Here is a 144,179-nt window from a genome sequence, read left to right as displayed (position 1 = left end):
CCACTGGACCAAGCAAGAATCCCATGGCAAAAGTTGTGTCCTACTTCAGACAGCACTGCCTCCGGCTTCTCCAAGCTGACAAGGATGGTGGCTTCGTGGTGCTTCCCGAATCAGAGTTCCGAACAAAAGCAGGTGAAGCGATTGCCAAGAACTTTGTTCCTTTGAAAGCTAGCGCAACGAGGGTAAAAGCGAAGGCGATCTTGTTGTGTAAGGACTTAGAATTAGGTAGGCTGGCAAACGACATTAGTCACAGTAAATGCAATGCTCTTTCTGTATTTTTTACAGCAAAAACGCACAAACTATCGATTCCTTTTAGAACTGAGGTCAGTGAGAATGGTACGTGGCAGGTTGTTCTTAGCAAATTCCTACAGAAGCATCTGAGCTCACTTAGTGTTCATGATCATTTTGCTACGAAAAGTTCAAAAGATGTTGTTAGGCTTCTGGAGGGAAATGCATCTATTGGTTATATTTTTTCAGTGGATGTAGAAGACTTGTTTTATTCGGTGCCCCATGATGCCTTGTTCACTTCCGTGAGGGATGCCATAGAAAGTTGCGGTGCTGTTGAATTCCAGAACTCCTCAGGCGTGTCAATTTGTGATTTTATCAAGTTACTTGAATTTTATCTTAGTGCGACGTTTGTCTCATTTACAACAAATTTTACCGCCAAAGACAAGGGATTTGGTTTGGTTTATTAGGGTTTAACGTCCCTAAGCAACTCAGGCTATGAGGGACGCGACAAGGGATTTGCATCGGATCCTGCGTAGCTCCAGTGCTTACTAACATTTTTCTAGCATTTATTGACCGTGCCCTAGAACTAAGTTTAGCAGGGAAGGGAGTACTAAAAGTATTTACGTATGTTGACGATTTTCTAGTGGTTTTTAAAAAACAAAAAGACTTGACCTACACGGATGCTGTATGCACAGTTTTAGCTAACTTCCAAAAAGAGGGGAGGGGGTTGGTGTTCACTCACGAGCTACTTAAAGAGGGGTGCTTACAGTTTTTGGATCTTAATATTATCCTGGGCGAGGGTCATGTTTGTTGGCGTTACTCCCCTCGAGCCCAGAGGGAGCTATTGCCTTACACATCAGCTCATTCAAAAACTGTAAAACGCGCCATTGCTCGCCTCTGCCTTGAGTCGGCTCTCGTGAAGTCGTGCCACCATGCTATGCAGGCCAGTTTTGATAGGCAAGTTGATCGGTTGGTTTCGGCGGGGTTCCCATGCACGGTTATCACAGCAGTTGCTGAAGCCCTCCTAAGAAAAATCAAGTGTGCGATGTGTCAGAAGCCGACTGAGCCGAACAAACAGTCCGTGAGACCTGAAGTGGTGCCTTATGTGCACAGGGTCGCGCACAATGTGAAGAAGGTGGCAAAGCGACATGGCGTGCCGGTCGTGTTTTCTGCCCCACGAAAGCTTGGCCAGCTATGCGCGCGCATTGGGAGCGATAAAAAGAGCTCCTGCATCAAAAACCATGGCAAGCAGTACGTGAAGTGCTGCACAGGTGTGGTGTATGAAATACCACTGACCTGCGGAAAAGCCTATGTGGGCCAAACGGGGCGGTGCGTTAATGACCGCGCGGCTGAGCACGCACGATCGCTAACAAATCTGGGAGGTGCACATCTTTCGCAGCACTGCGCTGAGTGCTTCGTGTGTAAACGTGCGGCAGAACATGGGCCGGGGCAAAAAAGATGCCAGCAATGCAAGAAGTGTGAGCCACGGCTTCGGGAGATAAAGATTCTGGGCAGGAGTGGAGATACGAAGGCGCGGGAGCTTTTGGAAGCATTCCACATTAGGAAGAGGGGATTAGATTGCGTGAGTGATACCTCGGTCCGCCTTTTCAAGACTGAGATAGCATATCTTGAACGGTTTTGTTGATGCCTTTTGTACCGGTGTTTCTATTGCGCATGCCTTGAATTTTGTATATATTTGCTGGGTTTGCAGTAAATAAAATCAGATGAAGTTAGCGCAAGTCCTGTGTCAAGTCTTTCTTGTGCCCGTCTTTTTGCAGCGCTATTTTCCCTTTCTGTCTCAAATAGAATTCATACGACCCCTTTAAAGCGGAAAGCCCTCGGGATGCAGATATAGTTATAAAACACAAAACGGCAAGGTCGTTGGCACCTAGCCGAGCGTGGGAAGAACTTCCATCGACCATTTCCCAGCTGGTCATTCTTTTTGGTGGGGTCATCTTGGGCGTCAAACGACTATATGTGTGTTGACATCCGGGTGAAATGAACTTTCTTTGTGCTTTCACTGCCGAGAAAAACATCCCTGCAGCGTTTGCAGTAAGAATACAACGTTCTGTTATCTTTGTTTGTTTGTTTGTTCTTAGAACACTCTGTTTGGTGAACTTCAACGATTACCGCCGGCCTTCTTGTCGGCTGCATCCAATATACGAAAGCGCAGTTCTGATCAATACACAAAAAAAAATGACTTGTCTAAATGCTGTACATATTCCTGTCTTTTTTTATCATACTAACTTTACGTAATTGCATACTACTGCTAATTACGCTCTCGATTGCCTCTGGACTTCCCCGATTAGTTATTCAGCCAAAGACCCTAAAACACGCATTGCTTGAATGCACAAGCACGTGCGCACACATGCATGCACACACAACCGTGGTTGTTCAGTGGTTATGGCGCTCGGCTGCTGACCCGAAAGACGCAGGTTCGATCACGGCCGCGGCGGTCGAATTTTGATGGAAGTGAAATTCTAAAGGACGATGTCAGTGCACGTTAAAGAGTTTGAGAGTTTGAGTCTGGAGCCCTTTACTACGGCGTCCCTCGTAGCCTGAGTTGCTTTGGGGCGTTAAATCCCATAAAAATAACTAAACACACACACACACGCAACACAAGCAAAGAGGTCCACACATTGTGACCCCTGAAACTGCCGCTAACCGATGCAATTGTCCGTCGCTGCCAGGACCAGGCCGCCGTGACGCCATCATCTCTCGCTGTGACTTCGGCTCAAAAGGACGAGGAGGCGAAGAAACGCGACCCGAACCGGACGCATTGTGGAAGAAGCGTGATCTATGCCGACCCGCTCCGTTCCGCTCAAAGTTCGCTCCTAAAGGCGTCGCTCACGAGTGGCTCGGACAGGCGCACAATAGCGTCTGCAGCACCGTTCCGTTTTCGGCCAGAGTATGTAGTTAAAAAAGAAAAGAAGAGAAGAAACGTCTGCCTTTTTCCTCTCGGCCATCTTAGCGGTTTCCGCGTGTCGTCTGCCACTTATGGAGGGTCGACTCGAACGCCTCTGTCCGTCCTGTTCAGTGCAGGGAACGCGACGGAAGGCGGCGCCAAACTAGGCTTCAGAGAAAGCTCTCCTGCACAGGCTCGCAATCCCGCCGCCCACACTAATCGTTACCTTTGATGCTGAGTGAAATTTGCGTAGCTGTACGAGCCGGAATTCGAAAGTCGGACCTTTCAGTTACGCATACCCTGCGGGCCGAGCGTTGTGCGCGTTTGTTTTTGTTCTTTCCCCATAGCATTTATTACAAGAAAAGCGATGTTGTGCATAAGTAATGAATTGCAAGATAACCCGACACGTGAAGATTAGAGGCGCCTCAATTTCGATGCGAGTGCACTGCTAAAGCATCCGTGTACTGAGACCGTGCCTTTGTATTCCAATTTCGATGCAGCCCATATTCGTCCAAATGTTTTTCGAGAATCAAATGCTTTCTAACTGCGACCCTGTCTCCTCTGCATGACCCAAGGGCATATAACCGGGCTATACAGTTTAGTAAATATGCCATGAAAATCTGCAGTAAAAATATAACAAAAGTTAAAGAAAAAGAAAGTAACACAGCCAAGCAGGACCCTTCGGAGTTCTCCAGAATCTAAAAAGAATTGTTCTGGTCATTCAGAAACAAATATTAGCCAATTATGTGTTCGGCTATGCGCTCGGTCTACCAAAAAATAGTGATTTTACGTTGAAACTACTAGCCACGACGTTAGTATGCGTATATAGAAAAGAAGTAGGGCTGTACGCGCGCATTTGAGCTAGAAATTGTAATTTGAAGTTATCGGTTCTAAGCCCCTCCCCCTGGTACAGTGTCTACCCCTGGTAGCAGCGGCCATTTTGAAGCAGTCTGTGTGGCGTCACTGAGTGGCAGTGTCGTCTGCTAAGTCCGGCCGTGGTACATTATGGTGAAGTCACCGAAGCCGGGCAGAAGCTGCACAGAAAAAGGAAATACACAGATCTTTGTTGCCTTTGTCTCCCTCCAGCTCCGACCCCCCCTCGCCCACCGCACCTCAAGCCTAAACAAAGAAAAACTCACACCCCTACGCTCATTACCCGCTGTTCAGTTGTTCAGTCGTGAGCAATCACATGACTGTCCGTCTACGTCGCCACGAACCGCGAGCGTGCCAAGGTTGCCTGAATTGCACATGGTTCAGGAGAATTAAAAAAAATTAAATTACAAGTTATTCGCTGCCCCAAATGAGCTCATATTTCGTCCAGTTGTTCCGAGATATGTAGCGAACAACATGCAATAAACAGCTTGAGTCTGAAAAATGGTGTCGTGACCCCTTTAGGTCGTCTTTCCTGCATTACGCCGGTCAAACCGAGTGTACAGCAAGCTTCATTGAAAACTGCGAGAACGAATGATCCCAGCGATCTATAGAATATTCAACAACAAGACATCCTCCAGCGCAACGTCTGTCTATAGAAAAAGTAATTGTCATGCGCGTGAACAGGACACTGAGCGCGCTAAGATCTGCCCTCTAGGCCGATGACAAAAGAGAACCAATGACTCAAAAACGAATACAACCATTATTAGAGACAACACCTTATTATCACGCAAGCACCGATTACTACCCTGGCATGGCTGATGACGAAAACTTTCTTTTTTTTTTCAAGCTACTTCTTCAGTATCTATCGAGAAGTAAAATCCAACTGGTCTATTAATGCGAAGCAAGTTTTGCCGTTTATATTGAATGCAGTTGGGCATTATTGAAAATGGTGAGGCAAGGCAGGCGAGTTTCAAAACGACAGAGGACCAGACGGACGCGAAATGGCCGTTTTGAAGTGGACAGCTTATGCAATACGGCCCCAGAAGGCAGCACGCCTCTCAAAGGAGGCCCTCCCGCCTATGGTGTAGACCGATTCTCATGACGTCACGGTTGAACGATCATTTCACGGAGGCACTTGCCAGTCACCTGCAATTTCACGACCGGTTGACACCACTGGCCGGTGGTCCTACTTTGAGAGGGCATTAGCTGCTACCTTCTTAACTTGTATCCGACAATAGTGCTTTGAACCTGTAGTCGGTATAGGCTCTTCAACTTACTTTCACCTATACGCACTATGAGACCGCACAACACTTGCGACCTTCTTCAATGTCACATGACCCACGGTCCAGACTTCGCGCAGACAAAATCTTCATTGATTGGGATGAAATAGTGCGACACATTGAGGACAGGGTTCCTTCTGTTTTACTGCTTTCTTTACCCGCGCCCTTGTAGTCCACGGCTGGCCGACCAGTACCTTCGGCGACACGACCCACGCTTCTGCGAAAGGTCGCCTATACCTCCTCTTTAGACGTATACTCTCAACAGCGGGATTATTTTCCCTTTGTTTTTCTTTTCTTTTTCTCATCGGCTTGCACGCGTATCTCTTCGCAGAGCGAACAATGTTTGATTTACTTTTCGCCGCCACGGCCACATTTTATGTCCCTCTGACACTCGACCTCCCTTCTCTGGGGCCTTATATAGATCCAGCACGTTTCATCGATCTTACAGCTCGCAAGAATGAACGATAAAAAGAAGGTGGAGGAAAAGATGAACCGCTTATAAATTATATTAAGACCCGAGCGGTGTAATGTGTGCACGGAAGGCAATCGCCCTGACGTCTGCGCCTGGTTCGCTATTGCTGGTGCTCTTGGGAAGAAATTCCTCCTTTTCCGGAAACATATCTCGAACCGAAAAGAACAGAGTATAGCGAATGGGAGCACGCTTTTTTTTCCTTCCTTTATTCTTGCTTTTCGACAAGGAACGGCACCGCGGCCCATATAACGGGTCACGTTTCATCTCCGTGGAGAGCAGTTTCTTTATTGATCCTATTTCGGTCTCTCGTATAAATGTAACACATTGCCATGATACATAAATACAGAGAGAGACAAGGTATATGAGGGAACGGCACTATTATACCTAAGGCTGTAACAGCTGTCGCCCTTGAGGCGCGCGATTACAAATTGCTAGAGCCGGGAACTGACAAGAAAGGTTTGCCGGCGTATTTGAGAAACACGGAACGAAAAAAAAAGATATTCTTCGTTAATTAAATGTGACGTTCACACGAGTGTTTGTGACTACTCTTAACTGGGGCAAAAATAAGCCGAAAAAAAAAACTAGTTATAACGATGAAGGAGCAGCTTCTCCAGAAAAAAAAGCCGAAACCAAAATTCTTCTTGGGGTGGAATACACTGCCAAGCGAATTGTTTCGCCTTGAGCACTTGGACAATGGAATTGCTTTGGAGCGACATGGGCCTCTCACTTCACCTATGTACCATCTGTCGCGTTATCTTTTCCAACATAAGCGACTGTCTATGTGGTGATTGCTCCAATTTAAACGACGGGGAGATTGCCATAATTTCCAAGCTATGTGTTTGTGTCTGTGAGAAAGTAAAAATGGAGGGGACGCTTAACCTCTGCCTTAATGGTATATGACACTGTAGCTTTCATGGGTCAGTGCCCATATATGCAGAATTGGTCATTGTGTACTTAGCATTCATAGATCCCTGGGAGTCCTCATACCACTCCTTGCACATTGATGCAGCGGTTAAGGGATGCGCCACTACCGCCACACCACGCCTCCGCAGTAGGTCCGCATTCAGTTCCAGTCCAACGATGATCCTATCCAGGCTGGTTTCGGTCCTGTGGGCTCAGCTGGAAGTGGACGCAGTTGGGAACGTGCCACCCCTAACGGTCACGTGATTTGGTTGGGAGAGTGGGGACGGGTCATCACAGCTCTCGCTTCCTCTTCTCCGTTCCAGTGAACAACGGAGTGCGTCGAAGGTTTTCTCTTTGTATCCGTATTGTTGCGCTGCTTCAAAAACTGTATTCTTCTTCTTAGGGTCCCCGTCACGTTGCTAGTATTCCAAATTTGTTCAACGCTGCATTCTTCTATTTATTATATATAATTTATTTTTTTCACGTACAGCAGGGCCCTTCTGGGGCCCAAGCAAAGCGGGGGGGGGGGGGGGGTTACAGTACTCACACAATGCAAAAAAACAAAGGCAGCAGAGCCTCTTGGAGAATAGTGCAGTGCTTGAATTAGCAGAAGCTGTCCAATACGACTAGATACACAGATTAAGCAAGACAACGATACAAGTCAAGCGCTCGAACTTGTGGTGTACCAAATAAAAGAGAAATACATTTCACAAATGCTTCTGAATTCTAGTTCTCCGTACGCTTGCCAAAACACAATTCATTCCCATGGCATGGAGTATTTGAATAAGTTGTCAATATGAATAGGCGTGCTGAATTTTAAGCACGGTCTGTCTTATTAACTAGATACTTCTGATGGGGGCCCCATATTAAATCAGCATAATGTAATGTTGACCGGACAAGTATACTGTAAGCGTGTATCATTTAATTGGGAGCTTTACGTACACTTCTGCGGCGAAAGCGTAGTTTCCCTTCAGCTTTGCGACAGGCTACCTCAACGTGAGGTTCCCAATTCAGGTTTTTTAGCTCTCACATGCTCAACTTGACCTCATTTTTTTATTCATTGCCGTCTAATGAATATGAAAACTACATTTTTTTTTTTAGTATGATGCTTGCGGTTTCACCAGCATTAAGGTTCATCCCTCTACTTTGTGCACCATGAGTGAATAGTATGGTATGTCGTATGTGGTATATGGTGTCCAACGTCGCAGAGCTGCACATTGGTTATGAGGAATGCTGTAGTGGAGGGCTCCTGATTGATTTAGACCACCTGGGGCTCTTTAACAGGAATTGACATCGCACAGCACATCAGCGTCTTTTGCATTTTCCCTCCATCGAAATGCGGCCGCCGCTGTCGGGATTCGACCCCGCGTCCTTGGACTGAGCAGTGACTCTAGAGCAGCCGAATGCCATAACCGCTAAGTCACCGCGTCGTGTATTATGACTGAATCGGTCTTAGTGATTCATTAAGCATGATTTGATCTCTCCAGTAGTCAAACCTGCAGTCAATTCTTGCGGTGAATTCGAAGGTTCCAGACCCTATCTAAGACCTTGGCCCCGCCGCGGTGGTGCTGCGGTGCTTCGGGGTGCCGACGTCATGAACAAACACCACATGAACGTTCCGACGTAGAGTGGGACCATGCGGTGTGCCAGGGACCCAAGGTGTTTCTAAACACACTTGGCATAATAAAGTTTTTTCTTTCTCTCTCTCAGTGGTTAAGGCGCTTGGCTGCTGACCCGAAAGACGCGGGTTCGATCCCGGCCGTGGTGGCTGAATTTCGATGACGGCGAAATTCTAGAGGCCCGTGTACTGTGCGATGTCAGTGCACGTAAAAGAACCCCAGGTGGTCAAAATTTCCGGAGCCCTTCACTACGGCGTCCCTCATAGCCTGAGTCGCTTTAGGACGTTAAACCCCAATAAACCAAACTATCGAAGACCTTGGAAGAACAGAAGAGAACTGAGCTTGTTGCGTGGTTGTGTGGAAAAGAAGCCAGTGAAAAAAGCACACGGCGGCACACATGGAATGAGTGGGCTGCAGTTAAAAAGGTTGGAGAAGAGGACGCTGGATCCAGCGACCTCTCAACTCTCACTGACGCGCATGCGCACACGCGCTCGTTCCTCTGACCGCGATCGAAAGGCGCGTGCGCCACGGGTCCAGGGGGGGGGGGGGGGGGGGGGGATTCTTGGCCCGGCGGCGTCTCCACTTTCCGACGGCTTCCGGCCGTGGAGAGGACTCCGATGGCCGCCGCGTCATGAATAGTCCTCGCGCAGTCGCGCCGACCGCAACCGGAGAGGACCGTCCTCTCCATTGTTTCCGCCGGGCTGACTCAAGTTCATCCTTCTTTCTCCGGCACGACGTCGATCGGATCTCGGCGAACGCGTCGCCTAAGCTAGTTCTACCCTGCTCTCGAGGAAACGGCGCCGCTGCTATCAGTGGGGCAAAGTCTTGACTCGATGCATGCGAATGAGCGGTGTTCGGAGACGCATTCCTGTTACCGGGAAACGGGAACGAAGAAGCTTTGGCTGAGACTTGACGCCGGCCTTGATTCGGGCGTTGTACGTGCGCGCCTTGCGCCGTTGTGGGCTGCCGCGAAGAGCTTCGGTATCCAGCTTCCAGCAGCCGCTCCGTGCCAAGTTAAACCGCGCGGAGAGGGCTGGCTTGTACAAAGCACACGTGTTGTTGCAGTTATAAAAGTGGCATTCACGTATTTTGGAAGGTGACATATCTATGGAAGCGAAATGCAAAATGCGCCCTTATGTGTAATGTCCGTGCAGAGGAAGTGGTCGAAATTCATCCAGATCCCTCCAATACGCCAACTCTCACTCATTTCAACCCCTTCCTTTCCGCCTCCCTCATCCTTGTGATGAAAAATAAAGGAAATATTATTATTAGTATTATTATTCTTATTATTATTATTACATCTTTTCTTCTCTTATTTCTTTCACTCCCATCTTTCTCATTTCCCTAACGCCGCGGTTGAGGTGTTCACCGAGAAGTGATTTAATTACTGCGCCTTTCCTTCCCTGAAAACCAATTTTTCCTCACTGCAGTGACTCAGTGATTAGGGCGCTCGGCTACCGAGCCGGGGTTCCCGGGTTCGAACCCGGCCGGTGGTGGTGAAAAACATTTATAATGCAATAAATATTTACAGAGAGGTGATTGGGGTGGGCCCTATTGGCCCTTTCCCCTAACAATACTAGGTGGAGCCCCTATTCCGGGGCCCCATTGGCAAGCAACGCCGCCCGCGTCCGGTGAACCAAGGCCTTTTGGGTCTTTAGGTCCTGACAGCCGAGCAGGGCCGCCTCCCAGTCCTCTCTGGTGGGGTTGGGGTTGGGGGGGATAGATGGGTTTGACTGACACGCCCAAACCATGTGGAAGGTGTCAGCCACCTCCCCACAGAACTGGCACGCGCCATCAAAGGATGGATTGAAATGTTTAAGCACCGCCGGGCACAGTACAGTGTTGGTAAGAATTTTGATGAGGAGGCGCTCGTCAGCGCGATCCAGACCCTTACAAGGGGCCGGGTAGCGCCGGTGCTCCTCCTTGTAGTAATCGGTGATTTGTTTGAATGTAATGGCCAGATTGTCTGATTGGGAGTACCCTTCCAAGGACAGGGAGATAGCCCGGGGAGAGAGTGCGCGGGCGGCCTTATCGGCCTGTTCGTTTCCCTGGAGTCCCTGGTGACCGGGGGCCCAAATCAGGTTGCGTGGAGTTGGATCTTCAGATCGACAGCTATATTCCAGTATGCGCCAGGCAAGCGGGGGAGCCCAGCCCAACTCGTAGTTCCGACAGGCCCCTCGCGAGTCGGTGATGATGTGTTTCGACTTGGGAGTAGTGAGAGCAAGAGCAATGGCAATCTCCTCCGCGTGTGTTGCGCTGTAGGCTTTGAAAGTGAGCCCGTTGACTGTGTTTGTGTTGTGTACGACTGCGGCCGTGTACCACACCCCGTGGTGTGGGCCGGCAACGTCCACGTAATACACATGTTGTTGGTTACCATAGTATCGCGCCAACGCTTCCGCGCGCGCCTGGCGACGACCGCTATGGTCTTCTCTGGACATGTTGCGGGGAAGGGGTCGGACCCGGAGGGCGCGTCTCCAGGGTGCTGGCACTCTCTCCCTTTCCTCAATATGGTAGTCACGTTTGATGTGTAGCCGGTCCAAGAGGCGGCGACCGGACGTGGTCTGTGCAAGACGTGTGTATTGGTTGACTAAGTGGGCCTCTCGAAGCTCCCGAAATGTGTTCACCACGCCTAAGGCCAGAAGTCGCTGGTTGGACGTGGTGACCGGGAGGTCGAGAGCCCGCTTGATGACTTTCCGGTGGATGACCTCCAGTTGGTCATCATCATGTTTGCGCAGGTGCAAGTAGGGGGTTGAGTAGAGGATTCTACTCGTTACGAAAGCATGGGCAAGCCGCAGTGCATCCTTGCTTCGTAATCCGCCCCGCTTGTTGGAGACCCGGCGGACCATGCGGCCCACCTGGTCTCCCACCGTGCGAAGTTTGGCTAGGGTGGTGTCGACTCTGCGTTGGTGGTGTATGAAGAGACCAAGGACGCGGATCTCCTTGGACTCCCGGATCGGTCCCGAGGGGAGACTGATGCAAAGCGGAGTTGTGTCCCGAGGGGAGGGACGTATGTGCACAAATTCTGATTTAGACGGGGCGCACTGGAGTCCGCAGTAGGCCGCGTAGTCGTCGACTAGGGTTGCCGCTGCTTGCAGGCAGGATTCCATGTGGCCCAGGCTACCTTGCGTGGCCCAGATTGTAATGTCATCCGCATAAAGAGCGTGATGTATCCCGGGCAAAGAGGACAATTTGGAGGGAAGATGAAGCATTGCCAAATTGAAGAGGAGGGGAGACAGGACCGCGCCTTGAGGTGTTCCCCTCGAGCCGATGGTGTATGGCCCGTGTTCCGCATCTTGTATGCGTATGTAGGCTTGACGGTCTGTAAGAAATTGTTTTATGTAGTTGAATGTTTTGTGGCCACAGTTGGTGTTACTGAGGTGGTCCAGGATTACTTCGTGTTTGACGTTGTCGAATGCGCCTTTAAGATCCAAGGCCAGGACCACCTTGTCGTTGTGGGGACATTCGACAGGATCTAAGATGTCGTGGTGAAGCTGCAGAAGTATATCCTGTGCAGACTTGTGAGGGCGAAAACCGAACATGGTGTCCGCGAAAGTTTGCTGTGTTTCGAGAAAATCGGAGAGTCTGTCGCGCACCATCGTCTCCATCAGCTTGCCGACACAAGACGTGAGGGAGATGGGGCGAAGGTTCTCCACATCAATAGGTTTGCCGGCTTTCGGAATAAAGGTCACGAGAGCCGATTTCCAATCGAGAGGGAGAGGAGTCTCTCCGTCCCAAATGCTATTGATGTATTTGAGGAGCGCGGCGTAGGCTGCGTCGGGAAGGTTGGCCAAGAGCTTGACCGTAACCTTGTCGCGCCCGGGTGCAGTGCCCCGCTTCATTTTGCTCAAGGCCGCCCGGAGGTCGTGGAGCTGGAACGGCTTGTCCAGCTCCGTGTTCTCTTCGCCTGCATACGAGTACGCCGCCTGCCGGGGGTCCTTAGTGGTGCACAGGTAGCGATCCCTGAGCGTGTGCGCTAGTTGTTTTGTCGTTCCTGTAAAGTTGTGCAAGGCTCTATGTAATTGGCGTTGGGTTTCCGTGCGTGTTTGTATTGGATCGATGAGAGCGCGGAACAGGCGCCACGTGTTGCGGCCAGACATCTGGCGAGCAGCCGCGTTGCACCGGTCCACCCAGTTAGTGTCGGCTAGCTGAGTAGCATATTCCGCTGCCTGTTGTGTGAGTTCGAGGATGCGGTTCTTTAGGCGTCTGTTATGTTTCTGTTTCTTCCATCGCTTCGTGAGGCTGCGACGGGCCTCCCAAAGGTGGAGAAGGTGGTTGTCCACGTCTGTTTGTGTTTCTGTAAGCTGTATCTGCTGTTCGTGTTGTGTGAGTGTAGAAGTGAGCGATCTGGACCAGGCGTCGTATCCCGACTGGAGGGGGTCTACAATAGGTAGAGAGGTGCGGAAAGTCGTCCAGTCAGGGATACGAGCTTGCTTTAGTGGGCGTTTCAGGGGACGCATGTAAATGGTTGTGTTGATTATACAGTGATCACTACCTAGAGTGTCCTCTGTATTCAGCCAGTCGGCATGTCGTATGTTGCGTGTAAATGTGAGGTCCGGGCAAGTATCTCGTTGAATGGAATTGCCGACACGTGTTGGGTTGGCGGGGTCAGTGTGCAGGGTGAGTCCAAGTGTGGAAAGAAGTTCCGCAAGCTTCCTCCCACGCCTGTCCTCCCGGGGGTATCCCCATAGCCTGCTCGGGGCGTTGAAATCGCCGACGATTAGGAGGGGATCCCTACCCGCCACCTGCATAGCTTGAGTGAAAATTTCATTGAACGTGACGTTGTTAAGTTTCGGTGGGCAGTAAATATTTAGAATGTGTACAGGTGGGTCAGACCGCTTTAGGGGCAGCACTGAAACCATCGTGTATGGAAAAGACGGTGTTGTGGGAAGTGTGACCTCCTGCGCAGTGTATCGCTTGTGAACAAGTATACATGTCTGCGGGTTGTGTTGAAATGTAGTGTAGTTTGTTAGTTTGGCACCGGCGCCGGGTTCCTGAAGGGCAACCACGGCGACGAGGAACTCAAGGTTCTCAAGATAGAGGCGGAGATGAGTCCGCTTCTTGTGGTCCTTGAGACCTCGGCAGTTCCACTGCGTTAGTGTAAGCGGCTGAGTTGAACCCGGCCGCGGCGGCCGCGTTTCGATGGCGGCGAAACGCAAAAGGCGCCCGTGTGCTGTGTGGTGTCAGCGTACGGTAAGACACCCAAGTGGTCGAAATTATTCCGTACAACTGCACTACGGCACCTCTTCCTTCCTTTCTCCTTTCACTCCCTCCTTTATCCATTTCCTTGCGGCGCGGTTCAGGTGTCCACCGAGCTATGTGAGAAGGATACTGCGCCATTTCCTTTCGTCAAAAACCAGTTTGCACTTTTTGTTTCCTCAGTGCATGGTTCAGGTGCCTTGTGAGGAGGCAGCAGTTATGATGCGCCTTCTATTTCGCAATCATTTTCCATTTCTTGACAGCTCTTGCTGTAAATGCGAAGGTTCCCGCGCAAAGCGCCTGTTTGTTGTCGTCGTCAGAAAGCATCCCTCTTTTGGGCATCCCTCACGGCTACAACTCTCTGTGCGCAGTCATTAGAGACTTATAGAATGGGGTGACCCTATCGGTTAGGAGCATAGGGGTACAGCGGAGCGTCAGTGTACAAGCGCAGGAAAATAACGCCCCTCCGGTTATTGTCCCACGCATGCGCACTTCTAGCACTTCTTTCCCGCATGACCAGTCGTGTAATCGCCGTTCAATTTTTTTTTTCATTACAAGCCTCGTATTGAGTAAGGGGGATTCATTTACTGGGTGTTTTAATAAAGCTATTTACTATCTCTCCACCCCCCCTCCCCCCCCCCCGACCGACCTGCCGCTCTCTCGCTTATGGACGTTGGAAAAGGAAGCTGGTTCATTGTCGAAACACACCGGAGCTGCCAGCGAGGGTTATGACCTTCTCGCGCTGGTCGTAAACGCTCGCGAGGACACCTTGTGGTGTTTTCCCTTAAAGGTAACGCGAGGCACCTTACGTAAGTAACGTAAGGAGGCCGCGGCTGTCGCAGTGACAGGGTTAATGGGAAGTTAATGGCAGAGGACTTTGACCTGCAGTGGGAGTAAGCCAGTGTAGTGATCATGATAACGACGGTGATGACATGTGGCGAACACAGAGCAGTCACGCTTGAAATTAGAACAGGTAAGAGTTGACACTCGTAATCGCAGTTGTCCAGTCCGATGGCAAAAGCGACGCTATTGGCTGCGTTTGCGGCCATAATAGCGTTGGCTGGCGGTAGGCTACTAATGAAGGAAGGATCGTGAGCACCTAAAGTAGCGAGCTCTCAGCGAAAATAGAAAAAAACAAACACCGGGGGGGGGGGGGGGGGGGCGGAAGCTTCGTCTCGTTAACGATGAAGCGACCGTCAGCTCCGCGTATTTGTTTAAGGCCGATTCACACGACGGACCGTTCGCCCGCGGCCCGCGCACTACGTGTGCATACGTCAGCACTTTGAGAGGCGCGCTGGATGCATGGATGGATGGCGGCCGACAGCGCGCCCCTCAAAGTGCTGACGTATGCACACGTAGTGCGCGGGCCGCGGGCGAACGGTCCGTCGTGTGAATCGGCCTTTACGAGCGTCTCCTAAGCGTTCGTGCTTCCTTTTGGAGGATGAGCCTCTACGCCTACTTCGTCATTTTCCCCGCTCACTTTCGTCCCGTTCGCCCGCGCTTTTTCCAACGCGCCCGTTTTGACCGCCGTCCAGCGCACCGTCCAGTCAACGCCTGCCTGCCCACGGCCGAGACAACTTGGCAGCGGTCAGCGTAGAAGGGAGCGGGCGCAGAGGAGGACGGGCGGGTGCTGCGCGAGGGGCTGTGCGTACGGCACGCAACACTCCGGCACCGATGAGCCACGCCGAGTTGCGCTGCTCGTCCGCGGGAGAGAGTGCCTTCCCCGAAGCGCGCGCACCGACGCCGCCAAATTCGCTGCCGCCGATGACTCGCGCGTCCCGTTCGCTGCTTTCTTCGCGGTGCCACGCCCACTTCCTCATTTGAACCGTGCGCGCTCATCGTCCGCTGCGAGGCAGTTTGAAACGATGAACGGGCGCCGCAAGTGGGAGCTTACTGCTGTCCAATGTGTTCATAGGGCATGTTGGTATACGCTGTCTTGAAAGAATGGAACGATTGCATATTTCTATCTATGACCCGTGGGGAGTTCAGAAACATGTTAACGGTTGCTGTGCTGTAGCTGGTTTCAGTTTAGTGCATGGTTTGGTTTGGTTTATGGGGTTTAACGTCCCAAAGCGACTCAGGCTATGAGAGACGCCGTAGTGGAGGGCTCCGGAAATTTCGACCACCTGGGGTTCTTTAACGTGCACTGGCATCGCACAGTACACGGGCCTCTAGGATTTCGCCTCCAAAGAAATTCAACCGCCGCGGCCGGGATCGAAGCCGCGTCTTTCGGGTCAGCAGCCGAGCGCCGTAACCACTGAGCCACCGCGGCGGCTCGTTTAGGGCGTGAAACGACCGTTATACTCGCGTCAACGCTGCAAACAGACGTACGAAGACCTTGTACATGGACTCTCTCGAAACGCCAACTACTATAAAACTTTCTCGTTCTATTAGCGAATGAAGCAATCAAGAGCGAATTGACCTGCCATTAAGCGTTTACAAAGCAGCGAACTGCCATCATCGTCGTCGTAAAAAACTGTGTGCAGACATTCCGCTTTCCAGGCGCGCTCATGATTCTCGCACTACCTTCGTTTGACTGGAAATACGACCTTCCGCCCGTGTACGAGTATTTTTTGCTTCTTTTTTTTTTCTACAAGCTGAAAAAAAAAAGCTAGTCGTCTGACGTGCATGACAAGCAGTCTTACGCACTTATCTACAACATTTTCTTTTTCGTACCGAAATCATGAAACTGCGACGTACGCGTACTCGTAGAGGAATGAGAGTCCCGCCCTTATTCAAGCCAATTTAAGCTCGTTCGAATGCGACTCATCTCGACGCACAAATACGCCTCTTGCTACGTACCTGGTGCTACCGAGATGCCGTCACCCTAAATGTAAGCGCGTACGACCGGAAAAAAAGAGACAAAAACAAGAAAAAAAAATCTTCTGCCGGCTTGTCACTGCATGGTGTCTTCAGGAAGCGCCCATCGTGACGTTCTTTCACGGTGCGCCCGTGTCAGCGCCCATGCAAGCTGTCCAGGACAGCCTTTGTGCCGTGTGGCTCCGGTCGCAGGCCTCATTGTTTTCGAGACTGTTCGTGCCTGGCGCAGGAGCTTCGACAATGCGCTTTGATCGATTACTCGCGTTCTGCTGGATTTCTACCTTGTTTCCGCGCTAAACGAGCTGCGCTCGCTGAAAGCGATGTCTTGAACAATTTTTTTTTAATATCTAAACATTTTACATCAGCGATGAATGTAATCAGGGGGAAACTTACTTAAACTGTGGAATCTTTTTACTTTTGCTGCATCTATTTTCCCGTCTTGCAGTGAAATTCTGATTTATGGCTAAATCAGCGTATCAGTTTTCTTTTTTTTCCAAGAACGATATTGGAATGGAACGGGCTTCCGTGTGACGTGGTCCGTTTGACAGATCAGAAGTCTTTTTTATCTGCTGTCATATCGTCATTTTAAGCGCAGTGTATTCATTCATGCTCTTTTGTTTGCTTTCTTTTGTATTTTTAGGTAACCGAGTGCATTTAATCTTGCTCTTTGTCTTTCTATGAAACCCTGTGTGTTAGCTTTTGCTTCTTTATTCGCATTTTTACTTGCTTTGTTTTGTCGCGATATATCCTTGTACCGCTCCTGCCTTGGCCACCAAATGGAGGCTGGCAGTATTGAATAAATAAAAAAAAAGGCGGACATGCTGCCGCTTGAAGGTATTCTGCTCGCCAGCTTCTCTAATGAGATGTAAGAGCCAGTCTTTACTTAGTTATATTTCTCTCTCTACTCCACGCGTCTCCATAACCGCGCCACTGTACGTCATTGTTGAGCGCATTCACATCCGCAGTTAGCTTTCATACTTGTTTCAATAGGCGTTCTTGACTCCTGAATCATTTGTATCGATATCACAGATATCTAAAATCAGTAATATGTAAGACTAAAGATACTGTCGTGAACAATCGCCACCTAGCTTCTGTTCAGCTCCTTTGAGCTTATATGCTTTTCGTTGACGTAATTCACTGCCATCGTTTGTGCTCTCACCATTTCCTGTTCGCAAGTGCTGAATGTTCCCGGTGGATATATTTTTAAACCGGCGATTAAGAGCGACGACTGGGGTTCGGTCTTGGGGTGCACTAACACATGACAGCTCCTACACATTGTGATGCTGTTAACTGATTATCGTCAATGGAATGGGCTCTCGTTTTGCTTCATAAATAACACTATTGGTCTCAATGCTACTGCTCTAATGGCGCAAGAGCACAAGAGATACGGAGAAGCCAGTCGAAAAAAGCGGCAGAGCCGTGTCAAAAATACGACAAATATTTGTAGTTTTCTCGTAACAAGACATGTTTCTGTTGTTTTGTAGTGCTTCTTCTGCAGTAGTATAGTTTTTTTTCGTATTTTTCTGTTTTTTGTAGTTCCCTATACTTTTTCTAGTAATTGGCCGCCGCGGTGGCGCAGTGGTTATGGTGCTCGGCTGCTGACCCGAAAGACGCGGGTTCGATCCCGGCCACGGTGGCTGAATTTCTTTGGAGGAGAAATTCTAGAGGCCCGTGTACTGTGCGATGTCAGTGCACGTTAAAGAACCCCAGGTGGTCGAAACTTCCGGAGCCCTCCACTACGGCGCCTCTCATAGCCTTAGTCGCTTTGGGACGTTAAACCTCATAAACCAACCAGCCAACCTTTTCTAGTAATTACTACACGAAATGCTATTTTTACTAAAACAATTTCTGTTGTTGCAAGTTCACGGCGAAAACGTTACAGAGAATCTGTTGTGACGACAGAAACTTTTCTGTTGTGTGTTTCGATTGGGGAAAGACTTTGTTCTAGGCCAAACTAAGACCTATTGTTAGTCTTCCGCCAAAAGGACCATGGCATCACGTCTGCAGCACTCTCCAATACCTGTAAGAATCCTCCGCATACACTGTCGCGTCCACAGAGGCCTAAAAAAGGCTTTTCCCTCATATCAACGTTTGCTCACTCATGGGCCGGAGGAAGTTCATTCGCATCGGCGACTCGGTCGGCGTATCTGCCTTGCAGCACTCAGTCTTCAGATATCGCTTCGAATAATAGATTTTCCTTCTTTGCACAAACATATCGGCTGTCTGGGGCCTGACATAAACAGCCTTGGAAGGCGTTGATTCGGTTGTATTTCAAGGAAGTTGCTCTTCCATGTGTTTCGCATTCGCAGCACTAAAGCTCTGATGGAGCGCTTTCCTGCTGTGAAAAGCAATGTTGCCAATTCTCGCTGTTTCTTTGGGGTACTGATGGAAACCTTCACAAACAAAATCGGGCCAAAATAACGTGACACTTTCCGATACAGAAGTCAAATAAAAGCTTTTGGGTACCAGATTTGGGTACTCCAGTGCAACCGCTCCCATGCAACTCCATGTGCCTCTCCATGTATGTGGCCCCCTAGGCGGCACTGCCTTTAGGCAGCATACGTGTGGAATTTTCAGTTACAACGTATTAGAACGCTGACGGGGACGCGGTTAAGAAGTGCCCTCCTATCTTCCGCCGTTGCAAGGGAATCTCGCGCAGCGCATCACTTGCCGGTAGCTCGTGGAAGTCGTGCAACTGTCTCTCCTACCGCGAACAGCTGCGTCGTCTTCACGCCACGCAATCTATCTAAAGCGTTTCTTAACCTTTTGTTGGCCGCGGTGGAAGAAACACTTTCGAGCATTTGCGATTGCGACCACGTTACTCATCACTGACTTACAAGCCATGCTGAAATTCCTTTCGTATTGTCTCAGTCGCTGTTACCATGTCGATGCGGCTGTATCGAAGCAGTAGTGTTTTAGCGCCTGTCACACTCGTTCCGGGTGTGTGAACGGAGGGCTGTACAGAGCGGCGTGGACATTCATATCTGCGGCTGTCGAATGGCTCAACGCAGCTCCTTGGTGTCCGCGCGTGATCCTGTTGCCAGTGGTTCGTTCCTAATGTAGTATGCAGCCCAGAAGGCGAGCCTGGAATCCCACCTGTAGCATGCAACAACTCAACTCAACTCGCGTGGCACTGCTGACTGTCACCGACGCTCGTAAGCAAACGAACACACTGTTCGCGTCCGTTGATGTATTGAGGCGCTGCGCATACCAACACGACCATGTGACCAGCCAAGACACCAAAGAGCGCGGAATGTCAGAGGGTTAAGGGTCTAATGCGTTGAAGCATTCCAGCCTGGCACGTAGCCAGGAATATTTTGAGGGAGGGGCCCAAGGTGACTGGCTGGGGGGGGGATTCTGGCCCTGCCAGAAGAACAGGGGGGGGGGGGGGGGGTGAGGGGTGCTCTCGGGCCCAGCTTTGGATACGTGTCTGATTCAAGCGTTATACCTGTGCTACACGGGCACTTTCGAATGACATCTGAGTCGAATGGCAGTCGAGACTTGGAATGGCATTCGAACTCGACGGACTCCCGCTGTGCTACACGACATTTTCCAAACGCATTCGAAATTCAGCTCGTTTTCAGTGTACAACGACGACGACGACGACGGTCACACTAGTCCGGCGACGGCACTATCACGGTGAACAGCAGCATGTTATTATAGTGAACTATCTAGTTCACTTTAATATATTGCAGTGGGACAAGTTTTTTTGGCCCGGCGACACCGACGAATCCGATCGGCGGACGATCAGCCTTCATGTCCTCGGGAGTTCGGTGGCTGAGCGAAAACACGCTGATGAGGTGACGGTGCGAATACATGCGCGCTTATACATTATCCGTGTTGGAAATAAGCGAAACGGACGGCTATATTTCACATGTGCACACTTCGACACTCACTAGCGATAACCACTTGCCAAATTCATTTCAGTCGACGACGACTCCGTTCCCTTCCGCGACGACTAGGCCTAGCGAGCCCGCAGGGTTGGATCAGTGATTGCGGTGGTTGTGGAGAACGAATTCACAAGTTTTAGCGAATGCAAATGGTCAACGAGTGTAGTTTTGACAACAGTGACATGAAATCAACTATTGCTTACATCGCAGGACGCGCATACGATGAACGGGAAGCGGCGGTTGGATTCGAGCTGCCGAGCAGTGCTTTACGGCCAGCAGCAGTCGTCGCCGTCGATAGCTTGTGGGTAACAAGTTAGGCCGTTTCAGTTAACGCGAATGGTCACCCAACATACTTCTGGATAAAGTAGTTTAAAATAAAGTACTGGTCACGCCGGAGGAAGCCGGGAAAATTAGCGAGAAGCGCCGGTCCTACGCGATGTCAACAACCCAGCTGTCAAGTGTTTCTCAGGCGAGCGATCGCGTCGGCGCTTCTCACAGATTGTCGCACTGCGTAAACAAGCACGGGTACAACCGGTACAGAAGAGAAGGGATTATTTAATAGAACTAAAGCGCATATTTTGTTTTATGTCCTGCAAACGAGCACAGGCTGTTCATACGCAGCGATGTAAACAGCAATATGAGTGCAGTCGTCCTCATCGGCGCACTCATGAGGAAGTTTCATGCACACGCAGTAAATGTTCATTAGTGTACTATTATCTGCAAGCACTCACTAGGACAGAACACGAGCTATTTGCTAAACAAACAGCAGAAAAAAGCGAGCAGCGGGTAGAAATGAACAGCAGAGCCGAAAGCAGTCGCGCGGCTGTTGGGCTGTGGGCGGGGCGAAGCGACGGCGGCGGCGACTGCTATTGGTCGGTTCAGGCTGTGTTCGCGTTTGGAAGGCATTCCAAAATCTGGAATGTCTTCGCCGAGCTCCGTCGACTCGAATGTCATCTGAACCGAATGCCATCGAAAAACTTCGTGTAGCAGCGTAAGTTCGGCAGTCGAGTCGAATTACATTCGGTTGGAAGGCATTCGTGTAGCAGGGGTATTAGGCTGTGCACCCATTTTCAGTGTCATAGTTCTGTTTAGTCGCCAGAACAAGCAGCAGCATCCGAGTATAAGTGACGAGGTTGCGGATGAGATCCCGCGGCGGCACGCGACCTCGTGACCAGATTTTGACGAGATGCAGAAGCGTTAGTGTTATCATATTTCTGTCCACGTCAAATTTATTTATTTATTTATTTATTCAAAATACCCCCAAAGGCCCTCGTTTGAGGGTATTACATGGGGGGGGGGGGGGGGGGGGGGGGAGTAAGTACAAAGCGTTGTTATAAGGTTAAAAATATTGCACTAAAATAAAATAGAAATCACGAAATATTAATCATAAATAGGCATTCACAGAAGGGGTCGCAACAATGCACATAACAGCAAAATTTGAGCATAAACAACAGCACCGCTAGAAAAAGAAAAAGACGACACTGGAAAAGGTGCGCTGAAGTACAAAACAAAAAATATAAAATAAAAAGAAGACAAGGCGGAAGAAAAGAACGCTAAAAAAAAATACCTTTTTAGTTGTTGAAACATGAGTGCATAAGATGTTGGAATTTATTTAGATCAGATTCTGTGGCAATTTCTGATGGCAAAGCGTTCCATTCGGTTATTGTGCGTTTCCATGGAATGTTTCCATGGGATCGCAATTAATTCGAAGCACTTCTTTACGACCTCATTCATGATAAGCTTCGCGTGTAAAAATCGGTTGATACTCTCTTTCTGTGCTCTCCTCCCAGCGGTCTTAAGTTGCCCGTGTTCCGCGCCAGCTGTGAAAGAGAAGAAGATTAAGGTCACGAAGGCGCACTGCACGCAATGAGAGACGCCCGTTTGTGGACTGCACCGGGTTAATTTAGACCGCATTGTCTAAATAATAGAATCGGGAGTAGGAAATGTGGCACAAAATACACTAGCATTTACAACGCCAGTCATGAAGTAGACACATGATGCAGTTAGTATATGGCAATACAAACAGCGTTTTTACATCTATCATTGAGACGAATGCACGTAAGAAAAGAAAAGTAAATGCTGAAACAGCATGGCAAACGGTGTAGCAGGAAAGGGATGGAGGCAGCTGTTTGTTCCCGTCGTGTGGGGAATGGGTTGTTCGTTGTTCAGGCTAGGGATGAGGAAAGGTGAAGGGAGGAAGTTGTAGAGACGGTGCAGGATCGCTTGGCTTAGAAATCCACTTCTCAGGCAACAGGGACAAAAGCCCGTCACCTTCTTTTTTTTTCCAGCCTGACTACGCCCACTGCAGGGCAAAGGCCTCTCCTATGTCTCCCCGATTAACCCTGTCCTGTGCCACCTGCGGCCACCGTATCCCCGCAAACGCCCACCTAACTTTCTGCCGCCCCCTGCTACGCTTCCCTTCTCTTGGAATCCACTCCGTTACCCTTAAGGACCAGCGGTTATCTTGCCTTCGAATTACATGCCCTGTCCAGGCCCACTTATTCCTCTTGAGTGCAAACTGCTGGGCTAGTTGGCTCATATTGCATAGAAAGGGAACCAGCGAAAATAGACGCAAGACAAGAACAAAGAAGGCACACACCACAACGCTGGACTTACAACTGATTTATTGCGATGAAGAATTGCTCATTTTAAAAGAATTTCCTGCCTGCGCACACACCCTACAGACAATACACTTCGCGCACCACATGGTGACATGGCTACTATAAAGATAAAAACTTGCACTCCTTTTCGGTGATAATCACAGACGGCTCACTGACGCATTTCTACTTATTCTTTCTGATCAGGAATGCCTCCAATAGCTCACGCTCACGTTTAGATTTCCCCCGCCCGATAATGCTGGTAGTGAGAAAAATAGAACATTTGCAGTCCTTTACATGCAAGGCTAGATTGCTGCCTGTGCCAGTGCCCAAAGTTGTGCGATGTTGCCTCAGGCAACATTGATTTCGGCTAGGATGGAATTAACCCGTGTTTGATCCCTGACCCACTCTGCCCGCGCTTCCGATCTCTTAACGTTACTCCTATCATTTTTCTTTCCATAGCTCGCTGCGTTGTCCTTAACTTAAGGTGAACCCTTCTCGTTAGCTTCCATGTTTCTGCCCCATAGGTGACTACCGGTAGGAACAACTAGCACTACGTAGGCGCAGATGTGACAGCAGCAATGGCTGTGCCCATCCCCTCCTCTCTCATAAGTGCACTCTCTAAAATGGCACACCAGGTGGAAAATTGTGTAGAACATCCACCTATATTCCACGGCCCATCTGAATACTATTCTCGCGCTTTACTACAAAATGACCTGTAAATTTGTCGTGTGAGCCGAAAAAAAAAATGGTAGCCGATTTAGCATGGTTCGGCCAAAAGCGAATGATGTGCGCTAACACGTTTTAGTCGTTGTTTTACTGGTTATGGTAAGGTTATGACTAGGCGCACTCAGTGTAAGCGCTCACAGAATGATCAGTTAAACGCAACACAAATGTTTTTCCAAAGCCAGCCGTTGTTTCATGGATTGTTTTGCCATAACATATTTCGTATAGTTGGCCGTATAAAGCCTGCTGGCTGGTTACCCACCACCTGATGAGCAGGTTCCCACTTGCCAGAGGCTTCGGTCAAACATCGGGGATATCTGAGATTGGAGGTTTTAGTCCTGGCTGAAAAAGGGCACAACATTAGCTGTCGTGTTGTGATTGGCTCCATAACTTCCGCCTCTGCAGTCTACTTCTAACCATGACTTAACCGCGCAGCAACTCATCCGAAACTGCCAAGGTGACTTTCTATTTCAGTCGGGTGATTCACACTAAATTGAGCACGGAGCGCATCGGGCACCAAATAATCCGAAGCAGCCTGAGCGGTTAGAAGATTGGTGGAGGAAGTCAAGGGAGGGGTGATTTGGTGAAAAAGGGAAAGTCGAAATTGACGAAAAAATAATTCAAGTACAATTTAAGTGGGAGGGAGGGGGTCTTAAGCTAGGTGACGCAAGCTACCGCCGGATACAAAGGGTAAAGCCATCATCATCCATCCATCCATGCGCGCGATGCGGGAGTCATTGGCCTTGGCGGTGCGTGCCCTTCGTACCCCGATGTCGCAGAGGGGAGCGCGAGAAAAACGGAAGCACCTGCTACAGACAGGGCTTCCCTCGCGCGCGCGCTTCCAGCTCGGGATATGACGCGCGCTCGACGATTCGTCATGCATGCCGCTTCCTACCGATTCGCTCGAAACAGACACAGGCATTTATTTATCGCGAGGACGCCGCCCTTTCCCCCGTAACGGAGGGATGGTGCAGCTGCGCTGGTTGTGTTCGCCCACAGCTGCGCAGTCGAGGCAGCTGTGGTACGAATGCATGCAAAGAATGTTGCCCCTGATGGGTAGACTCAGTTTGTTTGGTGGGGTGGGCTTAAAGGGGCCCCGCGGTGATTTCCTCAGTACCAGTTAATATCATTAATTAGATTCGTCATGCTTTCCAGAGACCAGAGCAAAAAGAATTATTGAAATTGAAGCACGCAAACGAAAGTTATTCCACTCTAAAAATTCGAAATGGAAAGCTCAGACTAAAACGCACTTCACTCGCCCATTTCACTCACCCAGTGCCGAGATTGGGCGCTACCAATCAGAACCGCACCTAGCGCACACGCAGCGGAAGCGTGCATGCAGTTGTTGCTTTGTCGGGGCTGTAGACAGCCGCGCATTTTGACGGCGTCTTCCCCCCGTGTACGCGACGCCGTAGTCAGGGCAGAGGTGACTAACAACAAAGGAAGCTCCCCGAAGTTTCTTTTTTAGTCGGACTGAAAGGTTGTGGGCAGTAGCCCCCCTCCCCCCCAAACTCGACTCCCGTCTCCTGTCCGGCCTTTTGGAAGGTGTGTCGACTGGCTTTTTTTTTTTCGCTGCCATCTTGGTATTGTCACGGCCGGTCTCGACGCGCGCGCTTTCTGTTTTGAGCCAACCTTTTTTTGAACAGCGCTGGCCGCCACGAAGGTTTGAAGCGGAATGGAAAGTGTCGCCCCTAGCTGTATTCTTGTTAGTTTTCATTCGCTTTCCCTGCTTCTTTCCAGTTTTTGTGGCATGCGAAAAGCTTTCAGTACTCAGAGACATAATATTTTGGATTCATTTCGCAAGTATAACGGAACAATATGCAAACTGGACGCCCAACCAATGAGAAATGCAGCGCCCTATCTGGATGCCACCTCATTTCCGCTGCCGCAAATGGCCGCCGCGTTGCGACACCATCGGCTCGAAAAGAGCATTTCTAGCGAAGATTAAAATATCAAATATTATGATTTCGGTGATCTCATTGCGCGTTCGGGACTCACAATGTCACTTACACTGCATTCAAAGAATAAAGACCCCATGCTTTATCTACGTCGCAGGGCACCTTTAAGTCTGCAGTGAAGCTCCGCCCACATTCAGCCTCCGCGCACAGAATTCCTCCACGACAAAGAAGAAGTCACGTTGCTTAAATGTTTCTTGTTACGTAAACAAAAAGCTTAGCCCAAGAAAAAAAAATTATGAACTCTAGAATTTTGATACGTCGATTGTTTGATATAGTCAAACATTAAAAAATTGGTTTCGTTTACAGTTACGATTGGCCAGTGAACACAAGACGCCGCGGACCGCTGCCCAGTGTTAGCAACTGCTGTTTTTATGAGTTGTATCCTACTATAAGAACATAAACGAAGCTGGGCATCTCACTATTCGGCGCGCCCCGTGGCCTAATTCCGGAAACTAATGGAGCTCAGGTTAGGGCGCTCGGCTACTGAGCCGGAGTTCCCGCGTTCGAACACGGCCGCGGCGGCCGCGTTTTGATGGGGCCGAAACGTATGTCAGTGCACGTTAAAGTTCCCAGGAGGCCTAAATTATTCCGGAGCCCTCCACTACGGGCCCCTCTTTTTTTCATTCACTCCCTCCTTTATCCCTTCCTTACGGCGCGGTTCGGGCGTCCACCGAGGTAAGACAGTTACTGCGCCATTTCCTTTTGTCAAAAAAAATAATAATAATTTTCTATGGAGCGCAGGTCACAACTACGCGTCGCCATTTGCCCTCAAGAGAGGCGAAGATCTTTATTCAAAAGACAAAAAGAAAAAAAACTGTGGATACGCGAAATACTCGGTGCAACTTCCGCAGGAATTCATTCTCAGTGGTTGCCCTCGAAAACTCGCGTATTCTATCCAGTCCATTTTCGCGACAAACGGCAATGCTGTTATGCGGTGTACCGTCGTCGTTCCCACGCAGACTTCGCGACCGCGGTAATCTAAGCTGGGAAGTGGAGCATTTTCTGCCGCAGTACCGCTTCTGCGTGGTGCACGTGTACAGTTGGTGCAAACAGCAATCCCACTTCCGCCTTCCCCCGCACTTCTACCACCCTTTGTCGAAGATCTTCCGCCGTTCCCAGCACTGGGAAAAGCGGCTCTGGTTCCCAGCACACCCAGCTCGGAAGGACATCGATAGGCGCTCTGTGATAAGCGTCTTCTAGATTCCGCGGTGGTCTGTTTGCGGAGACTTCGCCAGCTGCGGCAAAAGCAGCCTGATTGTCTGAGCAGCATGGAGAATTAGTTAGCCGCAGAAAACTATTACATAATGCTTGAGGTACAGGATGTAGGGGAACGTGCGCGACGATGTGCGAACAACTCTGGTGCAGCCCTCAGGAAAGCCGACCGTAGACAGTGACTCACTGTTCGTAAAAACCACCGACAAATATGCACACGAGTCGAAGCAGCTCTGCGACCTTCGTTCAGGATTGATATTTTCTGGTCGTGCGGGCAATGTGGGGGACGGACGCACTAAAGCGACGACAAGAGAAGCGGCGTAGTAGCAACATATGCGACTGGCTTTATCCTAGGCTGACACTGACCTGTGTTTGCATGATGAGCTCAACTTCGACTGCGGAAAATATAACAAGTTGTTTTTTTGCACTAGCGGTGAACGCCATGCCGCTGTAGCGCCACGAAGTTTTAAACATTTTTCATTTTGGTTGGAACAGCGCAACCGGACTTCCTTCCTTCCTTCCTTCCTTCCTTCCTTCCTTCCTTCCTTCCTTCCTTCCTTCCTTCCTTCCTTCCTTCCTTCCTTCTTGTCTGTCTGTCTATCTGTCTATCTGTTTTCTTTATTTAATTATTTATTTATTTACTCCCGCCTTTGCATGGAGCTCGGCTGCTGACTCGAAAGACGCGGGTTTGACCCCGGCCGCGGCGGTCGAATTTCGGTGGAGGCGAAACTCTAGAGGCCCGTGTACTGTGCGATGTCAGTGTACGTTAAAGAACCCCATGTGGCCGAAATTTCCGGAGACCTCCACTACGGCGTCCCTCACAGCCTCAGTCGCTTTGAGACGTTAAACCATTATAAACCAAACCAAACCATCTTTATAAACGGAAATGGCGCAGTATCTGTCTCACATATATCGGCGGACACCTGAACCACGCCGTAGGGAAGGGAGGAAGGTAGGAGTGAAAGAAGGAAGAGAGGAAGAGGTGCCGTAGTGGAGGGCACCGGAATAATTTCGACCACCTGGGGATCTTTAACGCGCATTGCCATCGCGCAGCACACGGGCGCCTTTTGCGTTTCGTCTCCATCGAAACGCGGCCGTCGCGGTCGGGTTCGAACCCGGGAACTCCGGCTCAGCAGCCGAGTGCCCTAACCACTGATTCTTTCATAATTTGGTAGCTTTTACATGTGGATGCATAAGCAGGCATAATGCGCCAACTGTGACGACTTCTTTGATTCCTTCATTATTTGGTGGGTTTTAACTGCGAATGCATTAGCTCGCGTACTACAGAAACTATTACTTTTTCTGTCATTGCCTCGCAATTTGGTCATTAAAGGGTTAAGAAGCCACAGTAATAGTAAGACTGATCGCGCCACTAAAATTGCCAGCGCAGCGCGGTAAACGGTTGAATGAAAGTTGATAGCAGCTATATAAATACCAAAAAAAAAAAAAAATAGGTGAGAGTGGCTCATGCAAGAAATCTGAATATATACGATATTGACGAAGTCTCCATTTTAGAGTAATCTAATGTATTACCTGTACATTCCATTGTTTGCATGTGGTAACCCGTACTGTCGCGATCAGACGTTTGGGAGACGCGAGTGGGCTAGAAAAACAAATCCATTGCCGCGCATTCAGGCAATCCAGTCTCCTGAAATGTGTCAAGTTGTGAGGGGCCGTGCATGCCCTATCCACTGGTAACAATTACACGCAACTGGGCCGCAGTGAGGAGCTATTGGGAAACTTCTTCCCAAGAACACGCGTTCTGGAAACGTTTGATCAGGGTAACACGAGTAGATTCTACAGCTGAATCTGGTTGATTAGAAGAGGGGTGGGAAGGGGGGGGGGGGGGGGGTGAAAGGTTCTGGTGCCCTAATCTCGACAGCGCGTTGTCTAGATACAGAAGAAGCCCTCTTTCTTTGTCCCCCATCCTTGGACTTCACAACAGCACGACTCGCTCATTGCACTGTCACGACGTCGTGCGCCCGTGCCGACGCCCTTCAAGCTGCGGGCTCTGCGCCGTGAGAATTCACAATTTCGCGCTCCTTTTAAGAAGAATACCGTGCTGCTCGTGACTCGCGCCGATTCGCTGGTCCCGTGCTCTGGGTGCGTGCTTTTCTGGGTGCCTCTTTACGCAGTCTCCTATATGTAACGTTACGCGTAGTTCAGCCATGTGTGTCCCGCCATCTTTTGGGCATGTTTGAGTGATCAACGTCATCATGAGCAGCAGCCTGACTACGCCCAGTGCAGGGCAAAGGTCTCTCCCATGTCTCTCCAATTACCCCTCTCCCTCGCCAGTTGCAGCCACCGTATTCCCGCAGACTTCTTCATCTCATCCACCCACCTAACTTTCTGCCGCCCCCTGCTATACGCTTGCCTTCTCTTGGAATCCACTCTGTTACCCTTAAGGACCAGCGGTTATCTTGCCTTCGCATTACATGCCCTGCCCAAGCCCATTTCTTCCTCTTGATTTCGACTAGGATGTCATTAACCCGCGTTTGTTCCCTCACCCACTCCGCCCACTTCCGATCTCTTAAAGTTACGCCTTGAAGTTTGAAGAAAATTACGAAAGGATTAGTGAGACTTAATTAGACGAAGAAGCGCATATTGTACTGCGGTCATGAGCGTATTGCTGCGCTTTGGGACACCTATAATGGTAAAGGAGCGGCACAAGCACAAAGCCGGTCCTTTAAAGGAGCACTGAGGTCAATAGAAGTCGGCCTGTGTCGGCCTGAAGTCGGCCTCTGTCGGCCTCTGTCGGCCTGTGTCGGCCTGTGTCGGCCTGTGTCGGCCTGTGTCGGCCTGTCGGCCTGTGTCGGCCTGAAATAGAAGTCGGCCTGTGTCTATAGAGCACCGCGTGCTATAAACTAAGAAATCGCTCTCTTAGAAAACGGAGCTTTTATAAGCTACAAAAAAGACCAAAAGTTGAAACACAGGTGTCGTCATCATCGGCCGATTTCGCAAGTACACTGCTTGCATCGACACCAATTTTCGGGAACGGGTCACAGAGGCAACGTTACGTCGCCATTAAGCTACAGAAAGGTGGAAACCCATCGTTTTCGGTAAGGTCGTCACGAGTTTGTATCGACTCTTGGGAAGATTGTTAAATCCAGCTATCTTGGCGATAAAAGCGTCTGTTGCTGCCTGGCAAACTTGATCATAACAAGAAAGAGCCAGAGAATGAATTTCCACACAGAACAATATTTGGATGGAGTTGGCTCTTTTAGTAAGGGAAGAATAACAACCAGTCCGCTCGAATAATATCCGAATTGTCCATACTGCATCATTTTTTTTTAATTTTGCATATATAAAAAAAACTGATGCCAGAAATTTGAATTCTGCTTCTAACAGCCATTGGAGTCTGTCTTTTTTTTTTTAACCCCTGTATACATTATAATCAAAAATGGTGCGGCGGATAACCTAATGAGCTAATTTTCGCGCTCCGCGCGTGTACTTTATTAAAAAAGCAGGAGTTAGACCTGCGGGCTTTGCCATTTCTTCTACGTATGTTTGCGTAAAGGTGACGACCTTTTCCAAAAACATGGCCTCCTTATGTCTGCATATTCACGTATGCCTCAATTATGACGTTCACACGTGCACGGAATATCACTGCATCACTGCCTCTCGCCAAACGCTGCTGTAGAGCCGCCAGCCCGAAGAAAAAAAAAAACAGTTTTTTATCTCTGCTCCGTGAGGAGAGGGACTAAACAACGTGTTCTGAAAATACAGGAGGAGGAGGAATAAGAGGAAAAGCGGGGAGGTTAACCGGAAGAATAATCGGTTTACTACCCTACAAATAAATGCAAATACACGCTCGCATGCAAAGCATGCACCTGTTCTCAACAGGACAACCTCCAAACAGCCTTCTCCAAACACGCGAAGGGCTCTCGACGTATTATCTCTCACCCGCGCATTCATCCGTACGGATCCGAAAAAAACATTCCACAGGAAAGCGGCTGCGCTAAGACCGCTAATGACGACGAGAGCCGTCTCTGGATGGGCCTTTCTTTCCGCTTGCCAAGCTTCGCGTCGGGTCTCTGACTCGGCCGCCATTGCTTCGTTGTGCTCCGACCGATGATGGATCCCTCGTCGCGTCTCCCTAGCTGGACGCCGTCCCAGTTGCGGACGTATCTGTCGTTGGAAGAATGGGGGGGGGCGGGGGGGTTAGGTCGCCCGTGCCGCCCGCAGCACCCACTGTGTGACACAGCCACCATCCTTCATTCTTTGCAGTCAAAGTCCTAATGGGGAAGGCGGCACGCATTCTCCGGTGTCGGCACCCAAAAGGGGCCACTGTTGTTTCCTAAATGGCGCGAAAATATCCGTGCTGCCATTTGCGGCGTCGCTGAGGAATCCAGAATGGCGCTGCCACATTCGCGGTAATGACAGTCTTGACCCACTGAAGCAAAACAAAAAAACAACATCTGCTTTGTTCGGAGAAGCCATAGAACGAAGCCTGTTTTTAGAGTAAAAGGTACTCTACTTTACTTTGTTTTTCTGCACGCAACCGCGCGAATCCTAAAGAAAATTTGAATTGCTTTCAAGAAACGTCACGGTAACGATGGTTCAGGTGCAGACACTATCGTCATGGAGTCATTAGAGGGCACCTAAGTTTGTAATAGCGGAGTGCATTTTTGTACAATTGGTTGTATAACTTCGATTGTAATCATTTTGTATTTTTCTGTGTTTGCTGTGTATTCTGTACACGAGGGGGCTGGGACCTCCGTCAGGCACTCCAATGCCTTTAGTCCCAGCCTCTCCTCGTTCCTCAGTGGTAAAGAAAATAAATCCTGAAATCCTAAAATTACTCCCTTACTACAATTCCACTCTACCTTGGGGGATTCCCCTAAACATCTGTCCGGCACCTAAGTTCCTTTGTGCTTTTGCGTTTTGACCCTTTTGAAGATGTCTACAGGTTGCAGCGCAATTGATGACTGATTTGCCCACTCTTATTTCTGCAACTGTTCACCGATCTTCCTCAAGAATAAAGCATATAACAGCTGTATTTTACCGTTGGTAACTATGGTGGAAAACGCGGAGACTAACGAAAAGAGCTGAATTTAACCTGAGGGCAACGCAGCTAGCTGTGGAAGGAAAAATGATAGGTGTAACGTTAAGAAACAGGAAAAGACCGCATAGCGCCTGTGTTGTTGGTGTGTGTTCTCTCCCCTTTTGTCCGTCGTCCTGGTTTTGCGCTACTCTTATGTTATGGATCAATACTGACTTGCCCAAATTTCCACCCTGGTTGACCGTGGTATCCTAGTGAAAAAAAGAAAAGAAGAAATGTGAATGGGTAGATGAGCGATGGTCGATAAGAGTGACGGAGTAGTTATCAAGAGAGGGCAACGTTAGCAGGAGGCGACAGAGGGGCAGACGGACGGGTGAGATTAGGAAGGTTGTGGGGATAAAGTGACCGCCGCTGGCACAGGAGAGGGTTAAATGGAGAAATATGGGAAAGCCATTAATCCTGCAATGAACGTATTTAGGATGATGATGATGATGATTTCTGCAGGAACTCCTTTCATGAAATGATGTCATCTATTCATCAAAGAAACCCTTCACACGGGCCTTGGCAAGCACAACAGAAAAAGAAAATGGGCTGAGGCACGATTATCAAAAATGTTCTTCCTGAAGGCTTTTGCGTGAGATTGGGCTCAGTGCAAGTTTACTTTCAGTGCTCACTCCAAGTAAACCCAGCGGCACAGTTGCCTAAAGGAGTACCTCAAGTGATTGCGGACACATTCCATCCTTCGCCAGGAAACCTGGCCCTTTGGTTGCTTTCTTACTGTCTACTCCTATTTCCTCTTCTTCCTAACTTTCCTGCTTTATGCTGACTGCTGTTTTCTACCAGCGATGCACGTTCTCATTCGGCTCTCACGGGCCGGTACGAATGGCACTTTCCGCAGTCGTCCATATATGCTGCGCGCAGCAGTATATCGGATGCAGAGGAAACTCAAGGAGCAGGCCACTTTGGGAACTCAGGAAAGGACGCATTGTCTTATCACGAGAGCACAGCAGTCCCTTTTTTTGCTTTGCTGTGAGGCGGCCAGAGCGAGACAACTGCGAACGGATGCCAGAAACGAGAGAGCTCCTCGCTCACCTGTACCGATAACAACGCGGCGCGCGGCGGCTTGGCGCGCCTGCCGAACCGCCGGTGCCACGCCTGCGCCGTTCTCGCTGGTTTCGGAGGGAGGCGTCACGTGACGGTGACGTCACGGCCCTGTTGGGGAGGCGGCGGTGGCGTTCGTCGGAAATCACGTGGTAGGGCTTCGTTCTTGTGACGTCGCGGACGCTGGCATCCTTCCTCCTTTCTTCTCGCTCTTTTCCGCCTCCTCCCCGTCATCCCCGCTGGTGGTGTGCGGCAGTTTGAGGCTGCTCTGGCAGCGCTGTTGGTGGGGCTGCCGAGGTTCTTTTCCTTGCTGCCGTTCCGTGCCTGTCGTTTGTGGCGTCGTTGACGCGGTCGTGACTGATTCGGTGCCCGTCGAGGAACGATCCGACGACGCGCGCAGCCTGCGGACAACCTCAGTGCGGGAAATAAGTTGTTTGCCTTCGCGAAAAACTTGGTGACGGCATAGCTGGGCCGCATCGTGTTGTTACCCCCCTCTCGCTCACGGAGGATTATTTGTGACCAGCGAGCGGCGCCAGCCGCCCAGGGTACGCCGTGAAAAAGTGGACCACGCCAGAAGCAGGATGTCGGGAATCAGCGACTGGCTCGGCCGCCGAATCCGGGTAGGTCGTTTTGTTGTTGCGTCCGCATTGCTGCTACGCTGGGGAACTTCCCAGGAATGGCAAACACCGTCGGCAACGCGCGGGCATGGCCATACGCAGCTGTAGCGCAGCGACGACTATGTTGAATACGGCGTCCACGACCTTCCGTTCCGCGTCACGCTGTTCTGTTGGGGGCCCGCTCCGCGGTCGACGGGGTTGTGTTGTCGCATCCCACCCCGGGCGCTTTGCCCTCTTGTTATGTTTGTTTATCGAGAGGTAGGCGCCGCTCCGTGGAATGTGTGCACGTGCTTTATTTCGGGCTTAACCGGTGACGCAGCTTATTTTACATGTCTAGTTGGGGCTCCAGATTGGAGTAGTTACTTCATGCCTATCAAGCAGTGATTTCGAAATAGTCCTGCGGTTCCATGTTCCAAGTTAACGGGGCGCACGACAAGCAAGTCAAATCCTCCGACGCGAAGCATCCGTACTATCGAAAGTGATGCTGAAAATTCGTATCGATTATTTTTTGTTATTCCTTCGTTGTGGGGGTTCAGTTTCTTATTTCTTGATACCTCGTAATGCAACAGTCCATTGTAATGTGTCGCGATACATTTTTCGGCAAAGTTGACAACTTACCGGAACCTTCGTGATACTGAGAGAACAGCGCGATGATCCGCGCTCGAAATAGGAATGAGCCGCAGCCGCGAATACGTTTTGGCGTGCGTCCGCATCAATTAGTTCGGCACAGTCAGCTCGGAGCTGTCATCGAACGTTCCGGCGGAAAAATAGCAGCACCGATCGTTTACGCTCCCGGCATATCGACGACGCAAGCGGCACCCGCGGGCACATTACGATAGACGCGTGGGAGTGTCGTTTTGATGTTCGACTCAGCACGCAACCTGTGTCAACGCACGCGACGTCGTGTAAGTCTTTCGTCTCTGTATCGCGAACACTTTCACAAACTACCTCCAGTCTCACCCATTGCTTTGCTGGCGTTGCGGACACAGGCGCTGTGAAGATACGGCATCACTGTCGTTGCTTGTCACGAAATGCCTTAATATTGTGTCTGAGTAAAGCCGTTTAGCTCAGAGGCTTCTCAACTTTATCCCTCTTTACAACTTATTGCGAGACTTTGCTTCCATGAAGGCCGACGTGGTTTCCGGTCCCCTGCGGTAGCTTTTTTATGTGACGAGAAGCAATGAGGGAAGTCATTTCTACAAGCCGGTGCCAACTCCGCCATAATAAACACGGCTTTCGTCATCGTACTTGTCGGCTGGTTTCGTGAAGCGGCTTCGGCATCGCCAGCGCCTTGGCCGGATGCGTGTGTAATGAAGTCTTCATTCTGTGTGACGCGTTTTTATTCGGCGCTGCTAAACCGTTTAGTCATTTACACGCATCTAAACGTAAACAAGACTACTGCAATACATGACTGCTCCGTATCCAGCGTGCTAGAGGGACGGCTGTTATATCCTTTATAAGTTTGCGTTGACTGACCTTAAAATCAAGGTCAGATTACAAGAAGGGAGCGCTAGCCTCTAAGCGAACAGCGTATGCAAATCTGTGTAGATTCGTATCTTGTTTTGCCGAAGTAATACTCAGGCCAAAGTTCTATCCTGCCCACATTTCAACCTTGCCCATAAATCCTGCTAGGTTGTCGTGGTATGATCTAGGCGTGCTGTGAGTCGAAACCAACGCCGGTCTCAAGTGCGTGTTTTGATTTGGTCAGAGAAAATTACAATGGGAAACGTAACGGATTAACCGTTGCCGGTTTCTCGATCAGTCGTTGTCTGATGAATGTATAAATCGTGTGTTCTGACAGATCGACGAGGTATGATTTATAGGACTGCGTTTCCAGAGCAGCTGTTTTTATTTTAGTTTCGTGCATCCAGTCTGGTTCACACGTTGCGATGAGGGTAGACTTGTGATTCACAGCTTATCATCCACATTCGACACTTGTCGAACACCTCGCCCGTTCTTGTCGAGAGACGCACGCGACCTGTAGTTTCGGTTTAGGTCTTTCTACCCTTAACGGATGTTTTCCAACCGCTTTGAAAATGCAGTGATTCCGCTTTTTGCCACAGCGGCAGCGGGCCAACAGAAATTCCGTTGTGCAATGAACTATTCATGGGAACATTTAATAACGAAGTTCCCCCCCCCCCCCCCCCCCCCACACACACACACAGGCACACCAGCGCATTTTTTTTTAATAGGAAAAGAGTGGAAAACCCAGTTTCATTTAAAGAAGGTTCAAGAATAAGATCGTTCCTTCGAAGGATCACTCATACATATATTATCTCCTGGAACTACCCGTTCGGTTAAAAAGAACTCTGATGGTTCGTCATGTGAGTACCAAACCCCCCCACCCCCCACTAATGTTGTTCTTGAACGTAAGAAAGCCTATTTTTCTTGGTCTGCTTAACGTGAAATGTACGAACGATTTCTCGACTCGGAAAAACGACGGCGTTACCGCACAGTAATAATCTCCGTTAAGCATCAGTAGCTGGCCCAGTATTAGCCGTTCGGCGTTTCACCGAGATCCCCGCGCGCAAAATTTCCAGGTAATCCCTGACGCCATCCGGCTTATGCCGTAGTTTGGCGGCCACTGCATTCGGTGTTCGTCGAAGCGGCGCAAGGCAGCGAACGCCAGAAGTGAACAGGCAAAAGCGCCGTAGCCGCCGCTCATAACCGCGCCGGCGGAACCGGTTTCCAAGTTCTCTTTTGCCGCTTTGTTTTCCAAGCGCACGCGACGGGGGACGCGACGTCGACCGGCCCCCGTGGCCGGTGCATAGCGCCGCCGCTCCTTTTGGCCAAGCCCAAAAAGAGCAGTCAAGCAAAAGGCGCTGTGTAACTGCGCGAGGCGCCGTAGCGCCGCGTCTGCGCACCGTTATACATTTCTTCGCCGGATTCGAGTTTATAACTGAGTGCTTGCCGTTAGAAAGTGCGAGAGCCTTCTTCTAGGCCTTTTCAGCACACGACAGCATCCATGAAGCATTAAGTGTATGTGGCTGCTCGATTTGCACTATAGTCGGATATTAAGTCTGCAGTGAAGCTCCGCCCACATTCAGCCTCCGCACACAGAATTCCTCTACGAGAAAAAAGTAGTCCGCTACTTAAACGTTTCTTGTTACCTAAACTGGAAGCTTATCACAAGAAAAAAATTATGAGCTCTAGAACTTTGAGACGTGGATTATTTGATACAGTCAAACATTAAAAAGCTGATTTCGTTTGCTGTCGCGATTGGCCAGCGGAGTAATTACAAGACGCCGCGGTCCGCAGCCCAGTGTTAGCAACTGCTGTTTTTTTTTCGTTTGCGCCGTAGCGATCGGAAGGGATAAAAACGGACAAAAATACCGCGAAATACCATCCCCAGCCACGCCCCCTTGTGTCTTTTTTTTTTTTCTCTTTCAAATGAGGACAGTTCACTGCGCGAGACCGCAGTCGTCAGCCAACCATCTCACAGAGAGAGGCTATTGAAGTTACGACGGCGCGAGTGCAGTTGAAGCCCGTCCTCTTCACAGCATAGAGCTTTGGAGCTCGGGGTACCCTTGGAGACTACACCGCTCGACGCCAGCCCTGGCGCCGGCTCTTTTGTAGGGCAGGCTGCTCTTAGCTTATTCCATGCTTACGAACTGCACGGAACGGAGCACTGTGGAATGAGCCGCCGCGTTTGCTCGCTAGCTGTGGCTGCTGTTCCCGAGGTCTCGGGTTTGATCCCGGCGGCTGCATTTCGATGAGGTCGGAGTGCTAAAACCCCAGTGTGAGGAGGCTGTTGCGGCGCTTTCTGAAGAACCTCGGGTTATCGTAATCGATCCGATTCCCTCCGCGGCGGAATTCGCTGAGCGCATAGCGTTGCTTTGGCATGAATTAACGTTGTGGAATGTGCGCAGTGTAGCGGCCGCTTCTACCGCACTCCTCGGTGGTTGGTTCGAAATGAGTATCGAAGAGAAAAGGAAATTTGTAGCTGCAAGTCGCCTCGCTCGCTCGACAGCTTCCGCCCTCTCTCTCTGTTCAGCGAGGCCTTGGATGGCTGGCGCGGCACGACACGGCGGTTAGCGTTTCCGGAGTAGCCGGGCGTTGCGTGCACTTCGCATTGTGTCTGTGGCAGCCGCGACCGTGCCGGTCTGCGAACCTGACAACCGACGGTTGCATAAGGAAAGGAGGGTGCGTGTTTTCGAACCGCTCGAGACGTGGCGGCCACCGCGTGCGCTGGCGTCGCTGCCGTTCGGTCCCGCCGCGCACGAGCTAGAGGCTGAAAAAGAGTCAAAGCGCCCGTGAGCGCCAGACAGTTTGCGTAGAGCGACTCGTAAAGGTGAATGCTTGTCACGTAAATCTTGACTGCGACCTGTCCTGGGAGTTCGAGTTTGTGCGGACCCGTCGTGCCGAAAGTTACCGACGAATTTCAGCATTTCGAAATAGAAGGGGGCTCCCATTATTCGACGTGATGTTCAGAAGACGAAAGCTTCAGTTCGGTTAAACCGGAAGTTCGAATTAACCGGTTTTCGCTGTAGTTATTCAGGGACTGAAGGTGTTCAATGCTCTGGTTCTCCGTTCGTACGTACATGTTGTCACGTAGTGGTGACTGCAGTCCGGCGAACAGGAAAACAGCGAGAATGGCTCCTAAACGAAACTCTTTATTTGGGCTGACTTGCGCCCGCAAAGAACTGAATCACTCGGCGGCGGCGTAGCAACAAGCGCTCTCGGCCATGCTCTTTTTAAAGCTGATAGCGAGCTTTCGAGATAAGGCTTGGAAAGTTACTAGAACACTCTGGAACAGCGTGGAATCGGCTCCGGCTGGATGCGATCAATCGAGATAAATCTAGGCGCGCCTTGCATCTCAAACGAAGCGATAAAGCGCCGTGCCAGCAGCTTTGAAGAATGAACAAACATTCGCGGCAATATTTACTGACCCTCATCGTTGTCCTCCGGAAAAACTTTCCAGCTCGCTCGCTTATATCACCACTTTGATATCGAATTAAGAGCCAAGTACGAAACGGTGATGTTATAATTTGTCACTTTCCTCATTTGAATGATCGTCAAGCCAAAGTACGCAAGTCCGAAGAATAGACATAGCTTGAGCGTTCAAGCACCCGTTAACCACAATGGTTGCTTTAAATTTAGCTTGCCATGCCCCTCAGATACGTACGCAGCACGTGCTGTTCGATGTGCTCTTCGATCGCGGCTCTCGACCAGAAGAAGCAAATATTATTCGGCGGTTGTTGAAAAAAGCACTTCTTTTTGAGGCTGCTCGTTTCCTTTTACTGATGCACGATTCTCCACGTTGATGCTATGTTCGCTGTTCTCACCGCCGTTAACTGCTCTCGGCTGCGCTGCAAACGCATTACTGGTTATCAGTAGGCCTGAGCTGAGCTAGGTGTTATATTACGAAGCTGCTGATTACTTCGCTGTTGCGGTTGCGGTAAACGTACGACTCCACTGACCTTCTGTAATGTGTTTTTGATTCTGGGCTCATAAAGACAGAGGCAGACGATTAGAGAGTCATGACTGCCCGGTGCGCTTACGATGAAGTCAAAGGCCATGTAGCAACGCGCCCATCAGTGCATGTATCCGCTATGCACCCTGGCCAATCCCCCGCCGTGGGTTAAGCCTGAGGGCATCATCATCAGTGCATGCGATTCAAGGCGCAGCAGGGTGGGATCATCGATTTCATTGCACTCAGTTGCGCCTTTTCGAGTGTAGTACGTTCAGCTTTCCTATTTTTCGGCACTCGGTCAATCGGCGTCCCATGGTGGACCGCTGTGGAGGAACTGATGAGAGCCCGCGCATGCGCACAGAGTGTTGGTCTCTCGGCGGTTCTGCCGACGTGACACAACCCCCGCTGTTCCCGTCTGGTCGCGTCGCAAGCGCTCTACGCGCATGCGCGTACTGTCGCCCGTTTCTCCATCGCGGTCGTACATGGGACGCTGAACGACCGCCGTGTGGCCGACGCTCCCGTTATGGTGGCAGATAGTTAAACCATTAACAGTTGCGATTATATAAGTACTTTTGTTTTGGCTAGTTTGTGCATAGCTAATTGACGGAAACCACAGCGCGAAAAGAACGGAAGACTAGAAGGAACATACCAGACAGGGCACTGTCCTGTCTTGTGTGTTCCTTCTTCTCTTCGTTCTTTTCGCGCTGTGGTTTCCGTCAATTAAGTTGTGATCACTTTTCGGGATCACTGCTGCTTGCGATCCGCGCGCTTCTAGAACGTGTCTCAAGCTAGTGCCGTATTGCGAGAATTATCATCGTTTTTCTCGTGACATATCGTCCTTTTCATTTTCCGACGTCGAAAAGCCTTGCGCAATCCGTTAACGCGAAGCGCCTACTGCGCATGCTCAGTTTGGGCCTTGCTTTAGCGCATGGTACTGAGCTGGAACGGCGGCAGCGGGAGCTGACGGGCTTTACTCGAGAGCAGCGTTTGTTTGACGAGCGTGTGGAGGAAGTCGTCAGCTCGAGGGCGGCGCGTCCTGTGGGCGTACGTGGTTCCGTCTTCGACAGTCTTCCACTTGTCGGTATTGCTTGCCGGGCGTACACTGATAGCCTCCGGCCTGCAGATAGGCACGTGCTCTTGCTATCGGGAGACAAGCGCAAAGCACGCGCTTATCTTCACGGACGTAATAGACCAAAAGTCCAATTTCTCACTGTCTCCTGTCGAGGGGTCCGCGCCTATGTGATTTAGCTGTAGCTTTGAAGTGAATAGAGAAGCAAAATCGCGGAACCTTTCCGGTGCCTTCCGAGTGGTGGCTCAGTGGTTGTGGTGCTCGGCTGCTGATCCGAAAGACGTGGGTTCGATCCCGGCCACGGCGGTCGAATTTCGATGGAGGCGAAATTCTAGAGGCCCGTGTACTGTGCGATGTCAGTGCACGTTAAAGAACCCCAAGTGGTAGAAATTATCCGGAGCCCTTCACTACGGCGTCTCTCATAGCCTGCGTCGCTTCGGGACTTAAAGCCCCTATAGACCTTATGCGAAATGCACTGCCATCTAGCGGTCGCCGCGCGTGATGCGCCATGTTGGAGGATAGCCGCCGGATTCACAGCACGTACTGGTACACGCTCGTCGCGCGCGCTCGAGTTTCATCGCCCTCAATATGCTCACATATTGCTCATTGCCTTGCTGTACGCAGAAGGGTCACAAAGAAGCCCAGGGAAAAAAGGCAAGAGCGCTTGATTTGAGCGCATTTCTATTTTTGGACTGCGATCCCGACATCCGCGGCACAAATGTTGCAGAACCGTCCCTACATGTCGAGACATCGCGCAACACATTTCGTTATCGCCATCTAGCAAATGAAATTAGAAATAAGCTTTGTAGGCACGAAGAAAATATCACACAAAAGCTGTTTTTCTGCTGCGATTGCCCGTGAAGTGCTGCTATTATCGGCCTCGCAAGAGAGTAATCGTGATCAGCTGTTCAGTGGTACGGGTCGCGCTTTGCGAGAACCGTCGCTCCTAGCGTTATCCGCTGCAGCGGTTACAAGCGTTAGTTTTTAGTTCGAATATTTGTTTCGACGGAAACACCAGCAAGGGTCAAGTGCCCGTGGCACGGAACGTTTGCGCTCTGCAAGTCAGTCAATCGTTTCTGTTAGACCAGGGAAAGGTGCCTATTTTGTGGAGCGACGGCTTGTATGAATGTAGCGATTTCACTTAACCGGCCGGTTTCCACGAAGCCATGCATTGTGTAAACAAACAAACAAACAAACAAACAAACAAACAAAAAGGACCCTAACAGAAGCCGGTCAAGTGGTACCATATTTCCAACTAGTAGCGGGAATGCATAACGCGTGTAGAATCCTCCAAAAATATCAGTGCACAACTGCTTGCTTGTCGCGGTAAAACCATAGACACTGCTGCATTCACGGGCTACGTATTTTTAACGGCGATAGTCCAAGAATGGTTAGCACTTGTGTAGTGGGGTCGTGCGGCGACCCAGGGGTCTATGTGCCCGGTAATAATAATCAAATGTTTTCTCTCTCGGTCTAGGGCACTAGGGCAAACTAGGGGCTCTAGAGCACTAGGGGAAACAAACAAATGCTGTATGAACTTTTCAAGGAAAATGAAAAGCGTCGCATGTCGAGAGGCCACTTTTTTTGACACTACCAACATGAGCGTGAAGTTTACTATCGTTTGCTTTCGGCGCCGACACAACACACAGAAAACGCAACCACAACAGCAATTCAAGCAGCATGCCCGTCCGCAAAAAGTATCGAACCAAATAAAAACTGACTCAAACTAGACCGAAATGCGCACATTTTTAGCTGTACACGAAAATTACACTTGCTTCGTACATTTCTTGGTGTTCAGCGTCGGCAAACTGACGTAGGACTCCGTGAAAAACTTGTAGCTCCGTACCCGGTGGCGTTCGGAAGGTGGTTTGGACGCGTAGTAAGTGTCTGCGAAGTCACTTAGAAACTTGGGCAGCAGAAACACGTCGACTTACCATTCAGTCATGTTTACAGGCTCAAGTGACAGTAAATAAGATTTTCGAGCCAGCACAGCAGTAAGGAAGCTAACGCAGGGCACGCCTAAATCCAGACAGCAGAGGCGGAACGAGCTTCTGTCATCCTCCAACGTGGCGGATTTCCACTGGTTCTTCTTTTCTCCGATAGATGGCAGCAATTTTGCATAAGGTCTATACACCATAACCGTATTTAGGCAGGCCGGGATAGTGGTAGTGACGTAACACAGATTAGGAGGGTGGAAGTTTATTGTTTGGTGCTCTTATTATTGCGTTTCTTATACAGGGACGTGCTGAGAGCCCTGTGTTAAGCTTATCGGCAGCCAAACAGCGTAAAGCACCGACAGGGCTTTCTTTGCTGTTTTTCTCCCTGAATTTTACGTGTACATCATGCAGGCAACGCAACAGAAGCTTAAGAGTTTCGGCGTACAGCACATGGTCTTCTGCTATAGCATGTCACTTACTGTACAGTACGGTCCATTGTTAAAGGGAACATGCGATCGCGTGGCCTCCGCTCTTCACGAAGCCCTGCTGCCTAGATGCGGCGAGAATATGCGGCAAGAGGAGCATGCGTGGAGAGACCAGCCGCTGTACTCACTGCGCATGCGTCTTGTGCTGACAATTCCCACAAGTTCTCGGCGGCAGTGCGCCGCGAAGCGCGGAGGCCAGGCGATCGCATGTTCCCTTTAACAGTGGACCGTACTGTACATGTCCGTCTTCTTTAACTGCTACATCCTTTACGTAACCTGCAAAAGTTGCAGAAAATGCTGGATGATACTTCTAGACGGTAGCTTGTTTTTCTTTTTTATTTTGGAGTGCACGTGTGAAAAAGCAGCGCGAAAGTGTCAGCCCTCTTAAATTCGCGTGCATGTCTAAGAACGAGCCGCTGTTCTAAATATACCCCCAACCCTCCCTCCTTGACGCCGCCTGTCGCAGCCGTGTGCCTTGGCCCGGGCCTAGTAACCAAGTTATTATTATTAGTACTTCATCTCTTACTTTGCCGCCCCGCCGAGGGTGACGTCTCGACACTTCGGAATAGAAGCAGCTCTCGCGCTGGTGGCCTCGCAAGTGAGACAGGATCGGCATCCGGGCTCTCTTCTCCCGCGGTGAGGCTGAAGTTAGTTCAGAGGCGTCGGTCTGATCGACGAAGTAATTACATGACCAAGCCACGCTGAAACATAGGCGAGCGATGCGGTTTACAAGGAATAAAAGATGCTGGTGGAAAAACGGAGGTATAAAACACGGCGGACCTTACTGACGCGTACTGATATGCGCAGTTACGTTCCAGCGCCTTTCCCTGTCCTCTCGTCACTGTTTGCTCGCCGATGGCCTGTGTGCCACTAAAAAAAACTCAGTGGATCTAAATCAGCTTTTCCGGCAGCATCCAATTTCAATCTATAGTAGTAGAGAATGCGCAAGCAGTAAATTTGAACCGAGCAGGGGAGAAAGGATTTCACGTCGATGAAAAAAGTGCACGGATGTCGGCTGCTTCTCTGAAACAACAACGGACAGTCTGACGAACTTATTTTCGGCCAAAATTCGTCCCAGCGGAGTATACACACCGGTTGCGAACTATCAAGTCAAAACTGATTATTTGAGGTCTAAATTAGCCCATGTGGAGTACACCGGGAGCGGGTTATAGTCCGGAAAATACGGTATACGGTATAAGATGTTCCGGATATCGCGGTTTGTTATTTTGTATGTACACACTCGTGATGCTCGTTTTGCTCTTCAAGTGGCGCGACACGAAATGTACACTGACGAAGCACACACTGACAGTTCCGGGCGGAAATGAGTGGGTCGTTCGTTACAAGAGAAAACCTTAGATTCAGCTTCAATTCAGTAACGCTGTGGACGGAGTTTCGTTTTGCTGCGCTCGTGCTCTCTGAGGGAGGTGAATGCGTACTTACAGGCACCGTTAGTGAATGGAGGGCACCTCGGGGAGCGTTAACTATTGCTTCGGGGCAATAGTTTTATTGGCAATGCTCTGCTTCGTTAAGGCGAAATGACCGCACCCGGATGGCCTGCTTCACTCCAATCAGAAAGGAGTAATAAGGGAACAAGCTCTCCTATACCGCACTCACTTTCACAAAAAGGTGTGTGCTAGAGGCTTACTCCTTATTTTACTCCCATATAGGGCAATTCGTGTTTAGAGTCTGAAATTCTTTTCTTTCTTTTTTTTTTTACGAAACTGACCTGAACCCAAAGATTACTGAAGAGTGAGAGAGAGAGAGAAACAACTTTATTTGCTCGAGCTAAATACGACGTCTGCTTAGACGCCGTCGATGGGAGTGGTTCCCTCTTCACGGGGCCCATATGCATCCCTGGCCGCCTGGCCCCTGGAGATCAGGACGAGCTGGCCTTCCACGGCGGGGCTGGTTAGCAAGGTCTCCCATCGCTCGGTAAGGGAGGATGAGGGATGGGGTGGGGTAGTGGGGCAGGTAAGAGGTGGGGGGATTTCCTTGATGAAGTTGCATACTCCAATGACATGTTGGAGCGTGCCTAACTCAGTCTTGCAGAAATCACATTCCTTCTGGTATACCAGAAGGAATGTGATTTCTGCCAGGGTGCGGGAAGGATCCTGCCTGTATCTGCCTGTAGATCGCTTGCTGTTCTCTGGTAAGCGATTTGTGAGAATCGGGGTAACGTCGCCTCTCCGTCTTGTAATAGTTCGTAATTTCCTTATAACTAATAATGGACTGTGCGGTGACTTTCTGGTCTCATTCAGAGCGCGTTTCGCTGGCAGGATCTTCCAGCTGACACTCTGTGCGCGGTCACGTAAGAAGTGCGACACTGTGCATAACTGGCGCCGCACACCGAACACGGACGTTTCTCCAGGAGGCTTCCGGCGTTGCCTCTGCCTGTTGTTGGCGCTGAACTCGTGTACGCGGATATTAAGGCGAAAGCCTTTAATGCCTCATCATTGTCAACAGAAGGTTGTCAGCAGAGGTGTCACGCTTTTCCTAGTCAGACCAGAAAAAAAATCTTTGTGCACGATGGGATTCGAACCACCATCCTTCCGTTCCGCAGCCGAGCGTGCTAATGGCTACGCTACTTCCTGCCAACGCGTATGTAGTTCTCCTTGTCTGGGACGCTGGAGAGTGTTTGCAGAAAGGCGTCGCATCAGACGGACGCCTACCAAACGCCCTCCAGTGTCTCCCGCATTTAAGATTCACAAAAAATGGTGTACTTAATTAACATATTAACCACACATCAGTGACACAAGCAGCAACACCGCGCTAAAGGCTTTTGCCTCGCCACACTTTAGGTCAACAAAGCGCCCCCCTCAATTTTTTGTGCAGCTTATGTGCGCGTTGTGCAGTTACACCGCCTTGTCGAAGCTGGACGGGATGTATACGATTCGCGAGCGCGTCGTTTTACTGCCCGTTACCCTTATCTGTGGTGCGCGCCACATCCCACAAAAGGTTCCGCCTATTTTTACGGCGTTATCTGCTACTTGGCAGATTTGCGCGGCTCTTACAATGACGCCATTCTTTGCGCGCAATGCTCTCCGATGCGAGCAGACTGCTGGGCGTAATATGGCGACTCGAGTGTTAACGGTAGGACACGCTTTCGCTGCGTTGATATTCTGCCTTATTGTTGTCTCCGCTAGATGCGTGTCAAGTGGTGTGTGTTGAAGTGGGGAATTAGACTGAAAAGAGAGAAGGAACAAAAAAAAGCGCCTTGAATGCGCTACAGTCCATCTACAAGGAAACGGCGTGTAAGTGGCTCTTTGTTCTTCGCTTGAAGGATGGCTACTATGGGTAAACGTAGAGCTTTTGTAAAAATATAAAAAGCCTAAAGGGTTTCCTTCTTCGCGACGCATTGTGGCTCGTTTTTTTCATTGCCGTTGTTCCAAATCGATCGAAGGTGAGAGGATCTGTCGACCAAATCTCTCCGAGAAATTAGTACAGATGCGGCAAGAGCCCCTCTGCACTGCTTGGAAGCCCCCTCCCCCCCCCCCCCCCCCCCCCGTCCTCCTCTTGCTCCCCTGGGCTCTGTATTTTTGACAAAAGTTGCAGGATCAAGGCGGTAATGGAAGAACACCCACTTCGTTTCAGTTTCGTAACGACCATGCCGTCGTTCTTGTATTTGGCAGCTGTCAAAACCATCCACTTTTTCAGAGTCCGAGGTCTCAGTATGCGACCCGCAATGTGGAAGCCCCCCCCCCCCCCCCCCCTCCTCCCGCCCCCCGCTTTTTTTTTTTTGACGGTGCGCGGGGGAGAGCCGGAATGGGAACAAAAATGCCTGTGTGCCTCTGAAAAAAAAAAAAGAAAACCCCTGAAGATTTCTGCAGCCGTCCTCACTACGGCGTCCCTCATGGCCCATGTGGAACCACGGGACCTAAGTCGCACGTACAGTCTTTGTCAAAAGTAACCAGGCTGCGCGTTTTTCTTCTCAGTCATATATTAAAGCCATTATGCCAGCCCTCAAGCTCTAAATCTCTGTATTGTAAGGAGAACTCCTGTTCTCGCCTTCAAAGAACTTTTTGATCATTAGGGAAGAGGTGCGGGCTGTGTTTACGAATGAGAAGCAAACCATGGAGCCTGGTTACTTTTGACAAAGACTGTACTTTTTCGCCCCCCAGTTCACTTTCGACGTGGCAAACTACGCTCCTTGTGCGACTGCGTAGGCTGCCGGTACGTTACGCGATGCCTTGTCGTCAGTAGACGCACTTACGTACAGTTCTCTTTAGAAGTTCCCAGGTCACTTGGCGCGCCTTTGACCGGAACGGGTTACCGGGAAGTGTTGTGATGGCGATCGTGGCTGTGCCATTTTTAATGGATGGGCTGCGGACTGTATCACACGGCCAAGCCAAAAACAAGCAAACAAAAGCGAACAAAAAGTTAACACGACGCTAACATTCGACTATGACTATCTACGGCCAAAACCTCCGCACTGCGCTAACACGCCACCCATGTTCCAGGAGACTCTCTGTCGTAGCGATCGTCTCTCTGGCGCAGTTCTGCTAGATCTAAGCGCATGTACAGCGTCCGGAGCGACGGCAGAAGCGTCAGAAGTCGAAAGAGGGGTCGACGACTCCTTGAGAGAAATGCGAAGTAAGAGGAGGATGGGGCAGTTTTTTTCCTCAAGTATGAACCAACGAGCCCAGCAGCGAGTACCCCTCGACGATACCTGCTATCACAAGTGAGGCACCCGGGGAAGTCTTTTTAAGAGGCGCCGATTGTCGCTGCTTGCTTTGAAAACCCTGCACATTAGCAGTGATCGTCTTCTCGGAAGTCGCCGGTATGTCCGCTCGGACAATTCCGTTTTCTTCGCGAGTTTTTTTTCTCTTTCTTTTTCTTCCAACCGCTGCCGCGCCAGTGCAGTGTGATTATCTCTAACAGAGGACACGTGTCTGCATTCCTTGGACAAGCCGCAGGCTTGGAAGCATGCGCCGTTTGGACGGGAACCAGGGGTCACGGGGTTGTACATTATACTCAGGATCAAAGGCCAGGTGCTCAGGACTGATTGGGCTGTTAAGATTCCTTGACAGAGAGACACGTGTTCGTCACACGAATCAACTCGCTCGGAAAACCTTTTCGACTCCTGGCTTGGGTGAATTTTTCTTCAAGTTCGGAGGTTTTGAAACACGTAGGTTTCTTTCGTAGCCCTATGCTTGCGCTCAGGTCGGTGGGATTGTAGTTTTTTTTTCTTTTTGCTCCATTGTGCTAGTAGCGATCCCCAGTGCCGGCGTGACCGGCCGGGCTTCCAATGAGCACAAGCATTCCCGAACACCTTGTGCTGGGCTTTCTCTGTTCGGGCTCGCAGACCCCCTACTCTTCTTTTTCTTTTCTTCTCTGACAGCCCCGTACGCGAAATTCGGAGATTGCGGGTTCGGATCCCACAGGTTTCGTGTGATTGTTTTTTCTTATAATTTCAAGTGAACTATCTTTCAGCTATGAAATAATTACTGTATTGATTTCGCACTGATGAGCAGCAAAAGAAAACAAAAAAACTGGTCATTACTTGATTTCGATGGCTTGGTTTCCTTCATACGTGAGCCCTGAACAAGAAATGCTCGGGCGAAAATGGCTCTTTGACCTTACCTCTTGCAGACGTATCCGCCATGGTGGTCTTTGGACAAGCTGCCCCTGGCTAATTAAAGTAAAATTATCATCAGTAATTACCCGGGTGATTGAACGCTGTTCGGGGGACAGAAACGCAGCAGTTGCGCTTGACCTTATGCCGACGATATAGCCTACGATAATATTCGGCTTTTCGCAGATACAACCCGCGACCGTGACAATGCGCCGCCCCATTGTCTCTCCCTTGACAGTAGCGTCGATGGTCCCACAGCTAGTGTTAGCAGCGTGCTCTATCTGACTCAAGTGTCCAGGGCCTGCCACTAATCTGTTTGCTGATCCCAGAGGCGTGCTTGCATGGTTCGGCGGCGTTCTGTTGAGTGTGTGTACAATCAACACAAAAAACAAACAACATATCAGCTCCTGGAAAAGAAATACAAGCTAGGTTCATTAACACTTCTGAAGTAGAGTCTTCGGTCCTTCGAATTCACATCAACCTGAGCTGGTATTGAGCTTCTCCTTGCTAAGAGCTTCTTGCTTTGCTGTTCGTTGCTCAACTGTCTTGTTCGCGCTTCATTTCGTGCCGGCAGAACAGCGAGAGCGCTTCGCTTACGTGCCAAGGAAACCCAGCGACGTTTCGATTTCTTTGGACTCTTCCTGCATCTAACGGCGTAGTTGTCGCCTGGAGGTAAATGTCGGCAGACGTTGGAAGGCCGTTCGCTCCTCGTCGATGGACGTGTCGGCTGATTGTTGTTTCTTGCCCCGCCAGCCGTTCTGTGAAGCCCTGGTGTTTCGGTGTCAGAACAGCACCTGGAAATTTTCTGAGCGCGGCATTTCCCCCTCCACCCCTCCTTTTGGCGTTTTTTGGCCCGTGATATTCGCACCGCATCGATACTATAAAATGTAAAATCGGTGATAAGATTGTCGGTTTGTTTACAAAAATAGTTATTGTTCTAATAGGAAGCGAAGGTTATTGTAGAAAATAGTTGCTCTTCTTCGCCATCGCACGACGTATGACACTCCTTTCAATTGTAGGCACAGTTCACCCGATATAACGTACCTTTTCACGTCAGCCTACTTTTTCATCTTTTGCATTTGAAAATATTGTAAATATCCGCGATTTTTCGTGCGAGTGTTTTGTGTGTGTGTGTGTGTGTGTGCGTGAGAAAATGAATGTTCTTTACAAATCAAGTTCTCGAAGTCGTGTGTGCACTCGTATTATGTAGATATTGCAGTGAACGAAAGAACTAACCCTTCCGTCTTATTACAGCAGAAAAATGACTAAGCTATCGTTTGGGCGCAGGCTCTTTCTTTTTATTTTTTTACCGGTGGCGTATAACACCCCCCTCCGAAAAATATTTCTGGCTACGCCACTGCTGCGGATATTAGATAACAGTTGCCGCGGATGACGAAGCAGTTGCGCAAGGCCTGCACCCCCGGCGCTCCGTCAAAGGTTGAGGCCTCACACATACCTCGTGTTTTTCAGCTCTGCTAGTGAAGTAGTGCTTTCGCTCTGAAAAGTGGTTCTGGCGCAGTGGGCAAAGCGCAGGCCGCCACAGCTGCCAAATGCATGGTTCGATTCCTGGTACAGTCTTTGTCAAAACAAACCAGGCTGCATGGTTGCTTCTCAGTCGTATAGTAAAGCTATTATGCCTGCCCTCAAGCTCTAAATCTCTGCATGGTAAGGAGAACCCCTGTTCTCACCTTTGAAGAACTTTTTGATCTTTAGGGAAGCCATGAGGGCTCTACTATACGAATGAGAAGCAAACCATGCAGCCTGGTTACTTTTGACAAAGACTGTACCTGCCAAGCCAAGCGCGCTTTCTTTCCTCTTAGCCGGTGAAGAGCGTTCGTTATGCATTACGTACTTGGGACATATTTTCGTGGTGGTCTTGCATAGCTCACGTTCTTGGCAAATTTCAAAATTTCGAGGAGGGCGCGGCACTGTACTAATAATAAGGTGTAGAAACGGTTGCAGTTACTCAACCTGCTCTACGGCTGTGGTCGCCGTTGCAAAAATGCGGGCCCTTTCGCCATGGGTGGGAGTGAGCCTGGGGGCGGAGCTTCGTGGATTGACGAAGTTGGGGACGCGTAAGACCAATGCCGAGACTCGTCATATCCTGAACAGCTTGTGGCAGCCCCCTGTGGGCCTCCTCTCTCGGAGCACCCGAGCTTTTGTTGCGCCACCACTTGTTTTGGCTGCACCGGTCAGGCGCCTCGCTCGTAGTTTGTGCGTAAGCTTTGCGAAATGGGAGGCGGGAGGAATGCACTCCGGGTTGGAAGCCTTGAAAGTCACGAGGAACTTACCACTACATTGCACGTGTGTGTGTGTGTGGGGGGGGGGGGGGGGGGGTAATGTCACGAGGTACAGGCAAGCGGAAGTGAGCTCAGCTCTTACAGTTTAGCGCAGGGTTAGTGCTAGCAAGTGAATATGGAAAAAAGCTATTGCTCCGTTGTAGAACTTTTCAGAGACATGGCGATAATATCAGTGTCGTTCAATCAATTTCATTTGATTGCCCACGTGGGAATGCATGCTAGTTGCAGAGTGTTCTGTAGTAGAACGAATCACACTGCTTGAATGCGAGAAATTCGTCGGGGCATTGGGACAAGGAACGGCAGAAGCCAAGTGATTGGCATCTGAGATTACCTCGCCCTTCTGTTCCAGGATGCACTTGCAACCAATCAGGTGTTTCAGCGTCCCGTTAGTATACGTGCGGCGCTGAGCCCTTCCTGCGGTAATCCTCACTCTCTGAAAGCGCCGCTGGCAAAGTTAGGTTCCCTTCTGTCCATGATGTAAAAAATAGCGCACAGGGAACACACGGGACGGAAAGTAAACGACGCAGACAAGCGCTAACTCGCAACTGAGGTTTATTGCTGACGCGCGCAATATAAGGTAGTCACTTTAAAAACATAAAACAAAAACAACCACAAACAGTCCCTCCTGGAAAGACCAAGTCAGAGGAAAAAATTGAAATTGAAGCATCAGGCGCCACTCATCGCTGTGGAAGATCAGTTAAAAAACCATTATCAAAAAAGGAATTCAATGCAACGCTGAGGCTAAAAAATCGATTTCACAGTCTGCCAAGTTAACAGAGGGCTCACTGATACACGGATTCCGACATTTCCTAATATGGTATGCCTCCATTATCTCGCGTACACGCTGATCTCGATGTCTGAAAAGTATGACAGTACTAGAAAAAATCGGTTTACAAGTTTTCCCCTTCTGCTCTTCTTTTTTGCTACATTCCCGGCAATGCTCAGGAAGATTGCCATAATGATCTTTTAGGGAGTTACGGTGTTCACCAAGCCTAACGTTGAGGCATCGCCCCGTTTGTCCTACATAGACAGCTCCGCAGGACAACGGTAGTTTGTACACTACACCCAAGCTGCAGGGAACAAACGGGGCGCGGTGCCTGACGGTGCATCCGCGCTTTTTTCGCTTCTGTCCTGGCGTTAATAAACTCCCAATGTGTTTTATTGTCCCCCAGAGAGAAGTAACAGTGACACTCCACACCTCTTCCCCACCCCCTTTCCCTCTTCCCAACTAGTGCCATTCGCATAGTCAGTGAACATTTGGCATTATGTGTTGATGTCTTATGTTATCACTCCTCTGATGGCCGTTGTGAGCTCTGGCAATATAATTAAAATCAGTGACTCAATAAAAAAGCAGTCGCTATAAGTGCAAATCCGGTGGCAAATGTCAGAATCAGAATGACTTAAAATGTCATGGTGAAAGCCGACAGAAATGTGTGTACATTGACTGCGCATTGTCGAAAGTGCCCGCTCTCACAGAGCCCTCTATTTGCCGAGAATGCGAATATCTGTGTCGACGTCCGCGCTGACGTCATTCGCACGAGAGAAAGTGCCACGTAGTTATTTCTGTGAGAAGGTTAAGAACAAGACCGCCGCACCCAAGTAATTAAGGTCAACGTGGTGACGTGCCTCCAGCGTTACTATCCCGTCTGGAAGGGGCGCGCTGTAGGAGCGACGGCTTCGTGTTTTGAATTCTCGCGGCGTCTGCTGGTGCGCTGCAGAATGACGGGAGCGGGCACAGGTCAAGGGCGTATGCTACAGCGCTGGCTGGCTGAACAAGTCGGTGGCCATTCCTCTTTTCGTCTCGCCTTCTCCGAGAATAATCTGACAAAGCTCAGAATTCCAGTTCTCCGTTTCATACATAGCAGGCAACGCTGCGGAGGTTGCTAAAGTAGTGCGTCCGCGAAACCATATTACTCCGCCACGTATCATTCGTTCTTCTCGAAACTCCGGTCATTGTTTGTACAGATACAAAGAGCGGTATAAAACGATGTGGTAGGATTGGAAATGACGGTCGAAGCTGTGAGGCGCTCAGTGTTCGGGCTCTCTGGCCATAATTTTCACGGAGAGTGAACTACTTTTTTGGCACGGATTTAGTAGAAGCGATTCGCCCTACCAACCGCGTATCATACCGCCACGTGTACTTTTTGCTTCTCGAAATCTCGACGAGTCGCAGGACGAAAATGTTGCGTAAGAGGTAGAACGAAGTCCAGGAGGTGCCAGTCACGGCACTTGAGATTTGTCGCAACGAAATATGTTTGTGTTCGCTTTGGTTCTATGGCGAACTATTTTTTGCGCGCGAACAGGCGCTCTAGCTTTGACAGCGTTGCCTGCATGTATGAAACGGAGTGTAGTGTGAACATCGCTCGCACTGTTCAGGAACCGCTGTAGCAGATAGGACTCGCCGGCAGAGCGGCTGAGGACCGTCGCCAGCGTTTCGGCCAACATCCGAGATTTTATTTTCCTTCGACTGGTGGATATGATGTGCGTGTATTTGCAGGTCTCATTTTATGGATACGGTGTAGTGTACTAGACTGCCAATGTAAAATGAGCGGCCCAGTGACAAAAGCAATCACGGTAATGCCTTTTTTTAATGTTGAGCGCCCTCTCGGGGCGCTTCCGATAACAACAGGCAAGGTAAACAAGCGCAAAGTGGCAAGTTGCGATATCATGCTGCCCTACATTTGTTGAACCGCTAAATGTTACGGAACTCCGATTCGTGGTCCGACCAGAACAACCGTGCGGCCCCGTTTCTGGAGGTTAGCAGATTGTGGTTCACGAGCTTAGCAGCCAGTGGTTAGGAGCGTCGTGGAACTTTTCTGTCTCCACTGTGTGTATGTTTTTGATTATCTTTGGGCAGCTTTTCTCAGTACGTGTTGCAGATGGCGCGACAGTCAGCAGACTTCTTAAAGGTGCATTAAAGATGAATCTGAACTCGTCTTTTTTCCGCGGGAACTCCATCTACACTTTCCGGGCGTGCTTAGAAACTTCGAATTATTGACCTGTGCGGTCGATTTTCCTAATTTAAATTGTTTTACACGTCCCGGACCCCGCCTTTTTGTGAACTCACCGCAGACGGTAGGAGGTGTCAACTAACGCGTGGAGTGCCTTTCAGGCAGTCTTTTGGCGGCTTCACTTTCGTTTTTATTTTGTTTTTAGGTTTCCATGACTAAATATATCCAGTCAGAGACGACATAGTTGCAAATTAGGCCCACGGAAATAACAATACACTTGGACTCTGTTTTCGCCGACCGCTACGTATCACTCCGCTGATGGCAGAGCGGCAAGCCGCCACGGGACTGGTTGAAAGGTTGGTGGACTCCTACCGTCTGCGCCGAGTTAAAAAGAAACGCGGGAGCGGGGATGTTTAAACCGATTTAAATAAGGCAAATTGGCCGCGTGTGACAATATTTCGCAGTTTCTAAGAATGCTCGGAACGTGCAGATCGAGTTCCCGCGGTAAAAAGTCGAGTTCAGAGTCTTCTTTAGTGAACCTTTAAATATTCGCCCATCGAGAGAGCCGGATTTTGATCGATAATTTCAACAAGGGAAGTTACGCAAGCCGTATTATGAAACAGAACTCGTGCCGTCAGATGGCGCCACCCGTTTAGAGTCAACCTTACCCCCGGGATCTCCGGTATGCGACGCTCGCCCGCGTAAGTGTTACGGACACAGTTGGACGCTCGCATTGTGTGGATGGCCGGTGGTAAACAACGCACCCCGTTAAACGCCGGGCGGTACGGGGGAGGGGTGTTGTTTCGGCGGCGCGGTCGTGCCGAACAGCGGTGGAACAGGGGCGTCCCATCCGGCCGCCCTTGTTGGCGGCGACCTCGATCGGGTCGTGTGCCGCGGACGTCCCAGTTGGCGGGACTTCCCCGCTCGGCCGTCGGCGGGCTTTTCCTGCCGCCTGCTGTCCGATCGAGCGGAGCCGATGGCGGCCCCGCAAGAAGCAGCCACGTGAGCTGTCTTCGTCGCGTTGTGGCGAGCCCTTGCACAGCCAGCCAGTTACAACGCTGATCCGCTCGAACGGCTCCGGCGGAAGGCAGTCCTTGGGAGGGAAGTACACAACGCGACATGCTCGTCCGTAGAGTTGCGTGTGCGTTACGCTCGGGAACAGGGAAAGCAAAGTCTTGTCAACAGGTGCTAGCTTCGAAGCCGCATGCCACTTGTATCCACTGGAGCTTCCGAGACGGAACGCTTGCGCGCAAACGTAACCATACGCGCGACATCCGTTTCGAAGCGACTAGGGTCACCACATTTTCATGCGCGCCCTCCCTGTATTGTTTAGTCGGTTGCAACTTAAGTCTGCAGTGAAGCTCTACCCACATTCAGCCTTCGCGCACAGAATTTCTCCGCGACAAAAAAGTAGTCCGCTGCTTAAACGCTTCTTGTTACGTAAACAAGATGCTTATGACAAGAAAAAATTGAACTCTAGAATTTTTACACGCGGATTATTTGATATAGTCAAACATTAAAAGCTGATTTCGTTTACAGTTGCGACTGGCCAGCGGAGTGATACAGGACGCCGCGGACTGCGGCCCAGTGTTAGCAGCTGATGTTTTTTAAGTTGTATCCTACTATAGCTTGCATTGCCACTCCGTTGCTCGGAACGTCTGCAAGGGGAAGATTTTCGTCTTCACCCTGTGAGACTTTGTCCGTGGGTTTGGGCTGATGAGCACGAGCTCGCGGGTTCGATCTTTTCAGCGGTGACCTCGATTAGGCGTCGGCGACGCGCAAAAACGCCAACTCCGTGCAATTATTGATCCGGGTACAACTTTATTCTCTGTATTTTTGCCTCTCTCTGGGTACGCTCACGTTTCTCCGGCAGCAGAAGACTCATTTAACGCCGAGAAAACCGGGCATTAAAAAAGCCGCCAGTCGATTCCAACTCATGACGTCCTTGCCGAGAACAACGTGTTGGCTGCGTAGCGTAGCCTTCGAGATCCGTGACAAAAATCAGTGTCGACGCACGCATTGCACTTGCGAAATCGGCCAGTGATGGCGACACCTCCGTTTTCAATGAGGGTGGTCCTTTTGTGATGAGAACGCTGTACCCTGTCGGTACAGGTCAACTGTAACGCTAAAGGTATTGTTGTGAACCGAATGCGCTACTGACACGTGCCGTGCTTATCTTATGAGGCCCACCGACCAAGCCATCTGTTATCGGCAGTGGTCCCGGTGACGTCACTAGCCAAGAGGCTATAAAACTACTAACCGCTAATAAAGCTCGTTCCTTCTTCGCCAACCACTTGTCGATTCACTACAGTGGCGACGAGGATGGGATTTTGACGATTTTGACTTAGACTCCGGTCCGCTGTCGGCAAGCGATCTGGCTGCGATGACTGCGGACGATAGCCAACTCGCACAAGTCCGCGATTACATTCAGAACGGCTGGCCACGATACTTGCAACCTGCTCAGGAGCCTTTACGCGCATACATGCACAGGAAGGACGAACTGACGTCCAGCCATGGAATCGTGTACTGGGGCCATCGAACGGTAATTCCGAGGAGTGCGCGGCTACCAATGCTGCGTATGTTGCATGATGCTCATCAAGGAGTAGCGGCTATGAAGAGATTGGCCCGTTCTGTATTCTGGTACCCAGGACTCGATCAAGACATTGAGAAGCTGGCTAGCGCATGTCCAACGTGCATAGAATGGGGCAGCATGCCCCCTGCACGACAACCCGTGCCTTGGCCAGAAACAGCGGAGCCGTGGTCTAGAATTCATGTTGATTTTGCAGGTCCTGTGGAAGGTCACATGCTGATGGTTGTGGTAGATTCTCATACCAAATGGATCGAGGTCACTCTAATGAAGACAGCCAGCTCGGGAAAAACAATTGAAGCACTGCAGACTATGTTCAGCCGATTCGGCTTGCCGAGGACCCTTGTGACGGACAACGGGCCGCAGTTTACTAGCGAGGAGTTCAGGGCATATATGAAGCGCAATGGCATCAGTCATATGCGGACCGCTCCCTACAAACCCCAGTCTAACGGTCTGGCGGAAAGGGCGGTACGGACTGTGAAGCACGGGTTAAACAAAAACACGCGAGGTAGTTTGCAATCTCGCCTGGACCACATTCTTTCTCATTATCGGCGCACTCCCCTTCCCAACGGGAAGACTCCGGCTTCCATGCTTCTCGGATATCAGCCACGCTGTTTATTACACAATGTGGTATCACGACCCTTTCCTTCTGCAGATGAATACTACACCGGAAAACCGCTGCACAAGGAAATCTGGTTCAAGAACTACGGAGTGGGCGACAAATGGAAACCAGGCGTGGTAGAGTCCACCGAGGGCTCACGCATGACAACCGTAAGGACAGCAGATGGAGAGCAACATCGCCGCCACCTCGACCAACTAAAGACAAGGAGGACCAGTGTGGAAGGGGCTGACGTTAAGCCCCAGGCACCCACGGAAGCATCAATGGCTGAGGACAGCGCAAGAGCATCGGTGGACTCGCAGCCTCAAGGTCACGGCAGTGGGGAGAGTGGGTCCCAACCAGGACCGGACAGTCAAACGACGCCAGACGCGCAAGCCGAAGACTGTACAAACGAAGCACAGGGAACAGACGGCGCTGACGCACCGCGTAGGTCAAAACGGCAGCGTCGGCCCCCAGACCGCTTCGCTCCTTAAGGGGGAAGAATTGTTGTGAACCGAATGCGCTACTGACACGTGCCGTGCTTATCTTATGAGGCCCACCGACCAAGCCATCTGTTATCGGCAGTGGTCCGGTGACGTCACTAGCCAAGAGGCTACAAAACTACTAACCGCTAATAAAGCTCGTTCCTTCTTCTTCGCCAACCACTTGTCGATTCACTACAGGTACAGACCCCCCCCTTTTTTTTTTCCGGTAATCGCTGGTGATCGGGCTTGTTAAAACCAAAGCCACATATGGACAGTTTATAGCTACAGGCCAGGGTCTTTTTTGCTTAGTCTTGATATTAGCGGAGTCGGTGTGCCAAGCGCTCACCCTCCTCTCCACACTGCGTCGGCCTCTTATGGATTAAATGTCGGCTGCCCTCTAGCGCTGATTGCGCAGAGCTCGGTATCTATCTCGGAGCGCGTGGCTAGCTCGATCTTTGAATGTGGCATTTCACCGGGCGCATTTGTTTTTCAGTCCCGGACTGTCCGGGACTACTTGCGGACTCGAGTCCGGTATTTGTTTTTCTCGGACAGCCCGAAAGCTCCGCCCACCTGCTTGCATCGCCATAGCAACGCGTTCGTTTTTAGCCTATGGCAGTCCGCGGGCTGCTTGGGGCTGCTGAGAAGGCAGCAGACGATAGCTGCGCGCCGCGCTGGCAGCCATATTAAGTTAGACTCCGTGTGCATTTTGAGTGCTTTTCGTGTTCCTGGAGGTCGATATCATGCGTTAAACCTTCACATGAGCTCTGTAGCTCCTCTCTGAGCCATCGCAAGACTTTTTGTTCTTGCATCTTCGTTTATTTTCTTGAAATCCACCGCACACGGACGCGCGTTCGGAGCTGCGAGCGCGTATTGTTTGCTCGTGTCGTCAAGAGGTTCTTGTTCGCTTGTTTTGCCCCATGCTGTCTGTACGCTTACCTGAAAGCGTCGCAGGTGAACCACTCGTATACTGGAGCAGCTATAGAGCTTGTTGTCAACATTTTTGCGGAGGCTTTCGTCTATCCGCCTTTCCGCAACGAGTTGGGCTACTTTGTGCGAACTTCGCCGCAAGCAGTAGCGGCGAGCATACCTCCGAAGCTGAGTTCTGTAATGCACCTACGCTAAGCTGACAGTACAGTCTTTAAATCGACTCAGTATCATGATCGAGCGCACGGCGTTGCTTCGGCGTCGTAGTGGCCGTGGCTTGCATCGTCTGCTAGCAGATGACAGCGTCCTTGTACGGTAACCGAGGGGGAGCCCGGCTCTGGCGCCGTGTTCGAAAGCAGCCTATGGCAAGTAGGTCATGTGACCATGACGCTTTTCCTGTCCGAGCGGAAGCCGAGACCTGCCAGCAAGTAGTCCGGGACTGGAAAAACAAATGCGGCCACCGTTGTGATTAGATAAGTGAAAAGCATTAAAGGTGACCCCTCTGCATCTGTACGTTCTAAATGAAGCGGCTCCCCTCGTTCAAAGCGTAATATGCGCGAGGATGCGAAGACAGCGCACGATGGCAGACGTAGCACAGCCTTGTTTCGTTTGAGGCGGCCTCGATTGTCGTGAATCTTCCTTATCGTGTGTCTTTCCGATGACCTCCGCCTCTTTGCTTTTTTTGGTAAAGCTTCAAAGGAAGATTATACACGCGCTCACATCAGCTGTTCTCATGGTCGAGTGTCGCCGCGAGTGCGGTGTCGCCACTGACATCGTGCGCAGAGATAGGCATTACAAGCACCCTTCCCCCATTGCCCTCACAGCAGAGAGAGAGTTTATTTTCTGCGGCGTATTGTCTAAGCCTCGTTGTCTAAGTGGCCACCATCAGTGTTCGCGTGGCGGTAGTATAGTGCGTCCAAGCTAGATGCCTTATTGTCTCTCGTTGTAATAAAGGAGTGATTACTCATTGGCGTCCTCCCAAGCGCAGCCAAGCGGCTTCGCTGCGTATGTGTGTGTGTGTGTGTGTGTGTGTGTGTGTGTGTGTGTGTGTGTGTGTGTGTGTGTGTGTGTGTGTGTGTGTGTGTGTGTGTGTGTGTGTGTGTGTGTGTGTGTGTGTGTGTGTGGGAGTTGGGGGGGGGGGGGGGGGGCTAGGCTGTGAGGGAATTTTCGTTGTTCCTGTCTCATGTACAGTCGCGAGTAAAAAAAATATTAGCACAAATCACAGGCGACCAGAACCAGGCGACCAAAACCAGGCGACCAGACCTGCCTATCGGGCCGTTTCCATATTTACAGCATAGGGAGGTGAAGGTAGGAAGTGAGCTTTATCAAATTTAAGTAAAACAGCGCTATACACGGGACGAAGGAAGAACAACACAGGACAAGACGCTACTAGCAACTAGATTTTTATTCCGCCAGAAGCAACATATATATCCGGAAAGTAAGAACACAGAAACATAAAGATAAACTGTACAGACACTCAGATACATAAAGTGCTTTGTTGTTCTTCCTTCGTCCCGTGTCTAGCGCTGTTTTACTTACATATAATGTACAGTACCAACTTGCCCAAGCCTCCGCCTTAACATAAGCTTTATCAAACGTGCCACCGCCCGAGCGTTGAAGTACCGATCCTACGTGACTGTGCATGCAGCATTTATTTTGGCTTGTTTATCACGAACAAAAATGGCTTCTTTTTTATTACTGTTTTTTCAATGCCCGTGATGGTTTGTCAAAAGGTACTCGCGGGAACAATAGGCTGTATTAAAGAAAGGAAGAGAGGGCGAGAAAGGAAAGTAAATTTTTCTGGGCCCGTGACAGTCCGCTGAACCCCCTAATACTGTAGAATGGGAACGGCCCGGCAGCCTCGTTATCAGCCTCTTCGTCACCCGTAGCGCCACGCGTTGTCATTCCTGCGCTCCGGTGTTTCCTCATGTATGCTAATCTTTTTTACTCGCGACTGTACACACGTAAGGCTTCGCGCTGTGTTCACTGTGCCGGGTCCGGTCTTCGGCCAGTTGATCGGGGTGCACGGCTGTACGCTCGCGGGTACGTTATTATTGGCGCATGGCCTCATCGCATCCGGGCTGCTCGGTCTGATTTATTTCATTCGTTTCTATATGAGTGCACGGACGGTTATGGCTTCGGTTTGTAACGCTGGTGTCCTTTACAAGGCATGATCAGAGCCTTTGAAGTGCACTGTCTGTTTCCTTCTTCTGGCTCTGCGGGGGAGTGCCAGTCTTCGGGGCAGTGCGCATACATACAGTGCTCTTTAAATGAGTATAGGCACCTAACTTTTGTGTGAGTGTTTTCTTCTTTGTAATGCTGCGTAAGGCATTATTATGCGTGGATTTACCATGTAGTATTCTCCTACGTCCGCCAAATAGTTTGTAATCGAATTCCTTTCTCGTGCTGTTTCGATTTCAGTTTCAGCAGCCGAATAACTGTGACGTCAAAGGGGGGTTATAGGTCACATGATCGAGGAAAAAACTGCTTGTGCATTCGTTGTCATTCCGGATTTGGAGGAAGGCTGGCTTCAGCACTGTAGTGAATTAGAGCGATGAAGTAACGATTGTACCGCGGCTTTTCTATGCCTGACGTGACGTGTAACCACACTGACGTCACAGCCATCGTTCGGCTGTTGAAACCGAAACACCGTGAGAGAAAAACTCGATTATGAATTATTTTGCGGTCATAGGCGCATACCACACGGTTTTTCATCCATAGTAGCGTCTCCCGCATCGTTGTAGAAAAGAAAACATGCCACCAAAATACGGTGTCTGTACACATTTAAGAAACTCGCATAGACAATGGCGTCAGCTTTTCCTCTTGTTCCATCAGCATTAGCGGAAATCAGTCGCGAAGGTAGTCAGCGTGTGCCTTCTTTCATGCTCTCTCACTTCATCGGTGAATGCTGTCGCGCTTTCCTGTCCCGGCGACTTGAAATGCGGCGCCAGTATTCTGTTCTCGAAAATCCAAAGCGCAGGAGGAGACAGCAGGACTGGACTGGACGTGGCCAGGATATTCAGTCTTTTTCCTCAGCTGTCTCTTTCTGTAGAAGGACAAAAAGAAAAAAAAAAGAAACGTTTGTCCACCCCAGCCGTGTTATCTCGTCTTCTCCTACTCTTTGAATGTATCAAAGTGCTACCTGACCTGGCAGTCAGCTCTGATACGCTACTTTTCCGTTTCTCTTTTTTCTTGTTGATAACGCTGTTGGTTGCCTCAGGCCAAAAAGGAAGTTGTTCTGAAAAGCAGTTCTAAGGGAGTCGGTCTCTGCGTATTACGAGAACCAAGACCTACTGAACTACAGACCTGAACACATGGCGGGGTACTTCAAAAGGGTGGAAATTTGGGCTGGTTGGTGCATGATCTGAGGCTAAAAAACAGCGCAAACGGGGACGAAGCAGAGAGAGGGACACGACGCTGACTAACAACCAAGTTTTATTGCACGTTCACTGGTTAAATACCTCTCGTTCGTGCAAAAAAGGAAGGAAAAAGAAGAAAAAAAAGAGAAAGAGGGAAGGCGTGATAGACGAAAATCCACGTGGCATGAGATTATGCATTCATACATAGTTAATTTCGCTGTCGCGAAGTGAAATGGAAGGGATGCTGACGCACTCTTCACCATTTTGCCGAATGTTGATGGCTTCTTCAATTTCTCTCGTCCGTTGGTCTGGGTAGGTAGATATGATTGTGGTGTTGCCAAGTTGGGGAGCACATTCATGCTCTCGACAATGTCTTGCCAGTTCACTGCTGATGGCGCCTTTCAAAGATCTTTTATGCTCTTGCAGCCGTTCATTTAAACAGCGCCCTGTTTGGCCGATGTAGGTGGCGGGGTCCTGTGGAGCAGCGTGCGCCAACTTTCGTTAGATTTTTGGCCGTTGAGGGCGCTCGATTGACCTTTTCGTCTGCTGTTCATTCTTTACGTGATAAATATGGAAAGAAGGCTAGAAGAAAGTAATCTGGGTTATAATCTGTCGTACAGATTAGGCGGAAATGTAGTTGAGCAGCGACTCCCGGGTTTAATGTATGCGGACGATATTGTACTGTTAGCAGATAGCCAGGAAGATTTACAAACTTTGGTTAATTGCTGTGGAGACGAAGGAGAGACGCTCTAGGATTCAGTTTTAGCGCAACTAAATCAGGTCTGATGATTTTTAACGATACAACTGACCAGGTGCTTACAATACAAGGCCACGAAATACCCAGAGTGACCGAATACAAATACCTCGAAGGGCAGATATACACGGAAAAGCACGAACAGGCTCTTAGGGCAAAAGGACGAAGAGACGCCGGGATAACGAAACATAGGGCATTATGGGGGTACAACAAATATGAAGTACTAAGAGGTATTCGGAAAGGAATAATGGTGCCGGGACTTACTTTCGGCAATGTGGTTCTGTGCTTAAGGGCAGAAGTTCAGTCGAGATTAGATGTAAATCAGAGAGCTGTTGGAAGATTAGCACTAGGTGCCCACGGCAAAACCACAAACGAGGCAGTACAAGGGGATATGGGCTGGGCATCGTTCGAAGCACGGGAAGCTAAGAGTAAAATACTATATGAAGAACGCCTGAGGAAATGGACGATAACAGGTGGGCAGCTAAGGTATTTAAATATTTATACAGAAAGAGCGTTGACTCACAGTGGCGGAAAAGAACTAGAAAACTAACCAGTAAGTATGCAGGTCATGAGGACGGAGAAAGAAAGAGCACTAAACGACAGGTTAAAAACGCGGAAGTTAAAAATTGGATGAATTCAATGGAAAAGAAACATAATGTAGAACTATATCGATACTGGAAAAGGCAGATCAGGAAAGAATTTTTCTATGATAACTCAAGAGGCAGTGCCCTACTTTTTGAAGCTAGGTCAGGCTGTCTTAGAACGCGCAGCTACAAAAAGAAATTTAACGAAGAAGATGACACATGTGCCGTGTGTGGTAGATCTGTGGATACAGTTGAACACCTCATAATAAAATGTGATGGTATCCATCCGGATGTCGATGCAGGCGCAGTCACTCTTCCTGAGGCCCTAGGGTTTAAAGATAACAATGGTCATGTAAATAAATCTGCAGTGGAAGTTAGCAAAAAGCGATTGGAGGATTGGTGGCTGAAAAGCAGAGATGTGGCATAAGGTTAGAATTATAGGAAACTGTAGTTAAAGATGATGGCGATTCTTAATGAGAATTGCCAACACAGTAAACAAAAAAAGTAACAAAGAAAGAAAAGCTGAGCATGGTGGCAATTGCCTCCACCCCGTTTCAAAGGGGGCGCTCCTATCCATCCATCCATCCATCCATCGTCTGCTATGGTCATCATCATCGTTTGCCATTTTGTGCATGCTATATAATATATTTGTTTTGTCTTTTTCTGCTGTCTTAACATCAGCAATGAAAATAGCCGTAATAACGACTTTTCTCGCTCTGGAAAAGTGTAAAAAAACGTCTTCCTTTTTGTCCGCTTTCTTTTCGTCGGCACCACCGTGCCTAGCATAGATGAATAGATGAATATGATTACGTGGACAAACGACAAAACTGCCCTGTCTGAAATAAAATGATGGAGGAGGCCATTTTCTCAGCAGGTGTATATTAGCGCCACGCCGCCCGTAATGTTTCTATCCTAGCGGCAAAAGGCATGAACTAGAACATGCGCGCTGGAGCAGGGCCATTTGTGCGGTTCTGCAGTTCAGTAGGTCTTCGGAGACACACGTGCACATTAATGTGTCGTAAACACATCCCGCCCCGCAATTAAAGGTTTCTTCTGGCGTACAGGCTGCTCTGCCATATTAGCGCATTCAGCCGCGAACATGCGGGATTGACTCATCACGAGGGCGCGGACTCAAGCGCGGGGAGAGAGGCTGGCATTAAGCGCGGCGTCCTCAATGTTCCCACCCAGCGCGAGAGACGACAGCCTTGGCTTTCGCACCGGAGGACGAAGATGAGAAGGCAACGTCGTTTTGTGAACGTGCACGCCAAACGTGGCGCTGACGCCGAATGTGGCGGCGGTGGCGACTCGCTCGAGAAAGCGTTATTCGAGGTCCGAGCGACGCTGTTATTTACTTCCGACGGGGCCCGGATCGCAAATGAATCCGGCGACCCGTCGTCTGGGCCCGGGATTACGCTGTCACCTTTGAGAACGGCGAGGCTCCTCTGATCTGCGGCCGGCTGTCCCTTTGCCGAGTTTTTATAACTCGCACAGCCGGCGCGCGCGGATCGTTTACAGGATATTCTCGGACGGCCTTATACACGACGGCCCTGCCGGCAGAAACTTTCATTAGTGTAGATACTCCGTTCGCAGTTTTGGTTCTCTTTGCGTTGTTATGTACTTTTGTTTTTGTCTCTTCAAAGCTAAGCGATTACTCGCCTTGCAGGCGTTTCTTCGCAGAGAGTCTTCGTTTTTTTTTTTTTTGCTTCGTTGTTCTGTATTGGTCACGACGCTGCTTCTTATACGGGTGCTTACGGTAACTTCGCAGTATCTAGACATGTGCAGGTGCGGAAACTGGAGCACGCTGTTGCCTTATAACGTTCATCACTCGTTGCCTAATTGAAACCGGCAGCCGTGACATAAGCAGGATAATAGTGGACAGTGTTTCTTTTATCGCAATTATAGAACGGAATAGCGTGCTCAGTTTACTTGCGTCTGCACATGTTCTTGGTGAGACAGAACGGTCGTCGTGTTTCTTTCAGATGTAATGAATATATGAAGCGCTAAGCGACAGGGCGAATGACTTCGGGGAGTGGGCTAATATTATGTGCTAGCTGCAGCATGCAAAGCATGCGAAATACAATGTATATTGAGAGTTATAACATTGCGCGGTAAGGCTGAATCCTTCAAATCGAGTGGTGGGTTACGCCACCTATAGCCATGGCTCGTGAAATTTCACTCCTCTTGATTTTAGCCACCAATCGGATAACCTTCGCTTGGTTACTTCTACCCGCTTAAATTCTATTTTTCCTTCACCGTACTTTAACCCCAATGCTTTGAATAAATCTGCCCCACTGCTTTCAACTGTAGGGCGAAACCCTTTGCTGAAGAGTATCAAGTTTTCAGCCGTTTCCTCCTCCTCTCCACACGCACAGCACAACATGTCTGTCTCGTGGTACCCGACTCGATATGTCTTTTTCCGCGTACTGCCGGCCTGGCCTCGAACAGCAAGAGCTTCCCCTAGAATTATCGTAGATATTTTCTTGGCCAATTTCCTGCTTAAACATTCTGCATGTTCCTAGTGGCGATTTCGTCAGCATCCCTGTTTTCCACAGAGCCCTATCTGTTTCTTTAAACTTTTTCTTAACCGATGATTCCTGATTTGATTTGCCCCCCCCCCCCCCCCCCTTTAAGAAAAAATATAATGACTTTCTTTAGAAAGTCTAGTGACTTTTGACATTAGGATCTTATGCCTTTCTCATGACTTTCTTGTGATTTTCCTAATGAATTCCTAATGGCTTTCAAAAACGAATTGGCCACCGTGGTTCTAGTGTGTTCTTAATGTATGCTCTTCTGATGATTTCTTCTTGACTATCTCATGTATTACCTGCCGTTTCAAAACCCGATCCAATTATGGGGATCAGTAATGCAAAATAACAGGCAAAACAAAAAAGAGCAAAAACAAAAAAAGAAAAAAAAAGAAGAAACTGCACGCGGATTCGAACCGCCAACCTTAGACACCCTGTTTTACCACGCTAACCACTACACCACACCACTTTTTTTTCATTTATTGCATCTTCACAACGGGTACAAAAGAAGTAAAACATGTCAGTGTGTACCCTGTTCCTCTTCTCCAAGATACGGCATGTCATGAATGTGTTGAGCGCCTCGCGGATCAATATTCAAAGGATCCATCGGGGTTTTTTTTTGTATTTATTTGGGCGTCAACATGGGAAAGAACTAGTCGAACAAACTTATTCTTGCCCGTGTAGAGAGGAGGTCTCGGTCTTGTTCATTTATTTGTGCTACAAATCGTGTCCCGCTTTATGTTTCTTCGCGACCAGAACGATATTTTCCTTCGCACAGTTATGCAAGTTCGTTTATGTCGATTGCTACCAAGAGTTGTAGTATGCTCTGTTGAAAACATGCGTGGTGCCGTGAGAGGTTATCTGCGTGAAGTTGTGCTTGCGTACAGAATGTTACAAGTGCGATTTGCAATGCAGTACCTCTCCAATGTCACTAGAAAAAATCTGTATAAAGATTTAATTGAATCAATGCTAAATGTGTTGGATGATTAAATGTGTTGGATGACTTGGTTGAACTGAAAAAAATTTAACCTTCCGTGTCAGTGCAAGTGTTGCACTACACCACGCGACCAGACGTTAACTAGTCAGCTTATGTGGCGTGATATGTGTAGCCACAGTTGTTTCCTGTTGTAGCAGCAGCATCTTACATGCACGCACGGGAAAACAACGTTGTTCAGAAGGTCCTTTCAGGCCTCTTGGGGGTACCAACGTATTCCGAGCCTTGACATACAGCGCATTGGCCGTATCAAACCGCTTGGGAAACTACAAGTCTCAGAACGACAGCTGCCCGTTTTACTGTCTTAGCGCTCCTAATCCTTGGTACAGACCACAGCGTTGTGCAAAACTGCACTCCGGGGCATAAATTACTAGAATAATGCGCTAGGTAGCTTCAAAACCTGCGAGCATGGTAGCGACACACATCTTTCTAATCCATCCAAACGTTTGAATAATATAAACACACATGATGAGGTGACTGAAGATCGAGAGACTGCGCTGTCTTCTTTTTTATCTTTTGCACTGGTACATCGCATGCTTGTCACGGGTTTTTTTTTCTTGTTGCGTTCCTTTCTGCACTGTTCGGAGTTATATTGACAACAGCGCGCGCTTACGCTTGCAACGTGACGCACTATATGGAGCCTGCGACTGAGTGAGCCTTTGATATTACGTTGTTCGTTGCTGTATCAATGTCTTCGAGCTTATATTTTACACTTTGCAGACAAAAAGAAGTTCTTTCTTTCACACTTGCTGGTAGCACGTTTTTTGGTCACTCATATTAACGCCACCGAGCGATACGTTCATCGCATTGAATAACGATCAGAGGTAACGCCACTAGTCTGGACACTAAAGAACAAAAAAAAATCCAATTTTCCGTGTAATGTTTCAATAGCTAGCTGTCGAGAAGCATACTGTTTTTTTTTCAAGAAAATCTTCACTGGCCAGTAAACAACCTCTCTCTTTCTAGACTGCCGACGCTGTCATAAAAGCGCAAATTATAGCCCCCCCCCCCCCCCCCCCCCCCCGCCGCCCTCTTCCAAGTGCCTCCGGCGCTTGTTGCATTTATTTAATGCATGCCTTTGTGCGTACCACAAAGGCAATGGCATGAGAGAAATTCGTGTGAAATAACATCTGAATATGTTGTGCTATATCTCTGCATGGAGGTTAACGACGAGAAAACTCACTTGAGTGGCTGATGGCTAATAACATAAGGAAATCTTCTGTTTTAACGCCAAAGAGTCTCTGCTGAGTTTTAATTGTCGAAATACATGAGTACCTGCCTTCGTGGTGACCTTCTAATGTGTCACAAGGAATACATGAACATGACACCAGAAACTGAACGCTCATTTTTGTAAGGGCCCCTCGCCCTTCACGTCTAACTGCAATCCATATATTTGCTTGTTAGTTTTGTAGTTGCCTTTCTCCATTTTGTGTCGAAATTCCTCATGTACAAGTAACTGAAAACTTTCCTAGCCCACTCTAGCCTTTTCCTAGCCTTTTCTCTCAATCGCTCTCAAATTCTCTATAACTGTTAGCTTCTCTGTTCTCGAATGACGCCCGTCCCATATCACTTTTCACCCGCTGATTTGGTGTATTGTCATGTGCTCCCAAAGCTAGCCTCCCTACCCCGCGTTGTTTGATTTCTAACCTTGCTTGAACCTCCGGACTGCATTGCCGAAAGTCAGACTAGGAACCATGCCCCCTTTCCAGATCCCTCTCACCACTTCGTACCTATTGTAATTCCACAAGGCCCTATTTTTCATGGCAGCTGCGATCCTACTACCTTTAGTCATTACATATTTTTTATGCTCCGTCTGATACTCAGCACCATTATCCATCCACACCCCAAGACACTTCTACTTATCCACTACCTCTAGCGTGATCCCCTGTATCCTATTCTAGCCGCCCTCATCATTAAATGTCATGACTGCAGATTTTTCCTTACTGAACTTGAACCCTAATCTATCTCCCTCTATTCCTCAGATTTCCATCAACCCCTGCAAATCTTTCTTTTTTGTCAGCCATTGGCACTATATCATCCGCATACATTAGTATCGGTAATGTCTGTTGAGTCCATTCTTCTTGCTTGAAAATAGAGAGGTTGAAAAGCCCACAACTCCTTCGGCACCTGGCGCCCTTTGGGCGATTTGCGCATGCGCAGTGGCGACCCGCGGCAGCGGATCACAGTAGCGGATAGCGCTACCGCTATAACTTTCTAATGTATGCAGCGAAGCGCCCTGTGTATATTTTGAGTACGCAGCTGTTCTAAGGGCAGCGCTGCAGCATTTGTTGCCGTAAGCTTCGGCTTTAAATTTCCATTTTCTATCTCGCCCTAATACGAGGCTCGACGCTAGTTCTGTCACAAGCTCGAATGAATGAAATGGGAGGCGTGTACGCGTGCAGCATAGTCCGCTTTGTTACGCGAATGTATCCTGGTAGCAGCCCACAGCGGCGCAGTACTTTCCTTGCTGGGCGTGTGGTGCTCAGCCTTACCGTAGTACAATGATCTTCGGAAAGGAGTAAGTGGGGAAAGACAAAAGAGGAGTAAAGAAATAAACCAGACGCCCTTTTAATGCTTTCCGTCTTCCAGTTTCTCTGCGCCAAAGTTTCACTGAAGCAGTCACGCGCAGCTGAAGCCATCCGTCGCGCAACTTCCTTATGTCTCGCATCTGGCTGAGCCTCTTCCTTCGTCGCGCTGTGCGCCTTCGGTCCCGGATAGCACTGCGGCGTCCGCTTCAGCACCGCTCGACATCGGCGCGCATTCTGGGATTGCGCAACGACCTCGGCGGCCGAAATAACCGGCATGAACGACGACGAGCGAGCTGCGACAACGGAGCGCCACGCTAGTGCGCGCGCGCGCTGTCCCAGCCCTGCAGCTCTTCCAAAGAGCTCCGGGCGTTTCTAATCCCTCCGGGCGCCTCCGGAGTTCGCTGCTGTCGCCCCCTCCCTCCCCGCCTGTTCTCTCAACGAAATGAAATTTGCTGCGCGCCCCCGCCCGCCGCCGCAGACAAAGGAGTCCTCGCTCGCCGGTTTCGCAATGCACCCAGTCGTCGTCTCGTGGAGAGGGGGTGGCGCGCTATCGCGGCGCGCGATCCAGTTTTTACCCCATCTGGGGCGCCTTTTGGCAACGGCGGTGCTTCACCTTCTTCCCTTGTTCGAGCGCAGTTTATAAAGGCACATGCCTCCGGGCGCGGTTATTCTTGCTTTCGAGTCGCAACGCACGGCTCCGACTTCTCTGACTCACTACGAGGGTGGCGCGTTAATTGTTTTCAAAGTTGCGCGAGCTGCTGCCGCATTCCGCCGTATTTCTCCGCGCCGTTCGTTCCTGCTGTTATTCGAGAAGCGAAAACGACTCCAGCCGTTGCCTCCGGGTTCTTCATTTCGTTTTCTATTCCTTCTGAGTTGTCCTCTTTTTCGCGTACCGCTGCGTCACTGCTTTTGATGGAAACCACTGGCAGCCGTATACCTGCGTGAATAAACGGCGAAGTTATTTTGTTCGCGTGCGTGCACTTTCTGTCTTTTTAAATATCTGCGCAGGTGCGTGCACATGAAGGAAAAGAATGGAGTAAAAATGCCAGCAAAAAAACAGTAGCTAAATGACGCGCCTGTGCGAATGTTTTCCGCGGTGAATAGCTCCCTTCGTGTTGGGTGAGCGTCCGTTGTTAGCAGTGGCGTGTGTTTTCGGTCTTCAGTGCGCTTCCGTCCCGGCCGATTCGCGCTCGAGTTGACTGCAGGCCTGTTGTTTGCGTGCCTTGCCGGTTTCGAAAGCTAATTGAATTAGTAGACGCCTCAACTGTGCGGGCCTTTCCCAAATTCGAAGCACGAGTTTCGTATTCACTGGGGTGTTCGTCCTGTTCCGCAGTCTCGTGTGTTTTCGTACGCTTTGTATGTAACCGTTCTTTCCAGACTCCAACGCGGCTGCTGAATTTAAGAACTGTTATCGGTTGTCACCCACCTTTCTTTGCGATGTTCTTTTTTTACCGGCGCATTTCTTTTCGTATCACCGTAATCGTACTACATAGGCGGATCTCGACTATTCGAACGTGGAAAAGTGGCCGGAAATTTGTTCTAATGGTGCAGATATATTAAAGGTAGGCTTCGGTTAGTGCACTGGATGTTGACGGGACCAAATCGCCAGTTCGCGTGAAGCGAGTTTTAATTCACGAGATTTCTCCGGATGAAGTATCAAGTCCCTTAGTTTCCTGTTCTCAGAATTCAGGGAATAAAAATAGCCTGGTTGGCGGTCTCTTTCTCTCTCTCTAGTTGTCATGCGCAGTCATTTCCGCAAGTTGGATCCTGCGTGCGCCTGCCGTGGTTTCGCTCGTTTTCAGCAGGTCTACGACAGTCGCGTTTTGCAATTGTTTCCTGAGGTACGCCGCATTGGGCTGGGTATCATGGGCAACAGGAACCGTTATTAAACCTCGGGAATTGTCAGCATAGCGGAATGTGCGCTTATAACTCTTCGCTAGAATAGTCCTAAGCCACAGTGTCGTATACTGTTCAGGAGACGTATTCCTCGAGGAGCACGTACAGCCGGGCAAATCTTTAGCTGGCGTGCGTGACGGCCGCGTTTTCCGTGCTCCTGCAGCTTATGAAGGAGCAAACTTGCGAAAATATCATATCTAGGCACAGGGCCTTTGCTTAATATTGAGCTTTCTGCAAGTTTGCTTCGTCACAAAGCTCAGGAGCACAGTGAAAAAGCGGCCGTCTCGCTTTTACCGTGTGTTGCTGTGGGCTGCTTTGACCGTTATTCGAAGTGGTCAAGGTAAGGTGCCTAGAAATGGTCAGTACTACTCGGTTAAGGGGCGCTAAACGTAAACAAACGCACGGGATTATCGGCCGATATTTTCAAATCGCGCTGCAAAACAGGCAAACTTGCCGTGGCCCTTCCGGAAGGGGCGGCATCGCACCGTTCGTGTTCCGGCGAATTCAAACTCTTCTTTACGAGTCGAGAGAGTTCGCTGCTCAAAGGTTAGAAAAAATTCAGTCCAAAGCGCTACGGTTTACATATTCGAAGTACTCTCGTCATGAAAGCGTAACAACCATGCGCATCAGTGCTCGAATTCCAACCTTGTCTTGCCGTCGTAAAACGGCTGCAATGAAATTCCTTTTTGAACCTTTATCATTACGAATTAAATATAGTTAAGGAGGATTACTTAAAAAAAACCACACCGGCTCTCCATCCGAGGTAACCATACTAAACGCATTAGTCCATACTGGGCGCATTGTAACACGTTCAAGTTTTCATTTTTTCTGAAGGCAATCGAAACGTGGAATGCCTTAACGAGTGATATTGTTCACACTGATAATGCTGATGTCTTTTGCCAAAAAGTTGAACGTTTTTTATCCCAAGAAATGAGGCTACTTGACGCTGATTACTACCGCCTGTTCCACTGTGTTTCTATGTTCGTTTGTGTTCTCGCTTCTTATTGTGATAATTATATGCACGCGTGACTTGACTCACTCCTGTATATGAGCCTGAAGAAGGCTCAGAGTATTACTTAATAAATAAATAAAATATTGGGGCGCGTGCGCTCCACAGTTACGGGAGAACACAGGACGAAGCGCCTGTTCGGGCCAGTCGCCGTGGGGCGAATTACTCCGGTCAAGACCGAGCTGCGAAGCACGCATTCTCCGCCGTGATACAAGAAGAACTGCTCCTAGTCGACCACCGGAGCATGGGCGTCCGGAGGGGGGGGCAAGGGGGGGCGGCTGCACCCCCCTGGAAAATCACTCACTCGAACCGTGAGTGATGGCCGCACGCCAGGGGCGGTGGTGCGCTCAGCCAAAAGGGTAAAAGCAGCCCCGCTTCGACGCTTGGTCACATCTGCGAAATGCCGCGTCCGGGCGCGCGTCGTTCCGCCGTTTTCAAACCACGCCACCGCCAGCTCTGCTGAAGGACGACCTGTTGCAGACATGCAGCGGCACCGGCGAGCATGTGCTTCGAGCCGTCTTGAGATGGGTGTCTTTCTTTGATCTCTAGAGAGATAGCGACACGGAGGCACAGTGCACAGGGCACAGGTCGCTCGCTATAATCATGATACGTTCGTACGCCGGCCACCGATGAATTCTTGAGGGGGGAAGGACAAATCAGCCGTGTCCACCCCCGCTTTGTCGGGCTGCTCAGGGGCAAGCGGGCGACGAGTTGGCGCCGCCGCCGCGCGCTGTCTCCTCCGATCCACGGGAGAGCTCGGTGCGGTAGAAGCGCCGCTTTCAGAACCTTCGGCAAAGGGGATTAGCTGCTTTTGTTCACGGCGACGCAGTCTCCAGAGGCGCCCCCACACCAGCGTTCCTTGCGTCTTCTCCGAAAACCAGCGCCTTTGGTCAACGCAGCCCGATGGCGCCTGCCTGGCTCGCCTGTCACCTCTGGCTGGGCCTCAAATCACAACAGCGCCCATGTACTGTGCGTGTCAGTGCATTGTAAAGAGACCCAGGTGGTCGACATTATCCGAAACTCTGTACTACTCCGTCCCTCATAGCCTGAGTCGTTTTGGGGCTCTGAACCCCATAAAAGCACAAAAACAAATTTTCCGGCCGAATTAGTTGCGGGTGTCCCTTCCCCTCGGAAGTCGCGCGGCGTTCCTTACACCCCAAAAGTGCGCATTCGTGGATATTGTGGCAAGTAAGCCCTTGCACGTGTGCGCGCCTCTGTGTTTGTGCTTCGGTGTTTTTAGTGGCGGGTTGTCAACGAAGGTGAGAACAACCAAGACAGCGGACGAGAAAACGACGAGCGGCGAGCAGTGTGTGTGCGGTTGCTCGGCTGTGCGGATGCGCGAGCAAGATGGAGCGAGGTGTATGAAGCTGCGAGCGTGCATTTATCTTGTAAATAAGTTTTTGTTGTATATATAGTCATCTTTTGTTTTCAACGTACTCGTTCAACCATTTTTCCAATCAATATATATGATGACTGTGCACTGAGAGCGTGTAATGAAGCACAGAAATGAATTTATCACCCGTGTAACTACGCAATTCGCCCAGAAAAATCCGAGGCGCCTACAGTTGCTGTTCAAGGAAGACTGACTGAGTGACTGTAGTTGCGTGTTTGTGAACATATTGCGCTGTGTGCTGGTCATCAATTCGGGTGAGTCGAGAACCCGTATGCAGTAAGACTGAGCACTTCGAGTATTGATAGTATCTTTTTGCATTTTTATTAATTTTAATTGTTTCTTTGTTGATAAACTCCAATGTATCTCTACAATCCGCGCTTTAAAGGGACTATGAAACAAATTTATTGAGATTACGTAAAGATAGGCAATCCATCACTCGTCACTCCAGCGCAAGAATTTTTGAGCTAGCATCAATAACAACGAAGTTATAGGCGATTAAAAATCACGCTCCTCCTTTCCCCCCTCAACTCGTACGCGCGGGGTACCATAAAAAAATAAAGAAAACAGTTCCGGGACTGGGCTCCGCCCATGAACACGTCATTCGCTGACGTTCGGTTTACGACTTCCGGTTGTCCCACTCCCGAGGAGCAGCGTGCGTCGGCAGCGTCTCCCCGGTCTCTGCGCTTTCTTGGCTCCCGAACTCGCGACAGAAAGAGGTGGCAGAGGTAAATTAAAACCATATGCGCGAAGGCAATGCCCTCGCTCGCGCTTGCCCGAGGGGGTCGCGCGGCCGCTCGAGCAGACGATGTTCACCGCTACCGGAAGTGTGCCCGTGACGTCGAAGCTGCCGCGGCTCTAGCGAATGACAGCGTGTGGTGGCCTGCCGACGTCATGGGACTAGTGACGTCTGTTTTCCCGATTTTGGTTTCAGAATTGCTCCCTACGAAGACACCAAGCGGCCCGCGAATTTTAAAAAACACGATTTTTAAAAATTCATAATAAATTGCCGGCTCAGTTCCGAAGATTCATACTTGGTGTCAATGCTTCTGAGCATCACTTCTAACATTTACAAGCGGCTTTTAATTCTTTTCATGGTCCCTTTAATTTGCTGCTTGTAATTTTCTTTCATGTGTATATTTTACTTATTTTTTATTTATATATAAATAAATAAATTTACTCCGCAAATAGTGCCTTTTCGCTACGAATATACCCCCCCCCCCCCCCCCCCTCCGGCGCCAACAACCAATGGGCCCCCCCCTGCAAAAAATTCTGCGGACGCCCTTGCACCGGAGGTCGCCATCACACATCCCTGAAGTCACCCAGGGGTTTCCCAACGAAAGCCTCCGCTGCAATAACAGCGGGTCATATTGCCTGCAGTTATACTTAATCCGGCAAAGGGCCGGCCTCCCAGCTAGTGGCGTTGAGACGTGAAACCGTTTGATTCACTGTTTGAACTCCTTGCTGCTCGAACAACGAGGCCCCTCGATGAATCCCGACAGCGCCGCTCTTGCCGTCGCGGTGGAGGTAGCGGGGGCGCAGCGCGTCTCGTGACGGGGCTCGCTTGGCAGCAGCCTCTCGGTTGGGGATCACGTGGTGACGTCTCTCTCGTCTTCGTCGTCGGCGGCGGCATCTATCTGGCGCGTGATGCGAGTCCGGAAGTGGTCGGTCGGCACAGCGGTGGTGGGAAACGTCGTGGACGCGTCTGATAATGCTTGTCGCTGTTGCTTCGCTGCACGAACTATAGCGGGGATGTCAATATGGTGGGGAGTTCCTGCTTGCTGCCTTTATGAAAGCAGAATGTGGCCTCTGGGGACGACTAGTGAATGGCTGTTTACCAGTATTCCTCAGGAGAAAAGTATACAACAGCTTTATATTACTGGTACTCACCGATGGGGCAGAAACGTGGAGACTAACGAAAAGGGTTCAGCTTAAGTTAAAGACAACGCAGCGAGCTATGGTAAGAAAAGTGATAGGTGTAACGTTAAGAGATCCGAAGCGGGCAGAATGGGTGGGAGCGAGTTAATGGCATCCTAGTCGAAATCGAGAGGAAGAAATGGGCGTGGGCAGGGCATGTAATTGTGAAGGCAAGATAACCGCTGTTCCTTAGGGGTATGACGGAGTGGATTCGGAGAGAAGGCAAGCATTGCAGGGGGCGGCAGAAAGTTAGGTTGGCGGATGAGATTAAGAAGTTTGCGGGGATACGGTGGCCGCAGCTGGCAAAGAACAGGGTTAATTGGAGAGACATGGGAGAGGCTTTTGACGTGCAGTGGGCGTAGTCAGGCTGATGATGAGGATGATGAATTGTGTAGTAGTAACGTCTTTTCTAAGCGAGCAGTCCAAAACTGAACAAGGGGTCAGGTGGGACGAAAACCTCGCTGCGCTGACCAACGTTTCGACAAGATGACTACATGCCAAGAATTGCATTTTCCATTCTCTATTTACCGTAATCTTTTATGGGTGGATTTTTTCATAACGGTTTAACGCTACCTGGGGGTTCCGTCAGCACTGTGAAGTAGTAAATAGGGAGTTTTAGAGTATAGGGAGCCCCTACCGATTATGGGGATAGGGCAATAGCGGGACACCAGTGCGCATGCGCAGAACAAGAGCGCCTCTCGGGTCGTTCTTCTTCGCCTGGGCACTGGCGTCGCGCTATTCCCCTATCCTCATAATCGATAAGGTGCCCCTGTTCTAAAACTCTCTAACGACGTTTTTCAATTAAATTCCGCTAGCAGCAGTTCCTCTCCACTTTAGTGACGTGTGAACTGCTGTGCTGCCACCATATAACAGAAGCCGGTTTGCGCTCTATTTTTTTAAGTTCGGGGGTGACGCGCCTGCGTAGAAGCGAGTTGTCACAGCCGCAGCAGTAGTTCAAAACGCGGTGTATTCGTCTTCTCGTATATAGGCAGTGAAGTTGCGTACGGATGTCCGCCAGCACCCGAATCGGTGCATGTTTTTAACCGCGGTTCTCGCACTGCTTGGTTCAAGCAACCTTCATGCACGAAGTAGGAAATGGCCTGACGCAGCGTACTCATGGCCGAGCGTTGCAATCAGGCTACTCGCCAGAGTGAACAAAGCAGCGTGCGTAGTTTTCCGGCCCGCGAAATCGGGATTTTGTACTTTTTTTTTCTTTTAATTTGCGGAGTTAGTGAGGGCGGCATCCGCGAGAAAGAGCGCCCTAGAGGGGAGGTACGCGATCTGCTGTCCTCTGGCAATTCTAGAATGGTAGCGAAATGTTCATGTAAGTGACCAGATGATCAGTGACAGTTGCTTGTCCGTTCGTGCGGAGGGGTGCAGGGGGAATTTTTAGAGTGGGTGAAAGGTCAGTCTTTATTTACCTTTCCTGCCTAGCCTCTGCTGCACTGCCATGAAAAGTTGTCCGCGCGTATCGGCTGAGTGGCTCCAGCGTTACCACAACTGTCGGCTGCACGCTGTTTTGTTATAAAATAAACCTCCGGTTTCCTTATTTTCTGCCCCCCCCCCCCCCCACCCCCACCCTCTTTTCTTAAACGTGACCCATGGTTTGTGGAGCGGAAACCGGACCAACTCCGTCCGAGGCTTTAATCCGTCGGGAAGCACGCTCTGTCGAGCAGAAAGAATTTCCGCGCTCAGTTAAGAAAGCATTTTCATACCTTATAATGACTAATCCTTGGCCTAATTCTAGCGACGCCGCCATGCCTCTCGCATTTGCAGACTCTGCTTAATTGCTTCAACGAGCGATTTGTTCTTGTAACGTGCTAAATTATTGGTCCTTTGGTTTGTAGGACCCGAGATGACCTCTAAGGACTTCCCTCTACCACACTTGCACACACACAAATGATTTTCCTTGTATTTTTGGCGCGGCGGAAAGGGTGGCATCCAGTGTGCCTGATCCCGCGATTGGTACCACCCACAATGAACGCTAGCAACGCTGGAAGTGTCTTCATTATTCTTCGGTCGGCGAACGCACTCGTTCTTTTGTATCTCAATGTTTGAAACAGTGGTCGGCGAGCGCGACAGGCCGTACTCCGGGAAAGGTGACAAACCGGAAACAAATGCGGTACCAGCCTAATAGGTTTGGTTTATTGGGGTTTAACGTCCCAAAGCGACTCAGGCCATGAGGGACGCCGTAGTGAAGGGCTCCGGAAATTTCGACCACCTGGGGTTCATAAACGTGCACTGACATCGCACAGTACACGGGCCTCTAAGATTTCGCCTCCATCGAAATTCGGCCACCGTGGCCGGGATCGAACCCGCGTCTTTCGGGCCAGCTGCCGAGCGCCGTAATCACTGAGCCACCGCGGCGGGTACCAGCCTAATAGGCATGACCTTTTGTCGAGGAAGTAATTGTGATCTGCATGGCGATGGATTCTTAACCCTTTCTTTACAGTGGTGGTGCTTATACGTTCCACGATACTTATTTCGCTGCCGTATAGGGTGGAATCTTTAATTCGAACCCCGCTTAAGTGGAGCTTCCGGTTTATTCGAACTTGCGCTTTGGTACGTGCCGTCCACATCGCGCGTAATTAAGGGAAACTGAATCGTACTTCGCATACTTTGGACAAATTTTTTTCCGGTTATATTTAGAAGTTGGACTTTATAAAGGAGAACATATTGTGAATGTCCTCAACCGCGTGATGGTTTCCAAAACCGTTGAAGCTCCCTCTTCGTGTGACGAGGGTGCCGGTCCGGTTGGACACCTTTAGCATACTGTGTACCATGTTACCGTTACCGAAGAATCGAGAGCCCGCCCATCATCAGTGCGCGTACGCGCTGATTGGTTCCGACGCGGCAGGCGTCCGCTCATTACAGCTGCCAAGTATCTGGCGCGCGCCCTCAAGGCGACCTGCGCATGCGCACTCACGGCTGCCTCGATCACGTGCGCGCGGGCGCATTGATGGCACGTGGACTCCCACTACTCCGGTTACGGTACTCAGTGTGCTAAAGGCGTCTGTTATTTCTGGCAATCTTCCTTCTGCGGGCAGCCAGACCGCAAATTCTCTGGGTGCGTCGTGACATATGGAATCATCATGCACGACGACGCTGTCATGTTTGTGACATCTGGACCGCGGCTGCTACGAGGCCGTGTTTCTGTTAAGCGGTTTTGACTTGAGGACGCTTATATTGCGACACACAAGGGCGTCCGCAGAACTTTTTCCAGGGGGGTGCACCCGATGGCCGGTTATGGGGGAGGCGGCAGCTATGTAGTTGTTTTCTACTAGTGCATAAATAATATCCGTAATTCCAAGGGGGGGCAATCGCCCCCCCTTGCCCCCCCTTCCGGACGCCCATGGCGACACACCCTGCTGCGATAACTCTGCAGCTAACACATCCATTCTACAAGTGTCAACTGCCGCATTCAAATTAATGTGATTTTGGGCGCTAATTTTTGCGCATGTTAGTCTGTCTGTCCTGTGATGCTCCATGATGGGGTACTAAGTGCACAAAAAATAAATAATGCATCCTCACTACTGGAACTGGTGTAACTCTGCATGGTGCCTTTATTTACTTCGTGCTTGAGATTGTACACAACATACCGCATTTACCCGTACCAAGAGCCCAATCGTATAAATGCACCTCTTACAGTAATCATTAAAATGAAAATAAAATTTTAATTTCCGGAAATGTTAATTTTAACCTTCGTAATCAACGCTCCTCCCTAGTTAGCTTTTCTTCAAAAAAAGTTTGTTCGTTCTGAGTAAATACGGCAGCTGCCCGGGCGCTCTGTGCGGTCGGATGTGATTCCGGCCAGGAGATACATTCGTCAATAACACGCGAACCTGGTCGCCACCTTCTCCGGCCGTGGCACGCAGTGCAGGCGACACTCACATTCGCGCAATGCCTCAAGTAAGCACCGATGGTGGTCGACTGAGACAGTGAGCTGGCGCTGCATTTTTAAACGAGTAGAAAACGATCGTTCTGCGATAAGAGCACGACTTCGTGCCTGGCTGTTGGCTGGAAAAGCGACGGCGAGCGCCTCGCGAGAAATTCTTTTGGCTGCATTCACCTGCTGTCCTGGTCTGAGCTGCAGTGGTGCAGCTTATTGCTTCACTTATTAATGCGAAATCATATTAATGCGAAAGCATATTACTTGGTTGTGTCGACGATTTCGTGTCCGCAAAACGTGTCGGCGGCGATTTCGCTGGAGTTAAGCGAAAAAGAATGATTGTGTGTGATAGAGGATGATGTGAGGATGATGCACGTCAAAATTTGGTCGATGGAGAGCAATTAGTTAACTAATTAGAGCCAAAATTGTCACTTAGACTTCAAAATAGTATCGGACGTCGATATAGTGCGAGGACGTTAAAACAGTACTAGACGTCAAAATTGCGGGAAAACTCAGCCACGCGACAGAGGAGGCTAAAATGTCGTTGTACACAAAATTTGATTGATCTGGAGTAATTAATTAATTACAGGCACAAAAAGGTCATTTAAACGTCAAAATAGCCCACGGCGTGCATATAGTGCGAGGACGTGAAAATAGCGGTCTGCGTTAAAATTGGATGAAGTAAAAAGAGAGGCAAACAGTCAAGAGAGAGACAGAGAGAGAGGAGAGGCAAACAGTCAGCAAAGAGAGGCGACGAGTGTGAAGGAGGAATCGATGCTTTCGCATTCTCCCACTGCGGGCCGCCGCTGTGGTCCCTAACGTTTTTTTGCCCCAGAGAAGCACAAGTTAGGGAAATAAAATAGCTTCACGTGAGCACACACAAGCCTCTCACACCGGCCGCGCGCCAGCAGGTATCAACGCACACCATGAACGGCTTCGGCTTTCGACGACGCAGGTACCCCGTGCGTGGGACGGAAAAACTTGAAAGCACTCTGCCAACATTCGAACCCGCATGTGGGAGTATACAGCTGGTTTCCGCGGATACTCTTGCGCACTTTTACGCTGCATCTGGAGTTGTGTTGGAAATTGCAATCGCCGTCTGCGTACTTCGCGTATCTGGATCTGATAGGCGGTCGGGTCACATTACGCGGTGATTCGGGCCGACTTTGTATCTCTAACAGTGGAGTCATTACCGTCGTTACACGCCGTATCGTGGTAGCCTTTCAAATTTTTCCTGTGAGGACCAACTCCGAGATACCGACATATATAAATGTGCCTCCAGGGCTGATTTTACGGGCAGATGAGAATGAGGACATTTCTTTAACTTTCTTTTGTTAGTAAAAAAATATATAAAATGGTGGCCAACAGAAAATTTTTTCGCTTGTGGGTCGTTGCTTTCTCCCCATTGTTAAATCCGCTGCCTATGTATCCAGCCATGATCCATGGTGCGGGTTGACGGGGGTAGTGTGTGTAGACACCCTAACGGGGAGTTTTCCCAGTCGGGGTTATTTACTAACGCCGTGTTCTGGGAACCAGCGTGAGGGCTACTAACGAAGACCTTACAGCGAGGCGCAAGAACTTGGCAGGCGAAGTGAAGCGATAGCCGCTGGCCCACTGTAGGCGCAAGGCAGTGATCTTGATCACGTCCACTGCGCAGGCTTTTCGAAAAACAGCAGCACATGCGCAACAGGCATATACATACACACATGCAAAAAAAAAAAAAAACTGTAAACCCTAAACTTGAGGGAGATCTGCTTAATTCTTTCAACGCTTAGGTGAAACGCGGTGTCTGACCTCACATTTTCATCTCGCATCTGGCGAGCTACCTCACCGCATCCCCGAAGTATCGGATTACAAGGCGTTCGTGCGTCAGGAGAGGCCCCTTCCCGACACAGCCGGTTGCTGCCTCCTTCGAACAGGGCGCGCGACCTCTTACGTGAATACGAAGCCTGTTTTCCAGGCCGTGCCAACGGCGTTGCTCACGATCGGGTGCCGAGCATCTGGGCCGGTTTAGTCACACGGCTCGGCGGTCGGCGCCGCGCCGGTCGTATCGGGTTCGCCTTTCCGTCACGCCAAGACAGGAAGCCCAGGCAGCCGCGCAATCTGTCGCGCTCCCTTGAGTCATCGCGCTTTTTATCCCCGAGCCTCTTGTCGACGCAGCCGCAGCAGCAGTTATCGCCGTGTATCTTCGCTGGGGCTGCTGCCTGTTTTGTTGGCTGCGGTCGCGAGCTCGGCGCCCGGCCTCCATATTGCTTCCGAGCCGTTATTATGCAATGGGGAAGACGTGGCGGCTGTTTGCTTCGTTTCCGCCGTAGGATCCCGTGATTCTCTAGACCAGGGGTTCTCAAACTGGGTTCCGCGGAACACAGGGGTTCCGCGGGCTGTCGTCTCGTGTTCCGCGAGAACCCTCACCGGCCCTGACCCGGCAGCTGATATGAGACTGGCTCTGAGTGCTACTGAGCCACGCCTTGACTTGCTCTTAAAAGGAAAGCAGTACCACCCATCACATTAGTATTTGTATTAATCTGTGCAATAAACATTTAACTTTTGCAACTCTCTCTTTGCAAACATGCACTCGACAACATTGCTGGTAAGTGAAAGCAGGGGGGGGGGGGAACTAATTGAAGGCTTTTGGGGTTCCTCCAAGCAAAAAAGTTTGAGAACCCCTGCTCTAGACCAACATCATTTCTCACGTTCGCGAACTGAGAGGGTTCATAACTAAACATGCGATTCATGCGGGAGGACAGTTTCGTGAACGTGGCACCCGCTGATGAAAACATGTTCTTGACAGTTAAAGCTGCCAATGTAATTTACTGTCTGTTTAGTTTTCCATGTGCGTCGATCGTCCAAGGTGCCTGATGGAAGATATGTTAGGATGTGGTCATGCAAAATGCCATTATTAGTGAGAGTCTCAAGGTCGAATGGCCAATTTATAAGGCACTCATTGTACGTACGTGTGATACTTCAAGGAGTGCATGCATATGTATATCGTTGTAAAAAATAACCAAGCAACGAAATTTGCTTCTTAGCCGTATAGTGTAGCTCTTGTAGAACCCCAACAATCAAAAGGTCTTTAATGGTGAGAACAAGGATTTTCCTCACCTTACACTAAATTGGAGCCTCAGTGCCATAATGGCTCTGCTGCGCATCTAAGAAATAAGCCTGTTTGCTTGGTTGTAGTCAAAAAGTTTGTGGAGTCTACATTGTTAGTAAAAAAAAGAAAACTTTGTTTCAATGCCAGGTCTACACGCAGCCTAGATTAAATATGTGCTGCCTAATTATGAGTGCAGATTAGTGCACCATGCTCTGCATGCTCCGGATGCAAATAAATTTTTTCACCGAAGTTCTGTTGTGCAAAGTTATGACGAAGTATGGCGGGTGCTTGTATATGCACCACACCTAGGTAGCACAGACTGAATCATCAGTTAACTTGCAAAGCCCGGCAGTTTGGCCACTACTTCTTTGCAACAAATAACTTTTGCTTACGTGTACATATGTGCATAGAGTGCTTAGCAAGCTGTTTCATTCAGTGAAATCTTGATAGCTGGAATAGTGTGAATATGCATGTATTCATAAGGGGGGCACAAACTTCATGGTACCACCTGTTCAATGTCTTCTGTGTAGCTCAGAAGAATATATAGGATGATATTTGTCTCCCTCTCCTCCCCGTTGATTTATTAGGGGAACCACTGCCTCCGGTGATTTCATTCCTTGTTGGGTTTCTTATAACTGCTTCGTCACTTACTGTTAGTCGTGGAAGTAAGGGGTATTTATGAGTTGAGATATTTGGGATTATCTGAGTTCACAGTAGTGTCTGGTCATTTTGGAATCCTGACCAACAATTGGTTCCCTAGTTTCAAAGCAATAAAGTGGAAAAAAGAAAGCATTCAGCATTTTTCTTCCGTGTGTTGTCCATTTATTGCACATCTACTAGGTTGTAGAATTGTGCCTGCATAATTCTTTGAAGGGCTGCCGTTCACTGTTTTTTCCTTAACACACAAAGTAATTATGTGCAATACCCTTTTTTTGCTTCTGTTGCAGGCAGGAATGTACCTCAGGTGAAATGTTGCTGCAAAAGAGGAACCCTATTGTTCCGGTATCTGCAGCAAGCTAGACGCTGAAGCTAGTCCTATAGGTTTGGTCAGCCACCAAGCCAGGCAGTCATCATGAGTACTCTTTACTCTTCCATGCTTAGGCATGTCCTGTAAGTACCTTCGACTTTCATCACAAGTTGTATGAAGTTGCGTGCAAGTGTCAATATAACACTGTATATTGGGCAACTTGGTAGGTCTGCATGGCGGAAGCCAGCTAAGGATAGTATAACTGAGAGGAGGAGGTAGACAAGACACAGTGGCGCTAACAACTTTTCAACATTTTCGTATTTTTATTTCGTATTTATACTATGTACATTGCATTGTTACAGGGTGTATTTACAGCAAGAGGCCCGATAATCTGAACTGCAAATAGAACCACAGTAAATGAACTGAGAATTATAATAGACCAGTGCATGCACAACAGTCCAAGGTGCAAAGCACAAAAAAAAAAGAAAGCAAGCAATAGTGACCAACAGATGTATAGTTGTAGGCTGTGATAAAGAATGGCTAAAAACAAGAAAATAAACCTGAACCTTAATTTTTGAGTTACTGGAATTTTTGTACATACTTGATAACTGGCTGCGTGAGCAGAACACAGAAACTACAAAAGACAAAAAAGGCGACAGAGAAAAACCATTTATCACTTTATCCGTGTCCACGCGCGAGCAGGCTTTTCATCATGTTCTAGCTAAGAGTATTGTGTCTTCTTACAATTATAATGTCATACGCATACAGCGAGTTATCAAGCATCTATATAAATTCTAGTAACCCACTATGAAGCTTTAGTTGTTGGTGCTGTTGTATCCTGTCTGCCCATTTCCTTTAGTACCATCATTGGCTGGCTATCACGATGTGTGTTGTATCACTTAGCTTTCATATGTTTCCCGTCATTTAATGTGGGTTTTGTTGTGTTAAGGTATTAAGCAAGCATGAAGACAAAAATTAACTGCAGAGCTGTGGAATCTTGTCTTCTTCTTACGATACAGTTTGGTGTCGTCTTGATCGCTATAAACATGCCAAAGTTGCACGAGCTCAGTTTTTGGATTTTTTTTTTTTTTTGCAACAACTACGTTGCCATTTGTACCATGATTGAACTCTAGATCTTATCTGAACTCTCTTACTTAATATCATTTCAGGTGTGCTTCTATTTTGCTCGTTACTGTGTTCCCGACGTCCTTCACATTGGATGATGGACCAAATGTTTGTACAAAGCAAGAAACGTAAGTTCTTGTATGTCTGCTGCGTAAGCTTCTATTGTGAATATTTTAATGCCTAGTGCATTTTAGCTCTATGCAAAATGGGCACGAGAGCACGCAGTAGCTCTTATTTCTCAACGCAGGTACCTTACCACTGTGAGAGTTTCGTACAACAAACCTTATCAAGTCCGTACCTACACGTGGTGTTTGGCATTCCCACCTCGATGCTCCAAGTACAGGTTAGTATTTTTTGCACAGTCTCGCACGCTAGTGTGTCCTTTAGTTCTGGCAGGTGTCTACATTAAAATCATGTTCAGCTACAATTGCTGGTATATAAATATAGTGCCGAGCATTAAGCAGACTGTGCTGGTATTGATTGCAGGATTGCTCACATGGTTGCTTACAAGACGGAAGTTAAAGAGAGCACTCGAACTGTCAAGGTCTGCTGCAAAGGCTTTGTGGAGACAGCCGATGGGTCACGGTGTTTGCGTAAGTTGGCTGGCTGTGCTTTTCTATACAATAGAATATCTTGAACGCGAATATCTTTAACATTTCGAACATAGAGGAGGCTCAGACACTAACCAAAGGTTGAAAACTAGAAATATATCTGTGCACGTCAGATGGAGAGAAAATATTGAATGAACTGATGATCAATAGTTCTATAAATGTTAGGCTTGTACAGTGCATATGTAATGTGTACAAGAAAGTGCCAAAGCTTTCTGAGATATTCATTGCTTATGAGTATAACGTGAGGTAAATTTTGAAGGCTACATACTATGTACACTGCTCTGCTTTTTTTTATGGCAAGTAGTCAAGATTTCCTGCTCCCTTAAAAATTGTTCTACTCTCTGTAAAGGGTTTAGATTGCACCACATTAGAACAAAATGTAAGCGCATATACTGTATTTTCCGGTGTATAAGACGCACCCTTGTATAAGACGCACCCGCCATATATGCAGGCTGTCATTGAAAAAGTTGGTATATAAGACGCACCCGTATATAAGACGCACCCCAATTTACCCAGTTAGGATAGTGAGGGTTAATTAAACTCGCTTGCGCGACCATCGCGAAATTCACCGTACCTCTGAGAAATTCTTAAGGAACGCTAAGTGGTCGAAAAAGGCAACACTCACGCCATACGCCCACATCTTAGAAAAAAAAAGAAAAAACGAAAGAACTGTCCCACATGTCAATAAGAACATATTTCTACCTAAGACGTTCGAAGTCTTCATCTTCGGATGGGCTGTCAAAAAGATCGCCCATTTCTGGAGGCAACACGGCTGAAACATTCTCTTCGCACTACGTACACGGAGCAAAGAAACTTGCAAAGGGTGCCAAAAAAGAACGCCGGCTTGTCTTGGCTTGTCTTGACAATGGCGAGGAGCGCGATTGTCGTAATCTTTTGGCATTTTACATTACTTTTGCTTGGGGCCTTCGAAACGGTCACGTGTTTGTGATCCCAGAAGTCGTCATCCCCGCCGTTTCGTGATAAAGTTCACCTAAAAGAAGTTGCGCATGGCGGTCCCCGTATTGAAGTATTAACCGTGTTACAACCGCGTCATTGGTAGTGATATTTTTTCTGTAAAAAAAAACTTGAGCATGAACCTGAAAAATTTCTGAACTCGGAAAAAAAAAACCGAAAAACTCGCATATAAGACGCACCCTTGTATAGGACGCACCAGCAAGATTTTCGAAAGAAAGCCGCGTCTTATACACCGGAAAATACGGTACATTCAAATTTTGTACACGCTTTTCTGCAGTGGCTGCCTTCATGAAACCCGAACTGGCAAGGAATCTTTTTTTAATTATATCATTCAACTAAGAAAGGTACAGTCCTAAATAAAAGTGAATAAAATTCTGAGACTATTTGCGGTCCTCTGACATAGAAAAGTAACATTAAAGAGGCCCTGAAATGCTTTCGATGAGTGTATTCTAGTGCAACAGATCTGTAGAGGTGGTCTTTGCGGGTATTTGAGTCAAATTTGAATGCTCTGCGTGGGCCGTACAATTTAGAATTAATTTTTAAAAATCTCTGCTTGCAATAGCTCTCAGCCGATTAGGGCGACATCTCACTGCCACGTCCCCCACCCCGATAACGTCAGTGGGCAGTCTGGGCACCTTCTTCAAGCTATTGCGAGCAGCGGCTTTTCAGAATTATTTACAAATTATGGGGTCCACACAGAGCTGTGTTCTTCTCTTCGTTGTCTTCTTCTCTTCATCTTCGTCTTTTTGCACTCGTTGACCATGCATGCATGAGAACTTTCAAATTTGACTCGAGTACTTGCAAAGGCTATCTCAACATATCTATTGCACTAGAATATGCCCATTGACAGCATACAGAGGAGAGGCGTTTGACAGGCTTCTTGCCTTTTGCCTTTGCTTCGGTTTATGAAAACCAGGATAAAACAGATAACGTGAAATGAAATGAAATCATTTCAGGTCCCTTTAACAACTGCACCATGCAATCTGTATAAGTAAATAATTATTCCTTCTTTGCACTAACAGTGATGATTTTCTTTATGTGAAGTTATCAGCATTGTTTTTACAGCATGAAATATAAAAAGTGCCTCCGCCCCCCCGTCCCCCTTGCGTGCTTCAGCGCTTTGCAACAACCCGTGCATTCACGGAACCTGCTCCAGTCCTGAAACCTGCGAGTGCCAGCCCGGCTGGGGTGGCCCCACCTGCAACTTCTGTGAGCGCTTCACTCTTACACGAGTCGCGGCGGCACAGTTTTGAAAGCATATGCACGCTTTTGCATTGCCTCAGCTAAGTTTATTGGTGTTCACCTCAGGCATGCAGCTAAAGCTCCTTCATCATTCTAGTGGGGGTGTGAGAAGCACAGAGCATTTAAGTTGCTGTATTTCCTGTAATACTGGCTACATACATCGGTGGTCGACTGTAAAGTGTTGCACCTGAAGCACTTAATTAGAATGGCTATCAGCTAGTTAACTTTGCATTCTTCTAGTGCCCTTGCAAAGTGATACTTGTGGTGTCTGTCTAATGCACAGTTATCATTTGCTTGTTTGCTTGTTTGCTTGTTTTCTCTTGTACAATGGCTCGATTGGAAAGTGATCTCTGGCATTTCTCCCCTCTCTCTCTCTCTCCCTTCCTCTTTTGCGGCAAACATCAGTGATTTACTGTAAGTTTACCGCTACCTTTGTGTTAACCATAGTACTATCAGCTTTTCTTTGTGTTTTCTCTTTTGTTCGAACAAAGCTACAGTGCTGTGCTTTTAACTTCTTAATTCTGGCTCTAATCTGGCATGGATAAGAGTTTGCATCATGGAATACAGCTTGCCACTGTACAAGTTTCCTCCATTTTCAGACTTAAAGAATCACTCAGTGGGTGAGTGAGTGAGTGGGTGGGTGCCCGAGTGAGTGGGTGGGTGAGTGAGTGGGTGAGTGGGTGGGTGGGTGAGTGAGTGAGTGAGTGAGTGGGTGAGTGAGTGAGTGAGTGAGTGAGTGAGTGAGTGGGTGAGTGAGTGAGTGAGTGAGTGAGTGAGTGGGTGGGTGGGTATGGGTGAGTGGGTGGGTGGGTATGGGTGAGTGGGTGGAGACATACACCTTGCATATCAAGCTATAAATTTTTAATCTCTTTGGGGAAGTTTTAGGTTCTGTAAGTGCAATGTTTCTGACAAATTTCATGCACTGCCCACAGGCAGTTCACAGTTGGAGCACATCAGCATCGGCTAATGGCTTTTTGCGGTGACTTTGGAGGACCGAACTATTTTTCAAAGAACCAAGACATGTTTTTTTTTTAAGCTTTCCTGCATATTTTTGCTCTGCAGCGTGCCCGGATGGCAAGTGGGGCAAGGCTTGTCACAGGGACTGCCCGTGCAAGAATGGTGCCAGATGTGATCCTGTCAGTGGGGCCTGCTCTTGCAAGCCAGGTCAGCTCTCCTCAATTTCTCGGTTACTTCAGCTACATTTCACTGTGACCACCTTCTCCTTATAGAGGATTCAGACTGCTTTCCTATGGGAGAAAAACAAATTAAAAAATAATTATGTACTGTGCGACAAACCTGCTGAAAGCCAGGTTTCTAAAACTGCAGGAGGTAGCCTAACACTTTTAGTTGCTCAGCCAAAAAAGCCAGTGACCCTCCTTGAGGTGCAGCTCGTTACAGTTCGAGATATTTGTTGAGGGTGTCTCGAAAGTGACAGGAATAAGGGCCTTCTATTGCTTTTTAGAAAACTATGTTGAAGCATTGCATGTCTGAGTGAAAGAAGCTTTGTCATTTTTTCATTTGCTGCCAACTACACAAAGGAGAAACAGACTGTTGGAATTTTAATCTGGCATTGTTAGATCCTATTTATTTAGAAGCTCAGCTGCACAAATACAGTAGTGGTGCGTGGAGAAACACATTGACATGGGACTGACATGTCTGCGCATCCACAGTCATGGAAATTCGTTAAGTTCTTGATCATGACTGGAGACAAAGTGAAATTAACTTGGAAAGCATATTTGTTGTAATGATGGCTTATTTTGCACAAATTCTGTCTTGCCGTTGACGAGGGGGTGCAGTTCTGGACATGCAATTGCTGTTTTTTTTTTTTGCACTTGCTGCATATATGTGTATACATATATGTGCAGTCCTTTCAGAGGGTACAGCCTCCTGATAGAACACGAAAGCTTGCTGGTCCTTCAATTAAATTCAAGTGGGATTTCAGTGCTAATGCTGTATCTCTGTTTCTGTGTGTTTCCCCATCCACATTTCTGTTGTGAAGTTAATTTATCATTGAATAATCATAATTTTTAGCATTGCAAAGAATGACATGCATAGGTGAAAACCAGCACTGTTAAATATTCTTACATACCGTATCAACCTCTTGCCTAATGATGGAATTACATGCCTGGAGCTTTTATTTTTACTCCATCTCACAAGTCTTTTGGAGTGCTGTGAAGGCTGCGACGATCTGAACCAATCAGAATGGTGTGCGCTGCAAAACCTGTTCCTCAGAGCCCTTCACCCCCTCACCGTGACTGGTGGCTCCATCCCTGGGAAGGAAAGAGCACTAGTGCCCAGTGCTGTGCGCAGGAGACCTGGCCAGCTCCAGCTCGACGAACACCATGTTTACGAATGGTGACTCAGCATTTTGCAGCAAGCCTCAGTAGCGCTGCGTTTGTGCAAACTTTCGCTGGTAATTTAACCAGTGAATGAAATGCTCACTATACTTTCAAAGCACCATCCTAAACTACCTTTTCAATTACGGTGATTATTGTTTGCAAAATAGTCACAACACTGCTCAAAATATTTGAGGGGCTATTTGGTGTCTTTCTTGGCCTTGATTGGACGGGAGAGCTCTACCTTTCACAGTGTTGCATCCAACTTGTGAGATAAAGTATAATGCCTTATACCTATCTTGATGCAGTTACTTTGTTATTGCCATGGGTGAATGAAACTGTCTACCATGAACTTCTATTTCATGCCAGTTTCCTTGTTTGTGATGTTCTCCTCCTAGGCTGGCAAGGCATTGACTGCAATGAGCCCTGTGACAGTGGAAAATATGGCTATGAGTGTGGACAGTTGTGCCGGTGTGAAAACGGTGCTCTCTGTGACCACGTCTCTGGAGCCTGCACCTGTGCTCCCGGCTACAGGGGTCCACTGTGAGTGGCTGCACACTCCTTTCTCATAATCATAACAGAATGCGTTAAGACCAAATGTGTCCATTCATCAATGTTACAGAGCCAAAAATGTATTAGCAGCATACATTGGAACACGGGCAATTCACGAAAGAGAGCACATGACTTTATACTTTTCTTTGTATGTTATTTCTGGATGTACCACGTGGCAAATGGGTGTATTTCTTATTGAGAGCTTTTTTGTGACAAACTGTATAGAACTATCTGAAGCCAGATGTACAAAACAATTGCTAAAAATTGTTTTTAAGCTGAATGCTCCTGTATTATGTACTAGCTCTAGAACGGGTCTGATGAACATGTTTAAAAGATGCTGGTGAGTGCTTTAAAAGCCTAAAATGTGCATATTTGTTTGCATAACTGTTTGTGACAGGGATGAGTCAAAATAGGTGTAATTGAGACCCTGCAAGCAGTGTGACTACTTTGACATTTGAAGGCCCAACAGAAGCTGGTAATTAACCATCTAAGATGGCGGGACTTCTTTATGTGCAATCTTGGCATGTTCTACAAAAATATCTGAAGGTTTGAAAATTATTACCCCATTGTATAGTTATGACAATCTGGGATTGAAGAGGACAACTATTAATTTTGCCATGTCACAGTTAAATGTTTCAGCTCTAGATAACTGGCTAATGGTAGGATGATGACTGTCTCTAATGGTACATAAGATTTTATTGGTGTGTATTGACCACTGCAGTTTTGGTTATAGTTTTGGGGGTGATGAGTATAGTGCAATCATAAGAGATGATGGACTGTTGTATAAAAAAAAAAGCACAATCCTCTTTGCTGTTTCCATGCATATCAAACAGGCTCTCCAGACATGTAGGCTTAAGAGCGATCATAGCATGTAATTAAAACGGCATAACTGATGACAAAACCTCCTTCTCAGCAGTTGAAAATTGCTACAGCTTTTCGTTACAGCTAATTTTTCTGGCACCCATTGCTCAGTTTGCCAGTTGTGCAACCTTTTAAATTCTGACTTTCTTTAATAATGTGCATGGCTTACAGTGCATTACTTTTGTAAGGTAAAGCGAATGGTCATTGCAGCTTACCAGTACTATTATACAGGGTGTTTCATCTTAAAACTTTACACAAATTTTAAAAATAGGCTTTTTGAGCTTGAAGAGCACTTTCTTCGGCATAGCATTGTCAGCGGCTCAATGGATCAGAGTACAGCTAAGAAGTGCTAAATAGCAGTCTGGTTAACTAATATTGAATAATTAACTCTTTAACTATTACTGTTCAGCTGCTTAATTGTTGAGAAGCGCGTAGCCCACTGTATATCCAAATCGGTTTTTAGAATTTCGAAAACGCGGTTTCCCTTGACTGTGACCCACCAAATTTTGGTTATTTCGACTAGTTACGTGCATTGGAGAGGTTGCTTTGCCGGCAAGTATTTAGAAAGCACTTGTATTTTAGCACGATATAGCCAAATTTGTTGGGCCATGGCACCGAGTTAACCAGCCTGCTCGTTAGCACGTCTTAGCTGTATTCTGATGTACTACACCGCTGACACTGCTATGCCAAAGAAAACGCTCTTCTAACTGAAAAAGTCGATTTCTAAAAATTATGTAAACTCTTAGGTGAAACACTCTGTACATGTATATACAGTGATGCAGGATGAAAGAACAAGCAGCTTTAATACCAATGTTTCAACCAGACCCTGGTCGAAGTGTTCATATTAAAGTTGCTCGGTCTTTCACCGTGAGTCAATCTACCTGCTTTCATGTTTCACTGGATTCATATGACCTTCATTTTCTGTGTATATACATGTGCCTGGTCGAAACGTTGATATCAAAAGTTGCTCGTCCTTTCACCGTAGGCCGATCTACCTACTTTTATGTTTTACCGGATCTATATGACATTAATTTTCTGTATATACTCATGTGCCTGATCGAAACGTTGATATTAAAGTTGCTCGTTCTTTCACCGTGGGCTTAGACCTTCATTTCATATGACCTTCATTTGACCTTCATATGACCTTCATTTTCTGTATATATACATGTGTCTATTTTTTTGACATGCCCTTTTGCAGATGCCATGAACTGTGCCCAGCTGGCACACACGGAGATCAGTGTTCGAGCAAGTGCAACTGCCAGAACGGGGGCACCTGTGACCCTGTCACTGGCCGCTGCTTCTGTCCTAAGGGATGGACGGTGAGTTAGTTCTGCAGTTCTTGCATTGTGCCTGGGTGCAGTTTTATTGTCTGTGTGTTGTCTGCAGAAGACATGCTCAAGACATCAGTTTGTGCATGTGCTGAAACAGCCACAGCAGTTGGGAACTCTTGCTGCAGCAGTAGTTGTGAAAACTCTGCTGTGGCATGTTTGCTTGAATTTGCATGCTTCTGCCAAAAGGGGTTTCTTGAAGATCACATTATGTTTGCAACCAGAAACCTGCACAACTGTCCAGAGAGGAAACTACCCTGCAAAGGACTCCAGGGTTTATCGCTGGTAGCAAATGCACTGTACCAAGATGTTGCTTCTCCTGTGGCATGGACAGTTATGTTTAAAATACCAAAATGTGTGCCTGTTATTCCGAGGCTATGACATGCCACTTTGGAAAAAGAAATTTCACACTGCATTAACGGTGCATTGTGTTATTTGAACTCATAATTAGGCTCCATATATATGTTTCATGTTGTATGTAAAGATGGCATTGAAATTCCTCATTTTGTTCTTTGCTAATATAGTTAAACCTCATTATAACGAAGCTTAAGGGGCATGATGATCACTTTGCTATAGCCATAGCTTTGTTACAGCCCGTGTTGACTGAGCTGCAAAGGAAATCATCAGTCCTTCATTATATCCATTATTTCGTTGTAAATCATTTCGTTATAACGAGGTTTGACTGTATTGCATTCTGAAAAATTTAGAATGGTTTTAATTTGCTTGTGCTTATCAATTTAAACTGGTGCCTCTCTGCCGAGGCAGGTGCTCTACAACGAGGCCAAGCCTCTCTGGCTTTTCTACTCATCCATTTCCCGATTTTATCCCAATCTTTTTGGCTGCTACAAACATTGCAAAGCTGTCCCTTGTTTCTGTTTTGGTTGCTTATTATCCTGACAGAAAAATTGTCTTGGTCTGTGCATTGTATTCCTTGCAGAATCACAATGTAAGGTGTTCCAGTGTAAGTGCTTTTGTGCAGCACGTGATGCAAGCCTTCACATTTCTTCTTCTCAGGGTGCTGTGTGCGCAAATCCGTGCCCGGCTGGTTTCTATGGGACCAACTGCAGCCAGCGCTGCCAATGCTACAACGGTGCCCTGTGTGAACACCTGACCGGCCAGTGCATCTGTGCACCTGGATATGTTGGCGAACGCTGCCAGGACGAGTGCCCTGTCGGAACATATGGCCTCAACTGCAGCAAGGTATGGCCACGAGACGCCCAAGCACATTCCTGGCACATTTCAACTACTAGCTTGGCATAAAGATCAATATGCCAAGCTGTTCTCCAAAGACCTACTGTACTTGCATTGTTTGATAAATGAAGACCAGCAGCTTTTGCTAGTATATTTGCTAGTATAATCCTGTTGTTACGTTAGTGGGTGGTGCATTTTACTGCCTGCTATGTTTTTGTGAGCCAGTCCCGCTCTAACTCCTGTAGAAATCCATGCGATACAAACTCGGCTGTTATGTTGCAGTCGTGGTGGCTCTCTGGCATGGTATGTTGCAAATACTGTCTCTTCACTCTAGTACTTTACCCAATGGTGGCATTTTGACAGCCTACGTTTAGCACCTGAATGGAATAGCAACTACACACCGGCCAAAGAAGGACTCAGCATTGTGTAGCAGCGCTTGACTGGAACAGTGTTCTGCGGCTTTTGTTGGAGTCAGTTTTGTTGCAACTGTTGCTGGTGCAGTTCCGTCGCCACTGTGAAGTGAGCGCGAAGGACCGAAGGCACTAAATGAAGCTGCACCACGGCAGAAAGCGCACAAGCAGTGCCGTACGATTCCGCGAGTTAGCTCCAGGGCTTTTGTTTCTGTCATCCGTTTTTCCCTATCGTCTGCTGCTTAAAAGGCTCTGTTTGTAGATTGCAATAGACAAGGACTGTGTAGGATTAAAGCGCACTGCAACTTCATTGCCTCCTCGCTGTTGCTTCCTTTCCACTGACAGCTGCTTGTGCAGGAGGAGAGCCACCACAGGGCGCTTGCGACATTTGTGCGTTTGCAGACTAGCAAATTTCTGAGAAGCATGTTGTGCTTACAAGAGAAAAAAAAATCGACAGACAGCAATGTAGACTACTTTTTTCCATGCTGCGTTCGCTTACTACATTTCCCGGCTTATGCATTTTTTGCCTGTGGTCCTACAAGAAATGTAGGAGCGGGATTGAACTTTTATACATAGGCATAAATGATTAAAATATCCACATTAATGCTACCCCTTACCTGATTCATTCTGTTTTGCATTTTTGAAGGAACAAAGGCTTGCTGTTACTTGCATAGGCTTTCTAACTTATATTTTAGCCCCCTTTTTATTTGCTTCTTTCTTCTGATGAAAGTACGTATTCGCGCGTTTAGAAAATTTAATTTTGACTTGAAATGAAGTTTGCCACAGTAAAAGTTATTGTGTAAATTGCACATAGCTACAAGTATGAAAATAGCAAGTTGCACATAGTTACAAGTTTGAAAATAACAAGCGGGAACAGCTATGCCCACTGTAGTTGACTATAAATGTTGGAGATTTAAGCTCTTAGCTGGGGAAGAACCTGTAATAATGCCATCATGGCCACCTGTTGTATGGTAGATGATATATATTCTGTATATAACAAAGTGTTGATCATTTTGATTATAGTGAGATATGTATATCTTTAATTGATTAAAAAAGTGCCAAGGCATTTTCTTTGGTGGTATACTAATTTTTACAGCTTTTAATGCTTACAGTATTAAAGCAATTACAACAAGGTTATTGTCAGCTGAACTAAACTACATCCACTTTGTGCACATAGGAGGGAACATGAAACCTTAACAATTTGAGTGAATCTCATTATTTGTAAATGTCAGCCGTCGATTTATTAGTGCTTGTTACATACCCTGGGTTGCCCAATGATTTCACATAAATATTTATCATAACTTACACATGTGTTAGGTTTAATATAACTATAAATTTTCTACCTTTAGGCTATTTCAGGCTAGCAGGTTGGCTCTTGAAAAGGAAAAATGAAAATGAAAATTAGCTTTGAGGAAAAGAAATGCAGCAGTAACTATCTCACTTATCTTGATGGACACCCGAACTGCGCTGTAAGGAAGGGAAAAGAAGGAAGTGAAAGAAAAACGGAAGAAAGAGGTGCCGTAGTGGAGGTCTCCGGAATAATTTCGACATCGCACAGCACACGGGCGCCTCTTGCGTTTCGCCTCCATCGAAACGCGGCCGCCGCGGTCGGGTTCTAACCAGAGCTACTCCGGCTCAGTAGCTGAGCGCCCTAACCACTGAGCCGCCGTGGCGGGTCCCACGTAAGCCAAGTAAGGTTTGTGTTACTTGCACAGAGCGTTGTCTCTAATGTGCTGGGATGTTCTTATGTGAAACATCTGATGTTATTTGTTTTTTATTTTTTGTATGCTTGCAGAAATGTGACTGTGAAAATGGTGCCGGTTGCAATGTTACCAATGGCCACTGCATCTGTCTTCCTGGCTTCACTGGACCACGATGTGAAAGTAGAGGTAAGGCTGATGGCTTAGTAGAGCCAGCAAGCACAGCTTGCTTTATATGTAGCGCATTCAAGGAAGCCTTCCAGAACACTAATGTGAAAGCAGTCTTGGTCACCCGTTATATCTTCTAGTCAGCTGTCAGCCATTTTGGCACTATTGGGACATAGAATTTAATGCTGGCCTCTGGACACGCTTGAATTTTCTCATTTCTTTTCTTTGAAGTATGATCGTAGCAGTGCTAGTCTCTGTAATATAGAATAATATGTGCTGAAGTTATTTTACCTGGTTTAATAGAGCAAGACATGTTGGAAACATTGCACACAGTCAGCTGCAGGGCAGGAATAGAGGCAAATGGGCATGAATGTGCATTCATTTTTGGCCCTTATTATTTAGAATATGCAGACTATTTTTAATGTGCTGTTATTTGCTCTGTTTTCTCCTGCAGCCTGCACTGATGAACTGTATGGACCAGGATGCGAGCATGTGTGTCAGTGTGACAAAGAAAATTCTATCATGTGAGTGCTACTAGCAGTTGATGCTTTCTTTTTTTAGTGTGAATTTAATGCCTTAGAATGTGCTGTTTATATATTTCTTCAAGCTTGAACATTTTCGGAAACTGTATTCAGCATTTTAAAAAAAGCTGACAGATCAAGTAATACGCGGAATCCATTGATTTGAAACTCATTTATTGAAAAAGCAGCAACACCGCGAGGAGACCGAAAGAGTAAAATAGACTGTATAGCAAAAACCAAGAAAAGAATTTTATTTAAGGCTGGGCCATGACGTATACATGTGACGCACTCCACCAGACACCACACCTCCGGCTAGCATCGGAGGAGGAAGGGTGATTTTGCCTTGGGGAGCCTACTCGACAAGGCGCGAGAGAGAAAAATCTCGAGGAGAGAACAGAAGGAGAGGAGCATGGCGAAGTAACTTGATCGCGATGGCTGTAACTACACTATTAATGAGTCTTTTAAAAAAAAAATTTGCGGCCACACCTTCCGGGTACGATGCCTCGCTACCAGAGAGGTAGAAAATATTTTCGACAAGAGGGTAGTCAGTTGCCCTTCAAAAGCATCAGTTGCATAACAACACAATCTCAGTCAAAAGCAGCAGTTGGAGGACCCACATACAGTGTTCGCAGAATTATTTGAAATATTTGCATATAGGTCACACGCCCCGCATATACGTTGTCACCGCATGCGGGTCGGCTCTTCCAATTTCCGATGGCAATTTCTATGGCAATTTTTGAAGGGAAGGACGTCAGTCCAGCTTCAATGAGTGTGATGAAGCTTCAATGCATTCACTCTTTTTTTTATGTAATGGGCTTGTGTGTTCGAAATACCTATATAATTCTGAAAAAGGCTATCGTGCCATTTAAACTTGTGTACCATAAGTATTTGAAATATCTGCTTCAAACCAAAAAACCAATATTTAGCCTATTTAATACCAGTGCGCCCATATCATTTCATGTGGCATGCCGCCGACAATAGGTGCCACCCGTGGACAGGCCACTGCAAGTGCAAGCCGGGCTGGAACGGGGAGACCTGTTCCCGTCCCTGCATGCCGCTTTACTATGGGCCAGAGTGTGCACTCACTTGCAGCTGTGAGAATGACGGCACCTGCGACCCTGTCGACGGCACGTGCATCTGTGAACCGGGCTTCATTGGCTCCAAGTACGTGCGCAAACTAATATAGTTCGAAGCTCAGGCTTCTTTCATTTTAAATTATTGTGGGCATAATTATTGCATGCGTCTGAGCATATTGATTCAGTGATATAGCAAGGTTCTTTAATTTCCATAGAAGTGTCACAATTTGCTGTATAGTTATAATGAGCACATGTGCAGCAGGTAATTGTTAATCAAGTGTCAGTACTGTGGATTCTCAGTTATTCAAATTTGTAGGGGACTAAAAAGGCCTTATTTTCTATTGCAATTCTAGGTTCCCATATTTTTTCCAAGGACCAGTGTCACAGGGGCTCCTCGCTTAACGTGTGCTCAGGTTTTTTGTATGCGGGGCCAAATTTACGATGCCTCTTTGCACATGCTAATCGAGTTGCGCTGCCGCAGTTGGTCGTTGTATCTGAGATACAGTCCCATTGCCTTAATTCATATTTTCACGATAGCATGACCTTCCTTGTTCGTAATAAGCAAGGGGTCATTTTAACTGTGGCCATAATAAGTGGGTTTGACTGTATGGGCTTTAGCCCATTAACACTGTTTTGTCATACCCTTAAAGGTTTCCTGAAAAGGGTGTTTAAGGTTGGCTATGATATTCTTGCATTATGTACAGTACGTGCCACTGAGCGTTCATGTCAAGTACAAGGTCTCAAAAGCGAGACGTTAATTTACAATACAATTTTAAGAACTCCCACTTCTGCGCCTCGCAGTGACCAGTGGTGCCGAGCTTTCGCCCGAATCCACGCACATTGCATCATGTAGCACTCTTCACATCAGCAGCGTAATGCCATCACTGGTTCGACGCGCCAGCGCTGTCGACGCCAAACCAGTTTAGGCGACATTGGCTCCACCCCCTGGGGAATTCCCACGCGCGTCGGCGGAGGCATCGAGTGCCTGGAGCTGGCGGACTGACATTTCAGCGTGCACAAAGTGACGAGAGGAGAGGGAAAGGCGTAAAGACGCTGAAATTCAAATTTTGACTACAAATAACTCAGCTTCCACAAAACACATCAAAAAAATTTTTGCTTGAAGATATTTGTGATGTTGTGTCCTTTAGCATCCTAGGCATATGGCATCTTTGCTGAGACCCCCCTTTCACAGCCCCTTTAAGGTTCAGCTTAAGTCCCCCTCTTGTTTTTTTGAGAGGCTGTGCATCTGTGTGCTTTATTTTTTGCATGCATCTTTGGCTGGAAAGGAGAGAAGCCAAGACATGCACAGGGTTGCCAAGCACCATTTGAATGAAATTGGCGTTAGCATAGGATAGCAGATTTGGGTGGCGTCTGCTATGTAGCTTCAACTGCCAACTTAAAAGCAGTTCATCCAAACTGCGGCATTTGCGTTTGGCAGCTGGCGAAATGCTAACTTTCTTCAAGCTGCTTTTTGCTGCTAAGGTTTAGCTTTGCCATTGACTTCAGTAGGACAGTACTTTGCAGTACTGCCAATACAGCAGTTTCCTTGCAGGCTTTAGTGAACTTTTTACTGTGAAAGTATTGCCCATCATTAGCGACACGAAAACAGTGCAAACTACACAAAGGACGCAGAAAGGGGAGACGAGACAAAGGTGCCTGTGTCTCGTCTCCCCTTTCTGCGTCCTTTGTGTAGTTTGCACTGTTTCCGTGTGATGGAAAACCAACTAGCTCGTGATGTGTTCTTCAACATCATTAGCGAAAAGATTAAATCAAAACAGTTGGCTGTGCTTGAGGAGTCTTCAGTCCTTCAGAGCTCGGTAGAGCCTGGATGCAGGGTAGATGGATGGATATCCCTCATTCATTTCTCATGCTTGTATGAATTTATGCAGGGCAGGGCAAGGAAAGGAAATGTTCACATCTAAGCATACCTGCATAGGAAAAATGTGCTCCTCTCTGGCGTTGTCATGTCGTGTAATGCCGTATTAGTGCAGCAAAAGGAGTGCGTTAAGCTCGAACGGCATCTGTTTTTTATTTCTTGTGTCCTTTTATCGCTGTTTCTTCTGTCCTGGACTATTGTGATGATGCGTCTTCGCCAATATTGCAGCTGCAGTGAGCGTTGTCCTGCCGGCAAGTTTGGCACCAACTGCTCCCAGAACTGCAGCTGCGAGAACAATGGGATCTGTTCACATGTCAACGGCCTTTGCCAGTGTCCTCCAGGTATGTGCTTCCCGCAGGCTGTCTTCTCTACCAATGCAGCATAGCTCTACTTACTCACTGAAGCAAACATTCAGCACCGAAAATTCTGGACAGTGCGAATTCCGTTTCTGCATACATTTGTGCCAGGAGAGTACAGTAGCGCTGACTACTGTTGCCACCAGAGGCCATAACCTGGAAGCTTGCACTAATTAGACATATGTGCTAATGGGCATAGTTTAAATTGGGCATGTTCTGCTTATAGAAACGATCTCACCATCTCACCACCCCACCATCTCAGATCGCGTTGTGTAGACGGTTCCATAACCTTTAAACCTTTTTGGTCATCTGTTGGGCATCCCCCGACAGAAAGAGTTCATCCGGTCAGTTGTCAGGCATGGCCCAACAGAGAGCTTTAAATAAATGTTTATAACCAAATCTTGACAAGGCACTCCTTTTCTCCGCGAGGTTCAACAGTCTAGCAAGGGAACAGCAGTTTGCAATTGGTAGCCAGTTGCTGGAAGTAGTAAGAGAATATGTCTATTTAGGACAGGTAGTGAGAGCTGATCCGGATCATGAGACGGAAATAACTAGAAGAATAAGAATGGGATGGAGCGCATATGGCAGGTTCTCTCAGATCATGAATGGCAGCTTACCAATATCCCTCAAAAGAAAAGTATACAACAGCTGTATCCTACCGGTACTCACCTATGGGGCAGAAACATGGAGGCTAACAAAGAGGGTTCAGCTTAAGTTAAGGACAATGCAGCGAGCTATGGAAAGAAAAATGATAGGTATAACGTTAGGAGATCAGAAGCGGGCGGAGTAGGTGAGAGAACAAATGCGCGTATATGATATCCTAGTTGAAATCAAGAGCAATAAGTGGGCTTGGGCAGGACATGTAATGTGAAGGCAAGATAACCGCTGGTCCTAAAGGGTAATGGAGTGGATTCCAAGAGAAGGCAAGCGTAGCAGGGGCCGGCAGAAAGTTGGTGAGCGGATGAGATTAAGAAGTTTGCAGGGATGCGGTGGCCGGAAGTGGCAAACGATAGGGTTAATTGGAGAGACATGGGAGAGGCCTTTGTCCTGCAGTGGGCGTAGTCAGGCTGATGATGATGATGATGATGATGAAAATTACAGCAGCAACACCGAGTGCCCCTAGTGGCCACGGCAATATAAAAAATGGTAATACACAAAATCTATACCAACATGCTCAACTTTTTGCCCTCCTTCAGTGAAGCACTTGCTCTATGTGGCCTCTCTTATGTGTGCTCGTCTTCTTGCGCTTTAGTATCCATTATGAATCTATACCGACATGCCCAACTTTTTGCCATTCCGTGGTGGCTTAATGTTGTCAGTTTTTAAAATGAAATCTGTTACCTTTCCCCTGATGCCTCTCTGATTGAAACCCCTGACTTCAGTGAAATCAGTTACGTTATCTCTCCTTTTAAAGGGGCCTTTGAGTACCCTGTATTTCAGCCATTTTATTCCAGGTATCAAGCTTTGAGGTGCGCTCACGCATGTTCTTGATGTGTTCCTCCTTCAGGCTATGCCAAGTCGAGGTGCAATGAGCTGTGCCCCGTGGGAACCTATGGCCAGAAGTGCCAGAGCAAATGCGAGTGCAAGAACGGAGCGGCCTGCAACCCAGTGACTGGAGAGTGCACTTGCCCACCTGGCTACCTGGGCAAGTTGTGCGAGTCGAAATGTGATGTGAGTGCTGGCTTTGCTCTTTCAAAATTGCGCTGTTTAAACTCTTTCGCTACCGTGCCATAGGCCTTCGATCGCATATGATCAATTCAAATCGCCCGCGCAAAAAAGCTCATTTTGGAGAGTCGTTACGTGCTCCGCCATCTAGCTAGCGAGCTCAACAACTGCTCTTTCGATTGCAGCCTTGGTTTCAGTGTTTTGACGACATGAGGGGGTGCCGTGAAAAATAAAACTTTGAACGGCCACAGCGGCGTCAGCCGGAGAAAATGGCGTCCGCGTTGCCGCGCGCTCCTCGAAAACGAGAGCTGACACCGAGTACATCGGCCGGTTTCGGTTTCGTTTTTTGCGATGAAAGCAGCGGTTATTAGTCGGGCAACAATGTACAAACGTTGGATTTCGGTTTCGACAGCGAGACTTCACCTCGGGAGCCTGGAACGTCAGCGCGTACTTGCATGTAAGTTCTGTTTTCGTTCGCTGTGAGTTTTCTGCGGTTCATACGGTTTGTAATTTATGAGAGTGGTTTATTTTTGTGCTTCAGGGTCTTGACAACGTATGGCGAAGGCAGTTTGCCAAATGCTCAAGGTCGCGTCGCGTTTTTCAACCAAGACGACAGCTAGGTGCCCATATTGGCACATCGCTGCGGAGCGGCGCTCGGAGATTAGCTCGACTTCTCGACTTTTTTTTGATGCTCTTCACGGCGGAAATGATGAAGACCGTGTGCGGAAACACTAATAAGTATGCATGGATGAATATTTTCAGCAAGTTCGGCGTGACGGCTCATGGGAAGACGTGAATCTGTTGGAGATTCTGATGTTCATTGGAATCATCATATACATTGGAATTGTTTACCTGCCGCGACTTTATTTCTACTGAAATACCAGAATAATCTATTCTGGCCCTCTGCCATCAAAAATCATTTCTCAAAATTGGTTTTTCACTTTTTTCTTTGTTTTTTTGCACGTAACGGACCTGGATGATTCAGTGGCGGCAGCTTCTATTGGCAAGACTTGGAAAATGTCCTGGCTTTTGAACCACATCGATAAAACTTATTTCATCAATCCTGATGTTTTAGAGCTTGCCTAAAATGCCAAATTTTATCAGCTGGCTTTCAGGGAGCAGCTCATTCAAGAAATCTTCGGGTATGATGAGGGAAATGAAGTCCACGCCCCCAATCCTCCCATATAATCCATTCAACACCAACCGAAAAAAATTAAAAAAAGAAGAAACTGCATGCTCGGCTATCAGAGAACAAGGGAGGAACAAAGATAAAACCTTATGTGAAGCACCTGTCAGTCTACCTCTGCTTCACATCTTCACCCTTGATTGCTCTTCACAGTGGCACCACAGTCATGACCCCTGACTTGACAGGCCATGGAAAGTGCAGTAAATTTTTCTTATAGCTGAAACTGTGAATAATGACAGCTATAAACATGTGCAACAGTTTGTATATTCCAGTTTTTCTCTAATCAAGTTCTGGCTTAGCGCAGCCGGTAATTTTTGTTTTTGCTATATACTTTTTTTGTGTTTTTAGCAAATTTCACAAATAAATGTTCATTTACTTTCGCACACACAACTCTTCTGTTTGTTTCATTCAGAAGTGTAACTAATAAGCTACAATTTCATGCATTGCATTATGTGCTGGGTGTATTAGTTCTTGTGAAAAAAATTTTTCTTTCCGTACACTCCAAATCGTCCATTTTTCTGCGGTAGCGAAAGAGTTAAACCGCAAACTCGCACAGTTCAACTTTGCCTGAAACTGCATTTTTCAAGTTTCAAGCCTGAAGTTTGAATGCAGTTACTCTCGATTGTTCAGAAGGGGACCGAAAAATTTTTCAAATTACATGAATTTTGAGTTTAGGGAAGCTCTTTTATGGTAATGTTGGTGGTACCAAGCTGTCAGTTTGGACAGCGAGCTGTTCAAATATAAATGAGCACAAATTAATGAGCGCTCACTGCAGTGTCATATTGTTAGTCCACACAGAAACTTAGTCAACAAGAACAGTTCCTTTGGGCTGGAAAGCAATTAGCCATTGTTAAAAATTAAAATGGTAATTGCAGTAAATGTGCCGCCTAATATGCAAACCAAGTGGATCTTCATTACAGTTGCCTAAAGGGCAGCTGCACCACTTTTTGAGAATTCCACGCTACTTAAGTGTTCACATCTATATAGGCCCCAGGTAAAGCATGCTAAGTGTTTTGCGCTAGCATTTAAAATAGTGACGTAATCAACAATTAAATTTTAGGCTTCTCCTCACAGCACTGGAGGAGTGCAGAGAAGTTTGGTGTGATGTCACAGAAGGTATGATTTCAAATGTCCGCTGCCGTCAACCACACCCTGCCGTGACTCGTTGGATACTGCCACACAACTCTAGGCAGCCTTTTCCTTTTTTTCTTGAAAGAAAGCGTTTATGCGTTGTAAATGTACCGGCACCTTCAATGACGTTATGATATGCCCCCTGCATGCTGCTGTGCGCTGCGAAGAGGCTTGAAGGCCGTCGTGATTTTAATCGGCGATTATGTCGCCATTTCAAATGCTAGCCCGAAAGGACTTCGCATGCTTTACCTTCAAGTTGATACATGCGACCCCTTTAAGGTTGTCGATTTCTAAAGCCTATGCATTTGCCCTTTAAACTGACTTCAACTTTTGCCAGTGGGCTTCAAAGCGTAGCTATGCAATCCACTCTACTAAAGAAGTCAAATTTTCGCACCTTCTTCAGGGTCAGAGAAATAATTGTCTTTGATACGTAAAGGTGAGCACATATTGTGTAACTAATTTCCTGACCTCGCTGTCTCTTTCCTCTCTTCCTTACATGGCCACCTCATCAGCAATGGAGGTATGGACAGAACTGTGAGAATAAGTGCAAGTGCAGCTGGGAGCACTCTCTGGGATGTCACCATGCTTCTGGGAAGTGCATCTGTGCTCCTGGCATCAAAGGTGAGCATGCTTGGCTTTGTTTTTGCTTACTAGTCTTGTCATATCTCATCCTCTAGTAAATTGTAATTTGCATGGTGTTGCAGCAGGCTCTGTGCTTATTTACTTGTGCAGCTTGAATGAACATTCCCCTAGTAGTAAGCCTTTTGTCCAATGTGATGGTCGCCGAGATCATTCTGCCAGGATTCTTCCTTGCTTCATGGCTGGTGGCACACTCGTCAACAGTTTGTTTTTAAGTTGGCCTTGTCATATTTTATCCTCTAGTAAATTGTAATTTGCGTGGTGTTGCAGCAGGCTCTGTACTCATTTACTTGCACAGCTTGAATGCACATTCCCCCAGTGGTAAGCCATTTGTTCAATGTGATGGTCTCCGAGATCATACTGCCAGGATTCTTCCTTGCTTCATGGCTGGTGGCACACTCGTCAACAGTTTGTTTTTAAGTTGGCCTTGTCATATTTCATCCTCTAGTAAATTGTAATTTGCATGGTGTTGCAGCAGGCTCTGTACTCATTTACTTGCACAGCTTGAATGCACATTCCCCCAGTGGTAAGCCATTTGTTCTTGGTCTCCGAGATCATACTGCCAGGATTCTTCCTTGCTTCATGGCTGGTGGCACACTCGTCAACAGTTTGTTTTTAAGTTGGTCTTGTCATCATTTCATGTTTGCTGTCACTTGAGCATATTGTTAATACAGTCGAACCCGGATATATCGAACCCGCATATTTCGAATTATTGGCTATATCGAACACACAGATTACCCCCTTGAAAATACTATGTAAAAGTATAGGACAGTTGCGTTGTATATCGAATTCCATTTTCGCCGGACATTGGATATATCGAACGCCGCGCCGCGCCGCGCCCCTGGAAGGTGCGCTTTCCCCAAAGACATTCCTGTCCGGTCCTCAGCCGCCTCAGCGGAGAACATTTCCGCAGTCAGCAGGCGCAGGGCCCTTTTTTTTTTTTTTGTTCCCCGTTTTTGCGCCCCACCGGCGCGAGCTTTCCCGCTCCTCCTCTCCTCCTGTACCGCCGGCGTGTGCTCCTTCAAGGTCATTGGAGATCAGCGAAGAGAGAGCGCCGCATGGAGACGCGCGGCGACCACGCTTCTTGGGGAAAGACAGAGAGAGAAAACGGTCACTCGTGGGCACATCGTGGGTCTGGGGAAAAGAGAGAGCTCAGAAAAAAAAAAAACGAAGCTTAGAGCGCCGATCTTTCTCCCTGCTCTTTCTTTTCCCTCTGTCGTTCCTTCGCAGCCGGGTTGACTGCCGCTCGCATAGGCTTCGCTCTTATCGCTCCATCTGCGCCTCGCGTGTTTTTTTTGTGTGTGTGCCTGTGTTTCAACGCGCGATGAGAAGCAGGCCCCAGTAGCCAACTGTTTTGGCAAGGCAGGCCTTGAAGTGGCCGGAGATGAATGTCCGGAAGATTTAGATGACGATGAGTGCTTGGACGACGCGTTTCGCGACTTGTCAAATTTTCTCGGCGCCGTTCCGTCCGAAGTGACTGTTGAGGACTTTAACGCTGACAGCGAAGTTCAAGACGCCGACTCCAGCGACGACGAGGGCAACTGTGTTGTCGAAGAACATGGAGGAAAAAAAACTAAGGAGGGAGCATGACGTCACGCGGCCAGCGTTTGCAAGCCGAGTGTTTTGAAGTCGTTTTCGCCCTTAGTTTTTCGCTCTCCGAGCCGGTCCTTTATGTTTTGATTCCGGTATGTTTTGGTGCGCGCGTATGCGCGACTCGCGGCGCGGGCGTCTACAGCAAGGAAGTTGATCTACAGTTAGTATGCCGCACTAATCGGCGCATGCGCGCGCGCAGCGGGGCTAGACTTTACCGCACGTTATCACGTGGTGCGATCACGAGGGGACACACTCTCTTTTTTTTTGCTATATCTTTACTTGTTAAGACTAGACTTCAAGGTTGTCGCCGGACGCTCCCTCCTCAGTTTTTTTTCCTCCATGTTGAAGAAACGCGTCCGTGCGCAGCCACTGAACTGGCGTCAGCGTTAGCCTGATTCGGCGCTGTTGCGGCGAAATGGAAGGCACTGTGCTCTCGCACCTGGACAGTCTCGAGAAGATCGAGGCCAGTGTTTTGATCGTTTCCCAGGGGAAAAAGCAGCCCAAAATTAGTAACACTTGTTGTTGGGCTAGTTGGTAATACATACTTCTGAAAGAACCAGCGCACAAGTAGCGCTCCTGTCCGTCGTGTACCACCTTTTTCTTGTCCGTTGTGTTTTGTGCGCTGGTTCTTTCAGAACCAAAATTAGTGATTTTTTTTTCCGCGAAATAAAGCGCTTTCACATTGCGCGCCCATACTATGTTATTCGCGGCTGTTCCAAACGGTAAGCCACAATTTGTTATGATCGGGAGTGCAGTTTTAGCCTATATCTGTATATCGAATTTTCGCTATATCGAACTATTTTCCGATCCCCTTCGAATTCGATATATCCGGGTTCGACTGTACAACATCCATGAAGGAATCATAGTTTTCATCTTTGGGGATGTTGCATTATCACCTGTTAATTTCTCATGTGCTAAAGTGGCAGGTAGTTTCCATGATCTCCTCAGTGTTGTGCATTGGCACCATGCTAGAATAGCATGGAGAACTTTTCTGAGAATCAGCTGTATGATGGTTTGATTTCTTGAAATGTGAAAATAAGGTAGGGACCTTGTTTCTGCGACCTAATCTAATACCCATGCCACATAGGGACCCCAAAGGCTTTTGAGAATCAGGTCCTTATGTTCAAAGGTGTGAGGAGTGCAGCTATACAGCACAAATGTTGTGCCTTTGTCACTAAGGACATTGGAGGCAAAGGCGCTCATTCGAGACTTTTGGAGCCCAAAGGCACGGCCTTGGAGAACCTGTGATCACAGTGCTGTCCAGCGTCAAAAAGTAAAAGCAAAGAAAAAAATTCTGTGCCGCTAACAATGTTTGAAGACATCTTATAAATATAGGAAAGGTTTGTCTGGTTTTGCTTTTTCGGCAGGTGTTTATATTTTGTGCTGAGATTTCAAGATACATAGTAAAATTGTAGCAGCAACACCGAGTGCCCCTGGTTTCCAAGGCAATACACAAAACCTGCTGCTACTGATGAGAGTAGCTATTGCAATGGTTTTAAGGAAGTAATGAGAGTAAAAAAAAAATCTCTGAGCTCAATGAATGGATAGAATACCTGACTAATTTTAAAACTCTGACTTCAGCCGCCTCATGCACAGCAGCGGGTGCTAAGCCTCAAAACTGTTTCACCTTTGGGCTGCACTGTTTAGCCGCATCGCTGATCCTTTGAACTTACGCTCCTTTAGTGAAAAGAGGTGGCTATGCTGGAAAGGCCTTCAAAAGAATGCCGTATGAAAGGGTATAATACACTCCTACATTCTGGAAAATATGGTACTGAAAACTGGTTCTGGAAACTGCGGCGATTTCAGACCAGCAGTTTTTTTTTTTTATATGCATTGCTTGACGTTGGGTCATGATGTGGGGGTTCCTTTGATTAATTCCAATACACGACAGGACGGATTCATGTATTCTTCCGCAAGTTGAATGCTTCACTGCATGATTGTGATTTTAAGAGTTGCTTCTGCTCTGCTGTTGTGTGTGTTTTTATGAATCTGGTTTTAACAGCATCAGTGAGCACCATTAGTAGAAGTTTTATTGACGAAACTGTTGTCCGAAATGATTTTTGCTATATACTTTGTTTTGCATAATTCTCTGTTGTTTCTTGCATTTCTTTAGTTTCCTGTCATGTTTATTTGTCAGTAGGAGGTTTCTGTTGGTTTTCTTTGAACCAGAGCATTTTTTTCAGGGTGTCAGTCCAGTGTGTTCAAGGAAATGCTTGAAGAAGGAATGGACTTATTTTGAGATAAGAAAGCAATTTCCACTCCACTAGGAGTTGTCAGTTTAGCCTTGCCGTGTCATCTGCTAACCGCCCTGGTTAGCTTATAATTAGTAGGGTGACTTCCCAGAAAAGGTGATGGTCCTAGGTTTGATCTCGAGACCAGGATGAATTTTTCTTTAAGCAAAGTTTCTCTCAAGGCTGTATAGCTTTGATATCTAACCATGATAAGCTCTCCTTGAACAGGTACTGATGAGCAAATGCTCCCTTGTTTTTTTGGTATCTACTGCTGACACATTACTCAATGTAGGAACAACAGTGGCAAGCCCCTTGGTTCACTTAACACCAGTGTGCTATTACAGGCTTTTGTCTGCACTCTAGTGTCTGTGTTCATCTTGTTATCACATGATATTGTGGTAGCTGTGTGGTGCCACCAGTAGAGTATGGTCACTGCTGCTCCGTCATTTCAGGCTTGAAACTTGGCCGTCCATGACCGCATAGTTTCAGGTGATAAATAGGTAGCCAATGCAAACCTTGCTTCACCTGCAGGTGTGTCCTGCGAGAGCCAGTGTCCTCGTGGTCAGTGGGGGGCATCATGTGAAAACACCTGCGACTGCAAGAACAATTCCTCGTGCAATCCTGAGACTGGCGTCTGCATCTGTGAACGTGGGTGGACGGGCAAGGACTGCAGTGAACGTGAGTCTCTCCTCATTTTGTCTTATACCATGCTTGCATAAAGGAACAACGATGACTACTCCCGATGCAATTTATTGCTCCTAGCAGAAACCACTTTTCTGACTCCTTATGGCTATGTTGATGTCAGTCTGGCAGCAAAAGATGCATTTATATCTGAGAAAATTGATTTAAAAATGGAACAGTTTTTTTTCCTTCCACTCGATTCAAATTCGTGATATCAGTAATGACAGAGACTCCGTAAGTATCGTTTGGAAGTGAATGACAGTGTAGCCTAGCCTCTGGGATCCAGATAGAAGAACCAGTCTTGATGTTATTGCAGTTTTTTTGTGATAACACACAGGGGAGGGGATACCTGTATTTTATTTTCAGCCCTTACCTGTCTTATCAAATCTCCGTTTTGAGCGAAAAAAGCCTGTTTATCGTTTGAAAGTGGTACAGTAGCCGACCGATATTTCGGACTCTAATAATTCGGACTAGCGCGATATTTCGGACTTCACTGAGGAACCGTCGCGCACCTCATAGGAACGTGTACATTTTCACGACCGATATTTCGGACTTTGTGGAGTCTAAAAGTTCGAATTTTCAGTCTAAAATATTGTGGTGATCGTTTTACAACCGAAAGTTGGTTATTTCGGCCTAATATAGACTCAAGCAGGCATCGCAGTCACAACCAACCCGTTTGCCGCCACCTTGAAAGGCGCCATCTTGGATTCAAATGGAGTTGGCTCGGCGGCGGGCGCAATCGGACTGGCTTGGATAGGCTTGGCTATTTGTTCTTCATCGTTGCCCTTCGAGATAATGAGATGCTCTCCGTTGCCATCTAGATGGCCTACAAAGGGCGCGCGATCGCATTGAAAACGGGACAGTGGGACAGCTGCAACGTCCACTGCGGCTTGGACGATGCCCCCCGCGGTGCGTGGTAGAGGGGGGGGGGGGGGGACTGCTTTCGGAGATGCTCGCTTCTGCTCGCGTCTTCCCGTGGGTTACCCATGGGTTTCCTCTCGGTCCTCGCGAACGTCATTGCCCCATGCAAACTGACTGTTCTTGCTTCGTGCAGCGAGTGCATTCATTTGCGGCATGACCGCGGCCACGTCACACAATCTGGTATCATGATGTGATGGGATGCGGACATGAAGATAGCATGGCTATGACTCAGATAGTCTGATATGTACCGCCTGTAGGCAGAACATCGGGAGCGGCGATTTCCATGACTTTGAAAGCCGGTTTTTCGTAGTAAAGTTTATCTTTATAAGTTCACGGATTTTTCGGACTGTTCGATTATTCGGAATCTTCGGATTATAAGGAATCTGTAGTTGCTTTTACAAATTTTGTGAAGGTTTCTCTTTTTTAGCACTCCAGTTGACTTTACAGGTTCTTAAAACACTGCTCTAATTGTTGGTTATCTAGTCACTGAACATTTGAGCCAAATCCTGCACAAAGCTATGGTAATAACTGCAATCGAGAGCATGATTGTCATTTTGTGCAATCTATCGTGAGCATAATGCCTATGGTGCAGCGGCAAGATGGTGCCACAAGTCTGCCATTATACTCTGTCAATATGTATTGGCCTGTAATTCATCCACAACACTTGCACCCGTGCAGAAACAGTTCATCTTACATACCACTGGTTTAATTTGTGATCGTTTGTACACGAAAGGACGTGTGCAAGAAATATATCTACCTTGGGAACTCATGATATGTGCATGCAATGCACAAAGGCTTTAATAAATTGAATGTGAGTGGAACGTTACTTATACTGTGAGCAAAAATGCATTTTTTTTAAATGTAGCTATGGTCAGGAAATTTAAAAAGTTTACTTTAGAGTGTTGTTTGACTGTACTTTGTATGTATGTATAATGTTGTCTTGTGAACCTTGTTAACATGCAACAAGTAGTGCATAAGCTACTGTCACTGTTTTACGACACATAAACAAAAAAAAATTCATTCATTGAGTTCCATTTTCCTTCAGTTTGCTTCAAGCTTATACTTAGTGTTTATGCAGTAGTTATGAGTAACAGCGCTGAATGTCACCTAACCTATTAATATACAGTCGAACCTCGATGTAACGAACCTCAATGTAACGAAATTCGCGATGTAACGCATTTTTTTCATTTCCCAATCACTTCCCCATTGAAAACCATGTATTTTTTTCGCGATTTAACGAAGTAATTTTGCTCCGCGCTTTCGATGTAACGAAGTCCTTGCGCATTGCATGCATGTGCCAGGAGCTACCTTGACAATCGAATGAGAGCTAAAAGTTTAGCCGAGACGAAACGCAGTTTGTATTTGCCCTTTTACGCGCCAATTTTGCCGGCAGTGTGCGAGAACGTACCGCCGCGCCATCTGTCGTGCGCATACAAAGCCCGCGGCATGGAAGTTTCAAGACGCGCCGCGCCATGACGCCACTGGCGAGCTGTAGACTCTGAACGTGAAAGCGCAAACCGGAATTTTCTTGCAGCGTCCGTTCGTTGTTTTTTTTTTTGCGTGCGATGTCCTTGTAGGCGAGTGGCGAAGGGGGTAGAGGGGAGGCGTGGCGTGGGAGGCGCGCGCGGTGCATTCTGGGTGGGCGGCTTCGGCGCGCTCTCGGCGCGGCCCGCGCGAAATGCAGCCGGCTGCATTCCGCGTCAGAGCGCGCCGGTAGCCGCCGAACACGCTGGCGATCGGGCGCCGCTGTTTCGCGGACGTGACGTCGCCGTGCCGCGCGCGCACGCGCGCTCGCGCTACGTCGGAGTGTAACCGTGCCGCGAGCACAATCCCACCGCGCCGGCGTGAGCGATGCGAACATTTTTCTTTATTTTTCTCTGATGCGTCCCCGGCTGCAAATGTTCAATGCTGATGATGATGATACCAGTAGCGACATCTTGTGGCGGCTTTCAGTACTAGGCGCTGCGCTCGTTCTTTTGCTATGCGCACACGGAGAAAAATGATGCCGTCGCGGTGTTTGCTATCACTCATGCTCCTGATGTAGAAAAAAACATCCGGTGCCCTTGTTAGCGATACTATTACTCGATTTTCTTGTGTATTTCCTCAATAAGTGATTTACAAGTTCCCATCAACAAGCAGTGTTCCTGAACCAGTTATACTTTATTTTGACAGCTGAAACATGGGAACCTCGACGTAACGAAATTCGCGATGTAACGAAATTTACGGCTGCAAGTAGGACTTCGTTATATCGAGGTTCAACTGTATATTAATATAGAAGCAGAATGCCTTTCTTCTTGGGTTGTGTCTATGAACGCTTGCGTACTGTCTATCTACAGTTTTGTATGTCTGTGGTTTCCACCTTTTATTTTTTGATGGTTTTCTATTCCTTTGTTATTCTGCTAGCTAATGGACCACTTAACAGATGCTTTTTAGATGCCTATTAGGTAAACTGTTTGTTATTAGTGGAATAGCAGTTGTGTTTAAGGTGCTGCATTTCTAAGGAGAGTTTAATCCCCAGTAGGTCATATTGCAACCTGAGTCAAGTCCAGAAAAGCCAAGGAGGTGTGGGTGGCTTGTCATTTCATGATTGGATTCAAACAGTGCTAACTAGGTGCGACAAAAGGAAAAAATGCAAGGCAGTGGTGGCACTGACCTACAACTAAAGTTTTATTGCACTTGTGTTGCCTTGCTTTTTTTTTTTTCTTCTGTCCTGTTTAGGTAACACTACTTGCGTTCAGCCAGAAATGCTCGTGTGCTGATCCAGTAGTGCCTCTTGAGTTAAAGGTGCACTGAAGAGGAATCTAAACTCGTTTTTTTGCTTTTTTGTTGCGGGAACTCGATCTACACGTTCTGAGCATTCTTAGAAACTTCGATTTATGGCCCTGTGTGGCTGATTTTCCTTATTAAATCGAATTAACGTCCGGCTCCCGCCTTTTTTTCCGAATTCTCTCCCGTACGGTGGGCGGAGTCGACCAACACGCGGAGTGCCTTTCAGCCAGCTCCGTGGAGGCTTTGCTTTCGCTTTATTTTGTTTTTTCGGTTTCCATGAATAAATAGTTTCATTCGCAGATAATATAGCCACAAAATAAGCCCGCAGAAATAAAAATACGCGCGGGCTATTTGCTACTACGGATTGCTACGTATTACTCCGCCGATGGCAGAGCGGGAAGCCGCCACGGGACTGGGTGAAAGGCACTCCACGCATTGGTCGACTCCGCCCACCGTACGGGGGAGAATTAAAAAAAAATAAAGGCGGGAGCCGGACGTTAATTCGATTTATTTAGGGAAATCGGCCACACAGGGCAATAAGTCGAAGTTTCTAAGAATGCTCGGAACGTGTAGATTGAGTTCCCGCGGCAAAAAGACGAGTTCAGATTCTTCTTCACTGCACCTTTAATAGCGACCTCAACTTGCGGGTCAGGCTTCGCGTTACATCCCCACCCTACATATTGCTTGGCTTCTTTCACGCGATTGTTATCACTAACTGAATGTGGTTGCTCCGTACTCGGGGTTAACATTGCAGCTCTTGCATTGCACCCTCTCTGGCCTCTTATTGCAGCATGCCCCGCCGGCTACTTTGGCCAGAATTGCTCGGAGGTGTGTGTCGAGTGCATGCACAGTGATGGCCGTCCCTGCAACCACATCACTGGCGAGTGTCAGTGCAGTGCCGGCTACATGGGCCTGCGGTGCAGTGAGTGTGAGTCGCCCGTTTCCACTAACCGCACTGAACTCTTCTTGTTCTCCTCCCGGTATGCGGTGTAATTGTAAATGTAATGCAAAAACCAAGACCTTCCCAATGGGCACTGAAACTCCCTTGGACGTCCTGTGGACATTTAGGACGTCCTGTGGACGTTTAGGACGTCCTGTGGACGTTTAGGACGTCCATGGGACGTCCAAGAGAATACTAGTGCCCATTGGGTTGTGGGTGTATACACTGGCTTTCTCTTCCGTGTGTCTGCTGCACTGTGAAAACAAATTGAAGTTCACAGTGTAATGAAATGAATGCAGCTCAGAAATCTGTGGAAGAGAAGATGATGTGAATAGTGTTAAGAGACAGGGAGTGAGTTCAGGATAGGCTAAAGAACAAAGTTGATGATATCCTGTGTGAAATCAAGAAGAAATGGGCATGGGCAGGTTATCAAAATGTCGAGAGGAGCTAGCTAGTAGTCACTTAACCCTCTCTGGCCCAGCTTTAAAGAACTGCAGACTTCATATGGTCTACTACAGCTACAGCTGCTTTTATGGTGAATCCAGCATTTAGCTATATATGTACGTATAATAGAAATATTTCGCCTCAGAAAAAATGTTGCCGCTTGGGAAGGGAGTATAATAACTGCCTCTGTGTTGCTGCCACTAACAAGTGTCACCGATTACTCCCTTTGACCATGTGCAAGAAAAAAAACGGTGTTTGATTCTCTCCGATTATGTAGCACTAGATTAGTAGGCTTGACAGTATTCATTCAAAATAAATACTTTTATAAACTCTCATGTAAGAGTGCTCGAAGGTCTCGCAAATATCAATGATTCCAAATGGAGTCGTTGGGAGGTGGAGGTGCTAAAGAAGAATTTGTGTTTGAGATGCTGCACTCCCTTGTGTTATTAAAAAAAAATTACCTTTTCTTACTTTTATGCTCTCTATAAGCATGAAAAAATGCCCTTTCCTCCAAAGTAGATGGCTAAATTCCGAATACAGTAATTTTAGAGTGTAAAGCAAGAAGTCTCAAGAGGTTCCCACTTCACGGGCTGAAGTGTCAAGCATCAATGTCGATCCATCAAGTGAAGAAGTTGTCATGCCAAGAACTCTACAAAAACAAATAAAACGCGAAAATGATAAACCTGCAAGTGGTTTCGGTGATCACATGAAATTGAAAACTTCAAGAAAATTAAAAACCGAGCGGTTGCACAACGAAGCCACTAGTTGAAATCCATGAATAAATTGGCCAGAAATATAATTACTCTTGACGATGGATTATGGTGACTGCTTACAAAGATAGCATACGAAGAATAATATGAACTACCACAACAAGAAGCATTTTTGCCACACTGATACACCGGAAAATTTTGCGGTCACTCAAACTTTCAGAATTTCATTCGATAAATTTTACTGAATGAAGAAAGCTGCATACTGTCAGTTTTGAATGCCAGCTGCCAAGGCGCTCCTCAAGGCATTAAAACAGGAAAAAAATATCCTGGTTGCCCTGCCTCCTACACGCCACCTCCCAGAAGAGCCAACACTTGAACAAGAGCACGCACTGACCCGCATACTATTACAAAAGGCAGAGATGCAAGCTTCGTATTGTGTTATACTCGCTTCGTCAACGTGAGAAGAGCGGCACATATACCTATATATCTACGAAGACTGGCATTGTTTCAATGCTTTTCAAGGGGAAGAATTTTTCACTGAGCTCATTCCGTTACACATTTCACATCCACCAGGTCCCAATGATTCCATTTGGTATCGCAAGAAATAATGGATAAAGATAAGGCTGTGCCCGGATTTTCTCATTTTTATGATTTATCTTCTTTCTAAACTGGCAAATTTCTGTGGCAAATTTTTTATTTAAAAGTGTCTTAATTTAGGCCTGAAAGAGTTACAGGAATATAGGCACCTAATTTTAATCCAGTGTTTTCTTCTGACAAATGATGCTTCAGGCATTACAATACACGGATCACCATTTGGTGTTCACCTATAACCGCTAAATAATTTGCAGTCGAATTTTTTCTTGATGCTGCTTCAATTTCATCAACTGAACGATGGCTGTTATATGTAGTGGATGTTTAGGTGGCTGTGATATGTAGTGGATGTTTAGGTCATGTGAGACATGATAAAAACTGCAATATAATCACTGATACATAGTTTTATTTCACTACAACACTTGAGCCAGCCTGCTTCAAGAGCTGGAATGACAGTAAATAATGTATCAGCAGTTATATTGCAATTTTTTTTCTCGACTTTCATGACCAAAACACCAACTTCACAGCACAGCCGTCATTCAGTTGATGAAACCGAAACAGCATAAAGAAGACGTCCAATTATAAATTATTTAGCAGTTGTGGGCGAATACCATAAGGTGATCCATGTACAGTCTTTGTCAAAAGTAACCAGTCCCCATGGTTTGCTTCTCATTGGTATAACAGAGCCCTCAGGGCTTCCCTAAAGATCAAAAAGTTCTTTGAAGGTGAGAACAGGGGCTCTTCTTACCACACAGAGATTTAGAGCTTGAGGGCTGGCATAATAGCTTTAATATACGACTGAGAAGAAAAACCTGCAGCCTGGTTACTTTTGACAAAGACTGTGTTTATTTATTTATTTATACATACTGCAGCGCAATTATATGCGCTATGGCAGGAGTGGGAAAAACACAAAATGCAAGGTAACAAAATGCAGCAAAATGTACAAAGTGAGCACTACAAAAAGTTAAAATCACAAACGAAATATCGAACAAGAAAGGAACTGTTAACGACAGGGTAAGAATACACAGCTATTATGCGTCTTCAACGGCAGTTACAAAATTTTGAAATGGAGAAGAACGGACGGATGGACCCAGGTAGAGAATTCCAGGCTTCTATTGAACGGGGAAAAAAACTGAATTTGAACAAATTAGCATGCGCAAAATACGGTATCAAATTTAGCTCGTGATGACTTCTTGTAGATGATAATGGTGCAAAGTTAATGTAGTGGTTAGCTGAGAGCCTTACTGAGGAATTGACGATACAGTGTAAGAATTTTAATGATTCAGTGTGGCGAATCACATGTAACATGTAATCACATGTAACATTTGAAAGAAGAAAACACACAAGCAAAAATTTGGTGTCCATCCTCCTTTAAAAGTGAACAAAGTGAAGGGTAAACATGTGGCGTAGCTGTCTTGCAAGCCTGAAGCAGCAATAAATGTACTGCAAGCAGCCTTAGAATAACACACCTCTTCTCGTTCCATTTGTATTTCAGCTTGCCCAGTGGAAAGGTGGGGTGTCAACTGTGCTCAGAAATGCAGGTGCCAAAACGGTGGCGAATGCAACTCTGTGACGGGCGCCTGCCTTTGCATGCCCGGTTGGCAGGGCGATAACTGCACCACACGTGAGTACCTCTCTCTTTGGTGGCATAGCAAAGCCTGTGAGCAGTAAGGAACGAAAGACTCCCGCTACACTGAATTCATTCCATCACTGTAGCCTTTCACCTTTGGGTGCAACAGCTATAAAGGAGTCGTCAGTATCATTGTCAGCTTAGCTAAGTCCGCTGCAGGGCTGAATGCCTCCTCAATTACAGTAATCCCTCGTTATAACGAAATCGCTTTACTCGAAATATCGCTTTATTCGAAATTTCTTCCGGTCCCGACCCAAACGCATGCATTTTAAGCCGCATTACTCGAAGCACACGAAGAGCTTGGCCCGCTTAGAGCGAAGTGGCGAGCGGAGGCGTCGCCGCCGCCGAGCGTAGGCATCGCCGCCGTGGCGGCGACCCTTTGCACATGCAGTGCCAAATTAATACCGCCGACGAATTAGACTCATGCAGACATAGAACAGGCCACAAAGGTACCAAACCCACGATCGATGACCTGCCTAATAACGAGCACCGAGAGAGTGCCGAGTGTCCCCTGCTCAGCGGGGCCAAATTCCATGGTGCAGCGCGCCCGAACCGTTAATCTTGGTCGGAAGCGCATTCCTGGTGTTCCCCGCGACAGAATCCACACGAAAATAAAGTTTTCCTCGCGCTTCGCGATGCCAGAAAACCGCGGCGCCTTGGATGCGGAAAAGTGGCCGGTCATGCTCGATTCGCGCCATTCGACTAGACAAACGGTCTAAATGCGTGGTAGGGTCACTGAATTTTGTTGTTACGGCGGGAACACATGTGCGAAAAGCGAGCGCGATTCACCGCGGCGCGAGGTTGCGAACGGCGCCGCAGCGTCCGATCGCAGCGCGCCGCTTGCGTCCAACCTGCTAGATGTCAACGATGGGCCGCCCACGGCAAACGCGACGACAGGAAGCGGGAGCCAATGCGAGCGCGGAGAGCGGCAGCGTCATGATGACGTAGGGCGCGCTCCTTTGAGCCGGGCCGGCCTGCCCACGGCCGGTCTCGACGCGCTCGCTCGCTCGGACGCCGCGCGGCGTCCGCCAGCTGCAGCGGTTGCTAGGCAACGGCTCAAGGTCATCCGCCAGCTTCCTCGCAGTTGTGGCGCAATTAAATCTCGACTGTTTTAGCTTTTTTCGAGCGGTCGCTTCTTATATCGAATTATCGCTTATAACGAATTTTTTCGGCGTCCCGCTGACTTCGTTATAACAAGGGATTACTGTATCTTCATTTAATTCCTGCACACCAAAAGAAAGGAGTGTGTTGTTAGCATACGGGAACAAAGCTGGCACTTTCTGACAGCCAAACTAGAGGATGCTTTCACTATGCAAGGCGTTCATTACACATGTAGATGTGGCATAGTTCCTCCATTGGCAGCAGCAAGTTATTTTCGTGCGGTTAGCTTTTATTTTATTTTATTTTTTTTTCCAATTGTGCACGTGTCCACTACATTTTTGTATTATATTTGTTCGCAGCAAAACGCCTTGCTGAGCAAAGTTATGTGCCATGTCATTGTATCGCACTCGATGATAACTTCATTGCTGTACAGTCCAACCTCGTTATAACGAAGTCGCATTTTGCGCGGAAATTCGTTCGTTATATCCAATATTCGTTATAAAAGTATGCACTCAAATTCCCACAGAAAAGGTCGCTAATAAACCCAGGTAAAGAGTACTTTAAGATGGACAGCACAGGGTTGAAAAAATGCACTATTTTTGAATTTAACGCGTGGTATAAGCATATGAAACCTCGCCTTGCATTTCGTACTGGAAAGCAAGAGGAAAACTCACAAATCGGGCTGCTGGCCAGGTGCGAAAACTAATTTATTTAAAAAACGACGTAATCTTCGTTTGGCGGCACTTCACACTGTTTGACAGGTTATATTTCTCGACGAAATCAACACAGAGCAGCGCTTTCCCGATGTCAGCTTATTTGGCCACAGGTAGGTTCCCGAAGTACCCCCTGAACTTCCTGGCCATGTCAGCGGCCTCGGTGCTGCTGAGAGCTCGCACTTCGCCATCTTCACATGCATCGCTGTTTCTAGCATCATTTGCGGAAACCACCTGATCAGCAATTTCTTGGTCGGTCAGTTCGGGCGCCACAGCCAAGTTGTCATCTGCACAGATGAATTCCTCGAACGTAACGTTCGGAACCGCCAGCTGACGCCATGTCGTCTCGCCGAAATTGTCCGCTTGCCTCCCAGTTGCATGCGGAAGCTTTCTGCCTACTTCTCGCAGTTCTCTGCGCCAACGGCTGCTTCTTCGCCAGACAAGACGTGGCAAACAATCCGATGGCGGTCATTAAATCGCTGCAGCCAGCCACTGCTTGCATGAAAGTCATTGTGGCCTCAGAGGGAAGTGAGACTTCTCACCTTCATTTGAAGGACGGCACCAGACACAGGCAGGTTACGTGCTATAACGTCCTTGAACCATGCAAACAAGGCATCTTCAACATCCTTTCTTGCTGTCATTCTTCACAGCGCCTGCAGAGTGGGCGTTTGAAATCTGCCTTGCGCTCAGGACAACCATCTTATCTAGATAGATAAGAGTGCTAGGCGTAACACCGAAGTCCGCGGCAATGACTTTTCCTTGCGCCCGCTGTCAACTGCCCTGAATATCTTTATCTTCGTTTCAAGCGAAACTGCTGTTTGTTAAGATGCGTTCCGCTACGGCGTCTACAGATTGAACTGCAGAGATAGCGCGCGCAGGGCGCGGGTCGGAAATTGCGACGGCGGGGGTGGCCGGGGAGCGGGGGAGCGGAGCGGGCGTCGGTTCGATCACGTGCCAGTCACGTGCTAGGCAGCCGTTGATGCTAGATTCATTCGCTCTCCCTAGATGGCGCCGCATGCGGAAGCGCGGGTGATTCAAACACATTTTAGGTGCGCGCGCTTCAAAAGATCAAAATTTAGCGTGTTTTGAGATTTTTTCCTTCTTGTTTGCTTATTTTGAGCCCCGTGAATACAAAAACTGCTTCGTTATAACCGATACAGTGTCAAATTTTGAATTTTTCGTTTCGTTATACAGATAGAACTCCCTTAGAAATAAAGCATGTCCAACCAAACTTTTCTTTCACTTCGTTATATCCGATAATTCGTTGTATCCGTGTTCGTTATAACGAGGTTCGACTGTATACACTGTGAAGAAAGGCTTCAAAGACATGTTGCGTCACTCTTAGTCGTTTCAAGACACTGTCTGGCCTTGTGACATATCTAATGTTCACTTCCTCACGCTCCCCCTGCTCTACGCCTCTGCCCACGTGCTTTTTGTTGCATCTTCTTTTTTCTTTTTCTGCTCCGCTCTGACACACGCCATGAGTCATTTGGCGTTGTAACAACTCAGGGACATCTGTCCAGTATAGGGCATGCCAATCCATCCCATGTGGCGCAGGTATAATGTTTATTTATTTATTTATTTATTAGTTACCTGCATCGCCCCGCAGGGCACTACAGCAGGGGTGGTACAGACTTCATTATAGGTATAAAACAATTATTGCGGTGCATGGAAAAATGCATCATTAGATGTGATACATACAATGCTCGATGGCAAACTGTTCCAGTCCCGAACTGTTCTAACAAAAAAAGAATAACGCAAGACGTCACCCTTGCAAGAAAATTCTCTGACCTTCAAGCAGTGGTCCAGTCGCTTTGAGATATAATGAGGTGCCTGGATATATTGTTCGCGGTTTATATATTGTTTATATATTTGCGGATATATTTTGTTCGCGGTTATAGTTCTGTGGCTTGTATGTCACCACGTTAAACCAGAATTAACTTTTCTTTTTTTTTTCTTCTTCTTCTTTTTTCTGGAGAGTTTGGTTCAATGCAGGCTAAATTGGTAAATAAAAGGAAGCCTTGCAATTCTCTTCCCTGCTCCCATGTTATCGCAGCCTGCACCAATGGGACGTATGGATTCAACTGCACCCAGAAATGCACCTGTCAAAATGGAGGCCTTTGTCGGGCCAGCGACGGCAAATGCAGGTGCAAGCCTGGCTGGATGGGCTCCCGTTGCACTGAGAGTGAGTTCAGATTTGCTGCCTTAGCTGTGCTCAGCATGTCTTCTTTTTTTGAATTCTAGCTCGCAGTAGATTATAAAGCATGGAAAGGCAAGCAAAAAGTGTTGTAGTACTGGCGCAAAAGTATTTTCTTCTTTAAAAGGGGTACTTGTCCAAAGCCTTTTGAAAACTCCCAAGTGACGATATATATCCCAAAGATGTCCATTGCAAATTCAAAGTTCTTCTTCTGTGGATGTTTGTAGTGGGCATCTAAACGTCCTTAATATTTGCTTCTGGACGTAAAATGGATATTTGGCGTATTCGTTCTTAGGTATCCTAATTTTTTTTTTATTATTATTATGGATATGTGCAGCCTCCACATGAGCACAAACTTTTAAATATCAACTTTCCCCACAGGAATAAACCTTTTCATTGAGGGCCTGCTGTATGTCACCTAGCTAACAAAAAGAGTGGCAACAAGTGCTGTTAGTAGTTAATCTGTTAACAACCTAGAAAGAATGTTTGGACCTTGCGATGCACGCAGAGAAAGATGAACTAAAAGGTGCCATTGCATGCAGTTTTTACATTCCTTCACAGAAACCCTTTACGAAATCTGCTTATGAAAGTGCTTTTTCTTCCGGTCCTAGTCTGCGCTGAAGGCTTCTATGGAGACCACTGCATGCAGTCATGCGACTGCAAGGAGAACTTTGTGTGCAACCCTGTGTCTGGTTGCGTGTGTCGCTATGGGTTCATAGGAGAACACTGCAATATCCGTGAGTACTCTCTGCACAGTATCATGACTAGGGCCCGGAAATTTAGGCATTTACCTAAACATGCCTATAAATGCCTAAACGGGGGATTTTTGCACTTGCCTGCCTTTTTGTCATTTTTTTAGGAAATACTACCTATTTAACCACATTTTTTGCCTATAAATGCCTAAATCCGGCACTTTGGTCCTCGGTGCCATTTTTCAATTTTGAGACATCTGTCTATGTATGGTGAAAGGCGCGCGCCAATGCACGCACAAAAGGCGTGGGTCTCGCCGAACGTTCTTCTCGAATTGTAACTTGAACGCAGTGTAACAAAGTGTTTATCTTGAAGTGTAGCAAGAGACGAGTTTGGAAAGAGACCTGACATACATTAGTGCAAACTTCTCAAAATTGACGGAAAGGATGACAAAGTTGGAAAAGGCTAGACTCTCAATAGATGAATTGTTGAAGGTAGTGGCCGAAGTACCAGCAGCATTTTGGGGACTGGAAGGAAAGGGTGCTACTGCTTCTATGAAGATGCAACAATTGGTAGAAAAAAATAGATGCCTAGAAACAATGCCCCAAATCAGAGACTTTCTACGCGGAGACGATACGGCCACATCACCTGAAGGCCTAAGCCTTTATCAACTCTCATGTTTTAGGTTCGCGCCACTAAGTTCATGTGATGTAAAAAGAAGCCTTTTAAAGTACAAAGGCATGCTTAGCGAAAACCGAAAGAGCTTCAAGTTGGAAAACCTGAGAATGCGCTTTATTGCTTCAGTTGAGGACTGCGTACTCTCCGTGCTTGAGTTACAAATCTTTTACTTATGAATAAAGAGTATTACTCAAAGCGCCTATTTTTGCTTTATAGTGCCTATTTCAATATTTTTTAGAGCCTAGATGCCTGCCTATTTCGGGGTTCTTTAGTGCCTAAATTTCCGGGCCCTAATCATGACACATCTTTCCCAAAATTCTTTACCCATTTCTGCTTGCCTTTTTGTTCCAGTCGCAGAACCTCTAAAACCTTCATTACAACTCACTTGTGATCTTTTTTTTCTTTTGTGGCCAGGCCGTCGGATGGACGAAAGCGTGATGTACTTTGAAGAGGAGCCAAAGTCAAACTCTGGGATTGTGGTTGGCACCTGTGTGGCCATTCTGCTGGTGGCAGTCATTGTCATCTGCGTTGTGTTCTACTACAGGAGAAGGGTCAACCATCTCAAGAATGAGCTGGCCTATGTGACGTGAGCCTCCTCATTGCTTCTCTTCTCTGTATAGTGCTTGGATGAATACAGTGCGGTAATGTTGGCTGCCTCGCAGTTGACATGCATGTTTCAAGAGAAAAGTTCCATTGGGTACATTAAAGGGACAGTGAAAAGAGCTCTATTAATATTTCTTTTAAAGCAATATCCGACAGTTCGGCATTTCATGGCTTTGTTGCCACTTGGCCCGCAGCGAAAGATGCATTTATTTCTAAGAAATTTGGATTCGAAGTTGAAAAAGTTTTTCCTGCCGCTCTGATTCAAACTTGAGATTCTCTTATGATGACACAGGACTAAGTGACATGAAACATGACGTGCACATGACGTAATGCAGACTCCGTGATTTCTGGCAGCCAGCAGTGTGGCCTAGCAGCAGCCGAAAAGAAAGCTACCGCCGGCCGCACGTTGAAGGCATCTATCGGCTATTGCGGCCGTCACTACAGTCACTTCGTTTACGTTTGCACCGGCGTTTTGCCAGCATTACGATGGATCCCGCTCTCGAAGTCGTCAACGAAGTTCTCGCAAATAGACACCTTTAGCATACTATGTACCTTGCTACCATTAGCGGAATACCGGGAGCCTGCCTAGCGCCGGTGAACAGGCGCTGATTGGTCCCGATGCTGCAGGCGCGCGTGTAGTTGCCGGGTACATGGCGCCATCTGGCGATGTCAAGGAGATTTGCGCATGCATTTTCTGCGCCTCAGTGATTCGTGTCTTCTCGTGTGCTAGTGTTGCACTGGTTCTAGCAACACTGTTTTGTCCTATGACGTCATCACGCTTGTACTTGCGAGTTTGGCCTGTGGCGGTGATACCTGTATTTTGGTTCTTGCTCTTTTATATGTTACAAGAGCTTTGTTGTCAGTATGAGTGGTGTTTTTGTAATCAGGAGCTGGTATTCTGTTGATACAAGCCAACTTCAATTTCTCCTCAGTGTCCCTTTAAGCGACAGAAAAGTAAGGCTCCTTGTCGATCTTATGCATGTTTCAAGAGAAATTCCACTGAGTATATTAGGTGACAAAAAGTAAGACTCCTTGTCGATCTTCATTGTGTCAACGATGATTTCTCAGTTTTTTTTATTTAGCGTGAGAAATTAATCATGCGGTGATTGCCAGTTTTGACAGAGCATGAACTTGTAGTACCCATTTCTGTGTGCCAGCTTTGTTGCGCGCGTGGCTACAAGCTAGCTGCCTTTAGTATTGAAGTGCTATTTGTCCTTAGCAAAGACCTGAGGAGAAGCTTGGCGTATATTGCCAACTGTCGTTTGTTTTTACTGACTGTTTGGTTCATTTTGCTTGGTATCACCCCACCGACAAAGCTGCTGAAAGTTTTTGAACTCTTTGTCAGCTCCATTTCATATCTATGAGGTCAGTATGTGACCATTAAAGGTGCACTGAAGAGGAATCTGAACTCGTCTTTTTGCCGCGGGAACTCGATCTACACGTTCCTAGCATTCTTATAAACTGCGACTTATTGCCCTGTGTGGCCGATTTTCCTAATAAAATCGAATTAATGTCCGGCTCCCGCCTTTTTTTTTTAATTCTCCCTCGTGTGGTGGGTGGAGTCGACCAACGCGTGGAGTGCCTTTCAGCCAGCTCCGTGGAGGCTTTGCTTTCGCTTCATTTTGTTTTTTAGGTTTTCGTGAATAAATAGTTTCATTTGCAGATAATATAACCGCAAAATAAGCCCGCAGAAATAAAAATACGCGCGGACTATTTGCTTCTACGGACTACTACGTATTAGTCCGCCGATGGCAGAGCGGCAAGCCGCCACGGGACTGGGTGAAAGGCACTCCCCGCGTCGGTCGACTCCGCCCACCGTACGAGGGAGAATTAAAAAAAAAAAGGCAGGAGCCAGACGTTAATTCGATTTAATTAGGGAAATCGGCCACACAGGGCAATAAATCGAAGCTTCTAAGAATGCTCGGAACGTGTAGATTGAGTTTCTGCAGCAAAAAGACAAGTTCAGATTCCTCTTCAGTGCACCTTTAATGCTTTGGGAGAGAGAGAACTGAAGTTGCACATTTGAAAACTGATTTATAAGGTTGTAGCTTCTTTGCAATTGCGTTCAGAAGAGTAATGGTGTCAACATTATCTCTGCAGAAAAGATTTGAGGCCTCTAAAGCTGTCTCGAGCAGTGATCACTGAAGGGTGCGTGATGCAGGTCACCTTATGGGAAATTCTTTTTCTTGCAGATACACAGCTGACCCAAGGCCACCACCAGGTAAGCATTTTGAAAATGATAGGGGGCATGAGCATGCGTGCTTGCATGCTTCTTTAGTTTTTCTTTTTTTGATGTTTGCATGGCTTGGCATGGCTTTGTAGCCAGGGTTTTTTTTTTCTCTTTCGTTTTTGCTCATTTTTCTGGCACTCCTCACTTGGGTGGGTGGTTCACCATGTGTTGTGGTCGTTCTGTGTAGATCGACGTCACTTTGACAATCCTGTCTATGCTTTCCAAGCTGTTCAATTGGATGGTGCGCTCAACAATGCGTCGGGGGCCTCCAATATCAAGCACATTCACAATGATTTGAACTGCACCAAGAACAACATTGAGAAAGAAAAACTGGGCTACTGCGAAGACGACGACCAGGACTCCCACAGCGTCAAAGGTACTTCTGCCGGAGCACTACATTGTGTAGACTGTTTCCAGAAATTGCTGTTCTTTTTTGTTTTTTTTTAATTGCATGCCTGCATAAAATGGGTGCTGGTTTCAGTTTTTGTCTGACGTAAACAATCCTGGATTATGCGAATTCATCTGTGAAGATGTATTGCAATTTTGGCTGATTGAGAATATGTCACAGCTGTTCACTGTTGCTCAAGTATTGCCCTCATTCTGTGAAGGCATGAGTCGCATTGCGGAAACAGTATGCAAACTCCATTCGCCAACGTGACGTTTCTGTAGTGTTGCCAACCCTGTCGCACCAAATCAATACAGACTCATTGGAACCACGTCCCTTTTGTCCTGTAACACATATCAGAAACTTCTGCGACAAATGTTGGAGGACTCCTTGTCACATCGGAAAAGCCGTTTTGGCCACGCTTCTCTGCCGCCTCTTGTCGTATAAAGCCACGGAAACCGGAGACACCTTGCGCTGCCGAGCGGCTTGTGCATTTGGCAGTAAAAATTTAGGACGAATAGCTGCTGTGTGCGGCTGCTGCTGCAGCAGTAGTTATGCCGATGTTTCGCGCCATCGATTCTTGCTTGGACGACACATACATATGGCATAAAACGCGCCTACACGTTACGCCGTCTCACTCCCGAAACAAGTGCAGTACAAACTCAGATGCCTATATGAAACATGCCCCATCAAAGAGTTTCAAAGAAACAACACAATGCTACTCATTTGTTTATCTCGATTTTCAAGATACCTTGACGAGTAACTCGTGCTCGCCTGTGAAATCAGATCCCAGCTTAGTAGCAATCTCTTCCAGTGACCTTGAGCTCATGCCGATGGTACCTCCTCCACTGCGTCCCACAAGAATCACCTTGCACCGCCCATCGCAATAGCTCACTTTCTTGGGAGAAAACGTCAGTGGCATGTTTGCATGAGCACCTCACAGTCTTGAATGCCAACACCCACACAGAGTCGCTGCTGGCTGTCGCCCTCAGCCCCGTGAGTAGCCCGGTCAGCGCTGTGAAAAGCACAGAAGACGGAACCATTGCTGCAAGCAGAGGTGGGCAATGCCAGACAAGAAAGGAGCCTTTTGGAAAGCTACGCTCGTCCGGAGTGTACACTAATTTGCACACAAGAATGGGATGAGGACCAGATGATTCTCCTCTACGGTGGCTCCAGCGGAGAAGCAGGCAGGACTGAGGCCCAGCAGCCGCGAGCCAGCCGGCGGTGTTGACGAGAGTAGCTTGCCCACTGGCATTTGCCCACCTGCAAGGCAACAAAGCGATGAAAGGAAACGTTTTGCAGATGTTTGCAATCATGGAGAAAACAGATCGGTCAATCACTGCAAAGTGCGTGCTTTGGCTTGTGTGTCTTCGACAGAAAATTCGCCCAGCCAGCAAAGAGACCAAACGGTGTTGATGAGTTCTGTTTCTTTTTTAGCTTTGGTTCCCGAAAGCTGCCGTGCCGAAGCAACACCGCAGCAACCTGTCTTGTTTCTCTGCCGTTTGTGCAGTGAAACAAGATGTTGGGGAATGAGTTAGTTCGGTAACCTGTTGACGGCTTGCTGGCGAGTGTGTTTGGTTGATGTCACTCTAATGTTTCCACAGCGTGACACAGGCTTGATGAGCAGCGCAGTTCTAGTAGCAGTCTGTGTAACTCATCCTTACACTATTTCCTGTGTCATTCCTGCACATCAGGAGCCTGTGGAGGCAATGACTACGAAAGCAACTGCAAGGACTTTGACTTCAAGCCTAACATCTACCAGAGCATAGAGGACCTCAAGTCGTACGTTGACAAGAAGGAGCCCTTCTACGACGAGGTGAAGGACAAGGGAGACATCAGCAACATGACTGTTCCTGTCTGCCCTGACACACGGCAGCTTGCAGGCCGATCAAGCAGCGGTGAGTCTGTGCTTTTCATCACTAAATTATCATCATCAGTAGCAACAGCAGTGCCATCGGCGAGCAGAAATGCCCTCGAAGTGGACACGTCCACTTCGGTTCGAGCCAATTGGTTAGAGCTGCTGCGGTGGCTCAGTGGTTGTGCTCGGCTGCTGACCCGAAAGACGCGGGTTCGATCCCGGCTGCGGCGGTTGAATTTCTTTGGAGGAGAAATTCTAGAGGCCCGTGTACTGTGCGATGTCAGTGCGCATTAAAGAACCCCAGGTGGTCGAAAATTTCCGGAGCCCTCCACTACGGCGTCTCTCATAGCCTTAGTCGCTTTGGGACGTTAAACCCCATAAACCAAACCAAACCAATTGGTTAGAGCCCCTGGTGCAGTAGTGGCGATTGTGTAACGACAGATTTCGCGTATTTCCTGTTACGGCAGCTCTGCTAAAGCTGTACTTGCAATAGCATTAGTTATCATAATACAGCAGCCTGTATTGCTAAAATCGTTGCTGTGCACTAAAATTTATATTAAAATGCTTGAAAGGAGAAACAGGCATGTCTGTTATATTGATTTAAAAGCAGTGCAAGCTTATACGTAACTTGTGCGTTCCAACACGCAGGTGGCAGCATTTGTCTCTTTTTGGAGCAAGTGAACATGCCCAGTTTAACCCCATGCCTATTTATACAGTACTTAATGGACACCTTCAGAATGTAGCCTCGGGTGACCTCGAGTGACTCTAAAAACAACTTATCCGGTAAACTTCCGTCTTTTGTGCAGCCAGGTTATACAGGGTGTTAAACGCTTTATCCTAGTTGCATAAAGATGGTGTAAATCATATCCATTGGTTGGTTTTGCTACCACTTCTTTGCTAAATGAAATATGGGAAGCCTGTGACTTTCTAAAGTAACATTGTGGGTACCCAGTGTAGGCACATGCTGGAGCTTTGTTCCGCATTCCTGGTCGTTTTTTCACACTTGCAATAAACATGAGTCAGCATTCCATCACAAAAATTTTAGTGCATAGAGTGTCTGTAGACCATCTATTAGAATTTTTTACAGGTCTAAAGGTCATGTGTATAACTCTTTTAGTGACCGTGAACACTTGGGTATTGAATTTGTGTTACTTCCATAAATGGTGAGATTGCATGTCCCAGTGCTGTGGAACACACTGTTTACTAGTAAAAGTTTAATTATCTTTACTACTCGAGCCATTGGTGGCTCAGTGGTTATGGTGCTCGTCTGCTGGCCCGAAAGACGCAGGCGGGTTTGGTCCCGGCTGCAGCGGTTGCATTTTGATGGAGGCAAAATACTGAAGGCCTGTGTACTGTGTGATGTCAGTGCACATTAAAGAATCCTAGTTGGTCGAAATTATCTGGAGCCCTCCACTACAGCGTCCCTCATAGCCTGAGCTGTTTTCAGACATTAAAATAAACCAAACCTTTACCTTTTGTAATTTCAAGTTGCAGTAACTGCATTGAAGTGGCATCTGAATTTGGAAATTTTCTGTTTGGAAGCTTCATTCTAGGTTTGAAGCATCCTTTTGGCATTTTTGTTGCACCATATTTATTTATTTATACATACTGCGGTCTTTGTTAAATAAAAATAGGAACTATTATGCAATTCAGTCAGTCAGTTTGTTACAAAATATCGAGTATTTCATGCTGTAGTTTCATTGAAAATGCTTGAGAAGGGCTCTGATGGTTTCACCTAGGGAAACAGTTGTAATTTTTTGCCTTTGATACCTTTGATGCTACCATGTGTAGCTATAAACAAATGCTATAACCTCAGGTTTCCGGGAACCAAGTTAGCTGCGCACTGTTAACAAAAGTTTCTCTGCTTTTATGCTCACACATGCAGATGCTGATGGCTACGATCACCTGGAATACAACAGGCCAAAGACCGAAGCGAAGCCAAACTACTTTCGGCTTGACAGCACGCTTCCCAAAAAGAAGACTTAAGTGCGACGACATCCCATGCACCCTTTGTGAAACCGAGAACACTGAAAGTGCTCATGTGTACGTGTCTGCCACGGACTGTGATTCTGCTTCCTTGGACTCCAACAGAAAAAAAAGATAACTACCCAAGTTTCTCGAAGTTTTGTGGCAGTTCTCGTTCAGTGTGACAATGGTTTCCCAATCTTCCCAGCTTCCTGCACTTCTGGGGAACTTAAGTCTGCTTTGTTACGTGTTCATTTCACGACAGTTACTCTCTGTTGCAACCCCTGCTCCCTTTATCACCTTGGCTGTTCATGCAAATTTACCGTGAGAGTTTGTGATAGTAAGCCTGAGTATGAACGGAATGTATTACAGCCTTGCTATGAGATTTGTTTATTTGTTGCTTTATGTACTATTTGTTTATCAGTTCTTATTATAGTAGGTATATCGCTGTTACCAGCATTATTCTACATTGCTGCAAAACTGCGCCATTACTGCGTGGACAGGCACTTGTTGCTGATGATGCCTGTCCACATCGAAAGTGTTGCAGCAATCTGTGTACTCCTGCAATTGACTGTCTCACCTCTACACAGATCTCTGCACTTCTTGACTATGTTGTTTATTTGATTGCTGCAGAACTTTGTATCCGCATACCGGCTGGTCAGGTATGCATGCTATTTTGTGCGGTTTTAGCCTAGTAATTTAATGACTCGAGCTGCCGTTACAACTGCGAGCACCTTTTAATGATATGTGTTCATTGTGTTTGTTTTTTTAATGTTCTAGCTTTTCAGATTTTGAGCTGGACTCTTTAAGTACGTAAAAACTTGTCTTGAGGTCAAACTCAAGGGTATGGATGTGCTGCGGGTTCAAACGAATTGACTTAGGTTTGGATTAAGATACTCCAGCTGCCTGAAAAGATTCATCTATGCTGAATAGTATGAGCTGTGGACCCTCGGTGATCTGGTTCTGTGCCCCTAATTTCTCTGCGGATAATACGCTTTCCTTTCTTCCATCCTCCTGCACTTTGCAATCGCTGCTGTGAATTGCGTCACTATACATGGCATAGCGCCCGTTTAGGCTGGAACCCCATGCGTCGCGCAGGCTATATGAGGGCACAGGCTGTATATACCTGGCGTGGTGTACCCCATAATCCACTGGCAAAACAAGTTGGTGTTAATTGTGATTCACAGTGTGCACCAAGTTCGCCTCTCATGCAGTGACAGCATCGGACGTCATCTACGTAAAGGGTACATTGAGTGAAAATTTCAGGTTCTGTGTGCACTCAAGTCCTTGTTTGCCCATAGTAGTGGGCATCTGCACACTGTAATGTGTTACTCCTCCACTTTCTACATGGTACATTTCATGAAGCCGAATCGGCAACAATGGATTGGTATGTTTGCCGTAACAAAAGAAGCCTTGCACTTGTAGGCGGTTGTGACGGCCAGAAAGTTTTCGTCTTAGTGGTGTCTGGCCAGTATGTTATGTACTATTGGCCAATGTTAAACATCACATGTCGTAAGGCAGCCAACTTCTAAACGGGAAGATTAAGTTGAAGTAATATGTAGGGGAGAAGTCGAAGGGGGTGGGGTCTGCAACATCTTTATAGTTGCAGTTGCCGTAATCTGGAAGAGGGACTTGTGGCTTTCGCAGGGATTACACACTGCTGGTTTTTTTGTCTCTGCATGTTTTGTTCATTTGTTTTTACCACTTCTGTAGAAAATGAATCACCGAGGTTCCGTGGTGTATTTATGCCGTCTTGTACATACACCTACTTTCTCAACTAGATGTTGAAAATCATTTTCTTAGATCCCGAAGTGCTGTTAAACATTGAAAAATGATCAAGCATAATAACTGTGTCACAATTTCAACATATGTAATGCGTGTAAAAATGTAAATACTATCCCCATGTCTGAATGTAGGTAATAAAAAGAACAAAACTATCAACCATTCTCTCTGATGTTATAAGCTGTAGAGAAGCCCCATAGAGAACCCAACGTTAGCTGTCTGATCAGCAGTTCTCGACCTGTAAATTATATTTGTCAGTCTTAGCTCAGAGCATCACAGGTAAAAAAGCAAGCGGTACCAGATTTTTCCTCGCGTCTGGTCATGTGCTTTGGTAGTGAGACAGTTTTAAAGATAAACGGCCGCCTCCCGTTAAGACGAACTAGGTTGAGGAGAATTCTCTGGTGAGCTGAACTGAGCTAGAACAGCAAGTTGGGTTCCCAGCATCAGTGTAAAATATCCACGTAAATACGAACCGCTTCGCGTGTCACGTTGAGGCCAACTTGCTCAATGACCCTGATTCACGGCGATTCTGTCAGCGGTACCCACGGAGCGTCCTCTAGCCAAGCAAGACATAGAAACACACAAGCGTTTGCGGGACGGCAGGCTGGAAACGCTGATTGGTCAAAAAAATATGACGTCATACGCGTGACGTCATAGGTCACGTGATATTTAATGACGTCATGTCCGGTTGGGGACAGGCATGTTTTCCCTAGATTTTCCCCCGCCACCGCTCGTCAGCGGACGGGGCTGCTCGCGAGGAGCCGAGAGGCGAGGAGGCAGCGTGCACTGCAGCGTTGCCTCCTCGGCGTGTCCCCGTCATGTCTTTCGACCCGCCGCGGTGGCTCAGTGGCTATGGCGCTCGGCCGCTGATCCGAAAGACGCGGGTTCGATCCCGGTCGGGGTGGTCGAATTTCGATGGAGGCTAAATTCTAGAGGCCCGTGTACTGTGCGATGTCAGTGCACGTTAAAGAACCCCAGGTGGTCGAAATTTCCGAACCCCTTTCACTACGGCGTCCCTCATAGCCTGACTCGTTTTGCGACGTTAAAACCCCAATAAACCATAAACCCATGTTCTTCAGTGCGCGCGCGAGATTAAAAAGCGCACCTGTCGCGCTGCGCTGTCACACTGCATGCCTGCTTCCGTGCATTTCTTGCGGACTCCTTTCAGTCATACTTAGCTATACTTTGACCAAAAGGCTTCTTAAACAGTTATTTCAAGTTTTATTGCTATGTATAAAGAATATGTTTGTAGCAGGTGCGTGAGCCCGAACAAAAGAAAACTGTTTTTATTCCCCTTCAGTATTCCTGCTTATCGAGACTTGAGTATTTATATGTTGCAGTACATCTTTTTTCAGGCATCACAACTGATGTTTCGATGTGTTTGGTAATTGACTTCATTGTAGCTTCATACTTGCACCATTTAAACTCTGCACATAGCTCTTTTTTCACAAAAGGAAATGTGATTAGGTTTCTGAATAGAGCTGTGCACGGGCCGCAATTTCGAACCCGCGCCCGGCCCGGGACTTAACCTACCGACAGGAAGCCCGGCCCGACACTGAAGGACCCTGAGCACGCTCGTGCTCGGCCCGACCTGCAAAGCGGCGACGACACAAAAAGAGAATTTCAGGAAAATGAGTTTATTTCAATGACATTCAAATTTTGACCTCGCATTCCAGATCACAGTTTGGGATTATACACAAGACACAACGCATAAAGGTATAGATTTGTCACTCTAAATATGCAAGTTGTTCATTGATGATGGCTTGATCGAAACAAGAGCGGCGCTCTTTCATTACGAATCCTGCGGCGCTGAAATTTTTCTCGCTGCTTGAATTGGTGGCCGCAACGGCTAATACTTCCATAGCAAGAGAAACGCTTGAAGTATGAAGGGGAATGACAGACGTGGTGTCGTAAGCCATGGATGGCGTGCCACAACAGGAAGACTTTTTGACTTGTTAGAGGATAAGCGAGCAAATAAGCGACAGGGCGGCGCTATACTGCGAATGCCGATGTGGCCGCGACGTCCCTGCTTGTACTATTCACGGGAAGGCACGGTGCTGTGTTCACTTTGCTGACAAGCGATTACGGCGAAACGCAGCACTGCGCCAGAATAGTACAAGCTGAGCCGTAGTGGAGGCGCCAGTGACATTCTTCTAATGCTTTTCATGTGGTGCCCCCCCCCCCCCCCCCCCTCCTTCGCTCTCGCCCGCGACTATTGTCCGTCTCCCCGGCCGGAACCTGCCGGGTAGGCGGACAAGAGAGAAGGCTGCCGGCTCTGCGGTGCGCTGCGAGTGGCGAGTGGAAGAATTTAACCTTTTCCCGATGTGCTGCTGCAGCGCTACTCCGTGACCCCGCGACCTCGCGTGCGCCGTACGCAGCCCTGCCTCCGCTTCCCAGAACCATCCTTTCTTCTTACAAGGCGCCCAAAACTGGTTGCTTTGCCCCAACGTTGGTACTTGCTAGAACGAAAAATGCGTTTCTAGCCCCAGCTAGCTTTTTTTTTTTTTTTTTAGCGTTTGTACTATCTTCCCGTCCTTGTACATACCCTCCTGGATGGTCTAGACACAAATCACTTCCTGCTGTGCATGCAAGACGCCCAGCGCACCACAGCCATATTCGCACTTCCACATATATGATACATGCTTTGCCCAACTTAGAGCCTTGGGCGTTTGGTTGTGAGTAACACCGTATGGCGCGTAATGCATTCCCATCAGGCAGAATTAAAATATGAGAAAATTCATCGCAAGATATATTTCCTTGTATTCTCCAAGTAAATTACTTCTATACTAACTCCTCCCTTCTGAAGTGACCAAAAGACAAAACAACTCAGCGTGTAAAAAAGGTGAATGCAAAAATACACTACTTTTGTGCAAAATTCACAGGAAGTGCACTTAAATTGCCACAAGTGCATGGCCAATTAAGGAAAAAAAAACAAGGGCAAAGGACGGAGACGCACAACAGGAACACAGGACGATGCTGTGTTCTGTGTTCCTGTATTCTGTGTTCCGAGTTCTGTGTCCCCGTCTTTTGCGCTGGTTTTCTTTCTACAATCGTGAACCAATTAACTCGCCCAGCTCTCCACTCTACTGGACCAATAAGGCATCAAGCTTCACAGTGCATTAGTGTTATATCTTACGCTACATATTTTCGAATTGTTTTTGCTCGGCATACACGTCTTTCATTTGCTTAGGAAGAAAGCAGCGCAGTCAAGAAAGTTACTCCCTCCTGCCAGCGAAAATTAAAAAAATGCGGTTTTTTCAGCGCCAGTATAAAATCTTTGCATGCTGACGGCATGTTGAAATTTTCGTTAATGCACCTTAATAATTATCTCATGAAGCCCCAGCTCTTGTGGCCCAGGACGAAGAGTACGATGATTTATGGCAATATTTGAGGTGCATTTATGAGCCAAGTTCTTAATGCTCTAACGTTCTCCTAAGCAAATAAAACTGAAAATTGTGATAATTTTGATAATGCTTTATGGAGCTAACACTACCAGGACGTGGTAAATAAACAAAAAATAAATTCTTTGATAAAGGCATGTACGCTGCACTTGTGCTGCTCATTTATTTCATGCTGTCCATTTTCTCAGTGCAGTGTCTTCTTTGATATGCATATTTCTGGCTCATTACATACTTTGCTTCGGTTCACAATTCTTCTTTTAGCTATATTTCATCCACTTTCCTGCCATAATCTCTATTCAAACGTAATTTGTGTAACTTTGCTTTGTCCGGGCTCCTGCAATGTTCTTTTTATTTTTATTTTATTTAGAACATACTGCAGGCCTACAGTAGGCCCAAGCAGGAGGGGCGAATACATAATATATGCAAAAAAGAACAGGTTTAGCAAAATTGAAAAATGTTAAATACAAGTTGTAACACAAAATACAGCAATAAATACAAGGCTCAGATGCAAAAGTATATATGAATGATGTGAAGACCTGTTTCAAGCTGTTGCACTATAATTCAGTCTAACCTCCTCGATCACGATCACCTAAGCCTTTCCTTATCTGTTGCCATACTTTTTTATGGAAACACTTAAAAACAAAGCACCATGATCTATTTCAGTATTGTTTTATTTGCCGATCTAATTTTTTCGAAGATAACATGGGATACCAACTCCCCTTTAATGTCCCCGTTCTCGTCTCGAAGTCGCGAATTTTTAGATGTGCGCTCAGTATTCTCGTTAGTGCATTTGTGCTCACAAGGGACTATAACAGCCAACGCGGCTAATACGCTAGATTTAATCCTGACAAATCGATCTGACATAGTCTCACCTATTACATACCTGCCAGGCATCAGCGACCACTTGCTAATGCACTATGACATTAATCTAGCCACTCCGAACACTAACAAAAAGAAAAAAAAATAATAATACGAGACTACAATGGAGCAAATTTTCAGGCGATAAATAATGAACTATTTTTTTTTATCGATGCTTTCCCATAGCTTTGGTGTCCGCAGCATTCAAACCAACTGGAGCATGTTCACAGCTATAATCACCCAACTCACAGAACAATACACTCCTGAACGCACTGCTACCACCCACTCAATAGCTCCCTAGTGTAATAATCACATTAAACGTTTATCTAACAAAAAGAAAGCCTCTACCGCATCGCAAAGTTCTCGCCAACTAGTGAGCGATCGGACTTCGTATTCAGCGGCTTCCAACATGTATGTTCAGGCGCTCAAAAGCGCTAAAAGCACTTCCACTCACATGTAACCACCAATGTCAAAAATTCTGGCGGGTCATTAATCCTTCCACCGACGATAGTTTTGCGTTATCTGACCCGTTAGGCGACCTCATCCCTTCCGACGTTCGCGTCACGATTCTTAACCGCGTAATCACTGACAACTTTACACCCATATCTGATGTATACATATGCCTACAACTCACCACTTCAGCTATGTTTTCATGCCACCTATAACTGTTGCTCCTACTGGTGTGAATAAGCTTATTGATGGACTCAGTGTTCATTCCGCTCCGGGTTATGACTGCGTTACTTAAAAAGCACTGCAGCTTATTCGCCCATTATACTAACCAAACTTTTCCAGCATTGACCAGTCAACGCTGCTACTGAGTGGAAGATCGGAAAGGTGGTTACAGTCTACAAATCCGGCAGCAAAGCATCCCCTATTAATTATCGTCCCATATCCCTTACCAATACTTGACCCAAAATGTTCAAACATATAATATTCACCAACCTTGTTAACTTCCTTTCATTGAACAACTTTTTATGTCAGCGCAACATTGTTTTCGAAAACTTTACTCTTGCGAAACACAGTTAATATAGTTTACACATGCATTGCACTGTATTCTAGACCTATCATCACTAACTGGCTGTATATTTCTGAATTTTTCAAAGGCTTTCGACGATGTATGTCACAACCTTTTGGCTCACAAACTAAAACATCTTAATATTGACTGTAACTTATTGAAATGGATTGAATGTCTACTTAATCGCTCACAATTAGTTATTGCTTACGGTTATAACACCTGTTTTACAGAGGTGTCTTCCGGAGTTCCACAAGGTTCAGTTCTTGGACCCTAGCTACTGTTCCTGATCTAACATTAATGATCCCCGCTCTCTTATGGATTCTCATATTCACCTATTCGCTGATGTTTGCGTCATTTTTAGAGAAATAACCAACACTAACAACCTTACATTACTTCAGTCAGTGGCGGTCACAGAGAGTGGTTTTAGGGGGAGCGGACAGACTGCTGTATATAAAAAAAGAAAAAATAGAAACAACGATTTTTCATTTTATTTGCACAAAAATTTTTTTGCGCTTTGTTATTGAAAAATAAATGGCGAAAGGTATAGACGTTATACCATTACTCAATCTTTGAATGTTAACGCTTACGCGAGCAATATTCATTTCGATACCAGGCGAAACGAGTCGACGTCTGAGATAATTGCCACGACATGTCCACTAAGGTCAAAGCACCTGCCCGGACATTTCACCAGTGGGGTTAGCGGCCTTCATTTATCAGTTCTGGGAAGTGGCTTAATTTGTTCTGCCCTCAGTCCCCAAGGCGGCTGGTCGGCGCTCCTTGTCAAGCCAGAAAGGGATGGTCCCCTCGCTTGCGTCGCTGTGTCCCTGGTGGGATAAAGACATGAATGGGTGGCTCCCCCCCCCCCCCCCCCCCCCCCCCCCTCCCGCCGACGAGGTTGTTGGCTACCGCAACCGCAGGTAAATGGCACCGCCGTCGCCGCCGCGCCGGCGGCATGGCAAAACAACGGTGGCGGGAACTTGATTACTTTTGTATTTTGTAAATAGTGTACAAAGCTCTCCCCTGTCCTTTCTTGCTGTCGCTCCCCTCTATACTTCTCCTTACTATCCTCTCCCTTTCCCTGTCGTTTCCGCCGGCTGCAGCTCGGGTGCTTAAGATATTAGCAATTGCCGCAGCCGGCAACACTCTTTTGCTTCCTTTTTTTTAAAAAAATAAACCACTACCACCAAGGCAGGAACACGATACCTATCAACGTGTAGAACGTGGAATTGTGTGAAATAAGACAGCCGCTAACAAGGTGAACGTACAAAGCAGGGGACTACTTGACGAGACCGCCACTGACTTTAGTGCGAAGAATGGTGAATGCAGCTATATATGAACAAATGCAAAGTCATGCGTGTATCTAGAAAAACTTCCGTCCCACCTCACTACTACATCGATAACATTTCGTTGGAATCAGCCTCATCATATAAGTGCATCGGCGTCCACATTACTTATTATCTTAACTGGTCTCTTCATACCGAGAACATAATTGAAAATGCTAATCGCATGCTTTGCTACTTACGTCGCAACTTCTTTAACGTTCCTTCCAATTTGAAACTACTGCTTTATCAAACACTAATACGATAAAAACTCGAGCATGCAACACGTGTATGGCACCCTGCTCATGACTTCATTAATGATCTTGAGCTGGTGCAAAATAACTCTGTGCGTTTAATCCTTGTTAACTACAACCGCACAGCTATGAAGTCTAATATCTGCCTCCCATAACTGACATCGCGTAGAAAAGTGTTTCGTATCACCCTGTTCCACAAGCTGTACCATCATCCCGCTCTTCGTGATCACCTCATCCCCCGTACAATTTCTGTATCCCGCCGCATTGATCATGATCACAAAGTTGGAAGTATGTCATGCAACAGAAAATGCTGCTCGCAGTCATTCCTGCCGCGAACCTCATGCGACTGGAACCACCTTACCGCAGAAGTTGCCGGCACTGAAAATTACGAGCAGTTCCGCGTAGCACTAGCTAACATTGTATATTCAGGCGCTGTTTAATGTTCATGTAATCAACTGTATTTTTCTCTCAGTTTTAGTATATTTACCATTCCCCCTGTGTAATGCCACTAGCCCGTTGTGCTCTAAGCGGTGCGGGCCGGGCTCTATTATTTTACTTTCCTTTTAGACAAGCCCACCCTAACATCTGTGTAATGCCACTGGCCTTGAGGGGTAAATAAATAAATAAACAAACAGAGTAATATGCAAGCCTCTCACACAACATTCACTAATATTTCTTTCTTTCTGTAATAACAATTTGTAGACAGCCTAAAGGCTCATATTTCACTGACGTGAAGGTTCATTTTTCAGTCACAGTTCCATACTGTAGAGCGCAGGATAGCGCTTGTGCTGCATAGTTATTCTTCTGTGTGTGTCATTGTAGGCGCTATTGTTTGTTTTCTCAAGTACTATGCACCGTGTATCCCAAACTGAAGTTCTTCTAAATCTTCTTTGATATTAGCAGTTGCAAATTCAAGCCTTCTGCAGGATTTGAAGGAGGCCCAAGGAGACGAGGACTAATTTTATGCATATGCAAATGTAAACAGCTAATCTATCTGTACTATTGTAACTTGCATTCTTTTTTGCTTTATGTGCTGTTCTTATATTTCGTGCCATAATGCTGAATGCGCGATTGTAATGTTTATCTCTTATATTGTTTGGTGTACTTTCCATGTTCTTTTAAAGTACCAACTTGTTTTTCCTACGTTCAAAACTGTCATCTAATGGTCCCCTGGGCCTTGTCAAGCTGTGTGCACAGCTTTTAGCCCAGGGTGACCAGCGAGATTTTTCTGGTAAATAAAGTGCATTGACTGATTTATTAATTCATTGATATGCAACTTACAAATGATTGGAAATGAGGGGAACATGTGCACAGGGCGGAAAGCGCGTGGTCTGCCAGGAAACACTGAGGTGGCCCCGAGAAGGGCCTTTAGTAAGGACGACATCCGTTTTGTGCCTCTTCACTAAGCAGCGACGACACGGCGTGCGCAGTCCTCGTTTTGCACGAGCTGTCGAAGCAATCCTTGGTAAAAAAAAACACGAGGGAACAAAGTCGTGCTGTGTATGCAGATGCGATCGCCTCGTGGTTCCATTCACGGCGAACAACCATCCGGCAAGCCTGGCTCTTTCGACGGATTCAGGAAACGACTGAAAAGAACAAAAGTAAGGAGCGAAGAAAGGTGCACTGCTTACAGGTTAGAACACAAAAACAAAGCTAGGCGCTGCACTCGGTTAACCCATTCAACGAGGCGTGGCGTGAGCTTTAAATCCGATTTCGACAAGGCGTGAGAAGTCGCTAAAGAAGCAAAGGCACACTGCACTGAATGAATGATATAGATAGACTAAGCGCAAGTCATAACTTCTCTAAAGCCACACTGCACTCGTTTAACCCTGCAACGAGGCCTAGCGCGGGTTCTGATGTCTGGCGCCGATTTCGACAAAGAGAGGGAACACGGCCGCGAGATTGATGCCCGCAATCTTCCAGGAAGCAATGAAGCGGCCCTGAAAAGGGCCGTTTGGAGCAGCTCTTCAACGTCAACCTACAGCGGCGTGGCGGCGAGCAGTAGGCCCAGCGTCCGCGGCGAACAATGACATCGGCTTCCGAGAAGCATATCCAGGGAACGACGCTGCAAAAAAAAAAAAAAAAAGTTTCGTTACAAGCACCGCAATTTGGTGAGTCCTCAATGCACGAGAAAACTTGCGACAATGTAGTTCAGTCCTTACCTCAGGGTTGAGAATGCGCACCCCCGACAAGCGCGTCAGCGTAGCTGTCAAACGGCGGTCCTCAAAGCGCGCCTGATGCGGATCCTTGTAGTGCCGCGGCAAAAACTTTAAATACGAGCACGACACTAGCCACGTGCTCCTGGGGAAACGGCGAAAGCCGCAAGCAAAAACTGCACAGAAATTTCAGCTGGCTGTCGCCGCCGAGCGCACCACGCACGAACGCCATAGCTGCACACGCCTCGAAACGAGCGCGCCGAGGATCACGAAACGAATGCGGCATGCCCGCTCACCACGCACGCGCGGCGCGGCGGGTGCACCTAGCGATTCCCCAGGCGCTCTAGGGAGAGGTCGAGAAAGGCGCGCTGACGCCACGTACGTCCGGTTGAGAACGAGGGCGCAGTCAAAAAACGTCACGGAGAAGCGCATCCCATCGACCAATCAGCGTTTCCAGCCTGCCGTCCCGCAAACGCTTCTTAGAAACACATGAATGCTTCCGCAAGACGACAACAGCAGCCGTTGTGGGGACTCTGTGGTTGCGGTGCTTGGCAAGAACCGGAAGTGTGGTAGCGAGAGGCAGATATAAGCCACCCGTCAGAGACTTCACGATCCAGCAGTCCATGACAGCGTGACAAAGCCGTCCTCTAGCTATTGCGTCTAGTTCTTTTTTTGTTAGCCGAACAATTTCAGCACAACTGCACAGCAAATGATTTCATTGCAGTTACATATCACTGAAGTGGCATCTGTCTGAGCGTAATGATTACCACATGCCAGTGAGCCCATGGTTTTCCACATTGCCCCTTTGTGTAATCGCTATTCATTTTTGTTTTCTCTTAAATATCTTTACCACTGCAACAAAAACTGCCTTTCCTAGCTTATTTGCTTCACGTGCAACAAAGAATGCTTTGATTCTGAAAAAAAGAAAAAATCACCACAATCACACATGCGTTTTTTAAAGGGGCTCTATTTAGTACCCGAGACATGCCTCTGAAACTTAATGTTGTGCAACGTGGTTAGGTCGTAGCGCGTATGTTTCATATATTTATAGTATATGACGCAAAGAAAGCAAAGCTATTCCCCCTTCTGTGATTTAGCAGTGCCAACAGTATGATTAAATAAATGGAATTGAGTGGGCGAGTTGGTTTTCCATCTTGACAGTGAAAGCGCTCAAAAGGACAAGGACGACAGAAAAGGAAAGACTTACAAAGCACTTTGTATGTCTTTCCTTTTCTGTCGTCCTTGTCCTTTTGAGCGCTTTCACTGTCAAGATAGTATGATTAAAACAATACGCAAACATGTAGAAGGAGAGAGTCTAATAAACTCAAGATTTTACATCAGTCTGCGTGACGTACAATGCCGAAAGCATGTTGCCGAAGCTGGCGGAGGCCAATCGTACGGCCCAGCTTCTCCGTCTCTCCCGCACCCGCCCGGGTTGGGCACTTCTCTCCGCCCTTAAGCTCTCCCTTTTGCACATCTCCTCCCTCCTAACCGTTCATCCCCTCCCGAAGAATATGCATCCTGAACACCATCCCTCCCGCAGAGCAGCGCGAGCCTCCGCGCTTTGGCGTGAGTACAGACGGAAACTTGCCGTGGCTTATGTGGATGCTGCCTCGTACAGCCGCTACCCAGCCCACACCCCTGCAGCCAGTGACAACTCGCCGCTGCCAACCAGTTGCGACCCGGGTAGCATGGCCGGACCGGTGATGGGACGAAAAGGATGTGAGTCTGGGTTAGGAGCAATGCAAAGAAAACTTTTACAATTATTTAGCATTATTTACAAAAGAGCGACTCTCAGTGGAAGGGAACTTCTTCGTCAACCGGAGTCGACGGGAGCTAACAGGCTTCTCCCTCGGCCACACTCACAGCCGAGTTAAATAGGGTTCGAATTCCCCAGATCCCTGACTGGGGAATAAAGTTCGAAGAGCACTGTCCAATCGGATGGACCGAAGTGGACGCTGGTGTTACCACCCACGGCAGGGGCAGTGCGGGCTGTTCCGCTCTCTCGCAGCTCGGTCGATGGGAAGGGGTAGATGCTGACTAATCCAACACGGTTGGAAATGAATCTCCCGCAGTCTACCAGATGGTGAACGAACGTGCTTCCCCGCCGGATGTCCAGAACACGAGACCTCTGTCGAGGACACAGCCGTCTTCAATTAACTGTCAGACTGTGCGTAGCACCACTCCGTCCTCCGGCGACCCGAGGCATACACTCGGCCTGACTGGCGCCGCCACGTCGCCGCTGCCTCCGCTGCTGTTTGCCGCTGTCAGTGCCCTCGTAAGCCCCCTTCGCATCTTCAGCCATCGCCGCTGCTGCCGTAGTCACCTCCGCTCAAGGAAGTCCGCTGCCCTAACCCACTTAGGTTAGGAGGGGGCATCACAAGCACTACACTGCATCGCCGCCGTCGCGAGGTTGTCGGCCTTGTCGACTGTTGACGGTTGCTGCTTGATCGGCCCCACGTGGCCAGCAGTACAATCACAACAATGCCCCGTCTCGCGCCCGCTTTACTAGAGCCCTTTGGGACTCCAGTGTAAAGCAGTTGAGGAGGGCAGTCCCCCATGCCTCTCGTGTGGGGGAGGGGGAAGGTGAGGACTCTGAGTACATGCCCACATCATGTGAAAGATATTGCAGATCTTTCCACAGTGCAGTCAGCGCCCATCTATGTTCGGATCAAAGTGTTTGGTGATGGCAGGACAGAGAAGAGTTCCTGTCTGCAGGCGCCGCAGAGTTCGCTCCTCCACCTTACTCAGCCCCTTGGCAGGTGCCAGGTAGGGGCGGTGGCTGTCGCAGTAATGAACTGAGATTTCGCGGAACCGATCAAGCGGTTTATGAGCTTCTGAGCCAGGAGAGCTAGGATGTGGAGCCCGGTGTGTGAGCGCTCGGGCGGCTGAATCAGCGGCCTCATTGCCTCGTAGACCCTGGTGGCCAGGAGGCCAGATTACATTTGTTCGAGTTGGATCGGCGGGAGCCTGTCTTATAATTTGGAAGGCACTAGGTGAGATTTCCCCTGCAAGATAGAGTTCGCAGGCCCGGCAAGAGTCTGTGATAACCGTTCTCGATTTTGGATCGGCGGCAGCGAGAGCTATTGCAACTTCCTCCGCTCGCGTTGAATTTGGGGCCCAAAAAGACAGCCAATCGACATTCATTACCCGGTGGAATACGGCAGCCGTCAAGGGCGTCCGCAGAATTTTTTGCAGGGGGGGGCCCCATTGGTTGTTGGCGCCGGAGGGGGGGGGGGGGGGGGGTATGTTCGTAGCAAAAAGGCACTATTTGCGGAGTAAATTTATTTATTTATATATAAATAAAAAATAAGTTAAATACACACATGAAAGAAAAATTACAAAATTAAAGCGTGGCTAGGAGAGATACATTGGAGTTTATCAACGAAGAAACAATCAAAATTAATCAAAAATGCAAAAAGATACTGTCACTTCGTGGAGAAGAGTGCTCAGTCTTGCTGCATACGGGTTCTCGACTCACCCGGATTGATGACCAGCACACAGCACAATATGGTCACAAACACGCAACTACAGTCACTCAGTCAGTCTTCCTTGAACAGCAACTGTAGGCGCCTCGGATTTTTCTGGGCGAATTGCGTGATTACGCGGGTGATAAATTCATTTCTGTGCTTCATTACACGCTCTCGGTGCACACTCATCATACGATTGGAAAAACGGTTGAACGCGTACGTTGAAAACAAAAGATGACTATATATACAACGAAAACTTATTTACAAGAAAAGTGCACGCTCGCAGCTTCATACACCTCGCTCCATCTTGCTCGCGCATCCGCACAGTCGAGCAACCGCACCGCACACACACTGCTCGCCGCTCGTCGTTTTCTCGTCCGCTGTCTCGGTTGTTTTCAGCTTCGTTGACAACCGGCCACTAAAAACACCGAAGCACAAACACAGCGGCGCGCACACGTGCAAGGGCTTACTTCCGCGCGACTTCCGAGGAGAAGGGACACTCGCCACTCCGGTCGGAAAAATTGTTTTTTGTGTTTTTATGGGGTTCAGAGCTCCAAAACGACTCAGGCTATGAGGGACGGAGTAGTACAGAGTTCCGGATAATGTCGACCACCTGGGTCTCTTTACCATGCACTGACATCGCAAAGTACATGGGCGCTGTTGTGATTTGAGACCCAGCCAGAGGTGACAGGCGAGCCAGGCAGGCGCCATCGGGCTGCGTTGACCAAAGGCGCTGGTTTTCGGAGAAGACGCAAGGAACGCTGGTGTGGGGGCGCCTCTAGAGACTGCGTCGCCGTGAACAAAAGCAGCTAATCCCCTTTGCCGAAGATTCTGAAAGCGGCGCTTCTACCGAACTGCGCTCTCCCGTGGATCGGAGGAGACAGCGAGCGGCGGCGCCAACTCATCGCCCGCTTGCCCCTGAGCAGCCCGACAAAGCGGGGTGGACACGGCTGATTTGTCCTTCCCTCCTGAAGAGTTCATCGGTGGCCGGCGTAACGAAGGCAAAAACAAGATGCCCTGTGCACTGTCTGCCTCCGTGTCGCTATCTGTCTAGAGATCAAAGAAACAGACACCCATCTCAAGGCGGCTCGAAACACATGCTCGCCGGTGCCGCTGTCTGTCTGCAACAGGTCGCCCTTCAACAGAGCTAACGATGGTGTGGTTTGAAAACGGCGTAAAGACGCGCGCCCGGACGCGGCATTTCGCAGATGTGACCCAAAGCGTGGAAGCGGGGCTGCTTTTACCCTTTTGGCTGAGCGCAACACCGCCCCTGGCGTGCGGCCATCACTCACGGTTCGAGTGAGTGATTTTCCAGGGGGGTGCAGCCGCCCCCCCTTGCCCCCCCCCCCCCCCTCCGGACGCCCATGGCAGCCGTGTATAGAACCTCGCGGGCGACGGCCCTGTGGTGTCCACGTCGTA

General features: G+C 47.8%; 1 protein-coding gene and 1 pseudogene across 4 annotated transcripts; one reads left to right on the top strand and one right to left on the bottom strand.

Annotated features, from left to right (window-relative positions):
• The first annotated feature begins 33,006 nt into the window (after nt 1-33,006).
• drpr (multiple EGF like domains draper) lies at nt 33,007-130,446 on the top strand. 4 transcript variants are annotated; one of them, XM_089547956.1, is made up of 26 exons: nt 33,007-33,402; nt 82,607-82,769; nt 83,796-83,879; nt 83,999-84,094; nt 84,238-84,344; nt 86,454-86,546; nt 87,642-87,743; nt 89,314-89,458; nt 91,527-91,647; nt 92,671-92,856; nt 95,053-95,146; nt 95,580-95,649; nt 96,628-96,810; nt 98,827-98,939; nt 100,462-100,625; nt 103,449-103,557; nt 107,931-108,077; nt 112,561-112,698; nt 115,951-116,079; nt 119,956-120,084; nt 120,708-120,833; nt 121,879-122,050; nt 124,260-124,288; nt 124,524-124,673; nt 126,377-126,580; nt 128,426-130,446. In XM_089547956.1, the coding sequence occupies exons 2-26, from the start codon at nt 82,732-82,734 to the stop codon at nt 128,524-128,526; spliced, it is 3,030 nt and encodes a 1,009-aa protein (XP_089404082.1). In that variant the 5' UTR covers nt 33,007-33,402; nt 82,607-82,731; the 3' UTR covers nt 128,527-130,446. The 4 variants fall into 4 exon arrangements, with proteins under 4 accessions (XP_089404082.1, XP_089404084.1, XP_089404080.1 ...); XM_089547954.1 differs by having other exon boundaries at nt 33,008-33,402; nt 124,485-124,673; XM_089547958.1 differs by lacking the exon at nt 112,561-112,698 and having other exon boundaries at nt 124,485-124,673.
• Nucleotides 67,311-67,860, bottom strand: LOC149339132 (uncharacterized; annotated as a pseudogene).
• Nucleotides 130,447-144,179: the final 13,733 nt, after the last annotated feature.

Source organism: Amblyomma mixtum, chromosome 6 (assembly GCF_055824585.1).
Source record: "Amblyomma mixtum isolate Tamu chromosome 6, ASM5582458v1, whole genome shotgun sequence".
NCBI classification, from domain to species: Eukaryota; Metazoa; Arthropoda; class Arachnida; order Ixodida; family Ixodidae; genus Amblyomma; species Amblyomma mixtum.
Note: the sequence above shows the minus strand (reverse complement) of the source record. Positions and strands in the feature narration are given on the sequence as shown.

Coding starts and splice junctions, on each gene's coding strand:
- drpr (XM_089547954.1), top strand. CDS start 82,732: ATGAGTACTCTTTACTCTTCCATGCTTAGGCATGTCCT. Junction 86,547..87,641: donor TGGCCCCACCTGCAACTTCT/GTGAGCGCTTCA, acceptor TTTGCTCTGCAG/CGTGCCCGGATGGCAAGTGG. Junction 92,857..95,052: donor ATGGCCTCAACTGCAGCAAG/GTATGGCCACGA, acceptor GTATGCTTGCAG/AAATGTGACTGTGAAAATGG.